Consider the following 121896-nt stretch of genomic DNA (forward strand, 5'->3'; position numbering starts at 1 on the left):
AATAGTGAAATTGTATAGACCTTCATACAAAGGAGTACAGTGAATATAAGTAAAAATTTTAGATCTTCTCTTGCACAATCAAAGTATTCCTCTATGGGTAAGAAAACCTTTTTAAACCAGTTTTGTAGGACATTTGTGAAGGTTTTTAACGGGATATTGTGTTTCTTGTGCCAGTGCATTGAACTTCAGGGTATGCACATGTATTGTGGGTCTTGCTTAGTCTTCTAAAGGGTTCGTCAATCTGTTCTGTGTGATGTGTATTGTGATAATGAAATGATTACTTTAATTTGTAGCTCTCATGATTTTCTTTTGTATAAATAATAATGGGACTATTTTGACAACCAGTTCCTTGCAAAGTGGCCTACAGGATACATTGTCTTTGGAAACACCTGCTACACATCTGATAGCCTTTTCCTGGCACATAAAAACCTTTTTGCCCCAAAGGAGCAGCCTCTAACCATTATTCAGTATGTTACATGGTTATACAAATGCATTATAGGAGCTAAACATTGTGCTTTTTCCCACACATGCCCTAATTTTATGTATAAAGTGTACAGTTCTTGATAATTTAGTGGAAGTTCCAAGTTGATTTGGAATCCAAGTGTATGCCCAGAAGCTTTACAGACATACAATCATTTTTGATATTTTATAAATTAAAAATTAGATTTTCACTTTTATTCTGATCTACAGTTAAATCCTTGTCTTTAATACAGATACTCAAAATTCTTAGATAGGCTTTGCTTTGTTCCTTTAAGTCCTCTACATCATTTTAATTTGAAATGGAAGGGGTTATCATTGGCAACCAGAATAGATTTACATGTCTTGATGCTAGGCAGGTCATTAATATAAAATATAAACAGTAAGAGTCCCAGCACAGACCCTTGAAGGTAATCCAGAGCTCTTGTCATTAAAATGTACCGTTTGCTTCCTATTGTCAAGATACAATTCTGTAAGACAGAGTACTAAATCCCAAATATCATAGCACCTCATTTTATATATTTGAATCCAATAACACACAGAGTCAAATGCCTTGTTCACACCACTCAGTAGGCATCAACAGGTGATTTGCTTCAAAACACAGAGTATTGCTGAAACAACATTTTCAGCCACTTTCAGTGTAGATGAATTTTCCCTGGAGCCATACTGTGAATTTGTCAGTGTTCCACTGCAGGTGAAATGTTTCTAAATTTCTTGATACATGTTGTTACCATATAGCAGAGATGCTGAATCACGATAGGCACAACAAAAAGATTCACACGTTTCTAGCTTTCAGCCATTAAGGCCTTTGTCAGCAATAGACACACATACACATACGCGACCACACACACTCACACAAACACAACTTGTGCACACATCTGCAGTCTCAGACAACTGAAACCACACAGTTGTGTAAGGTTTTCCAGAAAATAACAAAAAAATGAAAAAGGACAAAGGCATAATGTGAAAGCATTCTGAGAAATGATAGATTTTTATTACTTATTGTTTATATACTTGTGTTAGAATTTTTACCTATGTCCTACTCTGTGTTACCTAAAGTAAAAATGAAACAATGGAAAATCCAGGAAGGAATGTAACAATATAATGAAAAGGATAGTTGCTACTCACCATGTAGTGGAGATACTGAGTGGCAGAAAGACACAACAAAAGAGACTGTCGGAAAGGCCTTTGTCAAAAATAGGCAACATACACACATGCAAAAAGTCACACAAATGCAACACACAAACACTTGACCACAGTCTGCAGCAGCTGGAGCCAAACTATGAGCAGCAGGGCATTATGGGAGAGGCAATTGAGTGGAAGTAAGGAGGAGGCTGGGGTGGGGAGGGGGAGGGACAGCAGGGTAGGGATGGGGGACGGTAAAGTGCTGCTAGGAGCATGCAGGCACGAGGTGGAGAATGGGCAGCTAGGTGTAGTTAGGAGGTTAGATGGAGGGCAGGGAAGAGGAGTGGGGATTAGCAGAAAAGGAGAGAAGTAAAAGACTGGGTGCATTGGTGGAATAGAGTGCTGGAATAGGAACACGGCAGTGGCTGATGGGTATAGACAATGATTAGTGAATGTTGAGGTCAGGGAGGGTTATGGGAACTTAGGGTATATTACAGGGAGAGTTCCCACTTGTGCGGTTCAGAAAAGCTGCTGTTGGTGTGAAGGATCCTGATGGCACAGACTGTGAAATAGTCATTGAAATGATGGATGTCATGTTGGACAGCGTGCTCAGCAAGCGGGTGGTCCAGTTGTTTCTTGGTCACAGTTTGTCAGTGGCCTTTCATGTGGACATACAGCTAGTTGGGTGTCATGCCTATGTAGAATGCAGCACAGTGGTTGCAATGTAGCTTGTAAATCACATGACTAGTTTTGCAGGTAGCCCTGCCTTTGATGGGATAGGTGATGTTGATGACTAGGCTGGAGTAGTTGGTGGTGGTGGTGGTGGTGGTGGTGGTAGGATGTGTGGGACAGGTCTTGCATCTAGGTCCATTACAGGGATATGTGCCACGAGGCAAGGGGTTGAGAGCAGGGTTTGTGTAGGGATGGATGAGGATATTGTGTAGGTTCAGTGGGCAGCAGGTTGAGAGGGTATTTACAATCTGTAAAGGCCTCAGTGAGACCCTCAATATATTTTGAGAAGGACCACTTATTACTGCAAATGCGACAGCCATGGATGACTAGACTGTATGGAAAGGAATTCTCAGTATAGAACGGGTGCCAGCTGTTGAAGTGGTGGTACTACTGGTAGTTGGTAGGTTTGATATGGACAGAGGTACTGGTATAGCCATCTTTGAGGTGGAGGTCAATATCAAGGAAGATGGCTTATTGGGTTGAGTAGGACCAGATGAAGCAATGGAGGAGATGTTGAGGTTGTGGAGGAATGTGGATATGGTGTCCTCACTCTCAATCCAATCATGAAGATGTCATCAATGAATCCAAGCCAGGAGAAGGGTTTGTGATTCTGGGTGTTTAGGAAGAATTCCTGTAGATGGCTCATGAATAGGCATGAATAGAATGGTGCAATGTGAATGCCCGTAGCCTTACCCCAGATTTGTTTGTAGGAAATGCCTTCAAGGGAGAAGTAATTATGGGTGAGACTATAATTGGTCATGGTTACTAGGAAGGAGGTGGTTGGTTTGGAATCCATTGGGCATTGGGAAAGGTAGTGTTCAATAGCTGTAAGGCCATGGGCATTAAATATGTTAGCATAAAGAGAGGTGGCATCAATAGTGTCAAGCAGGGCACCATGTGGTAAAGGGACAGGAACTGTGGGGAGTTGGTAGAGGAAATGGTTGGCAACTTTTAAATAGAACGGTAGGTTGCGGATAATAGGCTGAAGGTGTTGGTCTATGGGAACTGAGATTCTTTCAGTAGGGCATCCTCAGTGGTTGCGTTTATGGAAATTAGGAAACATATAGAAAGTCAGAGCACGGGGAATCGCAACATACACAACACCATCTCAAACAACCCTCTCCCAATCTGCTCACTTCCTACTCCTGCCTTGGGCTACCACTGTTCACCACCTCTAGAACAATCTCCAAATCTCTCCCAGTCTCTCCTCAAATCCTTAGGCCCATTCCAGAACCTCTCCTCAGAGTCCATCTCTCTCACCACCCCTACCATTCCCCACACTCCTACCTTCTACATGCTTCCTAAAGTCCATAAACCCCATCACCCAGGATGCCCCATTGTGGCTGGATACTGTGTCATCACTGAGAGAATCTCTGCTCTTGTAGACCATCACCTTCAGCCTATTACCTGCAACTTACCCTCCTATATAAAGGTTACCAACAATTTCCTCCACTGACTCTCCATAGTTCCTGTCCTTTTACTGCATAGTACCCTGCTTGTCACTATTGAGGCCATCTCCCTTTACAGTAACATCGCTCATGGCCTTACCGCTGTTGAACACAATCTTTCCCAAAGCCAGACAGACGCCGAACCAACAACCTCCTTCCTAATCACAATGACCAACTATATTCTCACCACTATTAATTCTTTGATGGCATTACCTACAAACAAATCTGGGGTATGGCTATGGATACCTGAATGCCACCATCTTCTTCCAACTTATTCACGGATCATCTAGAGGAATCCTTCCTAAATACCCAGAATTCAAAACCTCTCACTGATGATATCTTCATGATCTGGATTATGGGTGAGGGCATCCTATCCACATCTCCAGAATCTCAATACCTTCCCTCCACTGCTTTACCTGGTCCTACTAAACCCATCAAACTACCATTCTAGGTGCTGACCTCCACCTCAGAGATGGCTATAGTAGTACCTCTGTCCATATCAAACCTACCAACCACTAGCAGAACCTCCACTTCAACAGCTTCCACCCATTCCGTACCCAGAAGTCCCTTTCATACAGTCTAGCCATCCATGGCTGTCACATCTTTAGTGGAGAGCGGTCCCTCTCAAAATACACTGAGGGTCTCACTGTGGCCTTTTCAAATCATAATTACCCTCCCAACCTTATACAAAAACAGATCTGTGCCTTATCTTCCCAGTCACCCAACACCTCCTAAAGCCAACCATCTGGCAACAGAGGAGTATTCCCCTCGTGACTCAGTACCACCCAGGACAGGAGCAGCTGAATTACATTCTCCACCAGGGCTCTGACTATCTCTCATTGTGCTCTGAAATGAGAAATGCTTACCCACTATCCTTCCCACTCCTCTCACAGTGGAATTCTGCCACCAACCGAACCTACACAATATCCTTATCCATCCCTACACAACCCCTGCTCCCAACCCCTTGCCTCATGGCTCATATCCCTGTAATAGACCTAGATGCCAGGCCTGTCCCACACATCCTCCCACCACCACCTACTCCAGTCCTGTCAGAAACATCACCTATACCTGTGAAACCAGTCATGTGATTTACAAGCTAAGCTGCAACCACTGTGGGATTAGATTAGATTAATTATTCATTCCATAGACCCATAAAAGGGGGAATCCTCCTGGGTGTGGAACATGTCAGATGAACACATTACAAAAATGTAATTAGAAAAACTTGAGTTTCATTAATTTTAATGATCCCCAGTCAATAAACAGTAAAATTATGTACATGAATTAAATTTAAACTTCTAATATTTACAGGTTTAATTCTTAGATCTGCTTTCATTAAATCCATCATTCAGACATTTACTAGTTTCTTGGCTATTACAATCAAGTATTGTCAAAAATTAAAGTATAGTAAATTTTCATTAAAATGGTCTACTGCACTTGGGCATGGCAACCACCAAGTTGTGTGTCCTCGTGAATGGCCACCGACAAACTGTGGCCAAGAAACAACTGTGTCACTGTTGCTCTGGAAATGGGTGGTAGTGAGATAGTGTCTAAATAAAACTACTATACTAGCCAGAAATTTTTTTTGTATTGTTTGCTGGATGTATTCCAATCTGTCTTCCTCTACAGGTTTTGCCTTCTACAGCTCCCTCTAGTCCCACGAAAGTCATTCCCTCATGTCTTAACAGATGTCGTATCGTGCTGTCCCTTCTCCTTATCAGTGTTTTCCACATATTCCTTCCCTCTCCTATTCTGCACAGGACCTCCTCATTCCTTACTTTATCAGTTGACCTAATTTTCAAAATTTGTCTGTAGCACCACATCTCAAATGCTTCGATTCTCTTCTGTTCCGGTTTTCCCACAGTCCATGTTTCACTAACATACAATGCTGTATTCCAGACGTATATTCTCAGTAATTTCTTCCTCAAATGTTTGATGCTAGTGGATTTCTCTTGGCCAGAAATGCGCTATTTGCCATTGCTAGTCTGCTTTTGATGTCCTCCTTGCAATGTCCGTCACTTGTTATTTTACTGCCTAGGTATCAGAATTCCTTAACTTCATCTACTTCATGACTATCAATCCAGATATTAAGTTTACTTCTCATTACCTTCATCGTTCTTTGATTCACTCTCAATCCATACTCTGTACTTACTAGACTGTTCATTCCATTCAGCAGATCATGTAATTCTTCTTCACTTTCACTCAGGATAGCAATGTCATCAGTGAATCATATCATTGATATCCTTTCACCTTGAATTTTAATTCCACTCCTGAACCTTTCTTTTATTTCCATCATGCTTCCTCAATGTACAAATTGAATAATAGGGACACCATTTTAATACCAGCACTTTGTTCTTGGCCAGCCTCTCTTATTATTCCCTCTTGGCTGTTGTACATATTGTATAAGACCCGTCTCTCCCTTTAGCTTACCCCTATTTTTCTCAGAATTTTGAACATCTTGCTTTCTCCAGGTTGACAGAACCTATGAACATTTTGATTTTTCTTTAGTCTTGCTTTCATTATTAACCGCAACAACAGAATTGTATCTCTCGTGCCTTTACCTTTCCCAAAGCCAAACTGATCGTCATCTAGTGCGTCCTCAATTTTCTTTTCTATTCTTCTGTACATTATTCTTGTCAGCAACTTGGATGCATGAGCTGTAAAGCTGATTGTGCAATAATTCTCGCACTTGTCAGATCTTGCCATCTTCGAAATTGTGTGGATGATGTTTTTCCGAAAGTCAGATGGTATGTATCCAGACTCATAATTCTACACACCAATGTGAATAGTCATTTTGTTGCCACTTCCCCCAATGATTTTAGAAATTCTGATGGAATGTTAGCTATCCCTTCTGCCTTATTTGATCCACCAAAACCCTTTTAAATTCTGATTCTAATACCGGGTCCCCTATCTCTTCTGAATTGAGTCCTGTTTCTTCTTCTATCACATCAGACAAATCTTCCCCCTCATAGAGGCTTTCAATGTATTCTTTCCACCTATCCACCCTCTCAACTGCATTTAACAGTGGAATTCCCATTGCACTCTTAATGTTATCACGCTTGCTTTTAATTCCACCGAAGGTTATTTTGACTTTCCTGTATGCTGAGTCAGTCCTACCAACAATCATTTCTTTTTCAATTTCTTCACATTTTTCATGCCACCATTTCATCTTAGCTTCCCTGCACTTCCTGTTTATTTCATTCCTCAGCAACTTGTACTTCTGTATTCCTGAGTCTCCCAGAACATTTTTGTACTTCCTCCTTTCATTGATCAATTGAATTATTTCTTCTGTTACCCACAGTTTCTTCGCAGTTACCTTCTTTGTACCTATGTTTTCCTTCCCGACTTCTGTTATTGCCCTTTTTATGGATGTCCATACTTCTTCAACTGTACTGCCTGCTCAGCTATTCCTTATTGCTGTATCTATAGCCTTAGAGAACTTCAAGCATGTCTCATCATTCCTTAGTATTTCTGTATCCCACTTCATTGCGTATTGATTCTTCCTGACTAATGTCTTAAACATCAACCTACACTTCATCACTACTATGTTGTGACGTGAGTCTGTATCTGCTCCTGGGTACACATTACAATCCAGTAGCTGATTTCGGAATCTCTGTCCGACCATGATAAACTGTAACTGAAATCTTCCTGTATCACCCAGCCTTTTCCAAGTATACCTCCTCATCTAGTGATAAAGGGCAGCAGGCGTGCCTATGTGGAGATAGGACAATCGGTGGCCTAAAAAATAGGGATGTTTTGTAAGGGGCATACCTACCAGCATGGAAAGAGGAAGTGCTATCATAAGGTAAACCCACAAACAAGGAATAGGTGCTGATCCTAGGAGAAGGGATCAGTATCATGACAAAAGTCACAAATTTTATAGGGATTATTCTGGGAGTGGGAATTCTACGAAAGACTAGCATTATTATGTTTCGTGGAACGAAACGAGCATCAAAAGAACACTTTCATTTCGTCCAGAGTTCCTCCAAGCTGCAAATAATGAAAATAATACATACTAGAAAAAAGGTAGTACAAAAGATAAGAATAGAAAATAGTTTACTGACGTGTCATAAACACCTGAAGTTTACAATTGGAAAAAAAGTAAATAAAGAAAAGAAAAAGAGTCCTCACAATTCCTGAATATTAGTAAAATTGACTAAAACCACAAGTAAATGCTCATGTCTTAATAACAAAGTAAAATAAGAAAAGAGTAGAGAAACAGTAAGTGAAAGATTGTTCAAGAGAGGACAGACAATTGTTATGGGAAGGAAAGATGTGTATATAAACATATGTAAGACATGTATACTGATAAGATATGAAATGTTATTATGAGTGATATTATTTGCACAATGATTATGTATAAAGTATCTCGTGTTCGATCTGAGGGGGGAGATACATTCTGACGACTTTACAATAAGTGTGAGTGTGGATCTGGGTTATATCGGCTTATTCCCCCAAACCACCTTCCACTTCTTCATGAGATGACTTACTTGGAATCTGCAGCCACTCTTCTTTACTGAATAGCTGGAAACCCTCTCGACTTCTCCTCCATTGAATAACGCTAGGTACAGGAACTTTTAGACTCTTTCTACTTATGAAATAAGTAGACATACGAACTTTACTTTTTGTCAACTAACAATGTATTTGACCTTCATACACAATAAAAATTTCACTTTCCACATGAATATGTAACTTCCTGCACGTCTCTCATACAGTCAGACTTTAGAAACAAACTGAATTACAGTTAAAAGAAAGTTGGCTTGGTTACCATGACATTTCTTAACATGAATCATAAAATGAGTCTTGCCTCTAACAAGGTTGCGTCAAGAGTCTACAAGAGTACTTTTTCAAGTGTTCCCATTTTAATAACAATAGTCAATGACACAATAGGCACAGAGCTGCATATAAACTCCATGGTTCTTCCTTACACAAACATCTATGGATTGCCCGACAGGTACTTGACGGTGCTGTCCGACCACCGCGTCTACTTTCTTCCCGCGACTGATTTTAAATCTGCACACACAAACATGTGCCACACAGTAGGTAGGATTCTACCATCCCACACTCACATACAGAATATCATGTCTTTGAGATGGTAGGGGGCTGAGTGGTTCTAGAATTTACACAGAAATTCTCGAATCATTACAATAGAGGGTTGTAGTATATTCCTGGAGTCATCATTTAAAGGCGGTTCTTGAAATTTTGTTAACAGACTTCCTCAGGGTAGTTTACATCTGTCTTCAAGAGTCTTCCGGTTCAGTTCCTTCAGTATCTCTGTGAAACTCTCCTATGGATTAAACAGACCTGAGACCATTGACTCTGACTTTCTCCATATACATTCGATATCCTTGTTAGTTCTACCTGGTACGGGCCCCACACCCTTGAGGAATATTCAAGAACTGGTCACATGAGTGTTTTGTAAGCAATCTCCTTTAAGGACTGATTGCACTTCCCTAGTATTCTACCAATAAACTAAGGTCTACCACCTGCTTTACCTACGACTGAACCTGTGTGATCATTTCATTTCATATCCCCACAAAGTGTTACACCCAGGTATTTGAATGAGTTGGTCAATTCCAATAGTGACTCATTCATATTATAGTCATAGGATAGTACATTCTTTTTCTTCTTGTAAAGTTGGCAATCTCTGGACCACTTTGAAATCTTATCAAGATCTGATTGAAAAATTTTTCAGCTTCTTTCAGATAGTACTTCATTATAGATAACTGCATCATGTGAAAAAAGCCTGATTTTACTATTACTATTGTCTTCAAGGTCATTAATATAAAACATGAATGTCAGTGGTCCCAACACACTTCCCTGGGATGAGAATGACTCTCCATTCAAGATAACATGCTGCATGCTCTCTATCAAAAAGTTCTCAATCCAGTCACAAATTTCAGTTGGTATTCCATACGATCATACTTTTGACAATAAGCATAGGTGTGGTACTGAGTAAAATGCTTTTTGGAAATCAAGAAATACAGCATCTACCTGATAGCCTTTATCCGAAGGTTTCAGTATGTTATGTGAGAAAAGTGCGTGTTGGGTTTCACATGATCGATGTTTTCAAAATCCATGCTGGTTGGCATTGAGGAGTTCATTCTTTTCAAGATACCTCATTACGTTGAGCTCAGAATGTCTTATAAGATCCTACAACAAATTGATGTCAAGGATACTGGATGGTAGTTGTGTGGATCACTTCTACTACCCTTCTTGCAGATGGGTGTGACCTGTGCCTTTTTCCAAGAACTGAAAACCAACAAATCTTGACGGTCCATCTGTACTGACCAGCTGCAATCTCATCCACAGTCCATGGGCGTCACCAGATATGGATATGGAGAGGCATGTGGTCAGTGCTCCCAGCCATTGGCAGTTTTCATGACCAGTGGCGCTACTTCTCTTTCAAGTAACCCTCAAATGGCCTCAGAAAGGCTGAGTGCACCCCACTTGCCAACAGCACTCTGCAGACCCAGATGGTGACCCATCCAAGTTCTAGCCAAGCCTGAAATTGCTTAACTTTGGTGAACTGATGGGAACCAGTGTTACCTCTGCGGCAAGGCCATTGGCTTTTTTTTGAGAACTGGGCATAGTTTTTTGTTTGAGGGATCTACAATAGATTATAGTTAGAAGAGAGGCTAAATCAGATGGAAATTCAATATAGAATCTGACAGGAACTCCATCAGGCCCTGGATCTTTGTTCAGTTTTAATGATTACAGCTGTTTCTCAACTCCAATGGCACTAATACTTCTTTCATTCATCTTTTCAGTGGTATGAGGGTTGAAATGACGTAATTCTTCTTGGTTTTCCATTTTAAAGGAACATTTTAAAATGGAGTTAAGCATTTTGCACTCTCAGTTCCTGTCTCATTTGCTAGGGATTGGACCCTAACTCTGGTGCCACTAACAGCCTTTACACACATCCTGAATTTCTTTGGGGTCTGTAAAAGATCACTTGACAATAGTCTGCTACAGTAGTCATTGAAGGCATCATGCATTGGTCTCTTGACAGCCAAATGTGTTTCATTCAGTATCTCTCTATCTATAGCCCTACACTTTATTTTGCACTTATTGTGCAATAATCTGTTTTTTTATAAGTTTCTTTACAGTGACTGTATATCGTGGAGGTTTCCTCCCATTATGAACTGTCCTACGGTAATGATGCCAAATGCCCAAATATGACTTTCATATGCCCATAGGGTTTGGAGATGGCATCACATGGCACTGGACCTCCCTGGGTACATATCTATCCAGTGCATGATCAACTATTCTTTTAAAATTGAGCCAGAGTTCCTCTGAATGCTCCTGACCTGTGCTGAATGTTTCATGTTCCTCATTGAGGTATAACACCACTGATTTTTTTAATTTAGTTTACTGAAGATATATATCTTTCTTCTTGTTTTAGTTGTCCTTTGAACTTTGGTAATCATTGTTGTCACAACCGTGTCATGGCCACTGATGCCAGTTACCAGTTTCCATGTGGACACCCTCAAAGGGTTCAGGTCTATTTGTTGCCATTAGATCTAATATATTTCCATAATGAGTTTGGTTCCAAACTATTTGTTCTAGGTAGTTTTCAGAGAAGGCATTTAGTAAAGTTTCACAGAATGTCTTATCATGCCCAATTAATTTTCCCAATTAATTGTAGGATAATTAAAGTCTCCACCAATGATTACCAGTGAGTCTAGTTTATTTAGTAGAATCTTATGTTTAGTAGTGTTAAAAGCCTTAGAAAGATCTAATAATATGTCCGTCATACACAGCATTGTCCGGAGCATCAAGTACCATTTGGTGAATTCTGTTATGGCCAGTTCTATACTTTTACTGCTTCAGAACCCAAACTCTAATTGACTTACAAGGTTGTATTTATTTAATTATTTCATTAATCTGTCTTTCACAATGTGATTCTACTATTTTTGAGAGAGATGACATCAGGAAAATGGGCTGGTACTTTTCCATGGCTTCTACATTATCTTTTTTTAGCGAAGGCACAATCTTGGCTGTTTTAAATACTCAGAAAATTTCCCTGATGCAAACGATTCATTTATTATGTTTGTTGAGGGAGTTTGTATACTTCATGTGCATTATGTCAGCAGGCATATTGGTACATCATCTAAGCTTAGAGACTTTTTATTTCTTTATGTTTTGTACAATTTTACTGACATCATTCTCTGTGGTTGGTAGTAACATAATGTAGTGCTTATTGTATAATTATTTACCAGTGTTATATTTGGTTTTGGAAATTTTTGTGGAAATCTCTAGGCAATACTTGAAAATTGCTCATTCGTATAGTGTGCTTGGTGGAGTGGATCACTTATTGTTTTATCCCTCTCCCTTATCAATATGTTCTTATACTTTTATTTGTCTCTCCCAGTTTCTTATTTAACGATATCCCAGACTGCTTTGCTTTTATTCTCTGTGTTGTACATTGTTTTGTCATTGAAATTACTTTTTTTTTCAACAGTTAGCTCCTTCCTATAAATCGTTTTGACCTTACAATAGAAACTTAGGAGATGAGGAGGCTTGCACAGGGTAGAGTAGCATGGAGAGTTGCGTCGCACCAGTCTTCAGACTGAAGACCATAACAACAACAACAACAACACAGCCTTATTGAAGTAATTCATTGGGACATTCGAAATCAGGATGGTGCTGAGTGACAAGAGGTATACTCATAAGTTGCTTTTTGGAGGGATCAGCAGTACCAGGATTGGATGTGATTGCCTGTGAAATCTGCTTTGAATTAAGCTGATGGGATAATTACATGTAGTGAAGAAGGCTGAAGTCAGAATGATGGAGTACTGCTGTACAGAGTCTGCATCTTAACAAATAAACTTGCCTTGAATGCTGAGGCTGTATGGGTCAAACCATCTAACATGGAAAGGACAGCAACTGTCAAAGTATAAGTATGGTTGTTTGTTTGTAGATTTAATGTAAACAACTGTGTGTAGCTGACCTTAGTGAGGATGAGGTCAACATGAATGAAAGTGACATGGGATTCACAACAGGACCACATGAAATTTAATTGGGAGAATGTGTTTAGAGGTTACAAAAATTTTAAAAGGTCAGCCTAACCTGAATTCATATGGCTGATATGTCATAAATGTATCTAAACCAAAATGGAGGCTTATGGAACCAGGAAGATCCCCTCTACATAACCCATGAAAAGGTTGACATAGGAGGGAGCTATCCTGGTTCCCATGGCAGTACCCCTGAGCTGTTAGTGTGTCTTCCCCTTAAAAGTAAAATAGTTGTTGGTGAGTATAAATTTGATTGAGGTGAGGAAGGTCATCATAAGTTTGGAATCAGGTGGGTGCTGCTTGAGGTAATTTTTAGCAACAGACAGGCCATGCACATGGAGAATGTCGGTATAGAGAGAGCAGGCATCAAGCAAGGCATGTGGTGGGAGTGGGACGGACACTGATTTCAGATGATCTAGGAAACAGTTGATGTCTTTAATGTAGGAGGGAAGTCTTTATACTATAGATTGCAGGTGTTGATCAACCAAGGCAGAGATACCTTCAGTGGCTGCTTTGAAACCAGCAACAATGGAACACTATGATGAACAGGTTTGTGGATCTTAGAAAGAAGGTAAAAGTTGGGAGTGTGTGGTCTGGGTGAGGTAAGAAATGGTATGGATCAAGGTGTTAATTCAAAAGCAGATCTCCCAGGTGATCACATCCAATCGTGGTACTGCTGATCCCTCCAAAACCAACCCAGGAGTACACCTCTTGTCTTGTCGGTACTATCCTGGTTGTGAATGTATTGGTCAATTACTTTGACAAGACTGCAATGCCTTGAGATCATGCCCTGAAATGAGGTCCATTCTGCCTGACATTTATCTCAGCACATATAGAATAGCTTCTCGTCAGCCCTCAGTCCCCGCAGAATCCCGGTCATACACTATGCTCCTTCTGCACCCATTTCTCAGTCCTATGACTTCTACCCCAATGACCGTCCCCACTGTAAGAATTATCTGATGCAGTGTGCTATCACCACCTATACCAGCCCTGTAACTGGCAAAACATATAATATCAAAGGGAGAGTCACTCGTGTAACAACATGTGTCATGTGCCAGCTGTTACATAAATATTGTTCAGCCATCTGTATAGATATGACCACGTTTGTGTTATCAGTTAAGATGAATGGACATAGACAGAGGCTGTATACTGGTAACATGCAGCATCCAGTTGCAGAGCACACACTACAGCATGAATGTTGTGACCTCGGTACCTATTTCACCACAAGCGCCATCTGAATCCTTCCTCGTGACACTAGTTTTGAAGAACTCTGCGGGTGGGAACTGGCACTACTACATGTGCTCTCTTGTTGTCACCCACCTGGCCTAAATTTACTTTCAGCTCTGTAGTCCAGCATTTCTTTTTGGTAACTGTTCCTTTTATTTGTTCCCCTTTTATTACTCTTTTTATATCTTTTGTTTCCCGACCCCTCTGTTTTTTCCCGCCCCACTCCCCTCTCCATTCATATGCCTACCAGCTATAATGAACATAGATTTCCACTCTTATTAACTTTACTGGGTTCTGGGCAGCTTTTCCATAACTCTCCCCATTTCCTAAACCTTGTGACAGTCTTTTTCCTTCATCCCCATTCCCTTCTCTTAAACTCTTCTGCCAAAAGGAGGAGCCACTGGCTCTGAAAGCTTGCACCATTCCACATTCTTAATATGTGTTTTCTTCTGCCACTGCTTGGTGAGTAGATTTTTTTTATCTATCCAATTATATTATACTTTCAGACACTGATATATGACGTAGAAATTTATAATTTAAATATTTTTGAACAGTGACCTACAGTTGGCTGTTCTTCTTGCTTTAGCCATTATTCTGATGGTTATTTTTGCAGTTTGAAGATTTAATTTCATCACCCTACTGACCCCATAATTCTATTGCATGTATCACCGAGCACTGAAATATGAGAAATAGGCCATTTGCATACTATCATCCACTGCTAGTGGTTTAATGATTAAGAGAACAAATATGACTGAACTTCATTTCCTAGTTATAGTAGTAATGTGGTTTTTCCACAGTAATCAGTTATCTATGGTAACTCTAAGAATTTTGTCTTTTGAGCTACATTTATACCCAGTGCTTGTGATTGTGAGGCTTCCTCTACTCTTCTTTTTTTGTTCTTGAACAGTGTTGTTTAAGTTTCATCACTATTGAGAATTAGCCAGTGTTTCCAAGCCATTGAATGATAAACCCAAGACTCATTTTGCTTTTTGTTAAGGTATCCTGTAAATGGTCATGCTGTGGTATCATCTGCAAAAAGAATAAGTTTGCTTTCACTGTTAAAGAGGTAAATCATTTACATATATCAGTAACAATGGGGTCCTAATATACTACCCGGTGGTGTGCCATGATATATTAGTCGAAATTCTGATAAATATTTATTTTCTTTGAATTATATTCCTACTGTTTGTTTTCTATTTTGAAGATATGATCCAATTATACTAAGAGCTTTTCCAAATAATCCCATAGTGATCAAGTTTCCTTATGAACATGTTATGGTCAACGAGGTCAAAAGCTTTTGATAAGTCACAAAACATACGAAGAGGATTTTGGCCTTGCCCTAATTCCAATAAGATTATAATTATAAGCTTAGATGCAGCTAAAACTATTGGTTTTCCTTTCTGGAACCATAACTGTCTATAATTTATGATGCTGTTTCTTTCAAAATGTTTATAGATCTAACTTATATTATCTTTTCAAGAGCTTTTAAGAAAATGGATAAATAAAATAACTCAAACAATTATTCTTTTGTAAAAGTGTCGTATGATTTATTTTAATTTTTTTTCTTGGGGATATTGGTGGCCTGAACTACCTTCTCGACAACCTAACTGAAGTTTGATGCTCTGTATCGTATGCTTGCTACTGCACTAGAAGTGTCAGCAATGAAACTCAATTAACATAAAGCAATTTTCATAATTTTAGAAAACATTTTAAAATTATTTACTTTATTTAGAATGTGTATGTTTATAGGTGCTACCCACATCTTTGAAGCATCTAATTTGAATGATACATCTCTTTAAAAATATACAGAGAATGTGTGCTTTGTGAAACTTTTGAGTGTGACTCACCCAGAATTTATTTTCAGGACTTAGAAAATCTGAAGATACATATACACTGCCAGAAATAGAAACTGCTACACTCATTAGGATTACCCATTTGCCATAACAGTCTGTGCCACAGAGAATATCAATGGCACATTGTAAATGATAAAAGTGACATTCAAGATACATCATTGCCACATGTTGAAGGGTTGGTAAATAAAAGTGCTGTGTAACAAGCTATAAAGCCAGCCAAATGTTTATACCAATCAAGATAACTCTTTGCTCATACTAATGCACTAAAAATAATCAGCAACAGCAAAATGTCTTTAAACTAGGTCAATTTCAGTAAATTCATGTTTGGCTCATCTTATAGAAAATCATTTTGGTCATGCTTTTACTTTAATGATTCACTGAGAAAAAGAAAAGAGGCCCAGAGCATTTCATTTGCATGTTGGAGACATGCCCACTTATGACAAGACTGAGAAGTTTTATTTCACGAATTCCTATTTTTTGAGTAGTTTGGAGCACAGTGCCACTAAAAGTGTACTCACTCTGAATGTGAGCCCAAACAAGTATTGCAGCTTAATTTTACTTATATGCAGATTAGACACTACAAAAAATGTTGTCATGAAATGTGATGCAGACAGATTTGAACATGACATCTGCTAAAATACAGCAGCAGATATGGATATTACATGTAGATGTACTCTACTGTGTATCGTTGGCTGCTATTTCATTTGTGGGTCTCAGCAAGAAGCATCTATTGCCTGTTTCAATACATTGAAACCAGAGAGTTCTTTTGCATGGTTTAGAGTAATTAACAGGTAACAGGTAACAGTTTGGCATACAGTAACTGCTTACTTGAACTGTTATAAGTGCTTTCTTCAAAGTAAACCTTACTCAGCATTACTGCTGCTCATAATAACCGGCATTTTTTGTGCTACACATGACAACTGATCACTGCTTTGTGTAAATGTGTGCCATTATGTATTATGTGGGCTATCATGATTGTCACCACTATACAAATGGGCAAAACTGGGAACTATACATCTGGAAACACATGCAAATCAGTGAGCTGTGCATTAGACACAATTTATAACTTCTACTATGCAACTTGCCACCTATGTACTAAATGAAAGGGACCCTGTCTTTATAAACCTGAACAAGGCTTGCTTTATAGTTTAAACAGAAGTACATTTTCATTTGTAAGATAAATGATAAGATTTAGACATTTTGATAAGTTTAAGTATCCTAAAACAGTGTGCAACTACTACCAAGTTGGATAAAATTTCATACACTGAAAGAGTGTAGCACTTTCCAGTGTCCAGCAGTGTATTTCAAAATGTGTAGTATGTTGTTTCATTACAGAAATTAAGTTCTACAGTGGTATAATATATTTTGTGTTCATTTACTATAATTTCTCTCTGTTATGAAATCAACAGCAATTGTTTAAAACTTTATTGTGTAATGTGCTCTTCACTCCAAATATATCTGTATACTATGAATACTGTTTTCCAACAGTTGTTGCATGGCTCATAATTCCAAACCCATGGTCAGTGACATTCTTTGGTGGATACATTACATATAATTCTTGGAGACTCTTTGTGGCTGTTGGCTCTTTTGCAAGCTTTCTGGCAGCACTTCTCATTTATCTGTGCCCTGAAACGCCCAAGTTTCTTATGACAAAAGGTCGCACAGAGGAAGCATTGGAAGCATTCAAAACTATGTACAAATACAACACCAGAAAAAATCCAGAATCGTATCCGGTTAGTATCTACATGTTATGCATCTCATTCATGAAAATACTACTGAGTTCATGAGAATTTGAAAAGTGAATTTTATAAATATATTTATTAGTTATGTATACCAGTGATGATATCAATGGATTTACAGAGAAGTGACAGTAGAAGACTAAATCAACCTAATATTGTAATTTCTACCTTGATTAAATAAAATATTTATAACACAAGGGACTAAGTGCCTCCACAAAAGACACTTTTAATTACTATTTTTTTCTTGATTGCAATTATGTTTAGTACATAATCAGTACATACATATCAGATTAATTAATGAATTTTAATGTCACAAAATGCATAACATTTTTCACAGCCCATGCCTGCGAGTATAAAGAGTTTCCTTAGATGTTGTTTTTATCTTAAAATAGAGAACTTATTTATTCATTCCCCATGTATTTCTTGAGGGAAACTGTAGAATGGAAATATGCAGTGAATCAAGAACTCAGTTTTTCAACTTATTTGTACTAATCCAGTAACTGGTCAGATAAAAAAATCTAGTTACCAAGCAGTGGCAAGGGAACACACGTATAAAGGTATTTAAATTTCCAAGCTTTTGGAGCCAGTGGCTCCTTCTTCTGGCAGAAGGACTGAAAGAGAAGGAGGAGGGGTGATGGAAAAGGACTCCTGAGGTTTAGCAAAGGGGGTGAGTTTGGAAAAGTTACCCAGAACCCTGGTCAGGGGAGATTTACCAAGCAGAAAGTAATTCCTTCTTATCTCATCTGGTAAGTCAACCTTAACCAGGGGTTCTGGACCACTTTCCCAAATGCTTCCCATTTGCTAAACCTCACCAGTCTGTTTCCTTCACCCCTCTTGCTTCTCTTTCAACCCATTTGCCAGAAGAAGGAGTCACTGGCTCTAAAAGCATTGGGTGGAGGGTATGGGGATAGTATGTTACTGTAGGTTGGGGCCAGGATAATTATGGAAGCAGAGAATATGTTGTAAGAATAACTGCCATCTGCACAATTCAGAAAAGCTGGTGGTGAAGGAGAGGATCCAGATGGTTTTTTCAAGTGCATGTTGTGCCAGAGGGTGAGACTTTGCTCTTGGCCACAGTTTGGCAGTGCCCATTCATCCTGTTGGACAGCTGGATGGTAGTCATATCAGTATTTAAAAAAAATACAATAATTGCAGCAGAGCTGGTAAATGACATGGCTGCTTTCACAAGTGGCTTGGCCCTGATGGGGTAGGATAAACCTTTGACAGGACTGGAAGAGGAAGTGCTGGGTGGATGGATTGCAACTGGGTCTTCCACAGGAATATGATACTTGTGGCAAAGGGATGGGATTGGGAGTGGCATAGGGGTGGACTAGGATGTTGTGAAGGTTGGGTGGATAACAGAACATCACATTAGGAGGGGTGAGAAGGATCTTGGGTAGGATGTCCTTCATTTCAGGGTATGATGATAGGTAATCAAAGCCCTAGTGAAGGATGTGGTTCAGTTGTTCCAGTCTGGGGTGGTATTGGGTGACGAAGACGGACTCTTTTGTGCCTGTTTCTTGGAGGTGGTGGGAGGATTAGGGGTGTGAGGAGAGATTTGTTTTTGGTCTAGGTTTGAGGAATAGTGCCTGTCTGTGAAGGTGTTGGTGGGACCCTCAGCATACTGAGCAAGGGAGGTCTTGTCACAGCAGATACACCATCCCCTGGTGGTCAGGTTATACGGAAGGGATTTTTTGGTATGAAAGGGATGACAGCTGTCGAAATGCAGGTGCTGTTGGTGGGTGGTGGGTTCAATGTGGACAGAGGTGTAGATGGAGCCATCAGAGAAGTGGTGGTCAACATCTAGGAAGATGGCATGCTGGGTTGAAGAGGATCACATAAAGTTCATGGGCGAGAAGGTGTTGATGTTGTGAAGGAATGAAGATAGAGTGTTTTGGCCCTTAGTCCAGATCATGAAGATATCATTAATGAACCTGAACCAGACCAGGGGTTATGTGTTTTGGGAGTCCAGGAAGGGCTCCTCTACACAGTCCATAAACGGGTTGGCAAAGAAGGGTACCTACGGCTGTGTCACAGATTTGTTTGCATACTTCCCCTTCAGAAGTGGTTGTGGGTTAGGATGAAGTTAGTAAGGTGTACAAGGAATGAGGCAGTGGATCTGGAGTCTGAAGGACATTGGGAAAGGTAGTGTTCAATAGCAGTAAGACCGTGGGCATGAAGGATGCCGATGTGCAGGGAGGTGGCGTCAGCAGTGATGAGTAGGGATCCAGGAGGTAAAGGAGTGGGGATAGTGGAGAGTCAGGAAAGTGAGTGAAGGAAGTGCTTGGTGTCTTTCACATGGGAGGCTAGATTACAAGCAGTTGGTTGGAGGTGTTAGTAAATGAGAGCTGAAATTTTTTCATTGGGGGCACAACGACCAGCCACAGTGGGGGGTCCAGAATTCTTGGGTTTGTAAATTTTGGGGAGCATGCAGCAGGCGGGTGTACAGGGTGTCATAGAGGTAAGGAGTGAAATAGATTCAGGGGAGAGGTTCTGGGAAGGGCCTGAGGTTTTAAACAGGGATTGGTGGTTGTGTTGTACTTCTCAGATGGGATTACTCTGGCAGAGTTTATAGATGGAGAAGTCAGATAGTTCTCAGAGGCCTGCTGCCAGGTAGACACTGCAGTTCATAACAACAGTGATGGAACCCAAATATGTTTCAAGCTATAGAACAATGCAACAGTATTATTAGTACCAAAGCGATACTCTCTTAAGGCCACAGAATAGTGTGAAAGAGCTTATAACAATATTGCACTACAGAGACAAAGAATATATTTTCCCAATAACTCTGAACTGGTTCACAGATCTTTGGTACTGACTTCTGCCATTAATGCATTGGCTACTAAGTTAGCAATTAATTCAAATGCAGGCACTGCTGCAATCTATGATAAAGTCATAGTTATTCAAGATTATATTACATTCTGTTACTCTAGCCACAATCTGTTGTGTTAAAGCAATGATTGTGGGTGCTGTGACTGGCATTCCATCTACAGATCCATAAATATTGCAGGCAATAAATACAAATACTTAACTAATGGTCTTTTAATTAATTCTTGAAATTTTTTGTTTGAAGTCCACTATGAAAGGCCAGATACATCCAAAAATAAAACAGAGAAATAAATGAATAGCTTAGGTACTCAATTAATAACTACTGTATTCTGACAAATAATTTATGGGTGCAAGTATGTTCTTGGTGACTTACAGTCCACCTTCTAAATTACTGAACAGTGGAAATATGAACTTATATTTGGGAGTGGCAATCTTGTGCACTGATGTTTACTGCATACAGAGTGGAGGACCATGCAGTGTGTCTTAGTTTGAACCACAAGTGACACAGTTTACATCTGAAAACTTCTGCTAAGAGACTATTTCTATGGATAATTATCATAGGCATCAAACCTTATAAAAGCAGTATTCAATTGATTTCAGTGGTTTCCAGTTTTTTCGACAACTCTATTCAAGGATAAATTCTTCAGACAGACAGAGCTTCAGCATAAGTATAGTTGCAGTTGAAAACAGTTCCTAACAAAGCAAAGTCTGGACTAAACCATTAGAATTAAAGAATATGTATTCAATATTTTCTATCAAACTTGAGATGTTTCAAATGCAAAAATGAAGAATTTGATTTATCACTACAGCAAAAATCACAAGTTTTGCTTATTCGAACAGTGTATGGATATTGCAGAAATTGAACCAAACAACTGAAAATCCAGAACAGAATGACAATGTAATATAGGTCAGATTGCTACTCACCCCATAGAGGAACCACTGGGTTGCAGACATGTACGCAGAATCTAGACTTTTAGATATTGCAAAGTATCGGACAGAGTCCTTATACAGATGTAGATCACTTGTGCTGAATGTCCCTGTTATTACATTGGCCAGACAGGAAGGGCCCTGTCTGTTAGGTTTAAAGAGCATCTGCCAACTAAAAGCAGTGATGGAACATGAGGATCTATATTTGCTGAACATCTTGTCCAAATGGCCCATGGTCCCAAGCCTCTAACAGATGCAGAACCTCTGCATAAGGAAGTCAGAGGATGTAAATTAGACACCCTTGAAGAACTGCAAATTTTTAAACATCTTATTATTGGTAGAGAAAATTTACTTAATTATCAGCTGCAACTAAAAAATAGAAATTATTTCAAAGGATTTCAACCTTTACTCCAGTGTAGTTGACCCACAGTCTACTTCAAATGGCTGATGCTGTTTCCTATCTGCTTTGTCCCTTTATTATAATGTGATTGTACATTGTGTCTCTGTGTATTTTGTATTATACTGGTTATGATACCTAGTTGCTAAAGTGTTTCTTAATTTGCCTGTTTTATGTTTTCATGCCCTGACTTTGTAGCTAGTTCTCCGGCAAATTGTTTAATGTACTGTACCAATAGGTAGGTTTGTCCATTTGTAGGACTGCTTCCCATCACGATTTGTTTACAATTTATGTTTGTTCCAAGTAATTTGTATGTTAATTCACCCTCTAAGTATTTTGACATTTCTAGGCATCAAAATCTGTATTTCATTCTCTGCAAGTGAATACTCATTTTTATAATTTTTATGCAAAGTTCTTTCTCTCTTGCTTTTTCTGTGTTCCTCAAAAATTTTTGAATAACATGTACTTTTTTCTTTAGTACAATTAGTGATTTGGAGTATTTCACTTTTTTCCTCCATATCTGTCTTAGGTTAAGAAGTTAGCAGATGAAAGTTGCGTAAACATGGAGTTATCAACAAGCACTGACAATAGAAAGAGTACTTGCTCACAGATAAGGTCTGGTCTGAAAGAAGCAAAGCGACTGTTAGTGAAACCTTTACGGAATAGAACAATCATGATTGTCATAATTCAGTTTTCTACATTACTCAGGTAAGATTCTGAAGTAGATTTTTAGGCATGCTGTAAAATTATGTTACCTTTGGTAAATATGAATACAGTCAATAATTTCAAAAATAGGGAATATAATTAGTATCTGCTTAGTATAAAAGAAAAGAAAGATGCTCTCCCAAAAGCAGTACCTTCTCTGTTAATTAAAGCCATTATTTACAACAGTTCTACATCTACATCTGCATGTATATTCTGCAAGGCAACTTTCTGTGCGTGGTGTGTGGTGAAGGGTAATTTTGGTAACACTACCATTTTGTCCCTTTCCCATTCCATTCTTGATGATACATGGAAAGAATTACTTTTGGTAAACCTCCTTGTGAGCTATAATTTCTTTTATTTTCCTCATCATGATAATTTCAAAAGATATATGTTAGTGGAAGTAAACTGTTACCTCACATCTTGAAATGTACATTTTGTAAATTTAGCAGTAAAACTCTTCATGCTATGCAACACTTTTGTTAAACAATTTTGCCTTTTAAATACTGGAAAATCCATGATGGAATAATGACAATATTACGAGGGGCATTTGAAAAGTCCGTGCAAAGTCTGAGATATGGCACCACTGGCGCATATTGAAATCGTTCAGTTAGTAGCATCCTTGGAAAGAACACATCCCAAGTTTCAGCCATATTGGTCTATTTCTTTGTGTTTGGCATTCGTGAGAATCAAGGAAGTCAAGCGATTGTCAAAAAAATGGACGAAAAAGAATTTTGTGTGGTGATTCAACATTACTTTATGAAAGGCAAAACGCCTCAGGAGACTAAAGAGAAGCTTGATAAACATTACGGTGACTCTGCACCTTCGATTAGAACAGTTTATAAGTGGTTTCAAAATTTTAGGAGTGGCCATATGGGCACAAGTGATGCTGAACGTTCTGGACGCCCTGTGGAGGTTATGACTCCAGAAATCATTGATAATGATATGGTGATGGAAGACAGAAGAGTTAAAGTGTGCAAGATTGCTAGTGCTGTGGGCATCTCGAATGAATGGGTACATAATATTTTGCATAAACATTTGGACATGAGAAAGCTATCTGCAAGATGGGTTCCACAATTACTCACGCTTGATCAAAAATGAAATCGTGTGAAGTGTTGCAAGGATAGTTTGCAGCTGTTCAGGAAGAATCCACAGGACTTTAAGCATCGTTTTGTCACTGGATGAAACATGGATACATTGCTATACTCCTGAGACCAAACAACAATCTAAACAATGGGTTACCAAGGGAGAATCTGCACCAAAAAAGGCGAAGACCATTCCTTAAGCCGAAAAGGTTATCGTGACTGCCTTTTGGGATTTGCAAGGGATAATCCTCATCAACTATCTGGAAAAGGTGAATACTATTCAATGTTATTGAACCATTTGAAAACCTAGCTGCAAGACAAACGCCAGAGATTAGACATCAAAAAAGTCCTTTTCCATCTAAACAATGCACCAGCACACACCTCAGCAGTTGTGGTCACAAAATTAATGGAAATAGGATTCCAACTCATTTCACATCTCCCCTATTCTCCACACTTGGCTCCTTTGGACTACTATTTGTTCCCCAATTTGAAGAAATGGGTGGCGGGACAAAGATTTTATTCAAACAAGGAGGTGATTGCAGCAACTAATAGCTATTTTGCAGACATGTACAGGTCCTATTATTTGGAAGGGATCAACAAATTGGAACAGCACTGGACACAGTGTATAAGTCTAAAAGGAGACTATGTCAAAAATAAAAAAGGTTTACCCCAAACACATAAGTAGTTTTTATTTTTGCACAGACCTTTCAAACGCCCCTCGTATGAAAAGGATAGATTACTACTCACCATATAGTGCAGATGCTGAAACACATACAGGCACAACAAAAAAGACTGCTAAACAAGTGAACTTTCAGGCAAAAGGCCTTTTTCCAAAATAGACAACACACATACACTCACACAAACACAACTCACAGACACAACCACTGCGTGTGACTGCCGATGCCAGACTGCGAGCAACTGCCCGTGATGGGAGAAGCAATTTGGGTGATGGGGGTAAGGAGGAGACAGAGGGGGAGTAATAGCAGGGTAGGTGTGGGGAATGGTAAACTGCTGCTTGTGGGAGTATACAGGGATGTGATGGGAAGAGGATAGGGCAGCTAGTGCAGTCAGGAGGTTAGATGGAGGGCAGAGGGGGAGGAGGGGGGGGGGGGGGGGGGAGGTAGAGAGTAGAAAAGGAGAAAAGTAAGAAGACTCTGAGTACATTGATGGAATAGAGGGCTGTGCAGTGCTGAAGTGCCAACAGGGAAGGGCAAATACTAATGAAGGTTGAGGCTAGGAGAGTAATGGGAAAGTAGGATATATTGCTACCTGAGCAGTTCAGAAAAGCTGGTGCTGGTAGAAAAGATCAAGACGACACACGATGTGAAGCAATAATTGAAATGAAGAATGCTGTGTTGGCCAGCATGCTCAGCACATGGGTGGTCCAACTGTTTCTTGGCCACAGTTTGTCTGTAGCTACTCATACAGACAGATATCTTGTCGGGTGTCATGTGTCCACGTAGACTGTAGCACTGTGGTTGCATCTTAGCTTTTAGATCACATGACTGCTTCCACAGGTTGTCCTGCCTTTGAAAGAATAGGTAATGCTTGTTACTGGAAGGAGGTTGTATGTGACAAGTCTTGCATTTAGGTCTACTGCAGAGATATGACCCGTGAGGGAAGGGGTTAGGAGCAGGGGGGAAGTAGGAATGGACAAGGACATTGCATAGGTACAGTGGGCAGCAGAATACTGCTGGGAGAGGAATTGGAAGGACAGTGAGTTGGATACTCCTCATTTTAGGGCACAAAAATAGGCAGTCGTGTGTGTTGTCTACTTCGCAAGAAGGTCTTTGGCCGAAAACTTACTTGTGTAGCAGCCTTTTTGTGGTGCCAGTTTGTGACTCAACATCTCCACTATATGGTAAGTAGCAATCTATCATTTTCATAATATTGTCAATTTTGCCTTTTAACCTCACAGTGTACACATCCATGGCCAGTGTTAACTTTAAATTAAACTTTCAGGCTGTGAGACCTATTTAGAGTGCACAGAAGGTGGCCAGTCTAACAACCCTACCACAACAAAGGTCAGAATTTAGTAACGATTGTGGTGTTGCTTACACTGCTAAATACTGCATTTTTGGGCAACAACTAAGTTATTATGTGACAGGTGTTATTAGAGCACAGTTAATAAAGTCATTTCATGTAATAATCAAAAAACTAGGCACTCATCTTTTTGTGTTTCCCACGCTGGTCTCATTGTAAAATCATGGCTCAATCATTGAAAATCTAGGTGGTTATGATTCCAAGCTCGGATGCAAAGAGGCCTAGGTTTTATTCTGCTATATTCAAAAGTTATGTAGATGCGCTTCACAAACCATCCTTGAAGATTACACTTTTGCTGGACAATGGTGATGTAAAAAAATAATCAGCACTCCAAAATTAAGTTACACTTCCTTTGAATTGCTTTTATTGCAATATCACGTAACACACAAACATCACTTCACAATACAAAACATACTTGAAAACATCTCTCTCACAGTCACTGTTAAAGTTCACATTTTATAAGCGGACTACGTTATGTGTCTTTCCAACATGACGTCCAACACTTGACTGTCTCAAGGTCCGACTCTCTAACAACTCAACAACTAACTAACTATCGCTTACGCACCCAAAAATCAGAGTTACAAGTACATCAAAGATCATAGTGACAAAAGAAAGAATACACATAAGAATAATATCATTGCAATATAAACATATCGATGTATCACAAATGAAATCAAATCTGAATTTTGTCTCAGAAATATGTTAACTACTTTGCAGAAACACAGTAGAATATAGCTAGTATCGAGAGGTTCAGGTGAGGTGCCGTAATGGTTGCGTAATTCAAGTACCATTACACCAGATATCTAGCCTTATTGCTCCAACCATACATGAGCAGAGCTGACAGTTACATTAAAAACTCAGTGTATTTTGTTGAAAAACTAAAAGACATTAACATGGGCTCAAGTGATTTCCTGATCAGCTGTGATATTGTGTCCTTATTGTGATGTTCCCTGTGAATGAAGCTATTTTGTATATAGTAGATATTTCTCAGATCAATATAGTAGTTTTATTTAGACAGTTTCTCGCTAAAACCTGTTTCCAGAGGAACAATGAATTTTGTGAGCAAATTGACAGGTTTACCATGTACAGCCCTCATAGTCCAGTTGTTGGCAATTTGTTTGTGAAGATTTTTGAGCAGGCATTGCAGGCAGCCAACGAAAGATCAGCAAAGTGATACTGCTAAGTCCATGATACCTTTTTGGTATTGGCATGTGGAGAAGAGGTGTTGAATGTCTTCTTGCTACATTTCAATAGCATCAAGCCAAAAATTCAATTTACGATGAAGGAAGAGAGCAATGGGCAACTTCATTTCCTGGATATATCTGTGATCATATGTTGGGTTTTAGGCCATAAGGTGTACAGGACAGCTATATGCACTGATAGATACTGCCATAAGGAGTCTAATCATTTCCCAAAACAGAAAAAAAGAATTCTAATTAGAACCTTGGTGGATACAGCTAAAAATTTATGAGGTGATTTATTTGCAAAATGATCTTAATCACTTGCATATGACCTTTAAGAAAAATGGTTACTCCAGTAAGGAGGTGGATCAAGCACTCCATCCTAGAAGAGCAAAAGCCAGGACTAATGAGGAACAACCACCAGCAAATAGAAAATTTTCCCTCCCATTTATTGACAAGGTTATGATTTACATTGGGAAAGTTTTGGCTAAGTATGGAGTTGAATCAATGAATACATAAGAAGAGCTAAATTCCAGATTGTGGGCAAGTATACATGGGAACCACAAGGAGGAAGTATTAACATCTGCTTAGCTTAACACCCAAGGAACTGATACCTCAGACGTATAGACAAATCAGCCTTAGCAGAACATTCTTTTCTGAGATGGAAATCATGATAGAGAATTCAGTGAAATGAGCATTTTAGCAAAGACTACACATTATCATGTGCATATGTGTAGAGAGATCACAGAGATTTATGAATGCCATAATAATTTTAACAGAAAAGAAGGAGGTGTTAAATTAGTCAAAATATGGATATCGACTTTTCACCATCATAGTGATGATTGATTGCATTTAATAGAGAACAGTAGCACAAGCCAAAGATAATCATGCAGTTGGCATAATGTGGGGAACAGGAATGCCATCTATGTATCGCTAAAAATTCTGAGACCTCTTAACTCTTGATGTAGTCGCTGTATTACTTCTGAAGATGTCTATCACAATTGGAGATGAAATGTTAGGGAATGCTTTTATACATCAACTGTCTCTCATTCCAGAAGTTTTAATAAAATGGAAGTTTCTCTTTTGTTTTTATGTGTATAACATTTCTTTTTTTGATACTGAATTTTGTGCTTAATTTTATCTGATACACCTGCATTTTTTAATGAATTCTGATTGTCATTTATGACTTCCTGCCCAAAAAATCAGTTTCTTTCTACCTTTTTTATCTTTTTGTTTGTTGCATGTTACAAGTCTATGGCCACTTGAAATTCAGAAGTGAGTTACAACTATTACATCAAATACAATTTCTTTAATGATTCATAAAAAACAGTCAATTTTTTTTAGTTCCCTTTGGTCCAATTTTCTCTTTGTTTTATCCCGGAAGGAACAAACCCACTGTTCATCTTTGGAAATTCTACTAATGTATGACCTCTCATTTCTGAAATGATAAGTGAGGTTTCCTGCTAACAAGTCATTCTATGGTTTTTGTCCTACCTTCACATTCAAAACTTCTATTATCACCTTGTAATTGAATTTGCTTTCATTTATTACCTTCTGTAACTCTTGACAATGTTCTTCTAGACTGTGACAAGAATGTAAAAATGTGGTGTGACCAGAACGTGGAAATGGATGGTGCATATCGGAGGTCATAGTGAATCTGACTAATACAGCATGCAAAATAACAGAATTTCTATTACTTTTTGAACATACATTGTATGTTCTAAAAGTTCATTTAGCCGCATGCAAAATAACAGAATTTCTATTACTTTTTGAACATACATTGTATGTTCTAAAAGTTCATTTAGCCAGAAACTTGCAAACTTCATATTAGTTCTATAACAATTTTATTTCCTTTCTTATTCAACTTTGATTCATTCAGTCCAACAATCTCTGACCTCATTTTCATGAGAACTATGATGTATTCACATTTATCAGTCAAAGTTGTTGTATTTAATGTTCTTATATTAATACCAGACATCAGTATTCTCCAGTGTATAATTTTGCCTAAATGAAACATATTACAATCATTTTTTTTTAATTTCTGAGGCTCAGTTTATATACTGAAGTGTCAAAGAAACTGCTATAGGAATGTGTATTCAAATACAGAGGTATGTAAACAGGCACAATAGAGTGCTGTGGTCGGCAACGCCTATATAAGAAGCAAGTGTCTGGCACAGTTGTTGGATCGGCTTAATGGCAGGTTATCAAGATGTAAGTGAGTGTGAATGTGGTATTACAGCCAGTGCATGAGCAATGGGAGAAAGCATCTCCAAGGTAGTGATTAAAAGGGGATTTTCCCGTACAACCATTTCAGGATGTACCTTGAAAATCAGGAAACTGGTAAAACTTCAAATCTCTGATTTCGCTGTGGCCGGAAAAAGATACTGCGAGATTGGGACCAATAACAACTGAAGAGAATCATTCAACGTGACAAAGTGAAACCTTTCTACACGTTACTGCAGATTTCAATGCTGGGCCATCAACAAGTGTCATCGTGCAAACTATTCAACGAAACATCATCAATATGGGCTTTCGCAGCAAGCCCACTCGTGTCCCTTGACGACTGCATGACACAAAACTTTATGCCTTGTCTGGGCCCATCAATGTTGACATTGGACTATTGATGACTGGAAACATGTTGTCTGGTCAGATGAGTCTCATTTCAAATTGTATTGAGCAGATGAACATGTACGGTTATGGAGAAAACCTCATGAATCCAGGGACCCTGCACGTCAACAGGGGACTGTTCAAGCTGGTGGAGGCTCTTTAACAGTGTGGGACATGTGCAGTTGGAGTGATATGGGACCCCTCATATGTCTAGATACAACTCTGAAAAGTGGCACATACGTAATCATCCTGTCTGATCACCTGCATCCATTCATATCCATTGTGCATTCTGACAGACTTGGGCAAGTCCAGCAGGACAAAGTGACACCCCACATGACCAGAATTGCTACAGAATGGCTCCAGGAACACTCTTCTGAGTTTAAACACTTCCGCTGGCCACCACACTTCCCAGATATGAACATTAATGAGCATATCTGGGATGCCTTGCAACATGCAGTTCAGAAGAGATCTCCACCCCTCATACTTTTACGGATTTATGGACAGCCATGCAGGATTCACAGTGTCAGTTCTCTCCGGCACTACTTCAGACATTCGCTGAGTCCATGCCATGCCATGTTGTGGCACTTCTGCATGCTAGCAGGGGCCCCACACGATGTTAGACAGGTGTACCAGTTTCTTTGGCTCTTCAGTGTAGTTGAAGGTAATTTAAACAGTTTTTTTCTATTAGCTGTCTTGCTAAGAGTACCACTTACAAAATTTTTATTTATAGTTAACTTAATTAATGTTGGTAAATCTCTTCCAAAATACATTGTGGCAGATTGCAGTCATATTAACCTCATATTGCAAGGTTACCACTTTTACCACCTCTTCTCTACTTTTTTATTAATTTACACAGTACATATTTCAAGGAAATAAACATTGTAAAATGAGCCTAAATTGTTCCTGTTTACCATTATTTTTCACTGAGAGATATATATTTGCATAAATATACACCACAGCTCAATAGTTTGGACAAGACACTATATTATAACACTATATTATACACAGTTATACTGAGTTAGCAGAAATGAAAGTATGAGTACTTACTCCACAGGACAAAGTGAAGGGAATGAATGATGCTGCTCTAATTAGAAGTATGTGTATGTCAGGGGAAAAATTGTCTATGAAATAGACTGCTCTAGTTTTTATGTGTATGTGTGTGTCCTGATCTGTTATGTATCTTTGTCTAATTTCTGTACAAATGGAATAATATTTATTTGAATAAATACTAGTATTTGGAAAAAAATTACATACTATCTATGGAGAATAGTGATTTACATGTTATACACTTCTTTCTACTCCAGAACATGACAAAGCACGTCATTCATTGATGAACAGAGCAACCATATGAGCTATTTGTAGCTAAAATTGATTATCATTCTGTTTACATTGTGTGACTGTGTCTAAAATAAAAAGAAGTGTATAAATTTTAGTAATTAGTGCAATATTTCTTCAGCTTCCAGGCATGTTTGTAATATCTTCTGAAATTTAATACAATATATTTTTTAACATTTTTGTTGAACAAAGATAGATCTACATATTTGTTGTAAAGGACAAAGAAAGCAGTGAGACTTTTTAATTACCATGCATGTCCATTTGGCTTCAAGTTTTTCTAGTTAGTAATTTTTTACTTTTTAGTGTGAATACTATACGTCTTTGGCTACCGCAGATGTTTGCATCAGCTGAGGAGTACATAGAACACCACAAATTTATGAATAACACTAATGAATCTGTGTCAATGTGTGAAATGATATCATTTACTGGTGTTTCAACCTCTTCCACAACCTCAAATGAAGAATTCTGTGGAGTGGTAAAGTATAATAACAGAAAAATGTTAAAAATATTAATATGCCTGTGTTACTTGATATAGTAAATCACATATTCATCAGAAGCACTTGTTCTTGGCTAAATTATAGTTACTATATCAATACCTTTAATAACGGCAGTTTCTGGTTTTGTACATTGTCTTCAGGTAATAGCTTGTGGCTTAGCTCATGCATTTGTCTACTGAAACAAGTGCAGTGTACACTAGTAAAACCAATAATATAATGATATAAATATAATAGAGGGAAACATTCCACGTAGGAAAAATATATCTAATAACAAAGATGATGTAACTTACCAAACGAAAGCATTGGTATGTTGATAGACACACACACACACACACACACATACACACACACACACACACACACACACACACACACACACACACAATTCAAGCTTTCGCAACCCTTGGTTGCCTCATCAGGAAAGAGGGAAGGAGAGGGAAAGACGAAAGGGTGTGGGTTTTAAGGGAGAGGGTAAGGAGTCATTCCAGTCCCGGGAGTGGAAAGACTTACCTTAGGGGGAAAAAAGGACAGGTATACACTCGCACACACACACATGTCCATCTGCCCATCTGCACTCATACAGACACAAGCAGACATATGTGTGTGTGTGTGTGTGTGTGTGTGTGTGTGTGTGTGTGTTTGTTTGTTTTGCCTAATTCCAATGAAGGGCTTTTTGGCTGAAAGCTTACTTGTTTGACAGCCTTTTTGTTGTGCCTATGATGCAACATCTCCACTAGTAGCAATCTATCCCTTTCATAATATTGTCAGAGGCAGAATTTCCTAATAAATCTTTTAAACTGGTAAGTAATTTTAATTCCTTCATAAATCATCTTCAAACTTTATTGGCCTGTTTTATGGAAAAAATCAAAGAAAGAGTGGTTGCTCTCAATTTAATGTCTGCTTGTGTCTGTATGAGTGCAGATGGATATGTGTGTGCATGCGAGTGTATACCTTTCCTTTTTTTCCCCCTAAGGTAAGTCTTTCCGCTCCCGGGATTGGAATGACTCCTAACCCTCTCCCTTAAAACCCACATCCTTTCGTCTTTCCCTCTCCTTCCCTCTTTCCTGATGAGGCAACCATGGGTTGCGAAAGCTTGAATTTTGTGTGTGTGTGTGTGTTTGTTTGTGTGTCTATCAACATACCAACGCTTTCGTTTGGTAAGTTACATCATCTTTGTTTTTGCAATAATATAATGAAAATGAGTAAATTCATTACCCTCAGTCTCACCAATTTTTATGAACTTTCAGCACGCTGCAGGTGAAAAATAGGCCTGCAACTTGTCTTGTTATTGAAATAAACATTGTCATAAGTTGCATTGAGAAATATCTGTTGTATTCCTTGATGGTGACTAGTTTCGGACACCTGTGTCCATTTTCAAACCACCTGTACTGTAAGTCAGACAAATACAGACGTCAGGCCAGCTGCAGAAACTGCCCTCAAGACAGAGCTACAATCATCTATTTCAGTTATCAATTTTTACTGATAAGAAGTGCACAACAGAATAAAGGGACTCTTTTCTGAACATATCTCACACCTGACAAGATGTGTTAGAGGTTTTTCTCCAATAATCTGTTTTAATTCCTGCTGGCATTTTTTGTGAGATTGCCAATGTCTTTGATCACTTAGATTGTACAAGTTTTGAAAACAAAATAATACCTAGTGGTACTCATGACAGACTCCACACCAACACACCTGCCTTGATTGAGGCTGCCTCTGGACACGGGGTCCTGGGTTCGATTCGCAGCCACGTTGAGGATTTTCTCTGCCCGGGGTTGGATGCTTGTGTTGTCATCATCATCATCATTAGGGACAATGGCTAGATTGAACTGTGAAAAAATAGGACTGTATAAAAGTCAGGACTTTGTACGGGTGCTGATGACCATGCAGTTGAGTGCCCCACAAAACAAACCTTGTCAGAACACCACACAAGTAAAACTAAGCTAAAGACGAGATATCATGAGCTACCATGCACAACCAAGTTTATTACTTAATGAAATCCTGCTTGGATTTTCATAAATAACTTGCAATTACTTTCATAAAGTATCTGACCATTTGGACTGCATTTTCAAAAAGTATCTGACCGTTTGGACTGCGTGTTTGCAAATCCTTAAATAATGTAGGAAACAATTATCACTGTTCATAAGCATCCTATCATACTGAGCACAATACCTGTTTTTCTTCAGAAGTAATGTGCATGTTCATATAACTGTTAAACATTTGCAAAATTATAGTGACTGTCTATCAGTGCAATTCCCCCCCACCCGCACAGACACACATCTTGGTCACTTATCTCTCTCTCATTGGTGGTAACACTTCAGAAAGACCAGGTCTGTTTACAAGTCAGGAGGTCTAAACTACTATTTCACATGTAGGTTGTCAGAGTAGTTGTTGAAGACAGTTGTCAGACAATGTATTCAGTGTCATTTCACAAGACTGTTTGTCCTTACTGCCACTGATTTGCACATAGTTTTCCCACATGATCATGGGCATGTTAAAATCAACACATACTGTACCCATATCCTCAGGATATTTCTGGGCTATCACATTAAGGTCATCTATGAATGACACCAATACCAATGTGTCTGACTCTAGTGGTCAATAGAAATATCCAATTAATAACCAAGTCCACTAAACACAGTTACTCTTGTCCCTATTAGTTCACGCTCAGATTCTCTTTCAATGTTGCTAGATTTAATGCCTCTGGTTGTTGCTGTAGACACTCATCCGTCTGAGGATCTAATCTATTTTTCCAATATACATTTCACGTATTGTTGAAAACTCCTCTACTCTCTACTTTGGTTTTCAACTCTCAGTTCATAATGAGATGTGGTGTCCGGCATCTTCCAATGAGAGACATGGACGTTACTGCAAAAACTATGGCAGTTGACAATTAATATCTGAGATTCTCACTCTTTGGTTTGTCATCTGGTATTCTGTAATTTTTTTTTTTTTTATTTTTTTTTCCCCAATCTATCAGAATGATGCTGTAGCTAAACAGATGTGCCAAGACCTCTTGACTGAAGTTACCTGGCCTCACTGTGTCAACCAGTCTCCAGAAAGAACTGATAATGCTCTCAGAACCCAGGCAGGTGCCAGTGTGAGCAATGATCTCGAACTGACTGCAGCATGTGCTTTCAATTGCTCTTGTGGTGGTGTCAAAGGAAACCTAGTAAACAATTACTCCCGGGATACACACCAGGTGCACATTTGCTTTGTTTCTCTCCCACAACACGATTTCTCTAAGAGGGGCTGTCATTCTCCTGTAAAACCAACATAGAAGAGTGTCACACTGCATACATTTCCATACATCACCATGTATAAGAAATAATAATAATATTATATATAAAAACAAAGATGAGGTGACTTACCGAACAAAAGCGCTGGCAGGTCGATAGACACACAAACAAACACAAACACACACACAAAATTCAAGCTTTCGCAACAAACTGTTGCCTCATCAGGAAAGAGGGAAGGAGAGGGGAAGACGAAAGGAAGTGGGTTTTAAGGGAGAGGGTAAGGAGTCATTCCAATCCCGGGAGCGGAAAGACTTACCTTAGGGGGAAAAAAGGACAGGTATACACTCGCACACACACACATATCCATCCACACATACAGACACAAGCAGACATATTTAAATGGTCTTTAAATATGTCTGCTTGTGTCTGTATGTGTGGATGGATATGTGTGTGTGTGCGCGAGTGTATACCTGTCCTTTTTTCCCCCTAAGGTAAGTCTTTCCGCTCCCGGGATTGGAATGACTCCTTACCCTCTCCCTTAAAACCCACTTCCTTTCGTCTTCCCCTCTCCTTCCCTCTTTCCTGATGAGGCAACAGTTTGTTGCGAAAGCTTGAATTTTGTGTGTGTGTTTGTGTTTGTTTGTGTGTCTATCGACCTGCCAGCGCTTTTGTTCGGTAAGTCACCTCATCTTTGTTTTTATATATAATTTTTCCCACGTGGAATGTTTCCTTCCATTATATTGAAATAATAATAATAATAATAATAATAATAATAATGGTTTATTTGCCCATAATAACTTTACAGTCGTGGACATAGTCAGTCAGTACATACATGAACAATAATAATAGTTTAGTAGTAGAAATAAAGTACATACAACATTAAAAATCCTTGATGGAGTACAAACATTTAGCAATTAACAGCTGCTTTAATTTTATTTTAAATATGTTTCCTTTTAACATTTTTATGATATTTGGCAGTCTGTTGTAAAAAAAATCTTCCAGCAGAAAATGGATTATGATCGGTTGCTTTTTTATTTCTGAATTTTATGTGGTAATCCTCTTTCTTCCTTGTATTATAACTATGGATATCACTATTTATTATACTGTGCTCCATATATTCTTTTACAAACAGTATAGTCCTTAGAACATATAATGAATACACAGTTAGTATATTATACTTAATGAAGTATTCTCTACAGGACTGACATTTACTAATATTCGTTATTATCCTAATTGCTCTCTTCTGGGCTCTAAAAGCCCTATCCATGTATACCGTTGGTGCCCCGCCCCAAATCTCAATACCGTATTGTAGGTGGGAGTGTATAATACCAAAATAGATTTGTCTTAAGATTGGTGACGCTATTATGCTAGAAAGGCATTTTAGCAGGTAGGTATTACACGAGATTTTTTTACACATGTAGCTGATGTGCTCCTTCCATGTAAGATGTTCATCAATTATAATACCCAGGAATTTATGTTTATCAATTGTTTCAGTTGATAACTCTGGCTCAGTATCCACTTGTCTTGATTTGTAATTTAGCATAAACTCCATTGGAATTGTCTTTTCCTTATTTAATGCCAATTTATTTTTAGTCATGTATTCTGTGATGAGGCTAGTGTTCTTCATATTATTTTGCACTGCTAGCTGTTTTGTAGGGCCCCAGCTTATGAAGGAGTTGTTGTCGGCATAATTCACGAGGTCTGCATTTTTTGGAATTATTATATCATTGATGTACACAATGAACAGAAAAGGCCCAATAATACTTCCCTGAGGGACTCCACAGCTAAGAATTTTATAAGATGATTTTACTGTTTGTATAAGTCCCCTGGTTGTATGATACAACTTAACACAGTGCCTCCTGTCAGCAAGGTACAATCTTAACAAATCTAATGCCACTCCTCTGACCCCATAAGTTTCTAGCTTATGTAGAAGAATGGAGTGATTTACAGTATCAAAAGCCTTAGATAGGTCTAGAAAGGTGCCAATAACTTTGTTTCCATCATAAGTTTATTCAATACTGCTTGTATAAATTTGGCTATGGCTGTTATTGTAGACTTGCCCTTCCTGAAACCATGTTGAGAACTTTTTAATATATTGTACTTAGAGAAAAATGATTCCATTTGATCAAGAAATAGCCTTTCCAACAACTTACTAAGTTGTGATGTCAAAAAATTTTGTACATCAGTAGGTTTTTCCTTTTAATGCACTGGTCTTATTTCAGTGACTTTTAACAAGTCAGGAAATGACCCCTGTCTGAAAGAGCTGTTTATTAAATGTTGCAGTGGCTTTATTAACTCATTACTGCATTCTTTCAGAAATTTGGCTGAGATGTCATCCCAGCCACTGGATGTACTTGCTTTTAAGTTGGAAATGGTTCTCAGGATTTCCTGTTCTGTAACACACCTCAGGAAGAACAAATTACTGACATTACTGGGGTTTAGCACCTGCGATGGGTTGATCACATCCTCCTTACCTATCTTACTAAATAGATCTATGAATCTCTCGCATACTTCTTATGGGTCACTAACCAATTTTTCATTGCCCCTTATTATTATGTTGTTACACAATGCCTTGTCATTCCCCCCACTTTCCTTCTTTACTATATTCCACACTGTTTTGCTAACATTACAGGATTGACTCATCTGTTCTGCGTACTTCTGTGCCTTTAATGTCTTAAGTGTTTCCCTATAGGTTTTTCTACAGGCTTTGTATATAGACTGAAAGTACTGCAGTTTGGTGTCTTTAAAAAGAATATATAGATCATTCATGTCATTCTTTAATTTCATCACATTAGGGGGGAGTTTAAGATTCCTGGAACTGTCAGTTTTCTTTAGTATTTTGACCCTTGGGCAAACTTGATTTAGACAATGGGTTAATGTTGTATAAAATATTTCCCACTTTTCATTAATGTCTTCTGTTGCATATAGGCCTACCTGATACCAGTTTATGTGTGCCAGTTTTTTCTTTAATGCATGATAGTCAAGCTTTCTTTTATAAGTAAATTGTTCCTTATGAGATACTATTTCTTTGTCAGTGTGAAGCTCTAGGACTAATGCACTATGATCCGAAATGTGGTGCTCAACAGTTCCAACTACAAGGTCCTCCTTACTTAAGTTTGTAATAACATGGTCAATACATGTCTGAGAGTCACCTGTAATTCTGGTTGGTGTTGAATTCACGTGGTTGTAATTATAGGACTGTAATATATCAATATATCTAAGGTAACTTACACTATTAGTTAAGGAGTCAATGTTCACATCCCCTGCTATTATAGTCTGTTTTTTATGAGGTGAGAGTTTATCAATAAGTTCCTCTAAATGGCAAAAGAATTCTTCCATGTTACGGTTAGGGGATCTGTACATGCTAGCTATTATTAAACTGCTATATCTGAGCTTTATTCTTATGGCAGCTATTTCAAAGACCATCTCACATGCAAGTTTATCTACCCAATCAATTTTTTCGCACTGGACATTATTTTTGACATAAATACCAGCACCACCACCTTTATGTTGTTTCCTACAATAGACACTACAATTTTATAATTACTTAAATTAATGCTGCATAATTCTTCAGTTTTGCACCCTAGTTCATTCAAAAGATAAATATGAGGGCTACTAACACTTAGAAATTTGTCAACTTGTTCAATTTTATTGGTAATATACATTAAACAATCCACATTAACATACCACCTTACCATGCAAAATTTCTTCTTACATGTGTAATATTGCGTGTTACATGTCATAAATGTCAAATTATTTTTAACTACAGGTAAAAAGTAGGTCTTGTATTCCATCTTTACATTGTGAATGGATCCACATTAACATGACAACTCTAATCACCATATTGGGAACATTCTCTAAGTACTAAAGCTTGACAACTAACAGCAGCTGATATTTTGTGGTCAAAGATACACATCTAGACAAACGCTACAGCACTCTCGGTAGAAAATGTCAGGGACACATTAGATATATTGCTGGCATGTCAGACTTAGTTGATGTGTTCTATATCAGACGATCAGTGACCAGAGACTACATAAGAAGGACAAACAGACATAACAAAATATTTTTTACAGTACACTAACTCTAATGTATGAAATACGTACAACTTTCACAAAATATTGAAAAATGAACACTCCATTAATTGCTGGTGAGCCAGACTTAACAAATGCCTTATATCATCGATCACCAGTGTCTGAAGGCTATTTACACATACACAGAAACAAAAAAAAGCCATGATAGTAGGTAACAAAAAAGCAAAATATTTCGAGTATAAATGACACTCATTCCTGGGTTCACCTTATTGGACACACGAGGGTGCTGAAATGGACTCATCAAATTATTTGAGAGAAATGTGTAGAACCAAGTAATAAAATTAAGAAACCCCATATAGAGACTATTCCATGATGTACATTGAGTAAAAAAATTCCTTAATGAGAGAAACTAGGTGTTAAAGTAGTATTCATTAAAGTGGCATTCACTAACATTTTTTAGAAAATGCATAAGGGTACCAAAAGATTAGAAACTTTTTAATATCTATCAACCAATATACCATGTGAGGCAGCCAAATGGCACTGGCGATAAAAGTGTAGGAACCAATACTGGGAACAACACGTAATTCATGAATTACAGTATATGATACTATCATAATATGAAACAAACTAAAATAACTTAAAGGTCAGTTCAATGTAAATGCAGAGTGCAAAATGGGAAAATGATGTTGAAAAATGAAAATGACTGTCTCTGAAGTCATTGAAACCAACTAATCACGTGATTTAAATAAAGACTGTCTATATTACAGCCGTTTACAGACCATGTTTTCTTTTATCAAACCTGTTGATTAGCAGTATGAGGCTAGCCTGCCAGCCATTAGCTGTATACAATCTTCCTCGTGATGCTGTTCTACATCTTGGCATGTCTTGCCAGCCACTATCAAATACGTTGCATGGTGCCAAACCAGTGTTATTTGCAGAACCCATTGATAAAAATAGTAGTGGCAAGCTTTGTGGTGCCCTCAAAATGGGCAACTACCCTGCCACTCCATCACTGGTGCAACTCACAGCATCCATAAGAAGCTGGTCAACAGTGCCCAACACAGCTTCCATAATCACCACAAATGCAAGCTGGAGTAGTATTGGTACTGTATTAAACCAAGCAAAGAATGGCACTGACCTAACCCTTATGTTTACCTCACAGATGCTGTTGTTTTTGTTGTGGTCTTCAGTCCTGAGACTGGTTTGATGCCGGCCGGAGTGGCCGAACAGTTCTAGGCGCTGCAGTCTGGAACCGCATGACCGCTACGGTCGCAGGTTCGAATCCTGCCTCGGGCATGGATGTGTGTGATGTCCTTAGGTTAGTTAGGTTTAACTAGTTCTAATTTCTAGGGGACTGATGACCTCAGACGTTAAGTCCCATAGTGCTCAGAGCCATTTGAACCATTTTGAACTGGTTTGATGCAGCTCTCCATGCTACTCTATCCTGTGCAAGCTTCATCATCTCCCAGTACCTACCACAACCTACATCCTTCTGAATCTGCTTAATGTATTCATCTCTTGGTCTCCCTCTACGATTTTTACCCTCCACTCTGCCCTCCAGTACTAAATTGGTGAGCCCTCGATGCCTCAGAACATGTCCTACCAACCGATCCCTTCTTCTAGTCAAGTTGTGCCACAAACTTCTCTTCTCCCCAATCCTATTCAATACTTCCTCATTAGTTATGTGATCTACCCATCTAATCTTCAGCATTCTTCTGTAGCACCACATTTCAAAAGCTTCTATTCTCTTCTTGTCCAAACTATTTATCGTCCATGTTTCACTTCCATACATGGCTACACTCCATACAAATACTTTCAAAAATGACTTCCTGACACTTAAATCAATACTCGATGTTAACAAATTTCTCTTCTTCAGAAACACTTTCCTTACCATTGCCAGTCTACATTTTATATCCTCTCTACTTCGACCGTCATCAGTTATTTTGCTCCCCAAATAGCAAAACTCCTTTACTACTTTAAGTGTCTCATTTCCTAATCTAATTCCCTCAGCATCACCCGACTTAATTCAACTACATTCCATTATCCTCGTTTTGCTTTTGTTGATGTTCATCTTAAATCCTACTTTCAAGACACTATCCATTCCGTTCAACTGCTCTTCCAAGTCCTTTGCTGTCTCTGACAGAATTACAATGTCATCGGCGAACCGCAAAGTTTTTATTTCTTCTCCATGGATTTTAATACCTACTCTGAATTTTTCTTTTGTTTCCTTTACTGCTTGCTCAATATACAGATTGAATAACTGCGGGGAGAGACTACAACCCTGTCTCACTCCCTTCCCAACCACTGCTTCCCTTTCATGTCCCTCGACTCTTATAACTGCCATCTGGTTTTTGTACAAATTGTAAATAGCCTTTCGCTCCCTGTATTTTACCCCTGCCACCTTCAGAATTTGAAAGAGAGTATTCCAGTCAACATTGTCAAAAGCTTTCTCTAAGTCTACAAATGCTAGAAACGTAGGTTTCCCCCTTCCTTAATCTAGCTTCTAAGATAAGTCGTAGGTTCAGTATTGCCTCACGTGTTCCAACATTTCTACGGAATCCAAACTGATCTTCCCCTAGGTCGGCTTCTACCAGTTTATCCATTCGTCTGTAAAGAATTCGCGATAGTATTTTGCAGCTGTGACTTATTAAACTGATAGTTCGGTAATTTTCACTTCTGTCAACACCTGCTTTCTTTGGGATTGGAATTATTATATTCTTCTTGAAGTTTGAGGGTATTTCGGCTGTTTCATACATCTTGCTCACCAGATGGTAGAGTTTTGTCAGGACTGGCTCTCCCAAGGCCGTCAGTAGTTCTAATGGAATGTTGTCTACTCCGGGGGCCTTGTTTCGACTCAGGTCTTTCAGTCCTCTGTCAAACTCTTCATGCAGTATCATATCTCCCATTTCATCTTCATCTACATCCTCTTCCATTTCCATAATATTGTCCTCAAGTACATCGCCCTTGTATAGACCCTCTATATACTCCTTCCACCTTTCTGCTTTCCCTTCTTTGCTTAGAACTGGGTTTCCACCTGAGCTCTTGATGTTCATGCAAGTGGTTCTCTGCTCTCCAAAGGTCTCTTTAATTTTCCTGTGGGCAGTATCTATCTTACCCCTAGTGAGATAAGCCTCTACATCCTTACATTTGTCCTCTAGCCATTCCTGCTTAGCCATTTTGCACTTCCTGTTGATCTCAATTTTGAGACGTTTGTATTCCTTTTTGCCTGCTTCATTTACTGCATTTTTATATTTTCTCCTTTCATCAGTTAAATTCAATATATCTTCTGTTACCCAAGGATTTCTACTAGCCCTCGTCTTTTTACCTACCTGATCCTCTGCTGCCTTCACTACTTCATCCCTCACAGCTACCCATTCTTCTTCTACTGTATTTCTTTCCCCCATTCCTGTCAATTGTTCCCTTATGCTCTGTACGACCTCTGGTTTAGTCAGTTTATCCAGGCCCCATCACCTTAAATTCCCACGTTTTTGCAGTTTCTTCAGTTTTAATCAACAGATCATAACCAATAGATTGTGGTCAGAGTCCACATCTGCCCCTGGAAATGTCTTACAATTTAAAACCTGGTTCCTAAATCTCTGTCTTACCATTATATAATCTATCTGATACCTTTTAGTATCTCCAGGGTTCTTCCATGCATACAACCTTCTTTTATGATTCTTGAACCAAGTGTTAGCTATGATTAAGTTGTGCTCTGTGCAAAATTCTACCAGGCAGCTTCCTCTTTCATTTCTTAGCCCCAATCCATATTCACCTACTAATTTTCCTTCTCTCCCTTTTCCTACTACTGAATTCCAGTCACCCATGACTATTAAATTTTCGGCACCCTTCACTATCTGAATGATTTCTTTTATTTCATCACACATTTCTTCAATTTCTTCGACATCTGCAGAGCTAGTAGGCATATAAACTTCTACTACTGTAGTAGGCGTGGGCTTCGTATCTATCTTTGCCACAATAATGCGTTCACTATGCTGTTTGTAGTAGCTTACCCACATTCCTATTTTCCTATTCATTATTAAACCTACTCCTGCATTACCCCTATTTGATTTTGTGTTTATAACCCTGTAGTCACCTGACCAGAAGTCTTGTTCCTCCTGCCACCGAACTTCACTAATTCCCACTATATCTAACTTTAACCTATCCATTTCTCTTTTTAAATTTTCTAACCTACCTGCCCGATTAAGGGCTCTGACATTCCATGCTCCGATCCGTAGAACGCCAGTTTTCTTTCTCCTGATAACGACATCCTCTTGAGTAGCCCCGCCCGGAGATCCAAATGGGGGACTATTTTACCTCCGGAATATTTTACCCCCGGAATATTTTACCCAAGAGGACGCCATCATCATGTAATCATACAGTAAAGCTGCATGCCCTCGGGAAAAATTACGGCTGTAGTTTCCCCTTGCTTTCAGCCGTTCACAGTACCAGCACAGCAAGGCCGTTTTGGTTATTGTTACAAGGCCAGATCAGTCAATCATCCAGACTGTTGCCCTTGCAACTACTGAAAAGGCTGCTGCCCCCCTTCAGGAACCACACGTTTGTCTGGCCTCTCAACAGATAACCCTCCATTGTGGTTGCACCTACGGTATGGCTATCTGTATCACTGAGGCACGCAGGCCTCCCCACCAACGGCAAGGTCCATGGTTCATGGGATGCTAAATAAAGCAAGGATGCTAAATAAAGCAAAAGATGCTAAATAAAGCAAAAGATGCTAAATAAAGCAAAAGACAGTAGAGCACAATCAAGAGGGAGATGTTAGCCATATTTTGGGCAGCTATATACTTTAGACCTTATGTCTTTAGCTGAAAGTTTCTGATATGTACTCACAATCCCTAACCTGGATAGGTAACGTATCAGCTCCATCGCTGAGACCAATGAAATTTAGATTAAAGATGGAGAAGAATGACTACCAAATAGACTTTCCCAACACACCAGCACTTCCTTCTTTAACAATTCATGTAGAGCAGTTTGGTGGTGTTGCTGAAGTTGCTTAGGAATTGCCTTTGGTGTTTGACAAGACCTTTGGAAGGCTTCAGTTGCTTCATGGTTTTAGGCTGTGGATTTTTTTTTATCACTTTGACCTTGTGTTGATCTGGCCTCAAGCCCTTGGCCAACAGGTCATTGTTCAAATAGCACACTTCTTTCTGCACAAAATCTGCATTTGTCGACCTATAGTGTCGGACTGTGGATTCTAAGCCTTTAAAACACTCCCGTTAACTGCATCATTGTGTTCCTCTAAGGAGGAGCCAAATATCACCATATCATCCAAGCACAAGAACAGTTTGTCACCCTGTACCCCTGGTAAAACAGAGTTCATCAGTTTCTATAATGTACTTGGGGCTGTTTTAAAGCCCATGGACATCCAGTTATATTTGTAATGCTCATACAGTGTACTGTAAGCCATTTTTTCTAATCCTCTTCATTTAATAAGACATGGTAATGCCCTTCTGATAAACTAAGGGCCTAAAATATTTTGCCTTTCCTAGACTGTCAAGCATTTCATCAGTCCTTGACAATGAACAAATTGAACTTAGGAAGGTTTCATTAAGTCACCCGTAGCCAGCGACAATATGCTGTTTTGCTTTCCGCTAGCATCCATCTTTCTCATAATTATTATTGATGGAAAGTTTCATTCACTTTTATTAAGTGCTGCTGTATCATCTTCTAAAACTTTTACTATTTCCTGCTACAGCATACCTTTCGTGCTTTTGGTATTCAATTGGCCTTGAACAAACCACCCTATCTTCCTCGCCTGGTAGCAGTTTGATTTCATGCTTGATGGTATCTGTGTAATATAACTTATCTCCAGGAAAGTGAAAAATATCACTGTACATTGTGCATAGCTTGGTAATGGTTGCTTTTTTCTTCTGTGTTTAAATAACGAATACAGATATTCTCTTTCAGCATATTTACTTGCATTTTAAGCTGTCATTTGTTCCTACTGATGTGACACACACTGAATGATTCCTGGCTTCAGTACTGCTTATGCTATCAGCAGGAGGAATTCTACTGATACACTCTCATTTGTAGTGTTCAGTACACTCGTTATGTACTCTTCTGATCCACTTTTAGTGACTCAGCAGGTGGATACACATCCTTGGAATGATAACCTCTCTCATTCCATTTGCCTCTGTCCTCAACCTGCACACCTATTCCTATCGAGGTCCTACTGTTCCCCTTCTTTTGACTTGCTCATGTGTCTCATTATAACTATTTAATTTTTCTCGCCTCTGTCGCCTTTTTCTGTCATAGTTTGACAGTTTGTTTCCTGTCCCTATTAGTTTTTGGATTTCTACACACTTTTAGCTTCACATCTAAACCTGTTTGAAAGGAGCTGTCACATTCCTGTACACGCACTGTGCAGAGCTCGCACTATAGCTCTACATTCATTCCAGTCCTATCCCCATAGATTAACAGACTTCTAGTGGTGTAATTAATTCTGACTCCATTTCAATTAAAGAAGTCCTTACCCACCAGTCCATCAAATGTAAGACCCCTGTCTTCCCCTATTATATGGAAACAGTGCCTCATTTGCAATCTGCTTCTCATTCACAGTCCAAAACTTACAGTTTCGCCTGTCCTGTTTCTGCAACTGTGTTAGAAATTTCCCAAATCCTAATACCTTTGGCCGGATTTTATCTCCCACCATCTTTTGACATACTTTTTTGTACTAGGATTATTTTAGCTCCACTATCAGTGAGAAATCTCATGAGTTTATCTATGCATTCCTGATATTCCAACTGTACAACTCTTTCTTTTTTCCCCAGTCCACTGTTAATATTTTTCCCAGCAAGACATAACATGACTGCTTTCTTATGCCCTAGCTTAGTTTCCCTACATTTTACTCTTTTATGTGCGCCAGCCATGCACTTTCCACACAGTCTCTCATTAGTAACCATTTCATTTACGTTTGAAACATGTCACATGCTTTGACTATGCGTGTAGGCCCCTGTGTCCAAGCAAGCTGCATTATGAGCACATTACTACTCACAATCCAACTGTTACTCTGCAATTACCAGAGAACATTGTGGGCTCAATATCAGCTGCTCTCATGGGCGCTCTTTTGTTATTTATTTATTTATTTATTATTTATTTATTTATCTCTTGTTCCAGTGATCCATCTTGTGACACTATCACAGGATATGGAACATGTCAATTTTACAAGCTTTTGGCCAGAATTTATGGTAATACATAAAACAAACCAAAAACAGTAAACAGTAACTTAGGTCCCACTACCAAAAATACATTTTAGAGATGGATAGAGATTTCAAAACAAAAAACAGTAAACAGTAACTTAGGTCCCACGACAAAAATATATTTTAGAGATAGATAAAGATTACAAAATAACAAGTGTTACAGAGAAATAAATATTGCAAAATATATCTTTACAATAAAAATTTTTGGTATTACAAATACAAATTTGGGCATACATTTGCAACTTACAATACAAGAAATGTTAAACACTGTAGTTCAGGAACTCTTCTATTGTATAAAATGATCCTTTCAATAGGAACTGCCTTAAGGTTTTTTTTAAACAAGAGATCATCATCTACCAAACACTTAATTCTTGAAGGGAGGGCATTAAAAATCTTACAGCCACTGAAATATACTCCTTTCTGCACCATACTTAGACTTGGCTGTTCATAGTGAATATCATGTTTCCTTCTAGTATTGTGACTGTGATATGCACTATTCAGCTTAAAGATGGATTTTTCTTTCCTTATGAAGCACATCAATGAGAATATATATTGTGCAGTGGATGTAAGTATTTCAAGCTTCTTAAAAAGATTCCTGCATGTGGCTCCAAGATGGACTCCACACATGATCCTTATGGTTCTTTTTTGTACACACAGTACTTTTTTAGCCAGTGGCTGATTTCCCCAAAATATAATTCCAAATGCCATAATTGCATGAAAGTAACCATAATACGCTGACTTAATGTTTCCATATTTCTATAAGAAGAAACAATGTGCAATGCGTATGTTGCTGAACTTAGTCTTTTGGATAGATCCACGATGTGGTTTGACCAATTCAGTTTGCTATCAATATGCAAGCCTAGGTATTTTGAGGAATCTACCGTGGTTATTGTCTGCTCACCTATTTTTATTACTATTTCCTCATCTTTGGATGTTTTGTGGAACTGAATGTAGTTTGTTTTACAGTAATTTAAAGAAAGACCATTAATGTTGAACCAGTTCACCATTTCATTTAAAACCTTATTTGATGTTACCTCAAGTTTATCTACTGAATTATCAATAAGTAGTGTAGTGTCATCCACGATAATGGTGAATCTACAATATTCCGTAGAGAGAGGGAGATCATTTATAAATATCACATCCTTTTCCCACTACAACTGACCCTACCTTCCTTACTCTTTTGTCAGAGTGAATATCTCACACTGTGGGGCCTAGCCTACCAGATGTGTAGACACATCATTGCTGTCTTTTCATTTCATAGAGCTGCACTATCACTTCTACTATTTATGCAGGGTGTCCCATGAGTAAAGGTCAGTATTCAATGATATGACTGGAATGACCACTCAAAGCAATAACAATTCAGTAAACATGGCCCCTAAAATGCAAACCTTAAGATCTAAAAGCACTTCTTCATCTTCGATATCATGGACAAATCTCTTCTACTGCAAGCTCTTTGCTTCCCACATTTTGGAAAGAGGTAGCATGGACAAAAAAAAAAAAGTAGTAAACATGGGTACTAAAATGCATACCTTAAGAGCTATGAAGAGGAACAACAGGGAAGTGAATTTTAAATGTCAAACACAGGTAACTTTATGTGCATGGAATGTCTATATCACAGAGATTACATAACATGTCATTAAGAATTCAACAATATTATGAAAAGGAGTCGAGGGACATGAAAGGGAAGCAGTTGTTGGGAAGGGAGTGAGACAGGGTTGTAGCCTCTCCCCGATGTTGTTCAATTTGTATATTGAGCAAGCAGTAATGGAAACAAAAGAAAAATTCAGAGTAGGTATTAAAATCCATGGAGAAGAAATAAAAACTTTGAGGTTCGCCGATGACATTGTAATTCTGTCAGAGACAGCAAAGGACTTGGAAGAGCAGTTGAATGGAATGGACAGTGTCTTGAAAGGGGGATATAAGATGAACATCAACAAAAGCAAAACGAGGATAATGGAATGTAGTCGAATTAAGTCGGGTGATGCTGAGGGAATTAGATTAGGAAATGAGACACTTAAAGTATTAAAGGAGTTTTGCTATTTGGGGAGCAAAATAACTGATGATGGTCGAAGTAGAGAGGATATAAAATGTAGACTGGCAATGGCAAGGAAAGCGTTTCTGAAGAAGAGAAATTTGTTAACATCGAGTATAGATTTAAGTGTCAGGAATCGTTTCTGAAAGTATCTGTATGGAGTGTAGCCATGTATGGAAGTGAAACGTGGATGATAACTAGTTTGGACAAGAAGAGAATAGAAGCTTTCGAAATGTGGTGCTACAGAAGAATGCTGAAGATTAGATGGGTAGATCACATAACTAATGAGGAGGTACTGAATAGGATTGAGGAGAAGAGGAGTTTGTGGCACAACTTGACTAGAAGTAGGGATCGGTTGGTAGGACATGTTCTGAGGCATCAAGGGATCACCAATTTAGTATTGGAGGACAGAGTGGAGGGTAAAAATCGTAGAGGGAGACCAAGAGATGGATACACTAAGCAGATTCAGAGGGATGTAGGCTGCAGTGCATACTGGGAGATGAAGAAGCTTGCACAGGATAGAGTAGCATGGAGAGCTGCATCAAACCAGTCTCAGGACTGAAGATCACAACAACAACAAATGAAAAGGAATGTTGCTACTCACCATATAGCAGAAATGCCAAGTCACAGGTGGGCAACAACAAAAAGTCTGTCACAATATAAGCTTTTGGCCAACAAGTCCTTTGTTGAAAATGGATGACTCTCTCTCTCTCTCTCTCTCTCTCTCTCTCTCTCTCTCTCTCTCTCTCTGCAGTGTGTCTTCATCTGCCTGAGGCTGCAGCCGTGTGTGTGTGTGTGTGTGTGTGTGTGTGTGTGTGTGTGTGTGTGTTTGACAAAGGCCTTGTTGCCTGAAAACTTATATTGTGACAGGCTTTTTGTTTTTGCCTATCTGTGACTCAACATCTCTGCTATATGGTTAGTAGCAACTTTCCTTTTCATAATATTATTACAGTCCATCCTGGATTTTTCATTAACAATTCAGAAATATAATGCAACGCAGGAGTGTCATTTCAGCAACTCTCCACATCCTCCCCAACCTGTATTACCTCCAATGGTATGCACAGCTGGACAGATCTAATGATGTACCTTCTATCTGCAGTCACAGGGATGGCCATGTGCAGGATTCCACCTCAGCCTTCTTTCAATTCCTGCCCTTTTGCCATCTTCCTCAGGTGCCATGGAAGGACATGTTGTAGAAGTATGACTTCAACAACTTGGATTCTCACCACTCGTCTGTCTGGGAGTTTAACTTGGTGAAACTTATCCAGGAGCATGAGGTATGCCTCACTCCAGCACTTCCAGAGATCTGTATTTTCATGTAGTTTGAATTCTCTCATAAAGTCTGCTGTGGTCATTAGCTCAGGTCTGGCTGACAATACTGCACATCTCTCCCCAATGAGGAAATTGCTGGAGTAAATATATAGTCCTCAATTTGATAAATGAGCCTTAAGTTCAGGGCAGCTTCAGTATCCACAAGCACAGTTTGTAGCTCTTCTTTGTCTGTAGTCAAGCAACTGAGTACTTTTTGGGGACATCTTTTTGTCGAGATGACCATTTTCTCCCAGAATCCTCCCCACCAATCCGTCTGCAGAGCTATAAATTACCAAGTTAAGCCTTACTGAGCAGAATATTAATGAGTCTTATTAGCAGGTATTGTTGCCCACATTTCTGTTATTTCTGCATGGAACATTCGAATATTGTCACTGTAGATGGTGAGTGGAATGTCATATTGACCAATAAATTTTTGTAGTGCCGATAATAATCAGTCTGTGGATGCACTGTAGACAAGCTCTATATGGATGGTTCTAATCATAGCACAGGTAAATAATGCAACACTGCGTTTAATGCTGGCATTTCCTACTTTGGTATGTAATGGTCCTGCAAAATCAACATTGGTTACTTGGCAGGGTCTACATGGTGTTAGTCATCTGGTAGTGGAGCTTCTATTTCTTGAGTAGTGACTCCGCACAATATTTGACATGGGAGATTGTGATGAATAATATTCTTTATTGTGCAGTGCATGTGTAATATCCAAAAGGAGATCTGAAGCTGTGAAAAGTACAATTCCATTTCCAAAATGGTGCAAGCAAATGTGTGTATGTAGGATTAAAAGCTTTGTGAAATGGTTTTTGTCTAGAATAAATGGGTGTCATTTTCGGTAGTTAACTTGGTGTACTGTGAATGATCAGTGAGATATCATAAATATTTGTCCAAAAAAGGGCTCAGATTCTTTATTTTTGATCCCATTGGTAGTGGGACATTCTCCCTCAGAGCTTGGATTTCTTGTAAAAAAACAGTGGTGTTATGTAGTGTAATGGTGTAATGTGTAGTAAATTCTCTGTGCAAGTTCACCTTGTCAATCAGTTTTCTTTTAAATCAAAAAACATGGGCTGTGGCTCATAGTAGTTTCCAGTAAGAACTAAATCTTTCAACATCTGTTAGTGGCTGGGGAGTTTATGCAAGGTAACCTAAGATCCAATTGAATGTTTTTAATTTCTGGCAAAGAGGCTGGAGCAAGGTATTCATATGGCCAGACACTGCATTGCAGTTAGCCAAGGTGGACCATGCCACCATACAGGGTGTCACAAACCTTTTGGGTCAAACTGAAACAAGTGACAGTGGGTCAACAACCAGTTATATTGGGATAGGGGATGAATGGTCAGAAATGCATATTTATCATGTTTTGGACATTCACAGCATACATTGCATAACATGAACATAGCTCATAGTATTTGTTCAAAGTGATGACCACTAGTCTCAATGACTGTGTGGCAATGGTACACAAAGTTCTGCCGCACACTCTCGAAAATCTCTGGTGTCTTTCGTGACAGCAAACAGGCAGCTTGAACTATAGCAAGCAGGTCTTCATCCGTTCCTGTGGCAGTTTCATACACCAGCATCGGGACATAACCTTAGAGGAAAAAGCTCAGAGGAATGAAATCCAGCAATTGCACTAGCCATGGAACAGGACCTCCCCTTCGAATCCAGCACTGAGGGTACATGTTGTTCTGGTGCTCACAGACATTAAAACATCAAAATGGTGCACTGTCATATTGAAACTACATTCTTTTGTGGACAACAAGGGGTACAATCCTCAAGAACTGTGACAGCACATCTTGCAGGAACACCAGGCAACATGAACCAGTCAAATGAGGAGGCAGAAAATAAGATCCTATAAGGTGACCCTGGCCAATTCGTGCCCATACATTGACAGAGTGATTGCTGGTGGCCAACAATGTGGGTGATGAGGGGATTGCCCTCACTCCAGACATGGCTGTGGAGGCTGTTGAAAACACCATCTCAGGTGAATGAGGCCTCATCCACAAACAATACAAATTGTACAAAGTTCAGCACTACAGCAGTGCAGTGAATAATTCACTGGCAGAAGTGAATGTGGGGCTCAAAACCCATTGGTCATGTTGTTGCACAAATTCTTTAAGATATGGGGTGTAATACCTATTCGACCAGTTGTCTTCACACTGTATCCATTGAAGTATGTGTTTCACAGGCAGGTTGACGGGTGGTTGTTGCTGGGTGGTAAGTGACAGAATTCAGCATCATCCGTCTCAAAAGTCTGGTGTTTTAAGATGTCTTTGGCAGAAACCTCAGACCTCAGCTGGCTGTGGCATGAATGTCATAAGCTATCAATGCAGATAAACTTCTTTCAATTAGGATGATACCTGTTGGGAATGTGTTCTCTGTACATTCATGCTGGTGCATTAAATGCATGTCTGCTCACTTTCATAACGAGTAACATTCCAGTTTTGGCTATGTGTCATGCTCTATACACACAACACTCCCAACCATGAACACATCACATGCCATTCAATGCAGTCGATAACTGGCACCAGGGATAGTGGTGTGTGTGTGTGTGTATGTGTGTGTGTGTGTGTGTGTGTGTGTGTTTTGCACATGGTCATCACTTGACATACATGCTATAAGGTAAGTTGTGTATAATATGTCTGTTTGGTGGTCAGGGGTGTAAGCTGTTTATGACCTGCTGCCTGTTCCAGTGTACAAAAGACACCAGAGACCAGCGGCAGAGCTGCATGCACCATTGCAGTATATGCACTAAGAGTGGCAGCCATCACTTTGGACAATTACTATGAGCTATGTTGCTGTTATATGTTGTACACTGTGTGTAACACAATAAATATGCATATCTGGCTATTGGTTCCCTATCTCAATATAATCGGTAGTGGACTTACTTTCACCTCTTTCAATTTGACCCAAAAAGTTTGAGACACCCTACATGTCCATCACCTGTAGGGTCTGGGGCATGATTCCTAAAGGTAAATGGTCCACAGGATTGTCCTTACTTGGACAGTACTTCGACTGTGATGGTGAGTTGCAATTTTTAATTTCTGCTACCGTATTGCACACAAAGGTTTTGGCATACTAAGATAACCTTTTATCCAGGCAAGTGTCAGCACGGAGTCCATCCAAAGAGTTGCTGTGTAGAAATCTTGTTCCTATTAATGCTGCCAACAGTTTCAGTCATAGCAATGTAATCTGCTTTAAGGGTGTTAGTCTACTTTTACTACAAATTATTGGAACATTGGACTTACCTGATATACAAGAATTCACCATATTCTCTCTCTGAAGCAACACAAAAGACATGAGTGAATCTGGTCCCAGAGTATCCACCTTTTTACATGAGTGTGTGATAGTTTTGGAAGAGCAGAGATTCAAGTATGCCATCATGTGGCAAGATGCTGAGGCAGAAGTTCATCCCACCCTAGCCCAAGCATCCAGGTACATTGAAATAAAATCTTTCCTGTTATGGATACTTGGATTACTAAGTGCAGGGGGTCACAGAAACTAGCAGTTGCTTGTAGTAAACTCTTTTCAGTGGTGACAGTCTGATATATCTTTTGATAACTGGCTGTTGATATGTACAAAATGTATCGTCTACTGTGTTCCGATGAACTCGCAACACCTGTGAAGTTTTTGTGAGCTCTGGTCTTCAGATTTCCATATTGTGACTAGCTCCTAAGACTCCGCTGCCCACTTAATTTGACTCTGTAGTGCAGACAGTTCGTAATAAAAAGCTACTGGTCCATTCTTGTCAGCAGTGCCTGCTGCAAAGTCTTCCATATAAGTGTTGTGGTCTAACAAGGAAGTTGGGGTAGGAAACTGCAATTAGTACATGCTTGCCAACTCTCTCAGAACACTGAACGCAAGAATGGACTACATTTAAACCTGTAGTGACTCATGTTACTTGTGTAAATGCACAGACACAGTGAAAGTACATAAAATATTCTGTGTGCCTACTTTTCTGTTATGTATTTTTTTGACGTTACTCTTTTCTCTGATTACTCTTTGTTTCTTATTGACTATTATACCTATACTGTGAATAGCACACATCTTGTAATTAATATGTGTGGAATAAATCTGTATTTGGGTGGACTACCACATATTTGGTGATGCCGACGTGATATGAATATATTAGCACTACCACTCCAACTTCGGCGTTCCAAATCACATCAGGACATATATGCATGTCACTTCCATGCCAGCCTTTTTGGGTGTATTTTCTCACATGCTAACAGAAACTTCAACTTAGATGGGTGACTGTCCGGTCTGTCAAGCGCTGTAGGCAAGCGGGTTGCACTCAGCCCTTGTGAGGCAAACTGAGACGCTACTTGATTAAGACGTAGCAGCTCTGATCTCATAAACTGATGAAACGACAGGGAGAGTGGTGTGCTGACCACATGCCCCTCTATATCCGCATTCAGTGATGCCCCTGGGCTGAGAGGATGACACGGCGGTTGGTCGGTACCATTGGGCATTCCGAGGCCTGTTCGGATAGAGTTTAGTTTTAATGAAAACTTTGACAGCTATTACTGAACCAGCCCAGAGTAGCGGGATGATTGGAAGAGTTACAATAAAACAACTGCCTTTCTGGTGGTGCAGTCCAGCACTATTGTTTGTGCAGCTAGAGAGCCAGTTCATTTTAGTGCAGATTTCATCAGATGAAACAAAGTACAGTTACAGTGCTGCAGCATTTAGGGAAGATTTGCCACCAAGATGCAAGATATCCTCGCGACACCTCCAGAAATGGAACTGTGTGCCATTATAAAGAATGCTCTGATTATGCACCTGTCTCAGTTGGAAGCAAAGTGCCTTGAGAAACTTCTATGGACAAAAGAACTACGAGACCACACTCCATCACGGCTCCTATGGCACCTGTGCATGTTAGCCAAAAAACACAGTCAGTGATGATGTGTTATGTAATATCTTGTTGTCAAGGGTACCTGCTGATGCATAGAGAATTCTAATGGTGTGTCCAGGAGATGTGAATGTATTATCACAAACAGCAGACAAGATTGCAGGGTTCAAATGGTTCAAATGGCTCTGAGCACTATGGGACTTAACTTCTGAGGTCATCAGTCCCCTAGAACTTAGAACTACTTAAACCTAACTAACCTAAGGACATCACACACGTCCATGCCCAAGGCAGGATTCGAACCTGCAACCGTAGCGGTCGCACGGTTCCAGACTGTAGCGCCGAGAACCGCTCGGCCACTCCGGCTGGCTAAGATTGCAGGGATGTACCCTCAATGAGCATTACAACACTGGTGATGAAACTGGATAACACAGTTGCAATTACTTTAGCGTCATTGCGGTCTCATTTTGCAAAACTAACTACACAAATTGCTGCACTGCAGACAGCACATACCAAACAACAGCCACATTGATGTTCGTCAAGAAGTTGTAACCATTTGTGGCAGCAAACACCTCCTGGTATCATAGAAAAATTGGTACACACGAGAATGCACACCACCATGCAAATGGAAGCATGACACAGAATCTGTGGCAGCTAACTCTGTCTTCAATAGTAATATGTGACAATTATTCATCACAGATGACAGTAGAAAGGTGCAATATTTAGTGGATACAGGAGCTGAAGTGTCAATGTATTCAGTACATAAATTACTGGATCACAACTGTGATAGTTATCACTTACACTCTGCCAATGACTTGAAGATTAAGACCTATGGATGAGTCACATTAATGCTCAATCTTGGTCTCCATTGAATGATTGAATGGCAGTTCACAGTGGTTGATGTCTCACAACCAATCTTGGGGGCAGATTTCTTGTCTTTCAATGATTTGCTTCCTGACCTGTGATGGCAGCAATCAATCTAAATGCTTAAGGAAAGATTGATTACACTTCCCCAATGACAGTATGTGTAATTGCCAAGGATACACAACATATGTGATTGCTGAAGTATTTTCCTGAAGTTATGAGGAGGTGACCTACATTACCACCAGTTAAGCATACAACAGTGCACCACATTCTCATTACACTGGGCTCACCTACTATGGCTGTCCTAAGGCCTCTGGCACCTGAAAAGCTAAAAATAGTTAAGCAGGAATTTCACAGTATGTTAGCAGAAGGTGTATCTTAATCTTCAAGTTAGGAGCTGGGCAGCCCTGTTGCACATCATTCCAAAGAAGATCAATGGTTGGCATCCGTGTGGTGACTACCACCAGTTAAACCCAAGGACCATATCAAATCAGTATCCCGTATCACATATTGAGGATTTCTCCATCAGTGTGCACGATAAGATGATCTTTTCCATGATAATGCACGTTATCAGATACCTGTAGCAATGGGGGATGTGCCTAAAACATCTGTCACTACACTTTTTGGGTTATCTGAATTTTCAGATGCACTGGGTGCATTTGTACCACCTAATCAATGATTTGAACATGTCCACTCTGACATTTTAGGACATCTCATCATTTTTTAAGGCTACAGGTTCTGTCTCACAGTAGAGGACTGATTCATGAAGTGGCCAGAAGCATTGGCAGTGACAGATATCACAGCAGAAATGGTAGTACAGACATTCTTTCGTGGGTGGATCGCTCGATTTGGCATGCTTTTACGCATCACTATTGATCAAGGATGTCAGTTTGAAGCATATCTTTACAAGACACTGTCAACGTTACTAGGCATTAAATGCATATGCATTTCACCCTGTGGAAAAGGTCAACATTACTAGGCATTAAATGCATACACATTTCACCCTGTGGAAAACGGCACAGTTGAGTGCCTACATCAGCAGCTCAAGTCAGCTCTATGGTGTTACGCTGTGCAGAAGTGGACTGAGGCTCAGCCTATTGTCCTCCGTGGGTTGTGAACATCTTTCAAGAGTTATTTTCTGGCCATAGCAGCTGAACTCCTCTATGGTCAAATATTACAACTGCTGGCAGAATGCGTGCTTGATGGGACAGATGACAATGTAGCGTCTTTGGAATTTGGTGTTAAATTGAAAACACTTATAAGCCAGCTTCAGCCTGTCTTTCCCAGAGAGCAAACTTGATGATGTCCATTCATTTGTGCAGACTTAGACAGCTGCGCACATGTATTTTTATGCAATGAGTCTGTTCACAAACCACTTCAACCACCATATGAGGAACCATTACTTGTGTATTAAGAGGAGACAGTGAAACGTTCAGAGTTGACATTCGTGGTGTGCCATCTACAGTTGCCCTTGAGTGGGTCAAGTGTATATTTCTCAATGTGCAATTAAACTGACCAGCCAAGTCAATATCAATCGCCTTCAAACTGCAATACACAGGTACACTGCGCCACCAGTGATGACGGTAACCATGTTGCAGAGGTATTGCTGTTCAGATGGAGTCAAAACAAATGGCATGCTTGGAACAAGAGTACCATAAGGCTGCTTAGCCAACAGTCCTGTAGTCTCAGCAATACTCCATGTCTTCCAAGCCAAAATATTAGCATCTGGAAATGCTTCAAGGCCACCATAATCTGCTTGATTGCCTCATACAACGGCAAGTGTCAGCCAGGTACTACCTCCAAACACTGCTTGTACATCACAGGTAAAGTTCAGATGGAGTCCACGAAAAACATTTGGACCTGTGTTAACGTCCAAGTGATAAGCGCTACTGGGGTCCAGCTGCGCCGCAGCACGGAGCGTCATTCGCTGTGCGAACGTCGAGGAGTGCAGACGCATAGCTCTGGGTGTCTCCTGGGCGTTGGCTTGCTGCGTTCACTTGTGTTAACGTGCCACAGCAATGCCTCTGCGATGTGGTTACCGTCATCGCTGGCGGCACAGTGTACCTGTGTATCGCAGTTTGAAGGTGATTGATGTTGACTTGGCTGGTCAGTTTAATAAACAGCAATTGATTGGAGGTCCAAATGTTTTTTGTGGACTCCATCTGAACTTTACCTGTGATGTACAAGCAGTGTTTGGAGGTAGTACCTGGCTGACACTTGCCGTTGTATGGGGCAATCAAGCAGATTATGGTGGCCTTGAAGCATTTCCAGATGCTAATATTTTGGCTTGGAAGACATGGAGTATTGCTGAGACTACCGGACTGTTGCCTAAACAGCCTTATGGTGCCACAGTGCCACGTGCCGCAGCAAAGCCTCTGCGACATGGTTACCATCGTCGCTGGTGGTGCAGTGTACCTGTGTATTGCAGTTTGAAGGCAATTGATATTGACTTGGCTGGTCAGTTTAATAAACAGCAATTGATTGGAGGTCCAAATGTTTTTTGTGTTTCAAGCAGATTATGGTGGCCTTGAAGCATTTCCAGATGCTAATATTTTGGATTGGAAAACATGGAGTATTGCTGAGACTACGGGACTGTTGGCTAAACAGCCTTATGGTACTCTTGTTCCAAGCATGCCATTTGTTTTGACTACAAGAAGTAAGAAGAAGTTAAATGCTGATGAGTACCTCTTTTTGTGGGCGAAAGTCGGCTGTGTTTAGGAGTGGGGATGGTGGGCCTAGTTCTACTAGGCCCGCGTTGCAGATTCTGTGGTTTTACTTCTGGTGATAAGGGACTGTAGTGCTCTCTGGTGGTAATTTTCCTGTAGCTGTGTAGGCTCTGCAGTGGCAGTAGCATGTTAAGGTGAGGCGTTAGAACCTCAATAGAATAAAATCTCAAAGTCCTTCTCAGACGCACATCCAAAGGCCATCCTAGAAAATGCACTAATAAGCCAGCACCACTAGTTACAAAAGTGAAGATGCCACTACTGAAGACCCTTCTGCATGCCGCCTTGCTAACATGCCACAACTGATACCGAACATTACCATGCAGGAGACAGTGCTAAGCTTAAATACTCCTCAACCAGATGTCCCTGGATTCAAGAGTGCTGTGACAACATGTTCTGGGTGTCATATCAGATTCAGCATGAAATATTGTAGACACTGGAGGGGCAGAGGGAATCGTGTGTGTGAAAGCACATACACAGTGACAGTACATAAATATTGTGTGTCTGCTTTCCTGTTTTCTATTATTTGGCGTTAGTTTCTTCTCTGATTACTCCTAGCTTCTTATTGACCTTTGTAACTAGTACTATAAATAACACACACTGTAATTAATATACATGGAGTAAATCTATATTTGAGCAGATTATCACAAGCCCAAAGGGAAGTCTGCAAAATTGGTGTGTAGTCATCCTTCAATTGCTGCTTCCTTTGTTTACTTTTTGCTTATGATTGCTGTGCCTGAAGAATCTAGTCAGGTCTCTGTCACCCAGAAGGAGAACTGTAAAAATGCTTGGATAATATCTGTAACAATGGCGAAACATCACATTTGAAAGTGCATGAATGCTACAGTTACTTCAGGAAGCAGGTGTGATCTGCTTTATAAGACATTAAGTGAAGAAGAGCCCTTTTCATGTGAATATTCACTGAATATGATGTCCCATTTTGTGCTTTCATGTTTCTCCCTCATTAATATTTGCCAAGGCAAATAAAAGGCGTTGGTTGAATTCTGTGGTGGGATCAGTCTTACATGTTTGTTTTGGATGTAGTTTGACATATGTCTCTCACATGTGTCACAGAGGTTATCATTCTTCTCTAGAGGTCCCTGCAACAGAAGGAAACATTTTTTGGCATTACTGAGGTTATCTTGATGGATGACTTCAGATTTTTGTGAAAGAAGACTACCTTTCTTCGATAGGAACTGTGAAATTCCTCGAAAAGTTCTGAATCTTTCACACTCGTGGTGTGATCTTGATCTTTGCATATCTGTACTGCCACTATATCCCAAAAGTTCTTGACTATGTTGTCAAATGCTTGAGTGCATGGCAGGTTGACAAGGTTACTGATAGATCGCTCTGCAGAAATCCTTAAGTGGTTTCTGCTAAGAATGCATCCAAATTTCAAAGATAGTAAGGCTAGAGGTTGGGAGATGCGTATTGGTGTTGTGTTCTGAACAATTCTCCAATAATGATCTGCGCTGATTAGTAACTCAATGGGAAGACCATCATATGCTTCTGCTGGACTGGCCAGTTGGAAATTAGTAATGTGTTTGGTTTTGAATTCTTCTGATACTGGCTGTCACATTCCCTTTCGGGAATGAAAACTCTCAAATGCAGTAAACTCAATGTGAGCATGGCTCTTTAAGTTATGATCAACAACCTACTGATAAAATTAAACAATGGAAAATCCAGGATGGAATGTAACAATATCATGAGAAGGAAAGTTGCTACTCACCATATAGTGGAGATGCTGAGTCACAGATAGGCACAACAACATGATTTTCACACTTAAAGCTTTCAGCAAATGGCCTTTGCCAACAATAGACACACATACTCACACACACACTCACACAAATGCAACTCACAAGCATGACTGCAGTCTCAGGCAACTGAAACCACACTGTGAGCAGCAGCACCAGTGCATGATGGGATGGTGACTGGGTGGGGGAAGGGGAAAGGAGGAGGCTGGGGCAGGGAAGTGGGGGAATAGTATGGTGGGGATGGCGGACAGTGAAGTGCTGCAGGTTGGGTGGCGGGCAGGGCAGAGGGAGGGGGTGGGGGGGGGGGGGGAGTAGTGGAAAAGGAGAGAAATAAATAAATAAACTAAATAAAACAAAATAAATAAAAAAGACTGGGTGTGGTGGTGGAATGACGGCTATGTAGTGCTGGAATTTATTTCCCTCAATTTCTTTCCTTTTCCACTACCTCCCCTCCCCCCTCCCTCCCCACCTCTCCCCAGCCCGCCACCCAACCTGCAGCACTTCTGAAATCATGATTCCTGCATTGTATTATATGCCACCATACTATCCCTCCACCTCCCAGCCCCAGCTTCCTCCTTTCCACCCAGTCTCCACTAACATCATGCACTGGTGCTGCTGCTCGCAGGGTGGTTTCAATTGCCTGAGATTGCAGCCGTGTGTGTGAGTTGCGTCAGCGTGAGTGTGTGTGCATGTGGGTGTCTATTGTTGACAAAGGCCATTGGCCAAAAGATTTAAGTGTGAAAATCTTTTTGTTGTGCCTAGCTGCGACTCAGCATCTCCGCTATATGGTGAGTAGCAACTTTCCTTCTCATAATATTGTTACTGATAAAATTAGATTGGCTGATACCATCTAGAATGCATCAAGTGAGTCTACCTACTCCGGTGGGCCCTTTTACGTACACATGAGATGTCTGAAGGTGTGTGTGTGTGTGTGTGTGTGTGTGTGTGTGTGTGTGTGTGTGTGTCCCAGATATCCAGTGTTCACACTGCTGGTGAAACTGTGCTCGACAGAAGTAACTAACAGAATAGAATGTTCTGAATTTGTGCAGACCAACTTGTGATGACCTTTCCTGCAAAAAAGACAAACTGCTTTTCCTTTCTTCCTGCAGTCTTTTGCTGTATGAGTCTGCTTAAGGCAAAGAAAGCATGTATTACTGGATCCCAAAAGCTTGAGGCAATTGTGAATATTCTTTACTGTCTTGCAATCTTGTGTCTGGTGAGCACACTGCTCGCAAAACCCGTGGTATTCTTCTACCTCCCATACTGACTCAGGTAATTTATGTCCTGGCTTAGAGCGAATGTTGAGGTGCTGCCATAGGTGGTACAGTGCTAGTTAATCTGTCTGTTTCTCCTTGAATGCTTGTGCTGTCAGCACCCCACCTACCTCTTCTGACAAGAATTCCATTATTTTCAGAATGCTTCCTTCTGGCAATAGTACCCTTTCAGTGCCAAAATATGTCCTCTGGGAAAGTGTAAAATATTTTGGGTACTAACACTTGTTCTAGTTCTCCCATAGCACCTGTAGAGCCCAGGGAGTCAGATGTTACATACAATATGGCTTTCAGACGATCAAGATTTGCCTGAATATTTTTATCCCTGTCACCATAATATGTATGTAAAATTTAGTGTGCTCACAGAAAGCTGAATTTACAGCAGTACCTTCTATCAAACTCTTGGGTTACCCCTCAAGGTAACCTCCAAAAAACAAGTGCTTGACAATTGACAAGTTCAGGTCTGTGGCAGTGGAAGATCCAAACTGTTCCCAAAAGCGAATCCAATGATCAATGCCACTGGAGAATGGCTCTAGCCTAATATATGGTACTAAAATACTGTTACATGACTGCGTAGAAACCTCTGAAGTCATCCTAATGGCCACGATGTACGAAATTTTTCCCTCAGTATTGTGTTTTGCCATCAGGATCACTTGGTTTGCCACGTTTGTGTATCTTTGCATGCTGATACATGAACTTCATACTCTATTTCATTGAGTAAGTCTTGAATAATGTTATCCAAGGTTAGCAGATTAGCTAAAGTACATGTGACTGCTAACATGTGCCACCTCATTTCTGGGCACAGAATCATTAAATGAATTTGTTTGGCTAATGATGCGAGTAACATTGGAACACTGTGTCCCTCATCTATTTTTTATCTTGCAAAGACAATCTGCTGTTTCAATGGCCGTGGCCATGATCTGTGATAGTACTCTGTAAACTTCCATATTGACCTTCTCTTTAGAGGTCAATTATGCTTGTTACGAAATCAGTTATCCTCCTACATTATGATCAACTATTACTTCAGCTGCTAGTAAGCGGGGAGTAATGTAGTATGTTCCAGTCATGAATACAGATATACCTAATGCCACAATGCATGAATGACTTAGATGGAGTTGCACATTGTGCATTACGTGCGAAGAAGATATTCTAACGTGTATTTGCCATGTAGTCACTCGAAATCAGTGTGCGCTCAATTGGTGTGTCTTTGACATCCCTGTGATCCTGAATGTTCCTGTTCATGTCACTGCGTCTTGGATTTTGGCACCAGAAAATGTTGAGGAATTTTAAACATCAAACACTGGTAACTTAATTTGCACAGGGTCTATATATCAGACGTTACATAATTTATATAATACAATGCAGGAATCATGATTTCGGAAATTATCCACAATCTATGAGAACTTCTTCAGTAGAAGACATGTGTTCCACAGTAGCAAATATGAATAAATGTTCATACCTCTTAAGGTATGCAACTTAGAGCCCACATTTATTGGACATTTTTTCCTTGTTTTAGTCCATACCACCACTGCTCAAAATGTAGAAAGAAAAGAGTTTGCAGTAGAAGAGATTTGTTTCACAGAATCAGAGATAAAGAAGTGCTCATAGCTCTTAAGATATGCATTTTAGAGGCTATGTTTACTCGAATTTTTTTGCTTCAAATGACCATTCCTGTCATATCCCTGAATATTGGCCATTCCTCCTGGGACACCCTGTATTCTCTCTTACCAAAGCTGTCACAGTTTCCTCCATTGCAGTGGCATCTACTGCTCCTGCCAGTGTCACTGTTCTCTGAGCACATACACTATTGTCTCTATTGTATTATCATAAATCCCTTGCATCAACATAGCTCTATTTAGTTTCCACAAGAGCATAAGGCTACCTGGTAGCTTTGACTCTGACATCGTACCTCAGGTGATGACTCATTGCACCTGGGTGTGAGCCCCACTGTGCTATGCGTTCCATGCATTTCTGCCAACTCATTAACATTTTGCATGTATAATTTGCTAACATTCTTGTAACGGCATAATTTTCTACTAGAATGACATGCATATCTCACCAAGTGGCACTTAAAATTCTCACTATCAACTTGCTTCACACAGAGGCAGTTATTACAGTTCCACAGATTTCTATAAAGTTTCATGCTGCACTGGATTTACAAGCTTAAATGTAATATTGCAGTGGTTGGTAAACTCATTTAAAATATTATTATTGTGATTGAATGACTGCTGTTTTAAGTGTTTCAGACAAACTAACAAATTGCCTACTGGGTTACTCCTATGCATCAGTGCCATTACACAAACTACGATCTCTGTTACGTGATGTGCCAACTAAGCTGCTTCATTCACCGTGTAAAGTCTCGGTGCTGCTGTGCACCGTCCGCTGCTGAGCATCGTCTGCTGCTAACAGTCGTCCACATCCTTGCACTGCCATCTGCTGCTGCTGCACTGCAACATTTCTGACCACCTACTATCTGTAGGACTCGTCCCAGCTTCTTCTTCTACCTTCTTTCCTCTCCCATTTGCTCTGCTCCTGCTGCTAGCTTGCATAATGTGTTGTTCAATTAAAAAGGATTCTCAGAGCTGTTCTGTTCTTTTGCTTGATGTCAGGCTGAATAGGTCTGATATTTCAAAAGGAATTGGATCCTATTCCAATAATTAATAGGACACAGTTGCTGCATAGTGAAACTGCAAACAACACCATGCTAATTCATGAACAGTTCAAGATTTAACGCCATAAAACTATATCTGTTGCATCCAGCAAGTGGTCTGAACATTGCTAGGCGGGTCCATCCAATGAGCTATCAGTGGTATTGCCTAACTGAATATTTCTGATGATTATGCAACATTCAAGGAAATACAAACAACAATTCAATAAGTGATTAACAATCTTTCATGTTTTCCTGAGCAAATGCTCCCATGGAGGAAGTACACTAGGCTGCGTGTTCAGTGACAGAAACAGAGCAACTTGCAATTCCTGACCCAGGGTCTAACCTACACAAAGTTCCTCCAACTGACTGTCTCACAGCTAACTAAACTCCCACAAATGATGTGCCTCCACCTTATACATGATCTGTTGGTGTCCCCAGTACTGACCTCAACCAATGCCTCGATCTTCACCTCATAGCAGTCAACAAGATGAATGTTTCAGCTTTTCATAGAACAAAGCAACCCCACATACCGAGGCACTTTTCTAGCTGTGTCAGCTTACCATTAGGTGATGCTGATGGACATTAGCACCAGTTCACTTTGCTCACTATTCTTCTCATACCCTGATTCCAGTAGTTAACATGTCGGACTGGTTATCTGCAAGCTGATTCCCTAACTCTAGCTACTGCCATGGCTCTCAGGCATGCATTACTCGCATTTGTGACAGTTGACATGCAAACACACAACAAATACAAAAATTATTAAAACATTAATTTCAGTCAAAAACTGGTTGCTGTACACTTATACACACAAATTTGTAATGAACTCTGTGTTCCAGCTGCTGTCAGTTCCACTATTGATATCTACTGCTCATGACCTGGCATACTGCTGATGGGAATAATGATAAGGGCTTTATATTACAGAAAAGAGCTGTGAAAGTAGTCCACAACATTAATAAAAGAGAATTCCTATTTGAAACACATGATGTTTACAATCAAATGTCAGTATATTCCACTTGCTTATGGCTACTGTAGCAAACAGGAGAAATCTTTTCCAGGTTAATTTTATATTTGTTTATTCTGGAGTAATGTATTATCATGGACATTCTACTTCTTGATGAGATTCATGGCATATAAATGCTTATAAATGTACATCTACCTTCTCCTTTCCTACAAAAACTTTGTTACTCAAGTTTGCTTTGCACTGTTACTTTTGGCACCAACATCTTAATTTTTCTGACTCTTTTCTCTTTTCTCAGGGTATGCTCAAAAATACTGTTTATGTAAACAACATTATTGTTGCGAGTTCTCAGAGTATCTGTTTCCTTCTTGCGAGTTCCATTGTTAAATATCTTGGGAAAAAAATTACCATGGGTGAGTACCATAGACTTTTCTTTAGAGGCTTAAACCCATTTAATTTTGAGATGACATGTTAATTAGTTTCACAAATACTTCAAACTCATAAAAGAGCTTGAGTTATTTGTGGAACAAAAGCAGACTCAAAAACGAAAATAAATTAAATCTGCATTCTGTTTGTATAATGAAAAAGTATCAGACTTATTTTAATATATATAAATTAATCTCTGTTAGTTATTATAACAAGAGTGTTTTCTCCATATCACACCAATTAATGATATTTTCTTTTGTAGTGATAGCTTATGTTGGAGCTGCAGTATGTTTAATGTCAGCTTACTGGACTTACAGCCCCTCGTCTACCTTGGCCTGCTTGGCTCTCTTTGTGTCATTTTCCAGTGTGAGCCAAAATACAAGTTTAGCCACTATTGTGGACATGTTCCCAACAAGCATCAGGTAATGTAATACAGTTTGCTAGCTACTGTACATCACAGTGAACTTTCTTATTTTTGTATTTTCTTGTGTGTTTTTCTCTCTATTCATTGACAGTCTGACACTAAAATTCTAAATGAATTAAACTACTTCTTTTGGCACATGTACAACATCTACAACTAATCAGTGACCTTTCTCATGCCCCTATGGGGACATCAAGAGTTTAAAGAGATTGAAACATCACTGAAGTCCCAAGGAGACTGTCTTTGGAGGAGTTGTGCAGTGCATTCTTGAAGTTGTAACGGTGTGGAAGCTTGGTCAATTCATCCTATGCAATAAAATGATTCATGTATAACTGTGTCATACATCATTCGGTAGTGGTCCTATTATTTTTTACTACCACAGTTCCACATTGGTGACCCTGCATTTTCCTCTGGATATGCGACATTTCTCTGTTCAGTGATATTCAGTTGGATCGCACCATGACAATGTGGTAAACACATTCTACAGCAACCATCGCACCAATGCTGGATTACATCAGCAATTTGTGAGCAATGAATGAAGAACAATGTTGTTTCTGTGCTAATCGCATAGTGCAAACTGAGAGTGTTGTTAATCTCCACAATGATCCCACAGACAGTGAACAATGTCAATGACGATTCTCAACAACGGACCTCTTAGTAGATGTCAAGGTGGATACACTGATAGAAAGGTGTTTGAATCACCCGCACTATACATCATGTATAAATCTTGTGCCTTCCATGTCCTCTGTGCCACATAATGGATACGAGCACCCGCACTCCACATCAGCATGACCCAATGTGTTAAACAAACAATCAGCAGCCATCTCACCATGTGCCGCATGCATATTACACTGTGTTGTGGATGATGTTCACTTGAACAGTGTGACAAATCAGTGTGCCATCCAACACAGTTCATGTGCCAGTGTCTTGCTACCTGTGTCTGCCGTGCTGCACTTGAATTACAAACAACTGCATCCCATTACCACCCAACCAGTTGCGCATTATGGACCACTGTCAGCTTGACTATACTACACAGCAGTTCACCACAGATCAGATCAGTCCGTGTCCCCACAAACAATTTAATGTGTCATTGCCTACCATAATATGGTGCAATTGCTGGTTTTGTGCCACCCGCTGCTACCGCATCATGTTCCGGATACTAGCACCCACATTCCGCATTGCTGCAACCAGTTGTGCATCAGTTTTACTGGCCAGTAACCACACTATCCCACACAATGAATACCAACCAGGGCACACAAGTTACTTCTCTGACAACCAGTGCTGCACAAGCCCAAAGCTCTCTGAGTAATATTCCCACCAGGCTCGTACCACCCATGTGCCATCACCTCGAACTGCCACATCTCATAATGCCACACCAGGGGGCATTTTAAGAGCAATCAGTGGTGACATCATCACCTGCACTAAACTCACACACATGGGTCCCACAAGTTCACATTCGCAGAGTGTTAACTACCCCACACAGCCTCCATTTGACAAAGATCGCCCAGCACTGTGGTTTGCCACTGCTAAAAGTGTTTTCAAATCATCCAAAATCTTCGATGACACCCCAAAATATGTAAATATCCTCTGTCATCTGGGCAAACAGGCAGAGCTGATCAGCAATATCATCCTGGCACGTCCACAGATGAACAAGTACAAGACTGCTAAGCTAAAACAGCCTTCCTACACCAACTTTCCTGCCTTTCTGAACAACAACTTTGTGAGGCACTGTATGGTCAGCATTCACAACTTGACAAACCTTCACAGTATCGTTGCCATCTACAAATTAGCATTGGTACTAACCTACTATCTGACACAGCTCTGTGGACCCTGTGGCTCATCAACCTGGCGACGGACCAGCAGCTCGCCATGATAATGTGTGCTGCAAAAATACTTGAGCAGCGACTCCTGCTTGTGAACCATCTGTCCTCAGTCATAAATAGTAACCACATCAGTAACAAATAGTGTCCCCCACTTGGCACAGTAAATGGTGCACCCCACACCACCTGAAGTGTGCCAAACTTCTGCAACAGCTAATGAAGAAGGTAGTGCCACGTGGCACCCCCTGTCAGTGCCACACCCATCTAAACCACCAATGCCTTCACAGCAGGCAGCTGCCACATTAACAGATATGACCGGAGCTGAACCTTCAGTCTGTCAGTTTCATCACCAGTTCGGGCAAGCCGCACACAAGTGCCACGCCCTCTGCAGATACTACCCAAATGACAGCCACTGATCAATTCAGATGGTCTGACTTGTCTTTATGACTAAACTCATATCTGTCACTCTGGTATCACACAGATAAAGGACACTCCACCAACGGCACTGTGTGTATGTCTCTTCGTCCTTGACCTCACCACCCAAATGTACTTTTTATTGGATATGGTCTCAGACATTAGCTCACTCCCATCATTAGCACTGCAAGTTTCATCCAATGTTGACCTTACACCCACATTCAGCTACTGACACTGAGATCCAGGTATACAGAATGACATCAGTCACTGTTTGCCTAGCAACAATCTTCAGGGGGCCTTGTGTGTAATTGACATCACAGAGTCAGTCTTGGGAATTGACTTTCTATATTCCAGTCAACTTTCGCTGGATTTGTGCAAACCTTGCTCACACAGCATATGACAGTATATCATTCGGATGGTCTCATCACACTGTTCCCATCTACAAACTGACGTGACCCTACAGAATGTCACATTTTCAATAACTTCTGTGCTGAAACCTTCCATGACTGCACTCACACAGTAAACCTAAATCCTAATGGCACATCAATGAATTTTCAAATGTTAGTCACAATCACAAAATCTATGACATGAGAATTCTTTGCTTACGTGCTGTGTCGAAAACATTGCTGCAGCAGTTACATCAGCGTGTGACCATCAGCAGTCCTTATTCTCACAGCAGCTGGTTACATCAAATGCTCACGACAAAGGAGCTGACCCGCCACCACAAGACAACAGTCATGCCCACATCAGTGTAAGGCAATGTGCAGTATTAACAAACAGTGCTTTCGCTACAGCCACCTCCCGCTCCCTAGCACTCACATGCATGGTCAAAGGTACAGCATTCCACTTCATTACAAAAGAACTTCTGCCCAGCTGTCAAAAACCGTGCCCTTTCTATCCAGCAGATCTGCAGATTGCAAAGAATGTTGCCTACGAACTGCTCCAAGCGGGGATCGTGCGACCGTCAGACAGCCTCTGAGATCAAACTTGTACAGAAAAAAACATGATACCTTAAGGCTCTGTGGTGATTATGGGGGCCTTAATTTCAGGACAGTTCATGACTACTATCAGTTCCCAACACACAAGATTTTACTTACACACTTGATGCCACATTATTCACTGTCATCAACTGCAAGCTCACATACCCACAGGTTCTGATGTACTTACATGACATTTCAAAAACTACCATCATTATGCCATTTGGACTCTTTGAGTACCTGTATAAGCTGTTTGACTTGAAGACTGCAGCCCAAACATGGCAGTGATTCATTGATGGGCTTCTCCCCTGAGTCCCCAACAGCTACAGATATTTAGACCACATTTTGATTTACTCCAACTATCTCAAAGACCACTTGGTTCATTTAGAGCAGGTCTTAGCCACTCTCTGTGAAGAAGGTGTTTTCATTAACAAGGCTAAGCTTCAACTTCAGCGTATGTATATTCCAGGACCTGCCTCCACCAGAGGTGTACTGTGACCTACATTGTTTCTTTCACACACTAATTGTTTACCCATGCAACTTACCACACACAGCTGCTGCTGCTGCTGACGGATGTGTCAGCTGAAAATGACAATTTGCCAATGGAAAGGTTGAATGGGTGGCAAGCGTGAAAGAAGTATTCCAGATGCTGCCACCCCAGCCCATCCCGACCTGAACACGAGACTCACCATTACCACAGATGCTAGCAACACCACAGTGGGGGACTTTATGGAGCAAATCATCGACAACAAACTGCAACCACTTACATTCTTCCCCAAGAAGCTCACACCTACCCAGTCTAAGAGGTCTGCCTTCAATTGCGAGGTGATCATGATATACACAATGATCAAAAATTTTTGGGAGGAGATCGAAGGAGGCAACATAACGGTTTACACTGACCAAAAGGCACTTGTGGACACAATTGAGAACACACTTCAACACTTCAGTACACCTCATTTCGCAGTGCACTACTGATGTCCACCACATCCAAGGGGCAGAGAACATAATCACTGTCCTTATCCTCACAGCTGCTGGTTACATCAAACGCTCATGAGAGTGTAAGACAATCTCATGGATCAGTGAAATTTCATTATAATACAAATATGAACTTCCAGCTGCAGAGCGAGCAAACAATCCTTCCATCGACGATCTCATGACAGATACAATGACCAGTCTTTGGATCAGATGTCAAATCTTACCCAATATCAAGCTAACACTGCTGTGTGACGCGTCCCAAGATAGGATATGCACCACTGTGCCACTCAGTATGTAATGGGAAGTATTCAACAGCCTACACAACCTCGAGCCACCCAGAAATTGGGACAATAACATGCATGGTCACAGACAGATTCATGTGGAATGGGGTTAAACTTGACAGCAGGCATTCTACATGGGCTGCCTAGTCTGTCAACAAAGCAAAGCTAGCTGAAACACCCAGCCACAGTGCAAGCACTTTCTGAAACCCAAGGCACATTTCCAACATGTACATATCGACATTGGGACCTCTTCCTCCATTGGAAGGTTTCTGGTACCTATGTTCAGTTACTGATAGAACATTGAGTTGGGTCTAGTTGGTTCCTACCCATGATAGTACAGTGGAAATGATGGTGCACACCTATACAGAAATGTGGATCGTGCACTTTGGAATTCCAGAACAGATCACCACAAACCAGGGCTCATAGTTTGAGTCCTTCCTCTTCACAGCCCTGTGCCACCTGTGTGGTACCAGTTGCACACATGCCACATCTTACCATCTCCAAAGCAATGTGCTTGTTGAGAGGTGGCACAGGATTCCAAAAGCAGCTTTGAAGTGCCACAGTAGGCCCTGATGCAAGGCATTGCTACGGTTGCTACTTGGCATTCGGTCGACATGTAAAGATCACCTCCAAGCATCACTTGCTGAGATCTTACACAGTGAAATCCTATTGCTTCCCACGGAGTTTGTGCAGCCTACATTTGAAGCAACACACACTGACCTGCTGACATTAATGGACCAGGTTCATAGGCATATTCAGAACATGTATATGTTACCAACATGCCACACATGCAACAAAAGTCGTTGTTCATAAGGACCTCCACTGTTGTTAGTTTATAATGATACGAGCGTCACTCCAAAAGAAATGCACACTATTTTTGTAAAAATACTGTTTCCATTCTGCATGTGTGAAAGTTTTACAGTGTGTAGAGACATCCTTCCCACTTGTTTTCAAACTTAGTTCAACCTGTTCCCATGAGTGGCGCTGTCACAGCATGTCTTCCTGTGCTGTGAAAACGAGACAGTGGGAAACATCCAGAAGAGGTTGAAAAAGGTGTATGGAGATGCTGCTGTCGATGGCAGTACAGTTAGTCAGTGGGCAAGCAGGTTACGTGATGAAGGCAGGCACGGCAATATTGAGGATTGTCCTCGCAGCAGCGGGCCTTGTACTGCACACAGTCCAGACAATGTGTAGAGAGTTAACAAATTTGTGACTGCTGACAGATGCATCACAGTGAACGAATTGTCATGCTATGTTGGGATAGGGGAAGAAAGTGTTTGCAGAATACTGAAACTGTTGGCATTAAAAAAGGTTTGTGCCAGGTGGTTTCCAGGATGTTGGCAGTGGCTCACAAAGAAACAAGAAAAACGGTATGCAGCAAACTTTTGGAACAGTACGAGAATGGTGGAGATGAATTTCTTGGAAGAATTGGTGACAGGTGATGAAACATGGCTCCATCATTTTTCACCAGAGACGAAGAGGCAATCAATGGAGTGGCATCATGCAAATTCACCCAAGAAAAAAAAAATTCAAAACCACACCTTCTGCTGGAAAAGTTATGGCTCCGGTGTTTTTCGATTCGGAAGGACTCTCGCTTGTGGGCATGATGTCAAGTGGAACCACCATAAATTCTGATGCATTTGTGATGACACTGCAGAAACTTCAAGCTTGACTAAGTTGTGTTCGACCACATCAGCAAAAGCAGGATGGTTTGCTGTTGCACGACAATGCACGGACACATGTCAGTCAAAAAACCATGGAAGCGATCACAAAACTCGGATGGACAACACAGAAACATTCGCCTTACAGTCCTGACCTGGCTCCATGTAACTATCATCTCTTTGGGAAACTGAAAGACTCTCTTCGTGGAACAAGGTTTGAAAATGATGACTCCCTTGTGCACACTGCCAAACAGTGGCTCCAACAGGTTGGTCCAGAATTTTACCGTGCAGGTATACAGGCGCTGGTTCCAAGATGGCATAAGGCAGTTGAGAGGGATGGAAATTATGTGGAGAAATGAAAATATTGTTCCTAAAGCATGTATCTACACACTGTAAAACTTTCAAATGTGTAGAATAAAATATGGATTAAAAAAAAATAGTGTGCATTTCTTTTGGAGTGACCATCGTACATGATGACACCATACACCCAGTCTTCCAACCACCACACAAAAAGCCTCACAAAGTGCTGTTCTGTGGCAAATAGACATTCAAAGTACTAGTGCACAGCACACCAACAACTGCGTTGCTTGCGAGGTTCAAACCTGTGTGGGTTCTGCAGGATGACAACATTACACTCCTGATGGACATTTGCCCACAAATTCCAACCTAGACAAAGAGACTACAGCAATTTCAACAGCCTTGCCTCTGCTACCAGCATGACATATCAGCTGCTCACAGAGCTACTGTTGCTGTCACCTGTGCCAGACATCATCTCTGAATGGTGTTATGGCCACATCAGACACCTGGTGCAATATCACTTGTATGCTGTTTGCCAACACGTAACTCCCCCTTCGTGGCACACAATGAATACCTGTGCATGCTGGAGGCCCCACATGAGCTTACCACTGTAGTATGGCAGCGATCCAACACACGCTTTAATGAGGAACAGTCTCACTGTGTCTCGCTCATGCACCTGCCACATCGCAGTCAGTCTGACGATCCTGCCCATCATTCACCATCAATTCAACCCAAAATGCTCTGCACTCCCTGCGGAGACTCTGTGGGAACATTGAGAGCTTTGACAGGTCAAAATCTCTGTGACATCCCAAGGAGAGGACCTTTGGAAGAGATGAGAAGTGCATTCTTGAAGTTGTAATAGTGCAGAAGCTCAGTAAATTCACTCTATGCAATAAAACAATTCATGTATAACCATGTCATACAACATTTGGTAGTGGTTCTAGTACACCTTAGTACCCTACTTCCACACCACTATCCATTTAACAAGTACATTCATAAAGAAACTGAATTAACAATACCTGCTGCTTTCCCCTTGGTGAATAGTATAGTTCAACATATCAATTGAATGAGATGCCATCACACCTTGTAGAGTATGTCAGTGTGACAGTCAGGTACAGAACTGGTGGCAAGACTTGTTATCATAGTTCAGTTGATTGTGAGTACCAGATGTGTGGGACACTTTCTGATGTCATGCAGGTGCTTGGCTTTTTTCACAACATTGTGTCAAGTGTGAAAACCATGGCCACCTGTTAATGACCATGGAAAGACAATGTTGTCAACAGGTGTAAAGATTAGTGAGAAGGTGTTAAATAAATATTTTGTCATGTCCTACGCCATGAAATATGTAGTGCTGCAAGCCAAAGTGAAACTAGGCCAGAGACATTGGTACCACTCATAGGACTACCTGGAAAATGTGCATGCATGTGACACTTTCAGATGTAAGTGAGAAACAGCCATGGATAGAAGGGTTACAGTAAAGCAAATCACTCTCCATTCCATTGATTGATAAGAACAATTAATGGACAATCATATCATCCAGGACCAACCATTCATTATGGTGTACAGAAGCCACAATGTTTACATGCTCCTCTACTCAGTGCAAATCACTGGTTATACATATTAGCATTGCCACTAGAACATTGCCATTGAATGTTTAAACCATGAAAGATCACCTGGGTTTGGTGATGGAGGGTACACACATGTCATGAATCACAAGAGGCATTGCAACCCATTTGCTAACAAGATACTGCCAAGCAGGTGAAGTTTATACAGAATAAAATTTGGAGACTGACACATTTGCCATTGTCTTCACTGGTATATGATACAAGAACTTTCTGTTTCACCATGTGCATCTTTGTTTGATCACTTACACTGTTTAATCTTTGCAAGGCCTTCTTTTGTATGCCCTGATTGCAATTAAGCCTGAAACCTTACAGTCTCTTCTTCCATTTTGTTCACTCCATGCTTTGTGCATTTCAGTTGGTTGTCAGTTGTAATGATCCCTTTGACTCTTTTATCCTTCATGTCCTTATTATCTTACCAGCAGATCTGTTCATCTTCTGTTGGCACCACAGTGGCTTTCGTATTCAAGTGCCAGGATCTGATGGTCCTCAAACTGATACCACTTTCATGGGACTTTGTAACAATGGGGTGCCTGTGATTTGCTGCATCTGCATGACTTGCTGCAGTTGTGGTTTGGAGATGTCCCTTGGTAGGAAATGTGCCAGTCACTATGCACAATTATGCCAAGGTGTTCTGGTAATGTTGATGTAGTATACGGCAGTGGGTAGAGGCATTTGAAGTGACACAACACCTTCACCTTCCGCTACAGTCTGTGTATGTGTGGGAACCGTGTTAACCAAGTGTCCAACATGACACCTAGGTAACATACTGTTCTCCTCTATACCACCAGGTTTCCATGAATTTTTACAGATCACAGGTTAGTTGGGATTTCACAACAGTTGACTGTGGGTTGGCTTTTGGTGTGTTGGAAGCCAGATGCCACTTCAGGGCCAACGTATTTGAAATCACAGGATATGACTAGGAAGACAACTCCAAAGAATTCCTAGTGTTCTGTTGCAACAGTTACCTTCTGCAGCATCTGCAGAAGTTGATAGCTTATGGAGTGCCCACAGTGAAACCCAAATTACTTCTCAGGTAGTTTGTTGGTTTTAGGACATATTAGCCTATGTGCTGCAAAGACCTGTTGTCTGCATATGGTGTGAGCTGCATGTGGTTCTTGGCTGACTTGTTAGTTGTGGATATAATATAGAGCATTAGCTCCAGAACTGACAATTATGGTGCAACAGCAGTGATGGTGTGGTCCGAAGAGATCCTATATTGATGCACACTTGAAATGTTCCTCCTTTAGGTATGTGTGATAGACACAGACAAGTGATACTGGGACCTACTGACTAAAAAAGTTGAAGATGAACCTGCCATGCCACATGTTGTTGAAATCACAGCATATGACTAGGAAGACAACTCCAAAGAATCCTAGTGGTCTATTGCATCCATTGCCTTCTGCACCAGATGCAGAAGTTGATAGCTCATGAAGAGCCCACAGTGAAACCCGAATTACTCCTCAGAGACAACAGATCAAAGCCATCTGTAAAGACACTCAGTGACCATAATGGTATTGAAACAGAGGATATCAGAGAAAAGGCAGAAACACTAAATTCTCTTTTCCAAATGCTTTTCTTTGAGGAAGATCAGACAATGGTTCCTCCTCTTAACAGTGCATGAATGCCATAATGACAAATATAAAAGTAAGTGACTGCACTATAAAAATTAACTACGAGGGTTGGAACTTAAATAGTGGCAGCTATTTATTCACAACCAATACAAAAGAGTTACATGTTTTCACCTGTTACCGTCCTTCAAAGTAGTCACCAGGATTGTGTAGAACCTGTTGCCAGCAATGTGGAAGGTGTAGTATACCGTTAGCAGAGCTTGTTCGGTTGGTGGTGCAAATGGAGCGGTCTGCTGCCTGTCGAATCTCTGGAACAGTTCTGAAGCAAATGCCATGAAGTGGTTCCTTCATCTTCAGAATCAAATAAAAGTCGTAAGGACTTAAGTCCGGGAAGTATGGTGGATGATACAGTACTTCCCAGTCCCATCGACCAGACAGGGCAGCCACAGCTTGCGCTGTATGCGGCCGCACTTTGTCATGCAAAATGATGGGTCCCTGGTGACTTAAGTCCTTGTGACTTTGATTTGATTCCAAAGATGAAGGAACCACTTCATGGCATTCACTTCAAAACTGTTCCGGAGATTTGACAGGCAGTAGACCGCTCCATTCACACCACCAACAGAACAGGCTCTGCTAAAGGTATACTATGCCTTCCACATCACTGGCAATAGGTTCTACACAATGCTGGTGACTACTCTGAAGCACAGTAACAGGTGCAAACATGTAACTCTTTTGTATTGGTTGTGAATAAATAGCTGCCACTATTTAAGTTCCAACCCTCATAAAATTGCTCAACAGAGGAAGGCAACTGGACCTGATGAGATGCTATACAATTGTACATAGAGTATCTATGTACAGTTTCCTTTCTAACACCTGTTTACCTTAGGTCATTAGGAAACAAAGTGTTCCAAGTTATTGGTAAAAAGTGCAGCTCATTCCCATTTTCAAGAAGGGTCATCAAACAAACACACATAGTTATAAGTCTGTATCATTGACATCAGTGTGTTACAGATTTATGGAACTCATTGTATGCTCACTATTATGACCTTTCTGGATTCCAAATATCTTCTCTGTAGGAATCAACATTGATTCCATGAACAATCATCATGTGAAACCCAGTTTGCTCTGTCTGTCCATGAGACCCAGATACCAGCACCCGGGTTGACATCTGGAAGGCAATCAATACAATTCTACACTGTCACATTATGAATAAAACATGAGTGTACAGAATATCAGCACATCTTTGTTACTAGACTGAAGAGTTCCTAGTAAATAGAAAATAGAATGTCTTTCTTAACAGAGATAAATCTTGTGAGACGTAAAAGTAAGTTTTGGTGTATCCTGAGGGAGATTTTTAGGAACATTACTGTTAATAATAATGAGCTAGCTGACACTGTTGGAAGCTCCATGAGGCTATTCATGTATGGTGCAGTTGTTTATAGACAGGGCACAATGCTAGAAACTTGTAGCAAAAGGCACGAAGACCTGCAGAGGACTCATACACGATGCAGAATTGGCAGTTGATACACAACATAAACAAATGTAATTTATTGCACATAAATAGGCAGAAAGACTTTTTATTGTGTAATTACATAATTTCTGAAGAATCTCTGGAAGCAGTCACATCCATTAAATATCTGGAAATATGCTTACAGAGGGATTTAACAAGGAGTGAATGTGTGTAACTATGAGGTGTGTCCAGAAAGTAAGCTCCAATGACCGATAAAGAAAATAAAGTCATCACTAAGTAAGAAGTATTTACTGTAATATTTACATAGATTCACTGGCTACTTCTCAACAGTCACCACAATTGTTGATGCATTTGTCATAATGGCGTACCGTCAATTATATGCCCGTGTCATAGGAGTGTGCCGCTAATGTCCAGAACCACAAAGTCATTTCAGTCTGCACCTCAGCATCATTGTGAAAACATTTTCTGCCAGAAAACACTTCATGAGATGAAAAAGATGAAAGCCACTTGGGGCAAGTTTGGGGCTGTAGGATGGATGGCCCAAGATCTCCCATTCAAACTGATTTGACACATTTCGTGTGGCATCGGCTGTAGGGGGTCTGGCATTGTTATGAACAAGCATAATGCCTCTTGTTGATACCCCATGCCTCTTGTTCTGGATCACTCTCCTCATATTTTGCAATGTCTGTCAATACCGATCAGCATTTATGGACTCCCTTCACAATAAAAACTTGCACAGGACACCACATCAATCCCAGAAGACAGTGCATGTGAGTTTTTTGACAGTGACTGTCTGCTTGAGTTTGGCCTTGACAGGTGAGCCACTATGCTGCCAATGTATGGTGTTTCATTTCTGGTGTGGCATGCAACATCTATGTTTCATCCGCAAAGACAATACAATCACGAAACTATTACTTTCCTCCGAATAACGCTGTAGGAATGTCAATGCTGCGGCCACATGTTTGGTTTTGTGTTCATTTGTCAGTTTCCCTGGCACCCATATTGCACACGCTTTATGAAACTCAAGCCGCTGGAAGACAATTTCGTTCAATAGTTCATCATATCTTTCCATCATATCTGAATATCGATTCATCCTTCTGTGAACTGCCAGCACTGTCATCTGACCGTACTGTCATTCATAATGTCACGAACGTACACATGGCACAACTGGCGGCGGGTGTTTGCTGGAGATTGCTTCTGAGCATGCAAAAATCAGCTTCTGAGTGCCCAGAAATCAGATAACTGCACAAACCTCGCAGTTGGTGGGAGACAGTATCAGAGCAGCTATTTTATCCTAGCACTGTGTAGTAACCACTGCCATCACAAGACTGAAATTGAACAGCATTGTTCACACATACCTCCCCTCAGTTTGTGCACATGCGCATTCCTATCTGACTACTGGTGCCATCTCTGGATGCGGTAGGAACTTACTTTGTGGATGCTCCTCATAATTGTAGAGAAGACAGAGACCCAACTGAGATCCATTGGAAGAATCCTCTGGGTGTTTAGTCCACTCCAAAAGGAGGTAGCTTACAAAAACCTTCGTTTCAGTGACACTTGAGTATTGCTCCTCAGTCTGGTACCATTGCCAGAAAGGATCAATAATAGAGGAAAGAGAGAGTGTCCAATGATGAGCCATGTGTTTATATATGCTCTTTTAGTAACTGCATCCGTTTCATCGACATGATCTCCCAATTCCAGTGGAAGGCACTACAGAAGAGACATGTTTCCCAGTTGGTTTACTGTTAAAATTCCAACAATGTATATTCCTACTACAGTAAACTAATATATTGCTTCCTCTTATTTATATCTCATAAGAAGGCCATGAAGTTAAAGTTAGAGGGATTCACCCTAAAATGGAAATTTACCAATACTCATTCTTCCCACCCATCTTTTGCATATAGAGCAGCAAAGGGGGGAGGTGGGGGCAGTGGTGTACAAAGTATCCGCTGCCACATACCATAAGGAGGCTTGCAGATAATAGCCATAGATGTAGCAGTATTCTAGAATTAGAAAGATGCTGGTGAGAATATTGTATGTCATCTCAAGTAAATGGATGAGGGAAGCTGGAAGTGACCCATATTATCTCCTCAGTGTGCACAAACTAACTGTTATTCTGTTGTTGGGGAGAAATTTTGAATTTATATTTGACTGAATTTTGGCACCTGATGGATATAGTAGCACAGCATACATAAGGAAGGCTCTAAAGTTACAGTGTGACTTCTTACAACAGGCATGAGAATAGTTCCATAAAGATTGAAATTGTGCAATCAGTTGGCATGGTTTATAAAAGCAGACATGTGTAATGACAATATATTGCTAAATACTGCACCCTTTCTGCAACGCAATTTTGACACAAAATATGAGGATGCCGAAAACTCAAAGCCTCTCAGTAAGAGGCAGCTCTCCTTAGGAAAATATGCACTTTCATTTCAGCATATTTTATTCTTTGTCAAATGGTCTGCAAAAACCTATTCTACATTTGTCATAATCTTTTCACTTGATTCAAATTATTTTCCATCTACTCAAGTTATTGCCAAAGCATCTTTGTGGGCAGGTGCACTGTACTGCTGAAAAACAGTTTTTTTTCTATTTGTTAAGCAGATCTCATCTTGATTTTTTGTCATCCAGTTTGCCCATAATACTTGCATAGTATTTGCAAGTTATTGTTTTATTCTTTACAGGCAATCAATAAAAAGTACACTTTGGCATTCCAGAATACAATGGCATCGAGGAGTGGACAGGACGAGGATGGAGGAGATAGAGAACTCGTGCCCTTCTCTTGGTAGTCTCCCTCTTCATCTGTTCCATTCCCCTCTCCCAGCCTACTCTTCCATGTCACAGTGCCTCACACATAGCCCCCTGACTCCTCCAGAGTGAGCTACAAGTGGCACATTCCTATCCAGTGCACTTGCTGCCTCTCCCTCGAAGCTATCAGCCACTCGTCCCCCAATCCTTCCTCCCACTCTCCACCTACTTTCTTCCCTCACCATTACAACCGATACAGCCAGCTGAGCTGGAGTGCTGGTATAATGTACCCAGCCATGACAATGTAACCAAGCAAATGAATATAATAGAGGGAAACATTCCACGTGGGAAAAATATATCTAAAAACAAAGATGATGTAACTTACCCATCTACTCAATCTCCCACTTCCAGCTCCACTCCCCCCAAAACCTCAAAATTGTAATCAACACAATCTGGAACCACAACACCCTAATTCAGTAATTAACCTTCCCTCGAAACCTCTCTCCCAATCTGAAACCTCTGTCCTATCCAAAGGCCTCACCTTCAGCCCTACTCCCAGATTCAACCAAACAGCCCTCGTCAAAGATTTACTGTCCTGCACTCGTACTCTCTGCTGGAAATATCACTTTGCCATGAAGAAAAATAATCCTAATCCTACTCCTAATGATCCAACTCCCCAAGACACCATCCAAATTGAACCCTGCCTGGAACAGTCCCATCCTCCGTCATAGTGGGACCCACCTCCTCTTCCTCAAAATCACCCTCTCCAAACCTTCCAGGAATTTCTCACTTCCAGCCTTGCCTCTCAATCCTTCTTGAAAAACCTTAATTCTACTCCCAACATCACCACAGCTGAAGCCCAGGCTATCCGTGATCTGAAGGCTGACCGATCAATCGTCATTCTTCCAGCAGACAAGGGTTCCACGACCGTGGTACTTGATTGTCGGGAGTATGTGGCTGAGGGACTGCATCAGCTTTCAGACAACACTACATACAAAGTTTGCCAAGGTAACCCCAATCCTGATGTCCAGGCAGAGCTTCACGGAATCCTTAGAACCTTAGGCCCCCTACAAAACCTTTCACTTGACTCCATCAACCTCCTGACCCCACCAACAGCCTGCACCCCTACCTTCTACCTACTTCCTAAAATTCACAAACCCAATCATCCTGGCCACCCCATTGTAGCTGGTTACCAAGACCCCACAGAACGTATCTCTGCCTACGTAGATCAACACCTTCTACCCATTACATGCAGTCTCCCATCCTTCATCAAAGACACCAACCACTTTCTCGAACGCCTGGAATCCTTACCCAACCTGTTACCCCCGGAAACCATCCTTGTAACCATTGATGCCACTTCCTTATACACAAATATTCTGCACGTCCAGGGCCTTGCTGCAATGGAGCGCTTCCTTCCGCCGGTCACCTGCCACCCTATCTAAAACCTCTTTCCTCATTACCTTAGCCAGCTTCATCCTGACTCACAACTTCCTCACTTTCGAAGGCCAGACATACCAACAATTAAAGGGAACAGCCATGGGTACCAGGATGGCCCCCTTGTACACCAACGTATTTATGGGTCACTTAGAGGAAGCCTTCTTGGTTACCCAGGCCTGCCAACCCAAAGTTTGGTACAGATTTATTGAAGACATCTTCATGATCTGGACTCACAGTGAAGAAGAACTCCAGAATTTCCTCTCCAACCTCAACTCCTTTGGTTCCATCAGATTCACCTGGTCCTACTCCAAATCCCATGCCACTTTCCTTGATGTTGACCTCCATCTGTCCAATGGCCAGCTTCACACATCTGTCCACATCAAACCCACCAACAAGCAACAGTACCTCCATTATGACAGCTGCCACCCATTCCATATCAAACAGTCCCTTCCCTACAGCCTAGGTCTTCGTGGCAAACGAATCGGCTCCAGTCCTGAATCCCTGAACCATTACACCAACAACCTGAAAACAGCTTTCGCATCCCGCAACTACCCTCCCGACCTGGTACAGAAGCAAATAACCAGAGCCACTTCCTCATCCCCTCAAACCCAGAACCTCCCACAGAAGAACCTCAAAAGTGCCCCACTTGTGACAGGATACTTTCCGGGACTGAATGTGGCTCTCCAGCAGGGATACGACTTCCTCAAATCCTGCCCTGAAATGAGATCCATCCTTCATGAAATCCTCCCCACTCCACCAAGAGTGTCTTTCCGCCATCCACCTAACCTTGGTAACCTCTTGGTTCATCCCTATGAAATCCCCAAACCACCTTCCCTACCCTCAGGCTCCTACCCTTGTAACTGCCCCCGGTGTAAAACCTGTCCCATGCACTCTCCCACCACCACTTACTCCAGTCCTGTAACCCGGAAGGTGTACACGATCAAAGGCAGAGCCACGTGTGAAAGCACCCACGTGATTTACCAACTGACCTGTCTACACTGTGAAGCTTTCTATGTGGGAATGACCAACAACAAACTGTCCATTCGCATGAATGGACACAGGCAGACAGTGTTTGTTGGTAATGAGGATCACCCTGTGGCTAAACATGCCTTGGTGCACGGCCAGCACATCTTGGCACAGTGTTACACCGTCCGGGTTATCTGGATACTTCATACTAACACCAACCTATCAGAACTCCGGAGATGGGAACTTGCCCTTCAATATATCCTCTCTTCCCGTTACCCACCAGGCCTCAACCTCCACTAATTTCAAGTTGCCGCCACTCATACCTCACCTGTCATTCAACAACATCTTTGCCTCGACTGACATCTCTGCCCAAACTCTTTACCTTTACATATGTCTGCTTGTGTCTGTATATGTGCGGGTGGATATGTGTGTGTGTGCGCGAGTGTATACCTGTCCTTTTTCCCCCCAAGGTAAGTCTTTCCGCTCCCAGGATTGGAATGACTCCTTACCCTCTCCCTTAAAACCCACATCCTTTCGTCTTTCCCTCTCCTTCCCTCTTTCCTGATGAAGCAACTGTGGGTTGCGAAAGCTTGAATTTTTTGTGTTTGTTTGTGTGTCTACCAACATACCAACACTTTTGTTTGTTAAGTTACATAATCTTTGATTTTGGATATAAACATGCAAATGGACATACATTCTTTTAACTCTGAAGGAGGACTCATCTGAATGCAGCTTTTATGTGATTATCAATCATTCAGTACCTCAACTAAATGATTGTACATTGACGACAACAAGAACTGTTCTGAGAAGAAGGTGCACACTTTCTATAGCCCTTCTATTAACTTTTGAGATATTATTTTTTACGTTAAACTACTCCAAGATTTTTATGATGGTACAGTGTTCCTGTTTATCCATTTTAAAGGAACACATGCAAAACGACTATTTGACAATGCTTTATAAACAAAATGATGCTGTAGACTGTGTTGGAACTTGATTTACTTTAGTGCACAGCATGTATCAGCATAGCTGGAACAAAATTTCATTGATATCAGTGACACCTCTTTGCCAAACCAACAACTTTACAGCTTGCAAGTTATTGCTCAGTTAAATGTTGTGCAGCTTGTCGAAGCTGTTCTCCATGAGCACTGAGTGTCAGACTCTCCTCAGCCTGCAAGAATATGTCTACTGCTCACCAATTGTACCAGTTATGTACCCTGGTGCTGGACTATCCAACACTAGTGCTTGCATGTGGGGCTAACACTGAGACAGCAATGCACCCACTATCTTAGGAGTTAATCGTTAATCTTTCACTTTACTTCCCAGTTAGCAGATTCTCTCAGTACCACAGATGGAATTCAGATGCCAATAATTTTGTCTTTACAAAATTCTTGTGAATGCAAAAGACAAATCTATAGTATAATTAGTGTCAAGAGCAACCTAAGTCAGCCATAAATACAATTATTTGCTCAATTTACAGAATGCGGAATAGTACATATTCATTTTCTGTAAAGATGACAATAAAAGTATTTAGCAGATGATGTCATCCCCAACAAGTAGCTTTCTGTAGACATATTTACTGATTTTCACTTTCATTCTACTTATGAAGTACATACAAAGAAAGCAACCTTCCAGTATCAGGTACCAGTGTAAATAGTACTCAACTTTCAATAATACTAAAATCAATATTTTTAACAAAGGTGATGTTATTTATGTAATACAACAAGACAAATGTAATTTGTTTAACATGTGTAATAATTTCTATATAACTGTTCCAGGACCATGGCAATGAGTCTCAATACAATGTCAAGTCGAATGGGAGCTTTTAGTGGAAATTTATCATTTCCATACTTGCTGGCAATTGACTGTATAGCTCCATTTTCCCTGTTGACTGCTTTAGTACTGAGTAAGTATTCATCCTACAATACTAGAGGTTTCAGCTGAAATATTTACTTGCCTGATCAGTTAATCATCTTAAGTTCAAAATGTTATTTGTTACATGCAGAAAAGCACTACTAACAAATATCAATTAATGTTCAAATTGCTATTTTATAGCCACACTTTAAGGTTTGATTATTATGATGGAGGACCCTAGAACTAATGCAAAAACAAATAAAGAAAATCTTAGTAAAACATGGTTCAGGAGAGGTGGGCAGACCAACTACAGAATGTAGTGTAAGGTCACTCTCTCTCTCTCTCTCTCTCTCTCTCTCTCTCTCTCTCTCTCTCCTCTCTCTCTCTCTCTCTGAGGGATCATCAAGAAGTATGGCAGGAATTGCTTCATCAAAATGTTAACTAATCAAATTTTGGTCCAATATAAGGATCATGTGTTGCTTCTTAGAGTTAAGTTTGAGACCGAAGTTTTCTGCACATCTTCATGTGCCTCCCGAGATGGCAGAAACAATATTCTTAGGACTGTCATTTAATGCAGTTGGCTAAAGTGACATTTACAACAGTATGATCAAGATGACATTTTTGTTAATATACAGGGGGAAAACCAACAGTTCCGTGACTGAATGCTTATGGGCTTCTGAAGGGTTGAAGGTTCATTTTCCCCACAAGAAATTCTGCTGCCCAACACAATGTTCTTCACTTCAGTGACTGCTTCATAGCCTGTGCCATGTGGATCCTTCATATTAATGCCATATTTTCTGAACTGTGCAGGTAGGAACACACCCTGTAATATATCCTACATTCCTGCAACCCCCCCCCCCCCCCCCCCCATTCTCAACCATTCCCTTCCCTGCTCCCAAACCAAGCACTACACAGCTTTTTATTCCACCAATTCACCCTGAGTCTCATTTTTCCCCCTCCCTTACTTCCCTCCTTTTCTGCTCCCTTCCCCCTTCTCCCCCTCTGCCTTCTGTCAAACCATCTGACTACATCTGGCAGCCCTATCCTGTCCCCAGCATGTCCCTGCATGCTCCCACAACCAGCACTTTACTGTCCCCCACCCCCACCCTGCTATCCCTTCCCCACCCCATACCAGCCTCCTCACTATCCCTAACATCTATATTACTTCTCCCACCAGATGCAGTTGCTCACAGTCCAGCCTGAGTGGCCACAGGTGGTCGTATGTGTGAGTTCTGCTTGCGTAAATCTGCATGTGTTGCCACGTGTTTAGCAGGCTTTTTGTTGTGTCTGTCTGCGACTCAATGCTCTGTATGGTGAGGAACAGTCTATCCTTTTCCTGGATTTTCCATTGTTTGATTTTGACTAACAATTTTTTTTTCCATCCTCCAACCCAGTGCTGTCTTTCTTCGTTTCTATTCTCTAACACATTACTTTACTCAGTGTCCATCCTCTTCTTTCCTGTATTTTTCCTGTCACCTTCCAAACCACACCTTATTCTCTGACTTACGAGCCACACTGTATCAACAGTCTGGTCTGTGCGTAACTTATGGCTTCATGACTGTGCTGGCTGTTGGTGCAGCATCTCATGTCCCACATTTCCCCCACCAATATAATTAATCTTGAGCTTTCAAACTGAACACTCTTCCTGCCTCACTCTTCTGTATTTCTACCTCATCTTCCCCCTCACCCCCCTACCATCCACCCCTCTTTCTTCTCTCTTATTCCAGTACACACATACCAACCTCTCCTAATCCTGTCACATCCTCTGTTCCCCTTCTTCATACATATCCACCCACTGACCTGCATCCCACATTATTCTCTTTTTATTTATTTTTCTCTTTGAACTCATTGTGTTTTCATGTTGATTTCAGCTTGTTTCCACCTTTCACTGTCAGCTCTACTTCCCCATATTTCATCCACTCTGTCCTTTTTGTCATTTTTCCCACACATTTTGTGTGTTTTTGTAAGTTTTTTGCACATAATATTAAGTATTTTTATCCTCCACTGTGGATCCTCGCTGCTTCCATCTGCACCAACACAGAGAAGTTTCCTTATTCCTAGTGTACTAGTTGTTATCCTACTCATTTCTTAGATAACTGAAAAATTGTTTGTAGAATCTTACACAGTATAGTGTGGTAGGACAACACTCTCACCACGTGTTTTTGAATGGGAATAATATGACCAGTCCCAGCACAAATTCAGCACAAATTATTTTTTTAGTAGTTGCTGAAAGATTACACACCCAATATCTGCATATCCCGTTTGTCTAGGGGGGTTTCATAGTTTTCTTTGTCTACAAAATAATTATTCCAACATTAAGCATGGCCTGAGTTATCTTCTGTTTAAATAAACTCCATCAGATTGGAAATACTTTCAGCTAAAAATTATATTTATTCATACTTTTTGTTAGGAACTACACCATTTTCACTATCAACATTGGTAATCTAAATCCATTACACTTCACTTGTCACAAAAACACATCCGCCTTCCTCCAAGACTGAAAAAGAAGTGGCGGGCAAGCCAACATGTGTCCGGAAGTTGCAGACATTCCCACTTCCTAGCTAGCTTCTTTGATCTACTGACCTTATAAACTCCAAAGATAGATAGATATATAATTTAACATCTTAAACAAGTTCATTATTTATCATAAAAGAACATATTCATAATTAAATTAATAAATTAAGCACATTTTCTGGCAACATAATACAATCATGAATTTACCTCAACTCTTTATCTTCGATGGTCGATTACATTATACTAGCCAGAACCCAGTCCCACATACTGCTCCTGCATTGTTGCCTGGCTCATTGGATCCCCCCAAAATACTTATCTCCAGCTGCAACCCTTCTGTTCATGATGACCTCCATCTGTTCATATTCTGCCAGTCCTCAGCCCTCACCAAACTAGTCCTGCAAAAAAATTAAAATCAGGCCCAAACCTCCTTGCAATACCTCCTCTCCATACATAAAATTACCCTGCTTTGCAATCCTAAATCCCTGTATCCTGTCTCTCACAATGAATCTCTTGCCCTTCAGGAACTAGAGTAACATGCACAACAACACCTCAAAAAACTCGCCAACTTGTTCCCTTGCTGCTCTCACATTGGACTACCACTATTCATCACCTTTACAACAATCTCCAAACTTCCACCATGTCCCTTCGTAGCTGACAAACCCTGCCTTGCAGACCTACTGCATGTACCACACTATCAGAAACTCCCTCCTACCGTTATACAGAATCCAGAACCTAAACAAACCCAAAACACAGTCATGAACCTTTCCTCCAAAAGCCTTAATCCCACAGAAGTATCAGTCCTTTCCAATGGTCTTATTTTTTGCCCAACTCCTGAATTCAGTCATGCTAGACTTGTTAAAGACCTTGTCTCCTCCTCCTGGTCCCTACAGTGCAAACACTTTTCCTCACTAACCCTGCCAGTCGGACTCAACCCAATACTAACCTGGAACCTTGCCTGACTCAGTTCACTCTTCCAACCAACCGCGATCCATCCCCACTGCCCCCAAATCATCCCCGTTAACATTCCAGAATTTTTTAAACTAAAACCTTGCCCCACCATCATTCTCCAGATCCCCAGATCCCTCAACATGGTAGCTACCCTTACATCTGCAGAAAGAACCAGTCCACCACCTAAACACTAATCCTGATCTTATAATCCTACCTGCCAACTAAGACTTCACCACTGTGGTTTTGAACCACAGGGATTGCTGGCAGAAGGACTCCACCAGCTGTCAGATCCTGCCAAGTGACTCATTCCAGAAACCAACAGGATCTCCACTCTCTCCTCAAATACTTAGGCCCATCACAGAACCTCTCCCCTGAGTCTGTCTTTCTCTTCACCCCTACCACTCCCCGCATTCCTACCTTCTACGTGCTTCCCAAAGTCCATAAACCCAACCACCCAGGACACCCCATTGTGGCTGGTTACTATGCCCCCACTGATAGAATCTCTGCTCTTGCAGACCAACACCTTCAGACTATTACCTGTGACCTACCCTCTCCTATATAAAAGACACCAACCATTTTCTCCACTCACTATGCACAGTTCCTGTTCCTTTACCACACAACAGTCCACTCCTCACTATTGATGCCACCTCTGTTTATGCTGACATTTCTAATGCACAAGGCCTTGACACTATTGAACACTACCTTTCCCAAGGCCCGAATGATTCCAACCCTACAACCTCCATCTCGGTTAGAGTGGGCAACTATAAACTCACTCACAATTGCTTCACCTTTGAAGGCACACCTATAAACAAATATGTGCTGCAACAATGTGTAGGCCTACTGTCATGCCACCATCCTCCAAGGTGTGTGAGAAAAATAATAAGACTGGCAACACTGTGAGCACTCTGGCAATACAGTGTCATTCTACTCATGTAGACCAATGTGTTCATCCCTTCCAGAAGTTCAGCCTGAGTTTCAGCTTTGTACAGCTATCATGTGATGTTTGGAAGCACCATCAGTGAAGTCATTGTGTGACATGAAAATGTACTGTGGAATTTAGAGCAATGTTATGCAATCAAATTTTGTGTTAAACTTGGGAATCCACAAGTGTGACCTTTGAAAAGTTGATGCGGCTCACGGGGAACATTCCTTATCAAGAGCAGAAGATTTTTGCTGGCACAAATCATTTTTGGAAGGGCAAGAAAACACCGAATATGAACTTTGCTGAGGGCAACATTCTACACCTACACCTACAAACTGCAAACCACTATGAAGTGCTTAGCAGAGGGGTACATCTCATTGTACTGGTTATTGGGGTTCACTGCACACGCTGTAACTGTTATAACCTTATCCTCAAAGTCCCATGTGAACGATTTGTAGAGCACTGTAGTATATTTCTGGAGCCGTCATTTAAAGCCAGTACTTGAAACTTTATTAGTAGACATTCTCAGGACAGTTTACATCTATCTTCAAGAGTCTGCTAGTTTCTTCAGTACCTCTGTGACACTTTGCTTTTCTTTAGTATATCTGTGAAACTTTCACATTGGTGAAACACACACCTGTAACCATTTGTGCTGCCCGTCTCTGTATAAGTTCAATATCCCCTGATAGTCCTATTTTGTACATGTCCCACACACCACAAACTTGAGCAATATTCTAGAACCAGTCACATGGATGACTTGTAAGCAATCTCCTTTGTGGACTGATTCCACTTCTTCAGTATTCTACCGATAAACTGAAGTCTACCACTTGCTTTACCCACATCTGAACCTATGTGATCATTCCATTTCATATCCCTACAAAGTGTTACACCCCGGTATTTATATCAGCTGGCAAGTACCAACAGTGGCTCATTAATATGTAGTCATAGGATACTATGTTGTTTTTTTTTTCATTTTGTGAAGTGCACAACTATACATTTTTGAACATTTAAAACAAGTTGCCAATCTTTGCACCACTATGAAATCTTATCGAGATCTGCAGATTCTTTCAGACAGTACTTAGTTACAGGTAACTGCATCACCTGCAACAATCCTGAGGTTACTATTAATATTGTCTGCAATATCATTAACATACAACATGAACAGCAAGGGTCCCAACACACTTCCCTGGGGCACATCCGAAGTTACTTCCTCATCTGACAATGACTCTCAATCCAAGGTAACATGCTGTGTCCCCCCTCCCAAAAAGTCATCAATACAGTCACAAATTCACTTGATACCTCATACAATCATGCTTTTGACAATAAGCATAGCTGTAGTACTGAGTCAAAAGCTTTTCAGAAATTGAGAAATACTGCATCTACCTGGCTGCCATGATGCAAAGCTTTCAGTATGTCGCGTGAGAATAGTGTGAGATAGGTTTCACATGATTGATGTTTTCAGAATTCATGCTGGTTGGTATGGAGGATGTCATTCTGTTTGAGACACCTCATTATGTTTGAGCTCAGAATATGTTCTAAGATTCTACAACAAATTGATGTCATGGATACTGGACTGTAGTTTTGTGGATCGCCTCTACTACCCTTCTTGTAGATGAGTGTGACCTATGCTTTTTTCCAAGACCTGGGCATGGGGTTTTGTTCGATTACAATTAGAAGATTGTTAGATTACAATTAGAGGAGGGGCTAACTCAGCCACAGATTCACTATTGAATCCGATAGGGGTTCCATCAGGCCCTGGAGCTTTGTTCAGTTTTAATAATTTCAGCTGTTTCTCAACACAACTGACACTAATATTTATTTCACTCATCTTTCCAGTGGTACAAGGATTAAACTGGAGCAATTCTCCTGGGTTTTCCTTTGTAAAGAAAATTTGAAAATGGAGTTAAGCATTTCATCTTTTGCTTTGCTATACTCAATTTCGTTTCCTGTCTCATTCATTAGGTACTGGACACTAACTTTGGTGCCACTAACAGCTTTCCCATATAATCAAAATTTATTTGGGTTTTATGAAAAACATCTGAAAATATTTTGTTATGCTAGTCACTGAAAGCTTAACAAATGGTTCAAATGGCTCTGAGCACTATTCGACTTAACTTCTGAGGTCATCAGTCGCCTAGAACTTAGAACTAATTAAACCTAACTAATCTAAGGACATTACACACATCCATGCCCGAGGCAGAATTCGAACCTGCGACCGTAGCAGTTGCTCGGCTCCAGACTGTTGCGTCTAGAACCGCACGGCCACTCCGGCCGGCCTGTATGCTTAACACATTACTCTCTTGACAGCCACATCCATTTCATCAGCATCTCTCTATTTATGGCCCTATGCTTTGTTTCACACCTATTATGCAATAATCTCTGTTTTTTAGAAGTTTCTTTACAGTGACTGTGAACTGTTCCACTGGGTACATACCCATCCAGTGCATGGCTACTTATTCTTTTAAACTGGAGCCATAGTTCCTCTACATATTCCTGCCCTGCTGGAAGTTTCAAGTTCCTTATTGAGATATGACACAACTGATTTTTTATCTAGTTTACTGGACATACATATCTTTCTGTTTGTTTTCATTGTCCTTCGTACTTTGTTAATCATTGTTGCCACAAACTGTTTCTTGGTCACTGATACCAGTTTTGATGTGGACATCCTCAAAGAGGTCTGGTCTATTTATTGACATTAGATCCAATATATTTCCATCATGAGTGGGGTTCCAAACTACCTGTTCTAGGCACTTTTTAGAGAAGGCATTTAGTAAAGTTTCACATGATGCCTCATCACACCCACACTAGCAAAACTGTAATTTTCTCAATTGATTATTAGATGATTAAAGTTTTCACCAATGATTACACTCTGATTGGGGAACTTACATACAAGTGAACTGAGGTTTTCCTTTAAAGTTTTTGGTTACGTCAGATGGATGAGTCTGTGGGCAATAGGAAGAGCCAACTATCATTTCATGCCCACCCCTAATACTGAGTATAGCACAAACATTCTGACATGCAGCTTCAGTTTCTGTATCAGTGGATTTGAGTTTCTTGTCTACTGTGATGACTACACCACCACCATTTACCATTTGCCTATCCTTTCAGTACACACTTAAATTTTCCCAAAATTCCCACTGCTCTCAGTCTGAGGTTTCCCCCAGCTTTCTGTATCTAGTATTATGTGAGCTTCAGTGCTTTTCAGGAGAGCTTCATACTGTGGCACTTCAGCAGTTAACCATTAGGATTTTAATTCTCTCATCTGTGGGAGGTATTTCTTCTCATCTTACACTGATACTTCTGGGTTTCCTACAGCTATCATTATCTGGATTGGGCAGAGAATTACCTAATCTAATAAACTCTTGTGTACACTCCACACACACTCAGTCAGCTACCTGAGTAGCAGCCAGTGTAGTGTACACTTGACCCATTTAGTAGGACCCTACAGTTCTTAACCCAACGGCGCAAGCCCAGGAAGTGGCAGCATGGCTTGTCACAGAACCATCAAAGTCTCTGGTTCAGTCCTTCCACTCCACTCAGAACCAAAGGATCATGATCTATTCTGGAGACAATGCTGCAAATTGTGAGTTTCATTGAAACTCCATGCACAAGGCTGCTCTTCTTGACCTCCTTTGCATCACTGGAGTGACCCTAGTATGACCTCAGAGCCCAGACGACAGGCATCATTTGGTCCAATGTGCACCACAATCTATAGCTGGTTGCACCCTGTTCCATCAATTGCTGCTGAAATAGCCTCTTCAGTGAGTTGAATGAGGCCCGCAAGCATACACACTGATTGCACTTGGTGCCCCATCTCCTGCTGCCATTTCCATAAGGGGTACCATCATTTGCTGTATGTTTGAACTCCCGATGATTGATAGACCCTCACCCTTATGTGACTGCCTCCTCTTCACACCAGACAAAACAGGTGAAGTGAGTCCCACTGGCTCAGTTTCAATTTCTGTGAAAGACAGCACCTCAAACTTGTTGGCAATGGGTATTGGGACAACACCCTGAATCCACCCTGGTCCCCGTCCAACCTGTACAGCATGTCTAACTCTACCACTGAAATGCTATTCGCAGTCAAGTGGATGAGTAATGACAGATCCCATACTCTCTGCAGAGGAGACAGGACCCACATGAGTAGATAGTACTTGAGAGATCTTTGGTACCACTACCACAGATACATGACTCTTGGGAGCTCTTCCAACACAACAACCTGCAGCAGCTGCCAATCATTTGACAGTAGTCAGGGTGATTTCCGGCTGCTTATGACTGACAACACACTCATTCCAAGTTCGAGAACAGCATTCATAGTGGGGCTGCATTTTAGGTGGTGCGATATGTTACAGTCCAGTGAACAAATAACTTTAAATTAAACTTGCTGATTATCTTTTAATCTCATGAGCAATGAAGTTTCTGAAACTTCCTGGCAGATTAAAACTGTGTGCCGGACCGAGACTCGTGAAAGGCAAAGGTCCCGAGTTTGGGTCTCGGTCTGGCACACAGTTTTAATTTGCCAGGAAGTTTCATATCAGCGCACACTCCGCTGCAGAGTGAAAATCTCGTTCTGGAAACATCCCCCAGGCAGTGGCTAAGCCATGTCTCCGCAATATCCTTTCTTTCAGGAGTGCTAGTTCTGAAAGTTTCACAGGAGAGCTTCTGTTAAGTTTGGAAGGTAGGAGACGAGGTACTGGCAGAAGTGAAGCTGTGAGGACGGGGCGTGAGTCGTGTTTGGGTAGCTCAGTCGGTAGAGCACTTGCCCGCGAAAGGCAAAGGTCCCAAGTTCGAGTCTCTGTCCGGCACACAGTTTTAATCTGCCAGGAAGTTTCATATCAGCGCACAGTCCGCTGCAGAGTGAAAATCTCATTCTGGAATGAAGTTTCTAGTCCCCTATAAGAATTGAAGCAAATACACAAAACGAGATTTCTATTAAGGCAACAGAAAAACTTTTTAAGGTTAATTATAGTGTCTTACCAAACTTGAAAATAGAGATAATTTATGATAAATGTATGTCATATACACTCCTCTTTAAGGGAAAACTAAATGTAACTCAATATGTTAGTTGGAATATTTGCTACAGTAACTAAATCACGAACGCTGATTTACTAAATCTTAGATTATGCACAGGACAATCATGGATCTGAAAATTCTCAAAACTGCACGTTTATTTGTGTTGATATACAATGAAATTCACCGGTGATCTATTCTTTGGCAGTAACTGTGAACCATAAACGTTGATTTGCTACAAAATATGTTATATATCTAAAATTCCAGTACCGATAACTTATGAAAATATAGTTTTGTAAGCATCCAGAAATTCTCAAAGCAACCTGTTTCTCATGTAATTATACAATGAAATTAGAGAATTACTGTTTTGAGCAAGGACATGCCTACTGTTCTCAAAAGTTTTAAGAGCACGAATGAGATTACACCTACAATTGATGACAACGGTATGAGTTTATTGCAGCACTTCCGAAAGTTCAAAATTTCACAATACATCACAGTAGAAGTGGATATTGATATAATCAATGAAAGATTGTGCAGAAGCAATGTAAACAGTAAAATATACAAATCTAGAATTTCAAATCAGCACACAAGTCTTGTACAGGGTGTCTCACACAAAAGTAAATTCCGAAGTCAGCTTTCATACATAAATAAGTGTGCAAATTTCATGGATTTTTCACCTTAATGTTTCTATGGCAACTTCTACACTGGTGTGCCAAAGAAGAACACTGCATCATGAGTTTATCTCGACCAAAATCGCTCAAATGTGCAGCACCAATAAAGCACACTTTCTACCTGTTGCAGCTAACAATGCAACATTCATCTTCAAAAAGCGACAAAATTTCTAATATATGCCTACTCTTGTGAGATCCAGACCAACTTTTAACAATAAGGATGATAGGTGAGTTTGACTGAAGTTTTGTACACGTGAAAGGTTTGTGTCAAAAAGGTGCCAAAAAACGCCACAACTGAGCAAAAGGACAAGTGAAGAAATTTGTATGTTGATCTTCTTGAGAGGATTGTCAATGACCACGATTGGTCAGTTGTGTGATCACAGGTGATGAATCCTGGATTTTCAAGTATGACCCAAGGCAAAGCAGCAAAGTGAGTAGTGGCACAGTGAGACATCTCCTCGACCAAAACAAGCTCAAATGAGCAACTGTAAAAGATGAAAACAATGCTGATTTGCTTTTTTGACAGTAGGGATATCATACATAAAGAAATTGTTCCTCTGGGACAAACTGTCAGTGAAGTGCTTTACAAAGATGTCCTTGAAAGGCCCAGGAAAAGGATAAATCAAGTGAGACTGGACATTGCAGACAAGTGGATGCTTGATCATGACAACACTCCATGTCACATGGCCAGTTCCATCATGGAATGTTTTACCTCAAAAGGCAGTCCTTTTGTTCCATATCCTTGCTATTCACCTAATCAGAGTCCCTGTGAATTTTTTCTTTTCCTGAAATCTGGATATGTTTTAAAAAGACATCATTTTCGGACTCTGGAGAGCATTCAAAAGAAAGTGACCAATGTAATAAAGGCCTACCAGTTGAAGCCTTCAGGTGTGCTACGAGTATTGGTAACAATGACTCTGCCAGTGTATAGCTGCTGAATGGAACTACTTTGAAGGGGACAATATTGTTGTCTGAAAAAACTAAAAACTTTGGTGCATAAAAAACCAGTCTCATTACTTTTCTCATACACCTCATAAGCCAACCTACTCCTAGAGGAAACCTTCTAACCCCCAGAAACCCAAACCCTTCACCTGGTTCAGATTCATTGATGACATCTTCGTGATCTGGATCAAGGGTGAGGATGCCTTATCCACATGCCTTCAGAACATCAACACCATCTCTCCCATTCACTTCACCTGGTCCTTGTTAACCCTACGAGATACCCTCCTCGATGTTGACATTTACCTCAAAAATGGTGATATCAGTAACTCTGTCCACATCTAACCTACCAACCACCAACAATACATCCACTTCGACAGCTGCCACCCACTCGATACCAAGATGTCCCTTCCCTCAAGCCTAGTTACCCGTGGCCAACATGGTTGTAATGATGAGCAGGTCCTCTCCAAATATACCAAGGGTCTCACTGAGGCCTAAACAGACCAGAATTATCCTCCCAACCTTGTACAAAACCAGATGTCAGGTGGGTTGTCTATCCAGTCATCCACCACCTCCCAGAGTTCCTATAGTTTGGGCACAAAGGAGCACTCCCCTTGTGACTCAGTACCCCCAGGACAGGAATCACATTCTCCACTAGGGTTTCAACTACCTCTCAACATGCCCTGAAACCCCTCTCATAGCGATATTCTGCTGCCCAATGAATCTACACAACATTTTCATCCATCCCTACTCCATACCTGCTACCAACTACTTGCATCATGGTTCACATTCCTGTAATAGACCCAGATGCAAGATTTCATCCTCCCACCACCATCTACTCCAGTCTGGTCACAAGCATTACCTATACCATCAAAGGCAGGGATACAAGTGAAAGCAGTAATATGATCTACAAGCTAAGCTGCAACCTCAATGCTGCATTCTATGTGGTCATGATAACCAACAAGCTGTCTGTCCAAAAGAATGGCTACATAAAAACTAACAGAGAGACAGCTGGATGCTGAGCTTGCTGCCCAACACAACGTTCTTCACACCCTGTGCCATCTGGATCCTTCATACCAACACCAGCTTTTCTGATCTGTGCAGGTGGGAATGCTCCCTGCAATATATCCTTGCATTCCCATAACAACCCCCTCCCCCCCCCCCCCTCACCGCTAGCCTCAACCTTTGTTAAGTCTCTACCCTTCACCCACCTACCCCCTTCCCTGATTTCACTCCAGTACTACATAGCCTTCTAGTCTATTTTTCTCCCCTCCTTCACTCCTTTTCCACTCCTCCACCCCACCACCCCCACATCCCACCCTGAAACGTTCCGACTGTATCTTTCTGCACTATCCTGTCCCCACCATGTCCCTGTATGCTCCCACAAGCAGCACTTCACTATCCCCCATACCTACCTTGCTGTTCTTCCACCTCCCCACCCCAACCTCCTCCTTACCCTCTCCACCCAGACTACTTCTCCTATAATGTGCAGTTGCTCACATACTGGCCTCAGAGGCCAGAGACAGTGATTTTTTGTGTGTGTGTGTGTGTGTGTGTGTGTGTGTGTGTGTGCGCGCACGCGGGTGGGTGGGTGTACATGAGTTGTGCTTGTGCAGATGGGTTGCCTACTTTAGAAGAAGGCCTTTTGGCTGGCCAAATACTCACAGTTCAGCAGTATTTTTGTTGTGCCTGTCTGTGACTCAACATCTACATGGTGAGTAGCAATTATTCTTTTCATAATGTTGTCAATTTGAGCAATGTACTTCATAGCTTTTGATTTTGTGCTAAATATTCTTATCAGCCTGATGTCACATGATTTTTGGACATTACTCAAAGGAATAGGTTGGATCAATCTTTGCTTCAACTCTGTGGAATTTGTACCACTAATATTATAAAAATTGAAGATGGCTGTAGGAACTGGAAGATGTGGGATTTTCAATTATGTCTTTGCTTGTGCCATCATTAACTACCAGCTCAGATGAAATTTGTTGATGGCTTTCCATATTATGGTAGAAGAAAGATATTTTATGGCAAATGGATCTATAATGGATGTGCCCTCTTCTAGATGTCATGATTCAGCAGCTTGAGAAATGGCTGGTGTCAGGAAAGAATTATTTAATTTATCAGCAGAAGCTTGACAGATTCCACGTCATCTTTCCTTTGCCGAGGTTGCGTAGTTTCTTTTACATGGCTGCAAGCTGTAGAAGTGTACATTTATGCATGGTAAATTTATGTGAGTGACATACAGTGCAGAAGTGTATGTTTCAGCATGTCCAGTCCATCCAAGGCTTACTTGAACACTTGCTGTCTGCTGACTGGGAGGAATGTAATGCATTTTCAGCATAAGATATTTATTAGGGATAACCGAAGTGAAGAGTATACTGTCTAAAAGAAAAGTAGGATGTGCAATGACCATGAGTAGTTGTCAATAAAAATATATATGCAACACTTGTAAAATAACTGTGTTCATGCAATGTCTCAAAGACTGTTGAAAACACTGTTCAATGGGACATTTAATACTTGGAAAACTTGTCACTATTACTGAAACTTCCTGGCAGATTAAAACTGTGTGCCGGGCTGACACTCAGACTCGGGACCTTTGCCTTTTGCGGGCAAGTGCTCTACCAACTGAGCTACCCAAGCATGACTCAAGACCCATCCTCACAGCTTCAGTTCTGTGAGGTCAGGTCATGAGTCACGCTTGGATAGCTCAGCTGGTAGAGCACTTGTCAGCAAAAGGCAAGGTCCCGAGTTCGAGTCTCGGTCTGACACACAGTTTCAATCTGCCAGGAAGTTTCATATCAGTGCACACTCCGATGCAGAGTGAAAATCTCATTCTGTCACTATTACTCTTGAACAAAAATTCCTGCATTTCCAGTGCGATGCCAATATAATACCTTCATTGGCGCTTTCTGCATGTGTAAATACTCATGGCATCATAGCACACAAGATAAAGTACAAAAGTAAATTGATCCAACTTTTGTGACACTTGCAAGCTAGGAGCCACTTAATCCACTGTAGAAGAATTGAAGGCATCGAGGTAATAGGGCGGCTCGAGCCTCCAGCAATGCGCAGTGATGCCAGTGACTCACCAGGAACGCTGACATAATTATAATGTCAGTTATGTAATCATTTAAATAATAGTGTGAATCATTTAAATAATGGTGTGAAATATTCTGATATTATATGTTACATATACCGTGGTGGCATCACCCGCCAAGTTAGTCCAATTTTAGTCTGCATTGGGTCAGTAGTCTGTGTTGGTTGTTGCCAGAAATGTGTACAGCAATGTGTCTCTCTAATTGGAGCAGTAAATGAAGAGTAATTTTAGAACAGTGTATGCTTTATGATTATTGCAATTACTAAATATCCAGGCAAAGTTACACTTTGCCCAGATGAGTATACTTTTCAAAATTTTTCTTAGTTGTGCATGTACCATTTGAGATTTTATCTCTCAGTGATCAACATTGGCAGCTGTTCCAGTAGTATGGCCTGAAGTTTTCCAAAGTTCATTATTTGTAGTTACCATAATTTTCAAATGAAAGATGTTTTGCATTTGAAAGTCAAGCCATGACATTAAATACATAACAGCATGATAATCCTTGTATATCATGTTGTTTACTAGGAAAGATGTGTTGCATGCTTCAACAGATGGACCTCAGTCTGTTACATTACAATCCACAATTCAATGCATCATCCAAACAACCTGTGGTCGAGATCTAAAAGTTGCTGGTGTCACTGAGAAATATATTTTCTCAATGTGCTATTTGAAGCCATATTCAGCAAGACAGTAAAATGTATCTTTGGGCCATTGTATAGAATGCAGGTCTGAATACACAAACAAAAGACGTTCAGTCTGCCACAGATACTGATAGGAAATAAATGTCACATACATGTCAAATGACTACGTTGACATGTTGTTGATGCTCGATGAATGCTGACCTGATACCAATGAATCAGCCAAGGCTTATGTTGTAAAATAACCTGGTCAAAGAGGTCCATCATCCATTATGTTCTTACATGCTGAATGATGACTCGAAGAAACACCTAGTCTGAGACAGCGTGGCAGTAATAGACAGTGTCAGAACCTAGGTGTCTCATGATATACAACTCTAGAGCAGCAAGTTATGTATTTGTTTTTTCCTGTGTTTACCTAGTTGTGTATTGCTTAAATATAATGCATGTTTTTCTGTTTAAGAAGTTATATCTCACATCTGTAACTGTAAGTGTAAATTCAGGCAGTCTCTACCACAGTTTTCATTTCTTCTGAACAGCCAGCTACATAGCACACTAAGACATCAATGTCCATTGATGACCCATCAGGACAGCAACAAGTCGCATATTTAGGTTTTTGTCAGCTTTTATAGTTTACTTCTTCAGTTAGTCTTGCTAGGATGGGTAGAATATGTGCACATTGTGTGCAGACGCAGGATGACTCAGCCACAGTGTGTGAACAGCTGAACACCCTTTTGGCTACAGTCAATCACCTTCAGGCAGCTGCCTTGGGGTGTGTGGGTGGCAGAGAATCTGGCAGAGGGCATGGGATACTGCAGGTGACACTTGTTTTGCCCACAGGCTCTGCTGCAGAGGCAGCTCCTAGTGTACCTGACGTGCATCACCAAAGGCTGAGCTCCAACATGGAGGCTGGCCGTCTGGCCTAGTCTATTTATCCTGTGAGTGAATAGGTGGCCAATTCCTTCAGCAGGGTCCGAGCTATCACATACAGGTAGCGGTTTGCTAGTTATCGGGAGCTCCAACATTAGGTGCGTTATCAAACCCCTTAGGAAGACACGATTCAGGGCTGGAAATGAAGCCAATATGCACTCAGTATGTCTGCCGAGGGCCTCATCAGAGATGTGGAAAGGGCCTCGTGTGTGGCTATTGAGGATGCAAGTTGTGGCTCACGTCAGCACCGACGACATGTGTTGCTTGGGTTCTGAGGCGATCTCCAACTCATACAGATACAGGTGGCTGGCGGAGGTGGTAGTATGAGGTATTTTGATAAACACTCGCCAGTTGATATGCAGAAAGGGAAGTGAGGCTGTGTTCAGAGTAAAGACCATTAGACTGTCAAAATTTTATCAGTAAAGTGTCAAAGTATTTGTAACAAAGTTTCCAAATTTACTGTCCTCCAGGAAAGTACTGGCATTCAGATTATTTTTGAGATCAAGAGCTGGCTGAAACCCAAAGAAGAAAGCCTCGAGATATTTGGTGAGTCACAGATCGTATATCGGAAAGAGAGAATAGATGCCATAAGAGAGGGAGTGTTCATTACTGTTAACAAAAACATTGTCTCTATTGAGGTCAAAGTTTAGTGTGACAGTTCTCAGGTCACATATAACAGTCTAGATGAAACCAAGTGAATTGATAGATGTTTTTACCAGCCACCTGATTCCAATGTGACAGACAGTTCTAGGGTCATTGAAAGAAATTCTATGATCAGTAGTGTGTAAATACCCAGACCATGCAATACTAGTTAGAGGCGACTTTAACAGCTGACTATGGACTGGAATGATTTTGGATTCATCGAGGGGTACAGACAGACAGTCACGCAAATTACTTGTGAACATGTTTTCTGAAAACTATCTTGAGTATCTAGTTTGCCAGTCAACATGCAATGGAGATACAAATGTAGCTACAAACAGGCTGGAGCTTATCGACAGTGTCAGTATAAAGATGGAGATTAGTGATTGTGATGTCATTATCGCAGATATGGTTACCCAAGTTAAAAAGTCACCCAAGAAGGCTTCTGCTATAAAAAACAGATAAGCAGTTGTTAGCATCTCACTCAGATGGTGAACTGACATCACTTAGTTCCAGTGAGATGGATGTAGAGGAATTATGCACAAAGTTCAAGCACACTGTAAATTATAGTCTGGGGAACTATGTGCATAGTAAATGGATTAAGGACATGGTTTAAAAACAAAATTCAGAAAATCCTGAGGAAGCAGAGGCTGTTACACTCTTGGTTCAAAAGAGAATGTGCAAATGATGACAAGCAAAGGTTAACAGAGACTCATGCATCTGTGAAAACAACTGTGCATGAAGCATACAACTACCACCATCATACCTTAGCAAAAGATATGATAGAGAACCTGAGAAAATTCTGCTCTTGTGTAAAATTGCTATGTGGGTCTAAGGCTTATATACAGTCACTTGCTGACAAGTCTAGTGTGGCAGTTGACAGCCGAAGTTTTAATTTTTCATTTAATAAATCATTCAGGCAGGAGAATTGTGCAAATATACTGTCATCTAGCCATCAAACAGGCTCCTATGGATGATGGGCAAGAGGCAGATCCCATATTTTTAGATTTTCAAAAAGCATTTGACACGGTACCTCACTGCAACTGTTAACGAAGACACGTGCGTATGGAATCTGCTCCCAGATATGTGACTGGCTCAAAGACTTCTTAGGTAATAGAATCCAGTATGTTGTGCTCCTCAATGGTGAATGTTCATCGGAGATAAGGGTAACATCAGGAGTGCCCCAGGGAAGTGCGATAGGGCTGTTCCTATTTTCTATATTCATAAATGATCTGACAGACAGGGTGGACAGCAACCTGCGGTTATTCACTGATGATGCAGTGGTGTACAAGAAGGTGTCAAAGTTAGGTGACTATAGGTTGATACAAGATGATCTAGACAAAATTTGTAGTTAGTGTGATGGATGGCAGCTTGCTCTAAATGTAGAAAAATTTAAATGAATGTGGATTAGTAGGGAAAACAAACCCATAAGTTCGATTTCAGCATTAGTAGCATTCTTCTTGATACAGTCACATCATTTAAATATCTGGGTGTAATGTTGCAAAGTGAGGTGAAATGGAATGAATGTACGAGGATTGTGGTAGGGAAGCTGAATGGTCAACTAAAGTTTCTTGGGCAAATCTGATGAAAGTGTGGTTCATCTGTAAAGATGATCACATATAGGATATAAGTGTGACCTAGTCTTCAGTATTACTCGAGTGTTTAGGATTCATACCAGGTCAGATTAACGGAAGACATCAGAACAATTCAGAGGTGGGCTGCTAGATTTGTTACCAGTAGGTTCAATCAACATGCAAGTGCTATGGAAATGCTTTGGGAACTCAAATGGGTATCCCTGGAGGGAACGCAAAGTTCTTTTCAAGAAACACTATTTGGAAAATTTAGAGAGCTAGAATTTGAAGCTGATTGCAAAATTATTCTACTGCTGCCAATACACACTTCATGCAAGGGCCATGAACAATAGAGAAATTAGGGCTCACAATGAGGCATAAAGGCACTCATTTTTTCCTTACTCTATTTGCAAATGCAACAGGAAAAGAAATGAGTAGTAGTGGTACAGGGTACACTCCACTATGCACTGTACAGTGGCTTGTGGAGTATATATGTAAATGTATTAGAGATGAGCAAGAAATGGGGATATGAAAGGGTTTGCTTCAGCTGCAATCCATCACAGTCCTCATGTCATTGTACAAGAAGTTGCTGCACTGACTGGTGTCAGTCTTCGAGATGTGTGACAAATAGTACACAGTCATGAGCTCCACCGACACCAGCTGTCACAGACACAAGCATAGAAATGATTTCAATTGGAGAGGCACTTTCTGTGAATGGACTAAGAATAATTTCACTCTGTACACACCGTGTAAAGTTTTATGATCTCTGTTGAATCCACATTTGCAAATTATGATGTCATGAACCATCATAATACGCACTGCTGGGCCACAGAGAATCCTAGGTGGGTTGACATATTGATCAACAAAGAAAATTGTCTATTAATGTGTGTGTGTGGAATCCTTGGAGAAGAACTCACTGGTGCATGTTACTAAGCAGGTACTCTGACAGGTAAGATGTATAGAGCTTTTATCATCCACAATTTAGGTGCAATCCTTGAAAATGAAAATCTAGACATTAGGGGCTGTATGTGGATTCAGAACAATGGCCACTCAGCCTATTATGTGTGTGATGTGCAAAAATGGATATCAGATTTCCTGGAACAGATAGGGCACCACCATGGCCTGCATGGTTGTCCAATTTAACGTCAGTGTTACGTGTATGCTATAGGGAAAGTTGGGTAACACAGAATATGTACAAAGTCCTAGAGGGAAGAATAAGAATGGAAGGCCAAGAATGAAGTGTTCAGATTAAAGAGGGTGTACAACAGGGATGCAGTCTTTTGCAATGATGGAACATATGTTAGAGCATTAGGAAGTAACTTCCATGGTACTAGAAGCAGCTGCAGAGGGTAAAAACTGTAGGGAAAGAGAGACTGGAATATATCCAACAAATAAATGAGGATGTAGCGTGCAAATGCTACTTTGAGATGAAGAGGTTGTGACAGGAGAGAAATCCATTGCGGGTCATATTAAAAATGTCAGGAGACCATTGACCACAAACAAATTCTTTTTGTGGGAATGTCTAAGAAATCATGTTTATTTCACCAAACCCACAAACAACCCTAGATGACTTCAAACAGTGCCTCCAGGAAGCTTGTTACTACGTGAAACCAGTAACTTTAGATATCATCTACAAGTTGTTTAGGAGGCACATTGAGCTGTGCAGTCAGTAAAATGAGAACTCATTTGAAATATCATTTTAATACAAATTTCACCACTAGATCATCCATCTGAACACAGCCAATTATGTGCAACATGTGTGTCCTCCCTTAAGACTTTTAATGTTTTTAATCCCATAAAGGAAACTGATACACATTTTATTTAAATTGATTGACACACAATTGGTTTAAATACATCAGCTACATGAAAGAAAAAAATGTTGTGTGTAAGGAATTACAACTCACTGTACCTCTCCGGAAAATTTCTAAATTAATTATGTTCATAATTCTGCCAAAAGTGTAATGGCTTTTACATTTACTTATCTAAATAAATATTATTTTCACATATTATTTTGAAACAGCTTAAAAATATCTTATTTGAAACAGCTTATACATCAGTTGAAGTTTTCCTAACAATTAATTATTTTATTTTATTTATGCATCTGTAGACAGTTATTGTAGGGATGTTTTCCAAATGTACACATAAATTTATGTGAAATCATTTCATGAAAATGGAATGTACAAACATATACATAAAAAATACTAAAAATGAATATATGTGTACACACACATACACACATACACACACACACACACACACACACGCACACACACACTTATGTTGTTATATATTTATAGTCATGTGTTTCAAAGGCTTTTACTTTTGTCCTCCCTAACCAGCAAATATTTTTATACACAACAATAATTCAGTAAAAATATTAAATTACACAGCTGTCCATTAAGTATGCAATATAATGTAAAGTAAAGGGGCAAAAGACAATATTTTTAGTTTTGCTATAGTATAAATATTATCAGAAAAACATGATGGATCAATACAGTCTGTTACCAAGTAAAAGCATTGTTTGAGTAGAATTTTTTTAAATTCTGCTTTAAATTTATTTCATGTTATAACTTCATGATGTAGACTAGCAGTCTGTTGTAAAGTTTAAAACCAATATGACTCGACTGCCATGTGTATCTGTTCTTTTGTTCTCTGAGTATAGGGTGCATATTGCAACTATGAAAGTCAGCTTTTGCCCGAAAATCTGCATGGTGGGCCTTGATTCTTCGATGATGAAAAAATTTGTTGTAGGCAGCAAATGGTGCAGCCCTAAAATATTATTCTGTACTTTGCAAGAGACTGAAAATAGCTTAAATAGGCCATCATAGCACGCTCTGAGTACAAATGTTTGCCATCAGTCTAAGCATAAACCAGGCTGAATTCAGTTTCTGTTCACCTTTTATTACACTTTTGTCACCCATCACCATATCTAGATTTGCATCTTTATTTATTTTTTGCAAATTATATGTAATTTGTTTTATTTTCATTTAACGTCATCCTCTTTGTGTTGCAGTACTAGTGAACATAATTTATTACTTGATCAGTAGTTGTATACAGGAGCTGGTTTAGTGCACTTATTATCACACTAGTACCACCAGCAAATAGCACGACACTGGCTCCACTAGCTAAGATGCAAATGTCATTCATGCAGACAAGAAATAATAAGGGACCAAGAATATTGCACTGTGGTATGCTTATTTCTAGTTTTCTTGCATGGTGTACTACACTGATATTGTGATTGTAGTAAGACGACATTAGGCCTACAGTCAGTGTTCAGTTTTGCAGGTACATTTCAAACCACTTTTTTTCTTTCCTACAAACATTTAATGCTTCCAGTTTTTCTAAAAGGGTGACATGATTGACAGTATCAAATGCTTTAGAGAGAACTCCTATTGTTTTTTTCTAGATTCTTGATTATTTTTTCCAGAGTAGCACATTTATACTGTTTCTGTGCCTTTACCTGCCTGGAAGCCATGCTGACTACTGTTTAAAGTTATGGAAAGGACAGATTGCTACACAACCTAAAGGTGATGCACCATGTTGCAGATAGGCACAACTGTCCGCAGCTCAACATGTCATCTTTACCTTGAGTAGCAGTCTATCTTCCCATAATGGTTGATATTCCAAACTGGACTTTTCATTGTTTGATTACTGTTTAATAATTTATTGTTATTCAGATATTTGTCCATTGAGTGCTTCATCACTTTTTCAGATATTTCAGAGAATGCTGGAAGGAGTGATGCTGGCCAATAGTTTTTTACCTTATACTCATCACCATTTTTAAATAATGGCTTCACTTTTCAGATTTTCGATCTATCAGCAAACACTCCTTCATTAAATGATAAGATGCCTTTGTATGCCAAGGACCTTACAACCTGTGAAGCAGTCATGATGATGACAGACACCATCACCTCATCTACACTTGCAAAAATTTTAAATTTCAAGCTGTTTATCACTTTTAACAATTCATGTTCACATGTTTCACATGTTGGATCTACCCTCATGCTACAGCAGCTTTTGAACATTTCAATTTTTCTTGATTTGTTGCATTTATGAAATAATTGTATGATTCAGGACCCTCCATCACAGCTTTACTTCCACCAGTACCTCATCTCCTGATGATAATAATGATATCCAATGATCACAGGCCCTGCAGACCACGCGCTGCTTTCACAAACTGCCTCCATTACTTTCTGTTTTGTGCCTGGTTCCTCCAGGTGTCTTCAGTCCCCAGGGCTGCTAGGTCCTTCATCAGGTTGTCCATCCAGCATTGCCTTGGTCGTCCAATGGGGCATTTGGTGTTTGGTTTCCCCCCTAGTGCCATTTTTGCCTGTCTTCCATCTGGCATACGGGCTATATGGCTTACTCAGTGTATTCTTTTGCTCTTTATCTTCTGTAGGATAGTTGGTTGTCGCATCAGAAAGTAGATTTCCTCGTTTTTCCTCCTCCTTCATTCTCTGTTATCTAAAACTGGTCCCCATAGCTCCCTCATTATTATTCTTGCAAATATTAGTAGTTACTCCTTTTCTCACTTAGTCATGCTCCATGTTTTTGACTTGTACATTGCTGCTGGGCATTTCACTGCATTGTAGATTTTCATCATAGTGTTCACTGAGATCAATTTAGAGCCTAGCGTCTCTCTGAGGGAATGCATCATTTCTTCCTCACTGCTGTTCTTTCTTTGATGTCAATTTTTATGTTGTTGTCTGTGGTAAACCAAGATCCCAAGTATTTGAACTGGTGTAGTCTCTTAAACCTCTTGCCATCTATCTCAAGAAAATCTTCCTGCTCTTGTCTCCTTCCTAACTGCATGAACTTCTGTTTTGTCGTGATTCACACTTTGAGCCCTACCTTCTGCACATTATTGTCCATTTTCTGGTAAATTCCTTTCAACTCGTGCTTTGATTCACTTAGTAGTACTATGTCATCTGCATATGTAAGACAATTGAAGTTATCATCCAGCTGTGCTCCAGCCCACTCCTGTTGCCTACACTCTTTTATTACTTTCTCTAAGATGACACTGAACAGAACACATGAGAGAGCATCCCCTTGTCTCAGGCCTGTCTCAGTTTCTGATGTGGCTCCTCAGAAAGACCCTTCCATACAAGCTTGCACCATTCTCACTAGCTTCTCAGGGATTCTGCAGTCATGCATTACACTGTATAGGCTATTCCTGTGGATTCTGTCATGTGCACGTTGAAAATCTACGAACTGGCTGTAGACATCTTTATCATATTCCCAGTGTTTTTCAAAGAATTGTCTTAATGCGAAAATGTGATCTATTGTCAATCGGTCTGGTCGAAAGCCAGCTTGGCACTCCTGTATGTTGTTCTCTATGAATGGTTGTAATTTTCTGAAGATAATGATGGACAGTAACTCATACGTTACATTCAACAAGCTGATTCCTCTGTAGTTACCACATTCCATTTTGCTTCCCTTCTTGTATATTGGGCATATTATAGGCAATTTCCATTCTTCTGACAGTGTCTCCTTCTCCCATATCAACTGGATCAGTTTATATGTCTCTAAGTGTAAGCTCATCTCCTACCTTCCAAAATTCAAAGAAGTTCTCTTGCTGAACAGCACTCCTGAAAATAAGAACAGAAGTTTGGAAAGTAGAAGATGAGTTACTGGTAGAAGTAAAGCTGTGAGGGCACTCATAAGTCATGCTTGGATAGCTCAGCTGGTAGAGCACTAGCCTGCAAAAGCTAAAAATTTCACGTTCAACCCTCAGTTCAGCACACAGTTTTAATCTGCCATGAAGTTTCATATCGGAACACACACCACTGCAAAGTGAAAATTCCTTCTGGAAAAGATATAATTGCTTGAAAGTATTAAGGCAATTCGTATAATCCACCATATGGTATTCTCTAGTCTCTAAAATTCACAGAGTGAGGTTGCATATTGGTTAGCATACTGGACTCGCATACAAAAGGATGACAATTGAAATCTGCATCCAGCCATCCAGATTTAGGTTTTCTGTGATTTCCCTAAATTTCCCCAGTGCTAGTGACACTGATTCCTTTGAAATGGTACAGTTGATTTCCTTCACTATCTTTGAAACACTCTGAGCTTAATTACATCTCTACTAACCTTGACATCAATGGTACATTAAACAATAATCTTCCTTCCTTCCTTTTTTCTTTAAAATTCTATGTTAAACATTAAAACTACTTTCTCCATCAACACCTCACCTGTTTCCTCCTGATCTATATATTCTTAATAATAATAGGCTACTGATTCATTTTTAGATGCTTTATATTTCGTACTTTGTACACCGTGTACAGCAAATCAGGTGCTGATTGAGAAGGTAAAGTTCAATGTTTAACTTGTTGGAATGAAAGAGTTTTAAATAGTACAAGAGCTTATTTGTCTAGTGGCATACATACACCGTGCAGTCTGCTGTTGTGTGGTCATGACATGTTTCTATCATCTGTGCCCAAAGGTGTATCAAACATTTTCCAGTAGAGAATCTCCCAGATATCAGGACAGTCAATGTGTGTAGCACAAGAAGTAATGTCTGTCGACATCATTGTTCTTGGTCACTCATTTTACCTTATCAAAAAAATGTGAAAATAAAAAATATAATACAATGGAACTGTAAATCATAGAGCATTTCCAATCTAACTATGGATTCTGCTTAGTGCTCTTTCTATGTAACTGATGTATGAGCATTCCAGCTGCTACGTTCCTTTGTTTATAATTTTAAATGTTTAAAAACTTGATTATGAGAAGCAATGTCAACCACATTTTTGCTTCAGTATTTGAGTTGCTGTATGTGATTGTGAACATTATTTAAGAACGCATCAAACGTTTCTCTAATCCATTTTATTCATTATTTTTAGATAGATCATCCCACAAAACATTTGACCATTTTTTAGAAGTTTTCTATGTTTTTGAGAATGATATCCTGGTCTTCATGATACCCCATGTAGCTTTTGACTTGTTTTGATACTGTCTTATTAAACTGTCATAACTTATGAGTTTTGCCTTAGCAATTACTTTTGATATACTCTTGTAAATCCTAACAATCTATAAACTGTGGGTTTGTGGATGTGTTTGTTTTAGAAATTATTATTTTTAAGAGTTCCACAGGAATTTTTAATGTCAGCTGTAAATCCACAAATTTGACTTGGTGTTATCATGGGACATGTATCTTGACATCTTTTTGGAAAGCACATTATGAAATTTCTCATGAAAACTGAGAGAAAGGTATTATATACATAATTTGTATTTGTTGGGGACAACACTTCTGCCCAGGACTCATTAGTTATGATACTTGTAAAGTTTACACAGTTTTCTGCAGAATAACTTCCTTTTATACATGGAGTATGTTTATGTTTCTTCCAATGGCACCAAAGGAATTCTGAGAACAAGAGCATTGTGGTTTGATGATCCTAAATCAGTAATTGTTACTTCCACTTCTGTAGATCCTAATTTGAAAATATATTGTCTGTAAGACTATTTCTATTGTCCGTTGTTATTCTAGTTTCACGTATGCGAGGAAATAGGTTGATACTACATGAGAGATTTAAGAACTAATCTTTGTTTGAACAATCTTTTAGCCTATTTTCCTTCATAAGATTTAAATTGAAGACGCCACACACAATTACAGAGGCTCTTGCAGTAAAAAGAATGTTAAGCAGTGTTTCTAATTGGTTAATGACTATATCTATATCCCCAGTGGGTGGTCAATATATCGCTATGACAACGACTTCATTGTATTTCATACAACAGTACATCTGCTCCTTCAAACTGTTTTTCCATGCTCAGTGAGTTGGCTGCACTCCTTCCTTTATACGTGATACTTGACTTGATAAATATACATGATGATCTGTTTTTGTGCATTTTTTCTACAGTATTGACTTGCCACCTTGTATGGGTGAATTTTATTGCAACTTAGTTCAAACTTCTGTTCTAAGCTTATTTCCATCTGAAGCACCTTTGATACATTACACTGAAAAGTTCAGTTTTGTACAAATAATATTAGAAAAGGATAGATTGCTACTCACCATAAAGATGACACACAGTGTTACAGACAGGCACAACAAAAATACATTTACACATTTAGCTTTCAGCCTGTGCCTTCTTCAGGAAAGAAACACACACACATTCACACAAGCAAGTCCATCTCAAACACCATGCAAATCCCTATTCATAGCCCCTTCGAACCATGATCCTCCCCCTCTCCCACTTAATCACCCCTTTCTCATCTTCCTGGAATTCCTTACCTCCAACTTAGCCTCACCATCCTTCCCCACATCCTATTCCTATGAACACCAATCTTTCAACAGAAGAAAGGCTAGCCAAGCACAACCTCGAAACAAATCCTGACCTAATCATTCTACCTCCAGACAAAGGTTTCACCACTGTCATTAGGAAGTGCAGTGACTACCTGGTGGAAGGACAATGCCAATTATCTAACTACTTCACCTATAAACTCTGTCACAGTGACCCCATCCCAGAAGTCCAACATAACCTCCAGTCCCTACTTAAAGCCTTAAGTACTTCCCAGAAGTGCTCTCCTGAATCCATTTTCATCCTTGCCCCTATGACACCCCGTGCACCCACCTTCTACGTGCTCCCCAACATCCACAAATCCAACAATCCTAGATACCCCATTGTTCCTGGTTATTGTGCCACCACTGAAAGGATTTTGGTCCTCATTGACCAATGCCTCCAACCAATTGCCCAAAATCTAGCCTCCCACATCAAAGATACCAACCACTTCCTTCACTATCTCTCCATCATCCCCACCCCTTAACTCCTGAATCCGTACACGTCACTGTTGATGCCATTTCCATATACACGAGTATTCCTCATGCAAATGGTCTTACCACTACTGAACACTACCTTTGCCAACATCCTTCACATGCTAAACCAACACCCACATTCCTCATACACCATGCTCACTCTACCCTAACACAAAACTACTATGAACAAATCCGTGGCACAGTCACAGGCACCCTCCTATGCCAACCTATTTATGAACCACCTAGAGGAAACCTTCCAAAATCCCAAGCCCATGGTCTTGTTCAGATTCATTGATGATATCTTCACGATCTGTATTGAGGGCCAAGATATCCTATCTTCATTGCTTCACAACCTCAATACCTTCTCTCCCACACGCTTCACCTGGTCCTCCCCAACACAGAGTGCCACCTTCCCAGACGTTGACCTCGTCCTCTCTGATGGCTTCATCTACAGCTCTGTCCACATCAATCTCACTAACCACTAACAGTAACTGCATTTCGATAGATGCCTTCCCTTCCACACCAAATATTCCCTCTGATACAGCTTAGCCACCAGTGGATGACATACCCGCTGTGATGAGAATTCCCTTGCCCAGTATGCTAAAGGGCTCACAAAGGCCTTCACAGACAGGCAATACCACCCCAATCCTTGTTCACAAACAGATTTCCTTTGTCACATCCCAACACACATGCAATCCTCCCACCACCCCCAAGAATCAGCTACACACAAGTACCTCCCCTCATCATCCCATATCACCCTGGACTGGAACAATTGAACCATATCCTTCCCCAGAGCTTTGACTGTCTGTCATCCTGCCCTGTGGCAGATCAAGGTGCAAGACCTTCCCAATCCACCCACCCAGTACTTCCTAGTCCTGTTCTGTCATGGTCGAATCCAACCCCATGAAAGCAGCTGTTTCATATACCAGCTCTACTGCATACACTGCACACCCTTTTATGTTGGTTTGGCTACCAACCAGCTGTTCACCAGAATGAACAGCCATTAGCAAACTGTAGCTAAGAGTGTGGTTGACCACCCTGTGGCACAACACACATCCTAACATAACATGCTTGATTTAAATGATTGCTTCTCAACCTAGGCCATTTCTGCATTTCTGGATCCTCACCTCCATCACCATCTTTTCTACACTACACAGAGGGTAATTATCCTTACAGCACATTCTGTGCTCCCAAAATTATCCCAGCCTCAAGCTATGGTAATCTAATATACCCACACCCTCCACCCATCATTTCCCACCTCCACTGTCCTATCAACTCCTCCCTATTCTCATCCCCTCACCATAATTGTGTGCCATCCTCTGCCAACAGCCAACACACATGCCCATCTTTCCCCTTCCCTGTTGATCTTCTTTTCTGTCCCCCCCCCCCCCCCCCCCCAACTTTCACTTCCCTGCCCCACAGCCTCCCAAATTTGTTACTGGCAGTCTTCTCAAGCCTCCATCTAGACCCTGCATGCTCCAGCAGACAGCGTTCTTCTCTTCCCTGCACCCCCCATGACTACTCCATTATCCCCCCCCCCCCCCTTCACTGCCCCACTCCAGATTGGCACTCAGTTACTGACAGTTGCATTCTGGTCCAATCTGCTGGAGATGGTGATCTTGTGTACTCGAGTTGTGCTTGCTTGTGTGGATGAGTGCGTTTTTTCTTTTGTAAAGATGGCTTTGGCTGAAAGCCAAATGTGTAACAATCTTATCATTGTGCCCGTCTGCGTCCATCATCTTCATGGTGAGTAGCAATCTACATTGATATTCCAACCTAGAGTTTCCTTTGGTTCAGTTTTAAATTACATCTTCCACAACCTAAAGTTATTGTGAATATAATCTATGAATCCTTTGACTAACTTTTCCTTTGTGACAGAACCAATTTAAAGCAGCAATGATTCTTACAGAATAGATTTTTTGGCACTTGATAACAAGGTACACCCATATTTACATGAGTCCTAGCTTAGATGCAAGGGAATATATTTGTAACTTTTCAATAAATTGGTACCATATGACAGCCCAGAAATCACTTTATATCATACTGGAAGTGATAATAGGTAACAAGTGTACACAGTACACACTTTAACAAGTCCTTCCTTATTTAGCACAATTTACTTCCCAACAAAAAAGCACAACACAGGCATGTTTTCACAGCTAGACAGTAGGACAAAGAAGATACAAAAGATAAACAAACAAAAGAAGTTACACACAATATAATGTTCAACTTCTAGGTTGCTGATTATTGCACTCATCACATTAGCCATTCTCCCGCCCCATTTTGGAGGGACGTGCTCGAACAAACGAGACATTGTCACTTTGGAAACCTGGAGAGCCCCGGATCCCAAGGTACATGCATTTTATGTATTTGCCAGAACGGGTCTGTGGGGCTGGAGGGGGAGCGATATCTGGCATAAGAGGCTTAGGAGGATTGGCCAGAGGATCCACACCACTGGTGGGGGCTGTGGTAACTCAGTGAACACTGGTTTCTGGTAGTCAACTGAGACTGAGACTGTGACATGTTTTCCATTTTTATTGACTATGAAGGTCTTGGCATCATGGGAAATCACAGTGAATGCACCTGAATAAATAAGAGCCAATGTAGACCTGACAATGTCATACTTAATCCATATCTGACAGCAATAGAGGAGATCTTTTGGGAGAAAGAAGGGTCAAGAACCTTGCCACATTGGGGAAGGAGGGTGTAGTAAGTGCCCGCATTGCAACCTGCAGTTGATGTAGAAATTGGCTGTACTAGCCCATTTCCCAGTCACTCAAAGGGGATGAAGCAAAAAAGTTCACCTGTCACATTCAATGCTTCCCTGTAAACTAATTGTGCTGAAGAACACTTGATACTCTCCTTTAACATGCTATGGAATCCCAACAAAACCATAGGCAAGGCAACTGTCCACACCCCACCATGGCATGTAAAGGCACCCTTCAGAGTATGGTGCATACATTCTACCATTCCATTGTTACAGGGATGGTAGCTCATAATTTGCAGATGTTTGCAACCTGTCATACATAGCAATTCATTAAATAATTGGGAATCAAGATGGCCTCTGTCAGACGTAATTGCTGTAGTGAAACCAATACGACAGCCTCCACTAAGGACAGTCACAAAGACTTGAAAGCTCCTCAGCCGAACCCATCCAGGGGACTTTTCTGACACTGGAAGTGTGTTTGCCCTTCAGCAGGTCATTGATAAGTTCTATAACATCTTCGACAGGTGTCACTGGTAATAACTGACCATACCCACAAACCTGTGAAACTCTTTTGAGTGTGATGGGAAGGGGCATCTGCAAGATATCTGAGACTCTCTGATAAGTAGGAGAAATACCGTCTCTTGATACAAGGTATCAAAGAATTGTATTTTGCCATATGTGTCAAGATGAGGGAAAACTGCATTCAAATGGGAACTATGGTCACTCATAGTATCACAAAAAACCAACATATTATCCACATAGGAAAAAACCTGGATTAAGTCATGTAGAATCTCGTCTTTAAAATGCTGCCACATCTGAGCAGCGTTACAAAGACTGAAAGATACGACATTTTGTTGAAATAGTCTGAAAGGCACTGTGATGGTGGTTTTGTGCTCGTCTGCCTCTGACTTTGGAAATTGTGCAAAAGCCTTATTGCAGTCTGCTTGTAAAATCCAAAATAATCGATATTGGGTCCAGTCTGGTGTAGTATGGGAGTTCAGTCCCCTATAGTCACACACAAACACCAAGACTTGGCCCTTTGGAGAATCATTTGTGCGGGGGCAGCCCATGCACTTTTAGAGCAAGACACTGTTCCATCTCCAGAGTAAAATTTTCACTCTGCAGCGGAATGTGCACCGATATGAAACTTCCTGGTAGATTAAAACTCTGTGTTGGACTGAGACTCAAACTCGGGAACTTTGTCTTTTGCGGGCAAGTGCTCTACCGACTGAGCTACCCAAGCATGACTCAAGACCCATCCTCACAGTTTTATTTCCACCAGTACCTCGTCTTTTACCTTCCAAACCTCACAGAAGCTCTCTTGCAAAAATTGCAGAACTAGTACTCCTGGGAGAAAGGATATTATGGTGGGGGATGTTTCCAGAATGAAATTTTCACTCTGCAGCAGGCTGTGCATTGGTATGAAACTTCCTGGCAGATTAAAACCGTGTTATGAACCAAGACTCTAACTTGGAACCATTACCTCTCACAGGCAAGTGCTCTAGCCTGCGTGGAAGGTCCCAAGTCCAAGTCTCACTTCAGCACACAGTTTTAATCTGCCAGGAAGTTTAACCATTCCATCTGGTAGTATCGCTTCGAAAGCAGCTTTAGCTGCCCTTAACTTCTCCAGAGATAGCCGACATGGGCAGAAAGTGACAGGCTGTCATGGAGTTGTGTGAATGTGGTGGATGGTGGAATGTTGCCATTGGCTCAGTGCCGATATCTGATGTGTAGCCCTGGAGAATTTTTCGAGCAACTGCTGTGCAATGTCATTGGCCAGTTGGGCAACGTCAGTGGGTGCTGTCATTAAACCTTGTAACTCTGCCTGAGCTTCATACAGAGCCTTCTCCATGTTGGTGATCTGTTGCTTGAGTATATCACTGCTGTCAGTTAGGCCTCTTACAGGTTCTTCTTCTTCTTCTTTGAGGAAAAGCTCATTGAGATGAGTAATATCCTGCCACAGTTAAGAGAAGCCCACTCTGTATAGTCATGCGGAAGAGATAATGCAGACTTCTTGCATCTTGCGTGTGTGTGCACCCTGCAGCAAAGCATGCACAGAATGAGCAGAAGTTGTCGCAACACAGGTGATGTGGAAGATGCGGAAATCTTAATGGTTTAATCTGGTGGGATGACATCTGGTGTCTATCGTGGAAGGGAGTGTCACTACATCCAGAGACAACACAAGATGATGATTACAGAGGGCCGTAGATAAAGAAACAAATGAAGAAAATCGGCACCCAATATGGACCAGACCCATCAGTCACTAAGAAAATCCGTGAAAGTAAGAGAAACTACCCTTCAGATTCAATGTCATATGCCTCCAACCACGTCTGAATTGAAGGTTGATTTGCAGCCATTAGTATAGGGGTGCCAGGAAACTGAGGCTTGTCCTTCAAATCCCACAGAAAAACGCTGATCTACATAACATACATCTTATCCAAAACGAATAATCCTGAAGATACATTTAGCAGAACCTGAGGCATTGTGCATTTCAGGTAGGTGCTTACTGGTTCTAGAACAGACATGCATGCCTATACATGTCCACTGTTGTTGTCTGGGAACCCGCACTGTCATTAACATTGTCTAGCATTCCGCATGAAGCATCTGTGGAACCAACACCATTCAAATTTGCAGGGCGGCCACTCATTGGTGCACCATGTTATCCTTGGGCTGCCATCTGGCAGCTTGGCATTGAATCTTGCCAGTTCAGTGAGGATTCACTCCATAGGTGGCTCTGGTGGTTGCTTGACTGAGTTCCCAGCATGCGAAACATAATTTGGCATGCAGGATGGTGCACGGTTCAGCACCAGGGTCCGTAACCTCACCATTCGCTGCACACTAATTAACCGTGTCATCACACAAGTGCCACAGTGTCTGCCTTTAAACCCAATTCATCCACAGTAAGGTCAGGAAATGTGGACAAAATTCCATAAACAGCCTGCAAGAGGTGACATTGCTAAAATAATTTTATTGACTGTTCTGAAAGCAGTTCCAGGCATGTCAAAGTATAGCAGCTAGGAGGGGATACACCAGTACTGAAATTGCTGTCCATAATCTTTTTCAAAGGAGATTCTGGGATCACAAGGAAACACTACAAATAAGTTTAGACACTGCGAAAGAACAATGAGGCAGAATATCCTCCACTGGCTCATTAATGTTGAAGTCCAGCTGCAAAATGGCAAAAGCAAATTGGTCCGCTTCTGAAGTAATGTTGTGCAGCTGAAAAATGGCACCCACTTGCAGGAACCATAACTGCAGCCTTGTAGGCCAAAAAGGCAGTAGCTTTATAGTACCCCATCGTGAGATGTCGCCAGAAGAGGGAGTATGTCATTCAGGAACAGTAGGAGACTGTAGGGAAGAGCCAGGTGCTGGCGATTCTTAACCTTCTGTCTTGACGGTGGCTTGTGGTATCCTCATAATGTCAGACCATACTTCTGGGTCAGAATATAAAAGAAATTCCACAACAGACCACGTTGGAGTCACCACTATAAGTGACAAGTGTACTCCTATGCACCTTAATGACATGTTCTTTATTTACCACAATTTACTTCCCAACAAAAAAGCACAACACAGGCACATTTTCACAGCTATACACTAGTACTGAGAGATACAGAAGATAATCAAACGAAAGATATAACACACACTATAATGTTCAACTTCTTGGTTGTTGACCATTGCACCCACCACATGATCATTTTACATGCAATATTAAAATTACTTTTTTTTGCAGTGTGTGCTGGTATCACTACACTGCTTCCTGATACTAACAAGGTGTCTCTTCAGTAATGTAATGCAGCAGTATCAAAGATGGCAGCCAGCAATGACACAATATGGTTTTGTTTTTTAGTGGTTTCATGACAGTGATAGCTATTTTAAGAACTGCTTTAAACCAATCCCTGCTGGTATTTTGGGCATCAAGAAAAGCAGAGAAGAAATATGAAAATAGAACAATTAATCTGTTATTGTACCAACAAAGCATAGTGAGATTTAGTTCATATTTTTCTTTAGCCTACACCTTTTCTTTCCAGGTTGTTTACAGTGTTATTAAACTGCCTGCTAATATATTTGGTTATAGAGTGGAGCATTAATTTCTTTTGCCTGTTCCTTATTGGATAAGATATACAGTATTTTTGAAACATATCATGTAATTATCAGTAAAATTGCTGCTTTGACTGAAAGGCTGAATGTTGTATACAAAACATGTTTTGTAATAAAAGGAAAATTTTGACTTACGTTACTGATAACCGTGCTTTTTAATATCCTAAAAACCTTGATATACACATATTATATTGATATGTCAGATGTCATTAACAACTGTACAACCACTATACTTGTAGGCACTAGAAAATTATAAATCAGTGAAATAAACATGAATAAATAGACTAGCAAAGTTATTTACTTGTGCCTTGACCCAGATCCTTTCCAGCATCACTGAGTTTTATCACTGTAAGACCGAAAGACACTTGGCTGCACCCAAATAACTCATCAAATGCCTGGCTTATTGCAAAAGTCCAGGACAAATTCATAGTGTAGACAATCATTCTTAATCAGAAGTACTGCAGTGACATGAGGTAAATTATAACAGCACTGTTATGTAAAGAAACAGAGTGTTAAGATAATAAGGCAGTTCATTCAATAACGAGTAGTAGCACAATGTTCAAGAGAATGAATCAAAGGGCTTTGAGGGATCTGAATCTCTTTATTGTATCCATTACCCATATTTTTTTATGTACAGTATGGCACAAGGAACTGGAGTCTTTGAAGGTAAAATAGTAGTTTTGACACCAGAACAAATCTGTTGGTATTGAAGTGTGACTCGGATTAGCTAAATTAATAATTGCTGTTACAATTTCATTGTCACAGAAGTTTAATTTTTGTGCATTTGCACCTACAATAATACAGGGTGTTTCAAAAAGGACTTTACAACTTTAAAAATTCATATAAATTTATTGAAAGAAGATACAGAGCTGAGTATAGTGTTACTTTGTGGGAAAACACATCAAGTTTTTTTTTTTTTTAATCTTGAACTAAAGATGTTGTATGTGGTTTCCATTTGTTATCCTACACACATCCCATTGGACATCAATTTCTTCCCAAACTCACTGTAGCAGTGCAGGTGTAACTTGCTCAGTGGCAGCGTAAATTCTTGTGCGGGCCATGCAGTTGGCACATCAGGGCTAATCCACTGACCTGGAGAGCAGGTCACTGAAAAAATCGCAGACGTGAGCCAGGTAGTGGGGTGGTGCACCATCTCGCATGAAATAAACATTTCCTCATTGGTCATCTTCATCAGTCCGTGGTATTGAAAATTGTTGTAATGTATCCAGTTGATGGTTCTCTCACAGAAAAAAATGGGCTGTACACTTTGTTCTTGATCAATTAACACACACGCACACACACACACACACACACACACACACACACACACACACACACACACACACACACACACACACACACACACAAAAAGTTCAGTTTAGGGCTATCACGAACATGTTGCAGTGTTTGACATTGATTTTCACTGCCCCAAATCCTACAGTTATGCGTGTTAATCTTGCCACTTAAGTGAAAAGTTGACTTGTCAGAAAAGACGATTTTGTCCAAGAAACGTTCATCCTCATGTAAACGAATTAACATATCTGCACAGTAGTTCTTGTGAGCAACTTTATCAGTGTCTTTCATTGCTTGCAACATCGTCAGTCTGTACAGTTTCAAATGCAAATGGTTTCTCTACTCATGCCGAACAGTCGTATGTGGGATTTGCAGTTCGCGAGATACACGCCGGGTCAATTTCGTAGGGCTGTTGACAAAACATTGTCTCACTCACTCAATGACATCATCAGATGTTCTTGGATGACCTAATGATTTCCCATGTCTTACCGAGCACCCTGTTTCTACTAAACATTTATGCCACTCATAAATTGTAGGCATTCTAGGAGGATCTTTAGCATACTCAGTATGGAAATTACACTGAACTATTGTCGCCAACTTCGATTCTTCAGACCAAAACACACAGCTAGCATGCTCGGGCCCAGTGAAGGCTGCCATCTTTAATGAACTGCCATTAGCACTCCTTGTGTAATTCAGCACTAGTGAACTACACAAGACAAAACTTTATGTAGTTCCCTACAAATTGACACTACAATCATCTCTGTAGGTACTATGAATTAATTTATATGAATTTTCAAAGATGTAAAGTCCTTTTTGAAAAACCCTGTATTAGCATAACTCTATATAGAAGCTAAAATGTTTACACTGAGGAAATGTGTCAGAACACGCAAGTTCTAATGATTGCTTATTTTTGCATGTGCTATAATGAGTAATTTTTTTGGTATCTTTGAACATATTTTTGACTGAATGAAGACTTTTCTGTATTATAGTTATCTATTGACCATATGAATATTTCTTCATTTTGGATTCATGAAAATTTGTTTTCGGGTTGGAGTATCAAATAGTTCAACTGAATCCTTTTTCCACGAAATGCCAAATATCCCATTACAAAACAACACTCTAGGAGAGCTGTATAATATTATTGTAGCTATTGACAGGCTTACCAACAAACAGCAGAAGGAGCTGTTGCAAGCATTAATTAGCAACAAAGAAAGAGTAGCATAGTAAACTCCAAGACCTGTAAAATATATTGCTCAGAATTATATGTCAAAGATATAGTTCATTCTCACGTATGATTAGATTAGATTAGATTAGATTTACTTTCATTCCAATTGATCCGTAGTGAGGAGGTCCTCAAGGATGTGGAACATGTCAGAAAAACAACAATACATGACAAATATTTACAACTAAAACAAATAAGCTAATGTACCATTCCACAGGTCCCAAGTGGAATGATCGTCATTTTTTAATGAACACTAAGAGTCATTTTACAAATACTATTGCACTGAATTTAAAATAAAAAAGTTTTTTATTTATTTATAAGGTAAGAAACATGTAATACAACTACTGTAATACTTATTTACAATGAACACATTACTGCACTGAAATGGTGCAGAAGTTAGATTATACTTACACACTTACACACACACAAGCACACACACACACACACACACACACACACACAAATTTTCAGTGAACAGAAGTTATGTTGTACTTATATACAAATCAGTTGGTTTTCCTAAGAAATTCATCAATGGAGTAGAAGGAGTTGGCCACCAATAAATCCTTTAGGCTTCTCTTAAACTGAATTTCATTGGTTGTTAAGCTTTTTATGGCTGCTGGCAAGTTATTGAAAATGTGTGTTCCTGAATAATGCACACCTTTTTGTACAAGACTAAGTGACTTTAAATCCTTGTGAAGATTATTCTTATTTCTAGTATTGATTCCATGAATTGAGCTGTTGGTTTGAAAAAGTGATATATTTTTAATGACAAATTTCATTAAGGAATAAATATATTGGGAAGCTGTAGTTAGTATCCCTAGTTCCCTAAACAGGCTTCTGCAGGATGTTCTTGAGTTCACACCACATATAATTCTTACTGCACGTTTTTGTGCCCGGAAAACTTTAGCTTGGCTTGATGAATTACCCCAGAAAATAATCCCATATGACATTATGGAATGAAAGTAAGCATAGTATGCCAGCTTTTTCATTTTTATACCCCCTATGTCTGACAAAATTCGCATTGCAAACAGAGATTTGTTAAGACGCTTCAGCAGTTCTGTGGTGTGCTCCTCCCAGTTGAATTTATTATCAAGCTGTAATCCCACTGTCACTCACTAAAATATCTGAATCTTTCATCGTTAACAATATGGCTAAGTTGATACACATTCAAATTGTGTGATATCCATTAAAGGTCTGAGATGATCAATATGAGGAGTAGGGGTTGAGGCAAAGTTTTTATCATTGGACATGAAGAAACTGGTGACAGTAAAATTGCTCAGGCCATTGGCAAAAAGTAAAGGAAAGTTTTGTTATATTTGAGCAGTGAGAATAACATTTCCTATAGTTATTAAATTATATTCACTGAGAAAGGCCATAAAGAAGGCTGATCTCGGTTAATAAGAAAAATATTGTTTTCTAAATTATGGAATATCTATGCCCCTAGTACTTGTAGTTACTAGATTCACTTTGAGCACAATCATGTTAAAAGGTATGACCAAACTGTTGTAGAAAAGATGATGTCAATCCACCATGGAAAGAAGAAACTTCAGCAGAAAAAAGAAAACGAAAAAAAAGAGTACAAGGAAAAACAGAGCTAAGTTGAGGAACAAAGATACGAGAGAGACTCAGAGAGATCCACACCATACATTTCTTTTCGCTCCAATTATAGATCTCTTTTTTAGAAATGATTTTCTTTCTGTTGCCAGTCTGCATTTTATTTCCTACTTCTGCCACTGTCAAGTTATTTCACTGCCCAAATAACTGAAATCTGTGAGTGTTAGCGTCTCATTCCCCTTCATAATTTCATTGTCGCCTGACAATTCAAATACATACTATTAACCTTATTTAACATCTGATGATGTTCAACTTATAACCTCTTTTCAAGACAATATGCATTCCCTTCTGCTGATCTTCCAAGTCCTTTGCCATCTCTCTAACATAACGCAATGTCAACCTCAAAGTTTTATTTCTTCTCCCTGAACTTTAATTCCCTCTCCAAATATCTCCTTGGTTTCCTTAACTGTCTGTTCAATGAACAGACTGATATATGGAGAAATGAGTAGCTGCCACACTCATTAGAAGTCATCATCACAAATTTAAGAACACAGATACTCACAAATTTTGCTTAAACAGCATACCTCCCTAGAAGCATGTGCATCAGATGTAGAATTTCAAACTGGAAAATCAAGGATGGAATAATTAAAATATTATGAAGAGGATAGACAGCTATCTCACCATATAGCGGAGATGTTGAGTCACAGATAGGCACCAACAAAAAGACTGTCAAACAAGTAAGCTTTTGACCAAAAAGGCCTTCATCGGAATTAGACCACACACACACACACCACACACACACACACAAGATCGCAACTGACACATGCATGACCACCAAGACACTATGGTCGTGTACGTGAGAGTTGTGTTTGCATGTACAAGGGTCATTCAATAATGAAAAGAGAAATTGGTCTGGCAAAAAAACTGTTAGTAGGGCAAGTTTGGTACTTTTATGGCTTTAAGTTGGCATCACTGGGATGAGCCCTGATCAGCTGATCTACATCTACATCCACATCTACATCTACATGGACACACTGCAAATCACATTTAAGTGCCTGGCAGAGGGTTCATCGAACCACCTTCACAATTCTCTATTATTCCATTCTCGTAAAGCGTGCGGAAAGAATGAACACCTATATCTTTCTGTGCGAGCTCTGGTTTCCCTTATTTTATCTTGGTGATCATCCCTCCCTATGTAAGTCGGTGTCAACAAAATATTTTCGCATTCAGAGGAGAAAGTTGGTGATTGGAATTTTGTGAGAAGATTCCATCACAAAGAAAAATGCCTTTCTTTTAATGATTTCCAGTCAAAATCCTGTATCGTTTCTGCGA

General features: G+C 40.3%; 1 protein-coding gene across 1 annotated transcript; it reads left to right on the top strand.

Moving 5' to 3' along the window:
- Nucleotides 1–31085: 31085 nt before the first annotated feature.
- Nucleotides 31086–116398, top strand: LOC124799298. The gene is made up of 5 exons (XM_047262885.1): nucleotides 31086–31196; nucleotides 64422–64536; nucleotides 64812–64971; nucleotides 82986–83113; nucleotides 116128–116398. The coding sequence occupies exons 1-5, from the start codon at nucleotides 31098–31100 to the stop codon at nucleotides 116181–116183; spliced, it is 558 nt and encodes a 185-aa protein (XP_047118841.1). The 5' UTR covers nucleotides 31086–31097; the 3' UTR covers nucleotides 116184–116398.
- The last annotated feature ends 5498 nt before the right edge of the window (nucleotides 116399–121896 follow it).

This window comes from Schistocerca piceifrons, chromosome 5 (genome assembly GCF_021461385.2).
Source record: "Schistocerca piceifrons isolate TAMUIC-IGC-003096 chromosome 5, iqSchPice1.1, whole genome shotgun sequence".
NCBI classification, from domain to species: Eukaryota; Metazoa; Arthropoda; class Insecta; order Orthoptera; family Acrididae; genus Schistocerca; species Schistocerca piceifrons.

What these genes read in the sequence shown, in the direction of transcription:
- LOC124799298 (XM_047262885.1), top strand. Translation starts at nt 31,098, where the DNA reads ATGAATAACACTAATGAATCTGTGTCAATGTGTGAAATGATATCATTT. An exon ending in TGGGAAAAAAATTACCATGG is followed by an intron (nt 64,537 to 64,811) that starts GTGAGTACCATA and finishes TTTCTTTTGTAG; the next exon opens with TGATAGCTTATGTTGGAGCT. An exon ending in ATGTTCCCAACAAGCATCAG is followed by an intron (nt 64,972 to 82,985) that starts GTAATGTAATAC and finishes TAACTGTTCCAG; the next exon opens with GACCATGGCAATGAGTCTCA.